We start from the raw sequence: 142,518 nt of genomic DNA on the forward strand, positions 1-142,518 counted from the left end.
CTGGGCCCCATGTACTCTGAGACTGATAAGAAGAGAAATAAAGCTCCAACGAGGAATGCGGGATTTTATTATTCCTTGGTTTCCTTTGTTTTGTGTGGCTTCCTATTTCCTTTAGGCTTGTATTTGGCTAAGTATCTAAGTATTCATGGCAGTGAGCTTCTTTTCTAACATTCATGTTATAGGAGTTGTCTTTCTGTGCATCCGGCCTAGTCAATCTCAACAGACTGAGTTTTTCTTTAACATAGGTAAATTTTGTCAGTTTGTTAATTAAGTTCCTTAAATACAAATAGGTTTTGTCATAATGATAGCTTGTTCCCTTTACTAAATATTAAGTATAGTAACCACACATCATCGGGAAATGAGGTGTTCTAGATAAGAGTATATTTTTAATGGTGACATGTTTTAAAACTTTATGATGTAACCTCCCTGCCTTTAGATAGAATACCGACAATATTTTTGCCTTTATTTAATTAGTATGAAAGTAAAATATTGGGACTGGGAATAGAGCTTAGCATGCCTGAGGCCCCTGAATTCAATTTCTAGCACACACACACACAAAAAAAAAAAAGTCCAAATTTGTAATGTGCAGAGCAACTCCCTTCAAATATAAACACATGTAATATTTAGGTTGCTTTTCCACCAAATGTAGAATGTTGTGCTATGCTGTGTCCCTTGAACTGCCTGCCTGTGGCTCTTCACTGTTACTTTTCATCAGTGACAGAAGCCTGCCTATGTAGTCTGTTGGCCTCTATCTTTTCATTGTAGCCGAGGTCATAAAAAAGGATAATTTAACTAAATACTCCATTTCTAAGAAAATGTACTTTGTATAAGAAAAAAGTGCCAAATGTAGTGAACATTAGACACTTTAAATCTAGTCTGAGTTCCTTTTATAGCTAGATTATGTTAAAATTTTAACTTCCTTAGCTTCATTTTAGAGTTTATAAATTACATTAGGATGGAGTTCAGGAAGGAATGTATATTTAAGAAGTGACATTCCAATGTAGGTAGCATTTCTGAAATAATTAATACTTGCTTTCTTCTCTTAAATCATGTCTCCTGTCTCCACTGGAACATGAAATTCATGAACAGTGACATGATAGTTACACACAGTAAACAGTTTTCTTTTCCCCATGCCTAAACACCACCAATAAACTTGTTTTCTAAGACCCTGAACTAATACTTAAGTGGCATATATCCTATGCCAGTCTACAGTTTCAAATAAGTGAACTATAAAAGAATAGTGAACTACATGTGTAATATGAGTGTGAAGATCACATACTTGGTCTAATGTTCATGCCTTTTAGAGATCTTTATTTTATTTATTGTCTTACATTCTACAGAGTAGGATTTTCATTCTTTTTAAACTGTGTACCTAATATGTATATAATAAAAGTATCTGTATAATAAAAAAAAAGAAAAGAAAAAATAAAATCAGCTGTGCACTATTTGTAAAATATATGCCCCAAACATCAGGTTACAGAACCATTAAAACTAAAAATATGAAGATAAAAATAGAGAAACAAGTACTTATCAAATTTAAGCTGGGGTAGTTTTCTAATATTTTTTTAAAATAGGAATTTAGGACAAAAAAGACCAAACTAACTTTAGAATAAAGAGAGATCAAATATATTATAAAAAGTACAATTCACCAGGAAGATATAATAAATTAAAGCTTGTGAACAAAAAGAAGAAAGAAGAAAAGAACACACACACATCCTTTTGTAACTGCTAGAGTTGGCTATAACTCCAAGTTCTTACTCTCAAGTGGCATTTAAAAAGAAAATAGAAAATGAACAGTCTTCTACTTTGCCATAAGATCGACTTCCAAGTAACAAGATGGATCCAGGTGGAAAGGTAAGCTCTTATTTTCTAAGAAGTATAGCTAGTCCATAAAAATGAGAGATAGAAAGCCAATCTTTTCATCTTCTAATGAAATCACTGATTCAGGCAAGAATCATCAATGGATGCTAAAATCATTTTGTGGAAGGTCAGTGTGTCTGATCCTTGGTTGAAGTCCTATCCCAGAAGGTGGGGTGTTCAGAGGTGGGTCTGGGGAGGGTGAGTGGCAGGCGGGCTCCACACTCGTGAATGGGTCTGTTTGCCCTTCTACATGTGAGGACTCAGCAAAAGGCTGATAACAATGAATTTTTCACTTCATTGAGTGTGACAATGGTATTATAGTTAAGTAATAAAAAACGTCCTTAATTTTAAAAGATAGACACAGAAGTAACGGTAAAAAAGACATGAAGTTGTGATTTACTTCAAAATGCACCCAAAAAAATAGTTAAAGGAAATACAGGAAAATGCCAACAAATGCCAAAGCATTAGATATTTATTATTTTATTACTTATTATTCTATTCTATTTTTCTGTATTTGACATTTTTCTCAGCAAATAATTTTGGGTTTTTTTTGTTCTGTTTTGTTCAGGGGCACGCAACCACTGAGCCACATCCCCAGTCCTATTTTGTATTTTATTTAGAGACAGAGTCTCCCTGAGTTGCTTAGCACCTCGCTCTTTGCTAAGGCTGGCTTTGAACTCAAGATCCTCCTGCCTCCACCTCCTGAGCCGCTGGGATCACAGGCCTGTGCCACCACGCCCAGTCTTGCTGTGGTTTTGTTGCTGGGTTTTGTTGTTGTTGTTGTTGTTGTTGTTGCAGCACTGGGGACTGAACCAGGGGCGCTGTACCACTGAGCTGCGTTCCCAGCCATTTTTCTTTTTTATTTTGAGACAGAGTCTCTCTAAGCTCCCAGGCTGGCCTGGAACTTGTGATCCTCCTTCCCAAGTCACTGGGATGTTAGGTGTACACTGGGACATCTGGTGCAAATAGATTTTTTTTTTTTAATTTATGCAAACACAACATAAAATGCCTCAAAAACGTAAAGAACTACAAAGAGAAGTTGATGATCCTTTCTGTGGTCTGGATCTGGTTTGTTGTGCGGGGTGCCTGGTCCCCAGTGTGGCAGTGCTGGAAACTTAGGAGGTAGGCCTAGTAGAAAGGGGTCAGGTCCCAGTGGCACCCTTGGGAGGGATCGATGTGGTCTTGAGGGGCCATCCTTAGTTCCTGCAAGAGGGAGTTTTTATGAAAAGAACAAGTCTGGCTCCTGAACTTCCCTGGCTCGCTACCGCCCTGTGATCACTCCCTGCTACACACCGCCATTTTCCTTTCTGTTTCTCCACCCTGTTGCTACACAGCCAACCAGTGCGCCCTGGCCAGGACACCAGCAGTGTCATGTTGTGAGGGCCCTCCAGCCACCAGAATCATGAGTTAACAAACCTCTTTGGGAGGATGGGCTTGGGCAGTACAGAAAATCTAACCCAGGGCCTTGTGTACACTAGGCAAGCTCTCTGCCACTGAGCTATACCCTCCTCCAGACCTTTTTATTTTGAGATAGGGTCTAAGTTGCCCAGTCATTCCTTGAACTTGAGATCCTCCAGCCTCCCAGGTAGCTGTAATTACAGATATACTCCATCACTCCCAGTTTTAAATAAACCCATTTACGTTATAAAATTCTCAGCCTCAGGCATTTTATTATAGTAACACAAAACAGACTAAGATATCTCCCAACACAGTGGAAGATTTCTGCACACTTCTCTTGAGTATCGACAGGACAAACAAGTCAAATATTAGTATAGAAGATCAAACAATGCTATTAACACACCTGATTAATAAGCCTATGAAGAACCATGACTCAATACTTTGCAAATAGACATTCTTAAATACGTTCATACTAGTTCATGAAGGAACTTAACAAATGTCAGAAGTAGTATGGGCACCAGACCTGGTTCTGTCTTCTCATCAGTTTCCATGCAGCTTTGCCTTCATCTTCCATCCTCCCACCCCTGTGTTTTAGTCACACAGCTCTGGCCCTTCCTATCTCCACAATTCTAAAGCCCTGGTTGTTGTCATCACCTCCTCTCCTAACACCACCACAGTCTCAACCACTCTGGTAGACAGGACAAGGCTTTGGTTTGGTGGCCTTTATCACATACATCATGGTGAACCACAGCCACTCTGCACCCAGAACCAGCTGACCATACCCAGAGAGCTCTAGCTTCCTCGGGGCTTCCTGGAAAGACTGAGTAATAAAACATGTCTATGTAGTAAATGTTGACTAATAGGAGACGGGAAGGAGCCAAAAAATAAATTACTCATCCTTCTTCCCCAGGATGAAACTATTCAGAGAAACTGCAGGTCTTCCAGGTGCAGTGGTGCACACCTGTAATCCCAGCAACTCAGGAGGCTAAGGCAGGAGGATTTAGCAATAAGCAATTTAGCAAGACCCTGTCTCTAAATAAAACATAAAAAGGGTCAGGGATGTGACTCAGTGGTTAAGCACCCCTGAGTTCAATTCCTGGTACCAAAAACAAATAAATAAAATGAGAGAAAAAGAGAGAGAGGAAAAGAGACAGAGAGAGAGGAAGAGAGACAGAGAGGAAGAGAGAGACAGAGGGAGAGAGAAAAAAAAGCTTACAGGTCCCCAGGGACAGTCCTTATGATCCAGCAACCAGGTGTGTGGTGATGGAGCTGAGTTCAGATCAGTAACACATCACCTTGTGCTTGTTTTCTCTCTTGTCTTCCTGCCTCAAGTCTTTTCTCCCTTGCTTCCCTGAGATTGAATCTTCCTCCAATAAAGTGTGAAGATACAAATTTAACTTGGAAAACTTCCATGGGGTTTACATCCTAGTTAGAGAAATATTCAATATACAATAAACAAGTAAAAAAAATACATGTCTGGTGGAGATAAGTGCTTTAAAAAAATAAAGATGAGAAAGTGAGTGAGCAGGCTCAATGGTATTATTACAGACAGGTGGCTCTGTGGATCAGATTTCCATCACTGTAACAAAACACCTGAAATAATTAACTCATAAATAGAGAAGGTTTATTTTGCCTCACGGTTTTGGAAGTTTCAGTTCATGAGCTATTGGTCTGTGATGACGCAGAACACATGGTAAACACAACTGCTCCCTTCACCACCAGGAAGCAAGAGAGTGAGGAGGGGACAGGGGCCCCACAGTCCCTTTCAAGGACATGTCCCCAATGACCTAAGGACCTTGCAGTAAGCCCCATCTCTTAAAATCCCACCACTTTCCAGAAGTACCACCCTGGGACCATGCCTTTAACACATGGGTCATACTATAGCAGTGACCAAAGGAATCTTCTCTAAGGACATGGCCTTTGAGCAGGGACCTGATTGAAATAGGACAGTGAATCCTGTGGTTATATGAGGGAAGGGCATTCTAGTGGAACAACAGCAGGTACAAAGGCCCTGAGACAGGAGGAGGCTGATATTTGGAGGAACAATGAGGCTGAGATGGAATGAGTCCACAGAACAGTGTCAGAAAGAGAAGCCATCAAGGAGGTGTCGGGCCAGGGCAGTAGTACCTTGTGGGCCCCTGTGAGCACATTAACCTGGAAGGTTCTGAGCAAAGGAGTGACATCATCGGATTGTAATTATCCTAAGTGTGACTTACATGCCATGACATCCTCCCTTTTCAGTGTAGAATTCTGCCAGTTCTTTTTTTTCTGCAAATTTTTTTTTTTAAAGAGAGAGTGATAGAGACAGAGAGAGAGAGAATTTTTTAATATTTATTTTTCAGTTTTCGGCGGACACAACATCTTTGTTGGTATGTGGTGCTGAGGATCGAACCCGGGCCGCACGCATGCCAGGCGAGCGCGCTACCGCTTGAGCCACATCCCCAGCCCCGAATTCTGCCAGTTCTGACCCATGAACACGAGTGAGCAGCCACCCGAGGGTCCATCGGCCCCCAGTCTCCCTTGCCCTTTGTTGCCAACCCTTCTCCCAACGACATCCCCTGGCAGCCACTGTTCTGCCCTCTGTCCCCGTGGTTGCTTTTCCCAGAATGTTATATAAATGGAGCCATAGGGTAGATAGCTTTTTTTAAAACTCTATTTTTAGAGCAGTTTTGGGTCTAGAGCAAAATGGAACAGAAGGCACAGTGAGTCCCCAAACCCCCTGCACACAGGCCTAGCCCCCCCCATCAGCACCTCCACAGTGGCGTCCTGGTCACAGCTGGTGACGAGGCACCTTTTAGAGTCTGAATCCTTTCCCCGAGCATCATGCACCTGGGGTTAGTCCATGTGGGACATGGAACTTTTTGTCACTGAGGAGCACTCCATCGGGTGGATGTACGACAGTGTGTTTATCTACTGCTCTGGCTCACGTGCTGCAAAATTAGTCCCCAGTGTGGCAGTGTGGGGATGTATGGGACCTTTAAGATGCTGGGCCGAGGGGGAGGCAATTAGACCAGGAGGGCACCATCCTCATGAACGAACGGGTAATGCCATCTCAAGGGAGGTCCTGATTAGTACCTTGAGAGTCAGTTGCTATAAGCAAGGCTGACACCTCCCCTGGGCCTCTCTTGCATACAGGCTGCTTCTCTCTTCTGCACACACTCTGGCCACTATGATGCCATCCAACAAAAAGCCTTTATCAGCAGATGCCAATGCCAAGCTCTTGGACCTCCAGAACTGTGAGCTAAATAAACCTTTTTTTCTGCAAAAAAAAAAAAAAAAAAAAAAATACTTAGCCTCAGATATTTTGTTGCAGCAACACAAAATAGTCTAATATATCCGCTTACCAGTCAAAGAACATTCAGATTGTGTCTTGGTTTTGACAAAATAAAACCTCTGTAAACATCTCTGTACAGGTTTTTGCAAAACCTAAATTTTCATGAATTTTTTTTCTGACAAGGATGGAATAAGAGAAAATGGATTTACTTTTCCCATCTAAAACACTGCAGAAAAACATGAAATGGTTTTCAGACATAGAACCTAAGGCAGCACAGGCCAATGATCCTTGAAAGAGGAGAAGAAAATAAAGGAAGCTCTACAATCACTACAGTGAAGGGAGGGGATTCCAGGGTGCTGGGGGCAGCCCCTCAACTTCTCTGAAACAAAGAGAGGGAGTGAGGAGACCAGGAAGCCTAAGTGGAGAGAGATCCCCCAGCAAAGCACTAAAGAAGAGAGAGCTTCACCCAGAGAGAGCTCCCACGGGCCACAAGGGTCCCCTTAAGACTTTGGCTACTGGCTGAGACGAGTGTGAGGCTGAGGAAGGAACCACAGGAGAGGATCAGAAGGAGCAGCACCTGGACCAAGTTCATTCATGTCGCCAACAACAAAAATAGCAAGACTTCATACTCCACAGGAGTTAAGGAAGGATATTCAAAGGATATTGCCTCAAACATGGAGGAAGTTCAGCCCCCCATAAAGGCCGTCCTGTGTGAGCTCCAGCGATTGTTGTCTTGAATCCTTTCTGGGGTCCTTTCCTCACACCTCTGCGCTTCAGGGCTCAGCTGAAGGCCTGATAGTGACCCTCTGCAGATCTCTGCCGTCATCTCCCCCAGGTTCTCAGCACCTCTGGCAATTCAGAGAGAACACTCAGCTTATCCTGGATCCCCCACCCCCCAGGAGCCATAGTAAGGCTAACTTCATCTGCTCTCCTCTCAGGAATCATGGTTCTCTCCTTTGTCCTAAAATATCATATCTTTTTCCCAATTTTTTAGTTGTTTAAGGTGCCAAGGTACACAGTCCCCTATGACTCTATTTTGGCCAGAAGCAGAGATGACATCCTCTCATTCTGTTTCAAAATGACCCCTCTGGAAACTAGACTAAGGATAGCCAAGGCCAAAGGCAGGAAGACCAGTGGGAACTACTGCGGTGGCCCAGATGAGAGCCAAGGGTTCCCTGGCCCAGGACTGCAGGCTGGTGAAGGAGAGGATAGTTGAGTTCTTAATATTTTGAACACAGAGCTGATGAAATTTGCTCATGAAAAGGTGTGAAAGAAAATAGGAGTCATGGTAAACGCTAAAGTTGGGGCCTGAATGGCTAGATGAATGGGGAATACTGGAAAGGAGCAGATTTGGGCTCAGAATGAGGTGAGCTCATGAGTTTAGTTTCAGTTGACAAAATCATGTCTGCCAAGACATCACAAAGCACTCCCCTCCCAGATCTGCCCCACTCAGCCGACAGCCCCTCCCTACCAGAAACTAGAGGGTATCAGCTCTGGGTGCCCCATCTGGGCCGGCTTCTCCTCCCCTTGGCTTGCCTTCAGCGGATACTTTCCAAGAGCTTGTGGAACTGTCACCTGGCTCAGACACTCCTTATAAAGATGCCCAGGACCGCCACAATCTGCACAGCCATTAATTCAGAAACTGGCAAGGGGCGATGGGGGATAAGAAAAGACAAACAGACACACATAGAGAGAAAGCTGAGACCAGGTGGGATATTACACCAGATAGCAATGCAATGACCCCCAGAGGCAACTCGGCACATTTATTATATAGGTTTTATCATCAAAAGGTTGTTTGTGGGGCTGGGGTTGTAGCTCAGTGGTAGAGCGCTTGCTTGGCACATGTGAGGCCCTGGGTTCACTTCTCAGAACCACATAAAAATAAATATAGGTATTTTATCTATCTACAATTTTAAAATCTTAGGGGGAAAAAAGAGTTATTTATGGGAAAGTTTCTGCAAAGCAGGCCAGCTTGAAGATCACAGGCCTGCAAGATGTTATGGTTATCTTGCTATTCTCAGAATCCTTTATCCCTAGGATCCAGTGTCTGAGTTTCAAGGTTAAAACTGATAACTCTGAGCTTTTGCACAGAGTGACCATGGGCTGGTGTTGCCATAGCAACTGGGCAATGTTAACTTGTACTTTTGCACAGGGAGATCCCAGGGCAAGCACACCACCACCACGAGGCAATCAGACACCTGGATCCATATCACCGTTTCCCACACAGGACTATATACTTTTCAAAGTATTTCACACCTGTTACTTCACTTGACCCCAAGAGCACCATGCAGTAGATGTAACTGTCCCCCCTTTTACAAGTTAGGGAACTGAAGCTCAGAGAGGTGAGCTGGTTTTCTCAAGGACATTTCACTGGTAAATGAACCCAGAGTCCTGGGAGTCTAAGTTCAAGATTTCTCTTTTCCATATCTGCTTTCAGGCAGGGCAAGAGGCCCCACATCTCACCTGCTAGCCCTCTCCATGCCTTTGTCTCCATGCCCTTGCTAAGCAATGAGCTGTGAGAGAGCATCCTGCTGCTGCCACCTGTGCTTTAGTGTCACGGTGAGTGTAGGCACCGATGGAAAGCCAGAGAAGGGGCTGCCCGTGCCCCTGGGGAGGTGGGAGCATCCTGTCCTGAATCAGAAGGGTCTTCAGTTTCTCTGGCTTCAACCTTAAGTCTACCCAACAAATGACCTGATAATGTAGCCAGAGACTAACACACAGGACTCTCAATCTCTTGGCCTCCCCCTCTTCAAAGTTACCTGCATTCCTTTCCCCCTGGACCTCCTTTCCTCCATCTCCATAGCAGAGGTGCGACCTCACCTGTCTGTCTAAGGCCAGACACTCCACCTGACTTCTGGACTCCGCCTCCTGGGGTCCACCCAGTGACTCTTCCCTCCCTCTCAGCTACCCCAGCTTTCCCTCCCCCTGTCTCTTCACGATTTATATTTAAATTCTTCTTCTTTAAAGCAATACCATCCACCCTACTTCCTACCTGGACCAAAGCCCTTCACAGCCCAGACACCTGAAGTTGCCACCTTCTCACTGGTGCCATTTCCCCTCCCCCACCAACTCCCAGCACTGGAATCAAGCTTCTGCCACCTTCCTGACCTGGCCATCCTATGCCACTTTGCTGGCTTGCTGGGGTCACCATTGACCATAGTCATGTCTGATCTGATTCTTAACCATGTTCTTAATGCCCCTGGATACCTTGGTCTCAAAACATCACTCTGTCTTGGGCTTGGGCTCTTCCTCAGCAGCCCGTTTCTGGCCTCCTCTTCCTCCAACACGAGGAATGGCAGAGCCCAGGATTCTCCCCACCCACAATCAGATGAGCAGATCATTCCTCCTAACACCCAGACTTCTTACTGGCAGCTGCCACCGTTTGGGAGCAGACACGGTGTGACGGTGTGACGTTGCCTATTTTTTTTGTTGTTGTTTTTGTTTTGTTTGTTTTGTTGTTGTTGTTGTTGTTTGTTTGTTTGTTGTTTGGTACCCACATTTGTACAGATGCCCCAGCCACTGGAAAGCTAAAAGTGGGGAGTTAACTTGACCCAGTTGCACTCCCTGGGGGTCAATTTGGCCCAGTCTGGGGTTACTGAATGCAAGAAATTGGCCAAAGACAGGAATGGGAGGGAAAACTGGGCCCAAAGGTCTTTCAAAGAAACCCTTTTGATCCCTTAGAAGCAAAGGTTCAGGCTCCTGGAGGTTAGCAAAGCCCACATCTCGCTCATGCAGCATCAGAGGGAGGAGAGCAGGCCTGGAGGAGAGGTGGCGAGGAGGCTACCAGTGCAGTAGGTTGGGATAGTTTCCAGCTTTTCCACAAAGGCCCCTCCTGAAAGGTCCCCTAATCACTTAGGTAAATTTCCACCTTTACATCCATCTGATCTGGGTGCTCGCTACCAGCTCAAACCAAAAACATTGAAGTTATATATACTTTTTAAAATTTTTTTTATGTTTTATTTTTTAGTTGTAGTTGGACACAATACCTTTATTCATTCATTCATTTATTCATGCATTCATTCATTTATTTTTAGTTGTACTCTCTGCCTTTGCTTTTATTTATTTATTTTTGTCTTTATACATGTATTTCATGGGTTTTTTTTTTGCATTGCAATTCTTATTACACATATATACCACAATTTTTCATCCCTCTGTTTGTACATAAAGTATGTTGACACCAATTCGTATCTTCATAATGTACTTTGAATAATGATGTCCATCACATTCCACCATCCTTGCTAATCCCCTGCCCCCTCCCTTGCCCTCCCACCCCTCTGCCCTATCTAGAGTTCTTCTATTCCTCCCATGCTCCCCCTCCCTACCCCACTATGAGTCAGCCTCCTTATATCAGAGAAAACATTCGGCATTTCTTTTTTGGCTATTGGCTGACTTCACTTAGCATTATCTTCTCCAACACCATCAATTTACCTGCAAATGCCAGGATTTTATTCTCTTTTATTGCTGAGTAATATTCCATTGTGTATATATGCCACATTTTTTTTATCCATTCATCCACTGAAGGGCATCTAGGTTGCCTCCACAGTTTAGCTATTGTGAATTGTGCTGCTATAAACATGATGTGGCTGTGTCCCAGGGCCTACAATGTGCTAGACGAACATTCTACCACTGAGCCACAACCCAGCGCCCCTTTATTTTTATATAGTGCTGAGAATTGAACCCAGGGCTTTGCAATGTGCTAGGCGAGCACTCTACCCCTGAGCCACAGCCCCAGCCCTGAAGTTACATGTGCTTTAATCCGGGTTGAGTCTACATGGAGCTGGCAAAAGGATTAATAAACAGGGTGACCCCATGTCCAGGTTTGCTCAGGCCATTCCCAGTTTCTAATTTGGTTCTGAGACATTGGGTCACCTGTCTGCTGTGACTACTGGATATGGAAAGGAGGTAGGGATGACACAGTGGTAATAGGGGTGTGACCAGACCCTGGGACTGATCCTGCACAGCATCACAAGAGTGTTGTGAACTCAGGCTCAGCCCAGGAACCTCAATATTCAACAGGTATATTGCTGATAAGGAGGTGATAGGAGGTCCCAGGCAACAAGGATCTCCTGCAGACAGGTGAGTGGAAGCACAGGAAATCCTGGTGATAAGCCCATGTGGGGGGTAGGGTGGGGCTCAGAGCACCCATTACTCCAGCTGAGAGCTGGAGAAGGCAGCATTGTCAATGACAGTGGCTGAAATCAAGGACCTCAGCACCTTCTGCTTTCCTAGGTTCCTTGAGTCTTTTAATGAGAACTTTTGAGAATATAGCATATGGAAAACCCTTTGAAATGCAGTGTGAGGTGAATTCATTGAAAAGAGGGCTCAGGTATAGTGAGAAGAATGTAAACAACACCCACAGTTTCATTGGCCATGATTTCAGTTACCCAATGTCAACTGCAGTCTGAAAATACTAATATCTGGGCCAAACACAATGGTGCATGCTTGTGATTGCAGTAACTCTGGAGGCTGAGACAGGAGGATTGCAAGCTCAAAGCCAGCCTCAGCAATTTAGAGAGACCCTATCTCAAAGTTCAAAAAAAGTAAAAAGCACTGGGAATGCAGCTCAGTTTTCAAGACTTCAGAGTTCAATCTACAGTGCCAAAACAAAACAAAACTAATATTTGTCTTGGTTCTTTCAAGAGAACCACATTTATATAACATTTATTACAGTATCATTATAATTGTTCATTTATTATTGTGTTTGTTAATCTCTTATTGGTACACTAGACTTTACCATAGGTGTATATGTGTGTATAGCAAAAAATGCAGCTATATAAGATTCTGTACTACCCGCAATTCCAGGAATCCACTGGGGGTCTTGGAACACAACCACTGCATATAAGGGAGCTTACTGCACCCCCAGCTCCTTCCCAGTCTGGACTTACGCCCAGCAGCTAGAAATTCCTTTCTGAAGGCAGGTGTTCATTTGCAGCAGATTCTACCTGGAGACAAATGCTAAACTTGATGAGGGAGCCTGGGAAAGGGGATGTTGTGGTATTTGGTGGTAGTAGAGGCATCAGCACACAGGGAGGGCCCTGGCATCAAGTTCAATATGAGAAGGACAACTTTCCAGCTTCTGCAGAGAAAGTACCAGAACTAAAACAACCTGAATGTCTGTGAATACACCAGAAACCTCTAGGCCTTTTACATGTGTTATCTCCCTAGACAGGTAATGTTTTAGACATAAGCAGACTGAGGCTCAGAGAAGGTGATTTTCCTAATCACCACTGGCAAGAATTAAAACAGGCCAGGTGTGGTGGCACACCCCTGTAATCCCAGTGGCTCTAGAGGCTGAGGCAGGAGGATCATGAGTTCAAAGCCAGCCTCAGCAACTAAGCAAGGCTCTAAGCAACTCAGAGAAAGCCTGTCTCTAAATAAAATATTTTTAAAAGGGCTGGGGATGTGGCTCAGTAGTTAAGAGCCCCTAGGTTGAATCCCCAGTACAGAAAGAAAGAAAGAAAGAAAGAAAGAAAGAAAGAAAGAAAGAAAGAAAGAAAGAAAGAAAGAAAATAGGAACCTAGTTCTTAATTAGTCAAAAATGGAAACTCCAAGCCCCAAGTATTAAATATAATTTTTATTTCATCCAAGGCAAAGCTAAATACAATTCTATAATGCAAAACATGTTGTAGAGGCAAGACAGTCTGATCACGTCCATTCTGTGCTTGAACACGAGTCAGTGCAGGGTGTGTGCACATCTGTGCCTCCCAGAGGCACCCTTGGACCCTGGGGCTCCTAAGGCCCGCCACTGCATTGTTTGATCTATAAAGTTATATAGGAAATTTACTATGGGTATTGTCATCCAAGCCAGAGGAATAAACCATGCATAAGATAGTCGAAAGCACTGCATATCAGGTGAGAGGTGGGAGGGTAGGGACTCCAACCTGGGACAAAGTAAAGTGCAGCAAGCCATAGGATTTTCCCCAGAAGTCCCCACTCTTGGCACTCCCTCCCCCCAGCCCTCGGATGGCAGCTGTAACAGAGATGGAGTCACAGAGAGATGAGATCCAGGAGCATGGCTGGCCTTTCCCTCCATGTCTTATTCTTTCTCAACCTCCAGCTCTGGCCAGGAAAATGGCTCCTGAAATCTTCAGTGTCTCCCCCATCACGCACCACCCCTTTCATGCATAGCTGCCCCCTTTAAAAGTCCCACTTTCACACCTGCATTGCCTGCACAGGCAGGTTTGCATGAGTGTGCATCACTACACACGAGTACCCCCACACCCCGCACCGTCTCAGGAGCACACCCTCAAAGCCTGGGCTCCATAAGAGCTGGCCAGCCAGACGTGTGCAAAGCTGAACCTCATCAGCCCCTCTCCCAGGCGTCTCTAGCATCACAAGTTCATTCTGACTGCCTTCTGTTTAATCCTAACATGTGGGAAACCCAAGGCATCCACTGCACACATCCTAATCTGAGGTCAAGGATGAGGAGTTCTGAACTTTGTCTTTGGTCTCACGGACATCACTGGCAGTGCCCAGGGTCCTCAAGAGCAACTTTGCAAACGGATCTCTCAAGCCCACAAGCCCTGGGAACACCCTCACCAGCCCTGACCCACCATTGGAGACCTGCATGTACCTAGGATCCACTTGTGCCCATAGGCACCCTATTGCAAATCCATTCAGATGCTTCTCGAGGGGCATAATGCTGTGATTGAAACAGGACATTCTTTGTTGTGGAGACTAAATTAAACACTCTTAGACCCCACTCACTAAAACCAGTAGTGACCCAGGCACTGGGATAGCGAGAAATATGCCCCTTACAGTCCCAATCATCTCTATTGGAAACCACCAAACAAGAGCCATGGACAAGAAGCTTCAGGCCTCAGTCAGAGTCAAGGTTTCTAACATTACAAAGACTAAAGAATTCCCAAGGGGAGGGGTGGAAAGAGTGTGTGTGTGTGTGTTGTAGGGATGGGACACAGAGATGAGGACATGACAGACTTGGAACAATCCCTCCAATTATAAAACTGCTTCCCAAATCCCTTTCCAAGCTAAAAAGATTTTTAAAACAAAACTTGCCAAGTCCCACGACAGTCCTGTGAGGTAGGTAAGTAGTATTACACCCACTGGATAGATGGAAAAGCTGAGCCCAGAGAAGCTGCGAGGCCTGCCTGTAAGTCGCAGAAGACCCAGAAGAGGGGAGAGGAGGTTGCCCTAACTCTTCCACTGCCCTCTGCCTGGGGTTCCTCTCAAGAAAGCAAGAGGCACCCCAGGCACTCTCTTCAAATGTTGACACTGGGAAGGGAGAAGAAAGCAGTGGTTTTTGCATGAAGGCAGCTGGAAGAAATTTTCTAAGTGTCTGGGGGCTCTGATCTGTCTATTCCCAAAGCCAAGAAATCTGACCCCTGGTCCTTGAAGAAGGAAAGGAGGGGAGGGGGCAGTTCAGAGTAGGGATCTGCAAACCCATCAGGTTGGGCAAGGGACACTAGCCCCAGCCATGGGCATCCTGCAGGTACTGCTGCTCCTCAAATTCCTCCCAAGTTCCACCCTCAGGGACGCTGGTGATTGCCTCTGGGCAGGAGAGTCCTGAGGCCACCCCCATGTCCTCTGGAAACGAGATCTACTTCTCCCCACCCCTCCTATGGGCCCAGAAGACAGAGTGTCAGCCCAAAAGGGAGAGAGGGGCTGGGACCCCACACAATTATGAGGCCCCATCATGACATCTTGCCATCAGGGTCCTGGATGGGAGCATCTGGCAGGTGTCTCCAAGACTCAGTCACTGATGTCAATGACACAACTCCAGCTTCATGGCCTCCTCATTGATACTGGGAAGGAGAGGATGGGGACCACACCAGAATGCGCAGTTCAGGGGAGGGCATAGGAGCCCCGACTCCAGGAGCTAAGGCACAGTCTAGCCCACCCTCAAGGGGTATGCAAACCAGTTCTACCAAAAGCAGAGGAAAAGTGTGGGCACCCTCTCCCTGCTCCTCCCCAGCCCCAGGATGGGACTGGGGTGGCCCAGCTGAGCAAAAAGCACCTGGAAAACTCCAGGGCTCTCTCACCCAAAGAAGAGAATCCCTGAGGCAAGGCAAACCAAAGGCTGGGGATGAGCAACCCTGGGGGGCGGGGGGGACAAAGGTGTGATGGAGGGGGCCCAGGAAGAGCAAGCCAATGAGATGGAGGTTCAAGGGGACAACTCCCTCAAGCAAGATGACATCACCTGCTGTTTCAAGGGAAGGGTTGGAGCAGCGGGGAGCTGGGGTCAGGCGTGCTCAGGGTGGCCATGGTCCTGCCATGCCAAGGACAAGGGCTGCCAGCAATGTGGGGCTGGAGTGGGCGTGGCAATGGCCGAGAGGCCTAGGACATTGGCTTGCCCACCTCTGCAGCCCGATTCCCCCAGGGAAATGCTAGAAAAAATGTAGGTTAGCACTCTAGTGCTCCAGAAAGGCTGGAGGGGCCTCTCCATGACCACACAGAGAGCAAAGGGACAGGCTAGGTGGGCTGGGACCCCTCAAGACCAAGATGGCCAACTCTCACTCAGAGCACTTAGAAACTCGGAGCTAGGGACAGGACAGGGAGCAGGACAAGGCAGACAGGCACTCCACGGTGGGGGGAAGGGGAGCTCCCAATTTCAGGGTCTGTGAGAGACCAGTTATCCCACCAATCAAGTTGGCCTCACATTGTGGCCCCACCTCCAGTAGCACCCCCACCCCAAGGCCTTCTCCAGAGTCCTTTAGCCCCCTCCCACCCAAAAGGGTTTGTTCCCCACACAAGGCTCCAAGGTCCAGCTTTTGGGGCAGGCTCACTGATCCCCCAAGTCCCTCTTGAGGAGAAATCAGAAGGAAAATCAAGGCCCTGCTCACTCAGTGTGGGGAGCCAGAAAGAGCCCCCGTCTTCCCAGGTGTTGGGGGACCAGCCCCGCCTTTCCCTTTCCTGAACTTTCCACAGGCCCCCTTCCCTGGCCAGTCCTTGTCCCTGGGAAGCCCTGGCTGGGGAGGGTGTGAGGCAGGCTGGGCAGGACACTGGTTTCTCCCTGCCCCGGAGGACTACAGTTTGAGCCAAGCAGCAGATGTCTCAGGCACGTGGGTTCTACGGACGGACGGACGGACGGACGGGCTCAAGCATCAGTGTCAGGATCAGAAAGCCAGGCCCCCTGCAGCTGCTTGGCCTGAAGCAGGGCCTCAGACTTTTGTGGGTGGTTTCTCTTCTGCCTTGGAGCCAGGCAACCCGTTCTCCGTGTTGTCATTCCCAGAGGAACTCACAAGACACTCCTTCCTGGGGAGGGAGAGAGAGGGGCACCAGTGAGCAGAACAGGGGATGAACTGCGGGGGAGCCACGGTCCCTGACCTTCTAAGAGCTAAGGTAACCAGAGGCCAAGTCACCTGCCTCTCACGCCTGGGTTTCCTCGTCTATAAACTAGATGGAACCCTGACACCCTCTTCATGGGATGCTGTGAGGAGTGAGCATATCTAAAAGGGGAAACGGACTCAGCAAGGCCTCGCCACCCCCTCCCTGTCTCAACATGGCCACAGGGTCACCAGGGTCAGATTCAGGCTGTTCCACCCCAGGGGGAGGGTCCAGGCCAGCAAAGAATATCCTGAGGACGGAGAGCCCTTTCCCTCAGTCCCACCAGGCCCTTCTCCCTGAGCTCTGTCAACAAAGGCAGGGGCACAGCAGCCGTGGGTGTGGCCTCAAGGATGGCAGGTGGGGCAGAGGGTGGTGGAGCAGGGCAGAAGGCAGAGAAAGGAGATGTGGTCAACTAGGAAGACACCTCGAGGGCGGGACCCTCACCCCTGGCCGCCCTAAGCTGGATGGGTTCTGATATCAGTTTACCCCTTGTCCACGGCAGAGTCCTGGAGGATGGAAAGAGTTCATGCAAAGTTTCTCCTGGACTTTTACTGTAATGTCCCTTTCCTTGCCTATTCTCAGGGCCCCAGCCTCTCCCCACTCAGTCCCTCTGTCCCATGGCCAGACCCTTTGATCTTGAGGAGTGGGCCTTGGGGGCCTGCAAGCCCTCACCAGTTCTCCAGTGGCAGTCAGAGGGAAGCCACTTGCAGCCAGGCTCCCAGGCCCCCAAGATCTGACTTCAAGCCCTTCACAGACTCTTCTCCTTTCTTTTCCTCAAAACCTCACTATGACAGAAAAGGCCTTGCTCCCCAGACACGTGCCCACTGCCAGGCTCTGCCTTTGCTCTCAATGCTTCCTCCACCTGGGCCACCTTCCCCTCACTGTCCCAGGGTTGAAATTATACCACCAACAACACCCAAATATCACGCCTCTTCCAAACTCTGCAACAACACCTTATCACACCTGTTTTTGCTGGGATCCATCCCCTCTGTGCCTGGTATTACATTTACTTATGCATGCATCTTGTCTCTTTCACCAAAGGACAGGATCGTTCCTTCCAGAATGTCTTACAGCACCTGGCACAGTGCCTTGCACACGGTACCTCAAAAATAGCCACCAAGTGAAAGAATGAATGAATCAACTCTGGAGATACTCAATGAGCAAGAAGGACATGGTGGCAACAATTTTAGGGTTGAGGCCAAATGCGTCAGAGTTCAAATCTCTTTCACTTACTAGCTGTGTGGCCTTAGTCATGTCACTTAACTATTCTGAACCTCACTTTGTTCTACTATAAAACAAAAGTGATGGGTACTCTATAAAATGCCTGGTGGAGCACTTAAAGTGTGGTAGACATTTGATGAATGATAGAATGAATTATAATCTGTAGCAATCTCCTGGTGCACCAGTGTCCTAGCAAGAAAACACTTAGCATGTATTTATGTACATAACGATCCAGTGTGTTCCATTAATACAGACTGGGAGGATGGGGAAGAGGCCCCGAGAGGGGGATGAGAGTTGCAGGGACAGCAAAGATGGTGGTGGGACTCAGAAGGGAGGGTGGAATGAAGAGACGGAGGGAAGGCTGCAGCTGCCAGGGGCAGATGAAGGCAGAATCAAAGGAGCAGGAGATGGGGGACGGGGTGGAGTCGGGGGCCCAGAGCCTGCCAGGGAGGTCAACTCACTTTTTCTCCCGGGTCTTCTTGAGGACAAAAGTGATGAACTTCTTTAGCAGCAAGATGAAGATGAGGAGTCCAATGACTCCACCCACCACGGCCAAGATGATGAGCGTCACTGTGTTGTCCACTTCTTCCACTGTGTGGCCAGAGCAGAAAGGGGAGGACGGGGAGGGGGAGGAGGAGTCACCTGGAGCCAGCACCATGGAGGGCCAGGGCCAGCACCACCCACCACAGGCCACTGACCCTCTCCAGGCCTACTGCAGGACAGAGAGAAGCTGGAACATCCATCCGACTAAGGAACAATAGGACCCTGTCCCCTCACCCTCCTCATGCACACCCTCCCCAAAACTCACACACACACACACACACACACACACACACACACACGTTTGGGATGAATCAGAATTTGAGGTGTGAGCCACAACTTGACCCCCAAATTGTCATGTGAGGATTTTCTTGCCTCCTTCAGACTTTGGCCAGCGAGGCCTTCCTCGGCCACCCTGCAAACCCCCCACCCGCCCTGCTGCTTTATCTTTCTCTGCAGCACCAACACCAGGGATCTCTCTTTTTAAGTCACTCCTCCGCTGGCAGGAGGGGAAGGGAATTTCCCAAGGAGCAGGAACGTGCCCATCTTCTCCCGCTGGGCCCTGAGCATCTAGAACATCATCTGCCACATGGGGGGTGCTCAGTACACACCTGTGAATGGATGAATGACTCAAAAGGGAGACCTTAAGGGACTTTGTGAGGAGCAAAGAAGAGAAGGTAAGTGAGAGCTCTTCACTCAATGCCTGGCACCCAGAAAGCCCCCATAAATGTTGGTCCCCTTCTCCTCTCCTCTCTCCAAAAAGGCTGAGCACAAAGCAGAGTGACAGAAACCCAGACAGAGATGAAGAGGTGACACTATACCAGACCTCACTCAGATGACTCCAGGCTCCGAAAAGGCTCCCCAGATCGCCTCTGGCTGTGCCCTTGGTACTGCCAATATTGAACCCATGGTGTCCCCCTCTCCAGGCACTCCATGTCCTCCAGGAGAGCAGGGGACCCCCAGGGACACACAAAAGGTAGTAGAATTGGAGCCCTGGAGTAGCTGCCCTTCCCCTGTGCTCAGCTCCTGGGGCTCCCTAGTTTTGGGGCTCCTCCACAGGGTGAGGCCCAGCCTCACTTCTCCTCTGCTGTTTATCACTCCCTGTTTCTCTAAACACCTCCAGCCTTAGGGACCTGTGACCACCTGGCTCCTTATCACATCCATCCTTACTGTCTAATTGGTCCACCCACCATCAGACTGCAATTCCCTGCTAGGAGCTAAGCTCCCAGAGGGCAGGGACCATGTCTTCCATCTCCATTATAGGTGCTGCCACGGATGTATATACGTCATCTGCCACATTCCAGTCCTCTGACATACCCTGAACTGTACATGCCTCAAGAATACTGTGTATCATCCGTTACGTTTTAATACAATACCTGACATTCAACCAATATTTGCTAACAGAATACACAATAGTAACAGTCATCAGCATTTACACAGAGAGCTTAACTAGCCATTCCTAGATAGTTCCTCCAGCCATCACAACAACCCTAGCAGAATGCAGCCATACTCCCATTTTACAGACCAGAAAAACAAGGTTCAAAGAGGCTAAGTGATTTCACAAGCCACTCAGTAGCAGAAGTGTTTACACTCCCGGATGTAACTCGAATACAATTCCAGTAACTTTTTTTTTTCCCCTGTACTGGGCATTGAATCCAGGGTCACTTTACCACTTAGCTACATCCCCAGTTTTTTCTATTTTTTATTTGAGACAGGGTCTCATTGGGTTTCTGAGGGTCTTAATAAGCTAGTGAAACTGACCTACAACTTCCAATGCTCTTGCCTCAGCCCCCCAAGTCCCTGTGCACCACCACACCAGGCGGCTCCAGTAACTCTTGAAAGTGTAAGGTCAGGTCACAGAAAGCACCAGTGCAGGCCACCATGCCATTTCACTGTACCACTGAGACACCCCCAGCCCTTCCCACTCCACTGCCCTCATCCCAACCCCACTGCATACATTTATCAACAACTTGGAGGAAGATGGTGGCATGGTGCTGCAGGTCATTCTCCTTGGGGTTTTTCACATGACAGGTATATTTGCCCGTGTCGCTGAACTCCAAGTTGCTCAGCAGAATGGAAATGTTGTTCATCTTCTCCTTAGTGGAGCCCTCCAGAGTGATGCGGTCATCACCTTTCAACTTCACCCTAGGGTCGGACTTCTCATTCTTCACAGTTCCATCTATGAGCTGGGTCACAAAAAAATCAGAGTGATCAAGGGTCATGACATCACTCCAGCCCCATCCTTGGGGGCCTTCCCTGTCCAGGTCCAGAAAGAGCCTCCCATGAGAGGTGTTTCACCTTCCCAATTTCCTCTGCCAGAGTCAACAGCTCTGCCTGTCAAACCTGAATTCTGCCTGTTTCAGGCCAAACCCAGTTCCTTTTATTAAGGTCTCCTTGGAATGCAGCATGTTCTTACTGCTCTCCTCATAAAAGCTTTTACATAATGACTCTGCAGATACCGCATGCATTTCCCTCTGCACTTCCCACCCTGTCTCTCTGACACTGAGTCCCTTGCTTCACTTAATTCTGCTCCTCCATCAAGACCCAGGTCAAGGCCACAGCTCTGTTCTTCAGCACCCTCTAAGGTCAGTGTTTAGTTCCATCCAGAGGAAGACGTGTCACTTCCCTGGGTCAGCCTGAGGCCAGGTCCCCTGCCAGGCTGCACAGAACTCAGCCGGCTGATTCACCCCTCACCCCACGCCATTACTGTTCCTCCAGAGCCCCTGCTCCACCCCAGTTTCCTCGCTCCTTCCCTTCCAAATCCAGCCACCCCTTCCTCGTTCGTTCTCTTCTCATTCCCTCTCTCCAAGGCTTCCAATGGTCTTTCGGTCTCCAGTTGTTTAAATTAAATTATCAATTTTTACACAAGCAATTCATGTTATGGATATTTCATAAAACCAGACGGACAACTCTAGCCAAGAATTCTAACAGACCCCAAATTTTGGTCCCACCATCTAAACATCCCTCCCACCCAGAGTCTGTCTGGAAGAAATCTGGGAAAAGGGGTAACAAAAGTTGGGCTCTGGGGACCATCATAGTGGGGCTCAGCCCAGAACGGACCACAGTCTGGGATGGGAAATGAGCGATAGAGAAGGGAAGGAGAAAATGGACTGTCAAGACTGTCCCTACACCACTTACAAGCTTGAATATATCAGTGCTATTGTAGGTCCACCAGAAGCGGAGGTTCTCGAAGCCAAAGCAGCTGGAGAAGGTGCAGGGCAGCAGGATCTCCGTGCCATTGACAGCATAGATGGTAGTGGCCTTTCCCACAGACACCTCCAGCGACAGGGACATGGGGAGCAGGAGGAGACCTGTGTAAGGAGTACACTCTGCATTGGAAGCGGATCCTCAGGCTGGGCAGAGTGGCTTGGCCAGGAAGGGAGGCCCCTGTCACCCTCAGTGTCAGCTTCTACTAGAATGATTCTTTTTACTCCAATTGAAATGGCTCACGTAGATGGGACTGAATTCTGGGCCCTTAGTACCTCTTGTGACACTCTAATTGACCACCAGGGGTCACCCCAACCCAAGAAAAGGAGGGTCGGCCGTTTTGCCGGTGAATCCTCGCCCCCGCCCCGCCCCCTCACTTAGAGACGCCGTCCCCGAAAGTGCCCAGGGAGCGCGGGCGGTGCGCCCTACAGCAAGCCTGGGAATTGCACTAGGACGGTGCACCTCGTTGTGTTTGCGGAATCTGGGGGTGGGGGAGAGCGGGATAGGATAACGAGAAGAAGGAAAAAGCAGTCGCCGTTGTCCCCGCAACTGTCCTGCAGCCTCTCATCACTCAGCCCTGGAGACTCCTATTGGGCCCCGAGGATCTAAGAGAGACACCTTTGGGCCGGACCTTGCTTGATCATCTGAGGCCAGGGCTTTCTGTCCATCGAACGAGATCCTAACAGAAGGATGATGGACCGAGCGGGACGGCAGGGCGCGCACATCTTGGAAATGGGCAGCAGCGAGGGCGGAGCGAGTAGAGCAAAGATGGAGAGAAAAGTAAGAGGGCAGAGACGCTGTGGAGGCAGATTCCCGAGGCACTGAAATGCACGCCTGCAAGCGGGGTAGCCTCGGGGGACCTGCTGTTCCCTCCCCCTCCCGAGAAGCGGGGCCTCCCCGCCACATCCCGCAGCCACGCTCCACCCCTCATCCCGGAACAGCCGCGATGACCCCAAAGTTCTGCACAATCCCTCCGCAGTCGCAGTGCGTCCAACCCCCCCCCCCAGAGGCGACTCCACTAACGGCCGGGATCCCTCCTCCTGAATCCTTGTAAGGGCACCTGGCCCCCCTCCCGCCCTGCACATTTCTCTAGGAAACCCCGCTCTCAAGGTCGTTGGGGGAAAGGGGATCAGCAGCTGGACGCACAACTCTTCCTGCCCCTAGGGCGGAACGAGTGTTTTCTCCCACCCTAACTCTCAGGAGGCCTTTAGGAATTAGACAACTCCTGCCGCATCATACTTAAGTTTCCTCTTGTTTTTGCCCACAGGAGAGTATGATGTTCTTGGTATTTTTGAACAATGCTTTCTAAATGACGGCGAAGGAGCTCCAAGGAGAGCTGGCAGCCCTGCTCCTGATCTCAAAGGTCCACTCATTTTCGTGTCCCTTTTGCTTCTGGCAACACAGTGGAGTCCCTGTACCCCACCAGTTCAGAACACCCATGGCCCAGTAACCCAATCACGACCCCTGCCACTGTCAATAATAGCAGTAATAGCTGATATTTATTGAGCATTTATTATGCGCCTGGCACTTTCCACCCTCACTCCTCTCCTTTGAATGGTATACACTATTATAGATCCATATTCAAAATGAAACAATTGAGACTCCAAAAGTTGGGTAACTTATCTAAGGTCAAGGAGAGAGACACTGCCACCATCCCATAGTTCCAAAGCAGGAAAATTCCTCCTTGCATCCTAAAATAGCCAGGTTTGCCCACCAGGACTCCAATTAGTGCTGGGATGTTATTTCAATTAACTGTCATTTTTTTTTTTTTTTTTTTTTTGGTCAGCTCCTGTGTGCCAGGAATTGTTTCAGAACAGTAGTTTGCAAATTGAAAGGAAACAGAATCACCTGGAGAGCAGAAAGTCAGCAGGGCCCTGGAGCTACTGATTCTGTAGGTCTTCTGTGGTGCCAGACAGTTGGCATCTCTTCAGAGCACCCCAGCTAATGCCATGGGTGTGGACCACACTTTGAGAAGCACTGTGCTAGAGGACTTATACTGTATTAACCACAACTTTTATTAGGATGTCAAAACGTAGGTATAATTTGTTTTCTCATTTTACAGATAATTAAAATTGAGGCTCAGAGAGTAGTGACTTGCCCAGGGGCCACATGGTAAGTGGCCAACTGGAACTGAACACTTACTGTACTACAGGATAGGTGTTTTTTATATAGTGTTCCATTTAATCCTTTAATAATCCTATAAGGTATTCATGGGTTGGAGATATAATTCAATTGATAAGAGTGCTTGCCTCACATGCACAAGGCCCTGGGTTCAAATCCCCAGCACCAGGGGGAAAAAAAAGATAATACTATAAGGTAGTCATTATTTTTATTCCTAATAAACAAATGAAGAATGGGTTCAAAAAGATTAACTTGCGAAAACCACACACCCAGGAAGTAGACAAACAACTTTCAGAAATATGTCTGCTTTTCGCATCTCAAAAACAGCAGTTATCAGGGCTTAGAGTTCCTTGGAGCTCCTGGGTTTCCCTCCCTTTTACCCTCCCCTATTCCCACTCCCCCAACCCCCAGAGGTGGGGGGGGGGCAGGAACCAGACACAAGATTCCACCCTCTTGTCTGGGGCCAACACCAGAGGATGGCTTTCTAGCAGAACACACACACACACACACACACACACACACACCTTTGCTCCTCACCCCTCCAACAGCCTCAGAAAGGCTCAGGAGAAAAACAGCTAGATCCCTGCTAGCTACAGGGTTTGGGGGGCTCCAAGGGGGCTGCAGGTCCCACTCCAATGTTCATTGGCACTCAGGCCCGAGAACCTGGGTAATGGAAAGGATGTGAGAACTCAAACCCCTCCCCAGTCCTGGCCAGGTATTCAAGAGCACAAAAGATGCACATCAAAAGGGAAATGCTTTGGGCTGCTCTAAATAGAAGCAAAATGGAGCAAAAGAAAGGTTCAGAATAGAAGACACTATTTCTTTAAGGTCTGGCTCACAACACAGTGTGCATTTCTGCCTGATATGGATGACTTAAGTCTAACACACTCAGAACTCTAGGAGGAAAACACTGCCATTTCCTCCTTAGTCTGGGGGTGGGGGTGAGGGAAAGAAGCAGAGATGGCTTCCACTGAGTCCAGGGCCCCACTCAGGTTAAGGCATCTTAGCTTGACTTCTCCACCATCCAGCTCTCCCAGCAGGGTGTCACCTGTGAGGCTGTGCTGCAGGGATAAGAGAGAAGAAGGGTGCATGATTCCCCCGAGGCCTCTCAGAGGGCTGCTTCAGCAGATTGACCAGGCCAGGGGAGGACTGGTCAGCAGACACCACGCAGGCCCACTCTCCCTCTTGACCTTGAGAAAATCAGAAGTACCACATCCAGCATGCCCATCCCTAAACTCCACCGCAAAGAATGCCTATAAACTTTCCTACCTCCTGAACTTGGTGTGAAGCCAAAACAGAGATTTTAAAACACAAGAAGGGTTTGAGTGAGTAGGCACCCCACAGAGAGAAGAGAACGGTGTTTGAATGTGGAGAGGGGGCAGGGTTGTCCCCATCTTAGACTTGGGTGTAACCAGGGCACTCCTAGCTTCCCTTAATGACCAGTGTCAGCCAAGAATGTCTCCAGGCTACTCACACATTGATCTACACCTTCACCACGTACCACAGCTTGGATTATTTCCATGCGGCTGTTTCCCTGAAGTAAAGGACTTTCTTTGCTTCATCCTAAATGTGATACTTTAGAATGTCAAGGTGCACATGTGTGTCTGGGAGTGGGAGCCTCTCTCTGATCCTGAGCTGCTTTGTCTGGATTTTCAAGTTTTATTAAAGTAAAAAAGTAGTCAGCATACTAAATATTCACACCAGCGGGACTCTCATGGCAACAACCTTACAGACCAAGGCAAATGCCAGGCAGGAAATATTCTGCCCCCTTTCCCCACATCCAGGGATCAGTAACACCCCCCTTCTCGGGTCAGGGGGAAGAAAGAGGACAACATGGTGCCCACTCTAAGTTTAGCTCTGAGGCTTAGCTGGCATGGCGGGCGGAAATTCAGCTGAGACACTCTAAACCTAGGGGAGTCAGAGAGGCTCAGAGAGAGAGCTGGGAGGCAGAAAGTGGGCCGAGGACAGCAGGACAAGACCCCTCCTGGGGGGGAGGCCCTGGGGGTGTGGAGGCAAGGCTGGGCCAGGCAAAGCCCTTGGGCCCAGAGACATAGGAAAGATTACAGCTCCCTTGCCCTAGGCAACCTGCCTGCTTCCTGCCCACCCCCAAGAGCTTTGCCAGGATAGAAGCATGCCCCTGAGACGACAGTGGATGCTCTGCGGAAACCAGCTTTGCAAACAAGTCCAGACAGTGTGCCTGTCCCACCTCTTACAGACCAGTGTGTTGGCCCAGACCATCCATGGCTTATGCAGATATCTCCTACCTCCCCTCAATGACCAGCCACAGAGCAAGGTGGTTCTCTGAGCCCAGAATCTACCCAGATGCTGATCCCACCAGGCAGTGGCCAATCAGAAAGGCTTCTCTCGTCCCCACAGGTCTGTGCCTCCAGAAGATTTAGAAAGAGAATCAACCATCCTTTCCAGATCCAAACCCATCTTCTCCCTCCACTGCTCCCCTTGCCTCTCCACTTCTCCAGGAACCCTGGCTTCCCATTGCCATTTTCTTCCTCTGAGTGGGAATGAACACCCTCTTCTTAATTGTGTTCTCATTAAACAAGCCCTTAATAAATACATACCAAGGGAAAGAGGGTTGTGCAACACAGCACCCTCACAAGTGATAATTAAACACAGATCACAGCAATTAAGCAAATCAGGGAACAAGGAAGGGGTGGGCAGGACAGATATATTACCAGTTACATGCTTAGGAAATGTCTGGAACCCACGTAAACCTCAACCACAATGATATGGCCTTGGAAACTGCTTCTACTTTAACAAAGGGCATCTTGCTGGGTTGTCCAAACTCACTGTAGTCTCAGCCTATGGCACTGAGTTTGGTATGGGGAGAGGGGAAGAGGACTCCCAGGAATTGACCGCTCTGGACCCAATCTCCCCTGCTGTGAAAACAGCAGCTCTAGGTCCCCCAAACCTTCATCCTTCTATGCCATGCTCCAGAGCCTCGCTTTTCCTCAACCCAAAGCCCAATGCCTACTGACCTTCCCCCTCACCATAATTCTGATAAAGGGAGGCAGCTTGGTGTGCCAAAGCCCAAGAGGCTGGATTCTGTCCCATTGGACCATTGACTGGTCATGCAGCCTTGAGCAAATCACCAACCCTTTCTGAACCACGGCTTCCTCATCCCCAGGAGAGTTCCATGCTATGGTTTCCAAAGGTCCTGCCTGCTCTGATGCACCCAGGCTATTGCTACAGCTCGGCTATCCGGTCCTCTCAGCATCTCCCCCACAGGACCCACAGCATGGATGTCCACAATCTCAAGCTCAGAGCAATGTTTCTGTGAGGGTTCAATCAGTAACTGCTTGGGAAAGCCCAAAGGGAGACCCTGTTTGAAGTCCCTCTGCAAAGCAGAGAGGCAGGGGGCACAGTTGGTGGGGCCTGCTGGCCTCTACAGTCCTTGGAGGAAGTGGGGCTTCCACCTGGAGAAGTATACAAGATTCTACCTCATTTCCCCCATTCCCAGCCACGCACGCGCACGAGCACGCATGTGTGTGTGTGTGTGTGTGCACACACACAGTTCCCAGGTCTCCTGATTGTCCACAGAAGCCTAGTTTTATGAACATTCTAATAGTCCTGGGCCTGGCATCCCACCACCAACCAAGCACAGGAGGCACAGAAGCTCACAACATAATGTGGGGGTAATTTGGCCACTGGAAGAGTTCCAATGTCTCAGTGACCAATGTCTCATTCCCCCTGCCATAGCCACAGTGAGAACCTGGGCTGATCTGAGAGGGGATGAGGAGGAATTTGTGTGAAGTGGCACTCTGCCCATCCCATGAAGAGAAGCCTCAGGTGCCAGAAGCTCACTTCGTTAGGGTCCCTCTGAAACCCACATGACATCTGTACCAATGGTCTTCTGTCCAACTGCAGGGATGTAAATAAGCCATAAGTGGCTTCCATCCAGCTTCAGGGATGTCAATTATCCAGTGGCTCCTGAGTAAAGATATCCTCTGGCTCCCTCCACCTCAAGGTACTGACATAACAGCTGGACGCACAGTTTACAGATGCAGAAACAGTAGCAGCTTCCCTTGGAGGTTTCTGTCCCCAGTTTTCAGCACAAATACCTCTATCATGTGCCTGACCCAATGGGGAGGGGAGAGCTGCCCAAAGCCAAATCTGAGAAATATAAACAGGAAGGGGTACAGGTGCCAGAGATGGAGTCAGCTTACATTGAAGTCCAACTATGATTTATGAGGAGATTACACTCTAGGCTAATAAATATCATCCCCCAATCTCTTGGAGTTTGACCCTCAAAACTATCATGTGCATATTAATAGTTATTTATAATACTCCATTCCCTCTGTGTCCTCTGGCATGTCCCCTTAATCTTCATAGTCACCCAAAAATGAAGATCCAGGAGCAGGATAAACAGGTCCTCGCTACAGAATCTCTTAATAGGAAAAGAGACAAGGCCCTCCCTAAAAGGTGGCTTTTGAATGGTCCTCCAAACCCTTCCAAGCTCTTCCAGCACCTGGTGTGTGGAGCTGTGGGGAAAGCAGTAGCTCAGGAACAGGGCGGGGGAGTCTGAGAGGGGGAAAAAAAAGGCCTGGGGGGAAGGAGATCCCCCTGGCCCCCGTAGCATGCCTGATGCCTGGGAAACACGCAAACCGCTCTGAGCAGGAGTGGAAAGCACCATCCCAACAATCACACCCACAACCCACCTGGCATCCCCTACACCCAAGGCACAGACCCCCTCCCGTAGCATGCCTGAGCCTCTGAACTCCGGAGAGCCCCGCTGCAGTCTCAATACTCAGCTCCAAAAGCCTGGAGCTGAAAGCGCCAGAGACAGGGAAGGAAAAAAAAAAAAAACTCATCGCGAGGCTGACGGGCTGATGGGCTATTGCGGGGGGGGGGGGGGAGACAGGGACGTACGGTCCCCAGAGAGCACAGCCTCAAATCCAGGCGACCGGCGGGAAAAGGGTGGCCACCGTGCTCATTCTGTGCAACGCTCCAACACCCACCCTATCCGAGGCACCCCTCTTCTCCAGTGTCCCCTCCTCTGGGTGGGGTGGGGGAAGGAAGAAATGAGAGAAGAGACCAAGCTGGGGCTGCCTTACCCAAAAGCCCAGTGCCCAGCCATCTCGCCAGGGCTTTGCCTCGGTCTCCAGCCCGGGACATGGTCCTGTTCTCTTCGGAGCGCGCCGAGGGCGCAGGAATGGGATACTGGGCACCACTGCGCTCTCTGCCCGAGGTCGGCAGTCGGCCCCGCAGCTGCCTGGGAGCTCTGCGCCGCGGGTCGGGGCTCGGGAAAAGTTAGCTGGCAGAGAGCGGAGGAGGGGGAAGGAAAAGAAGGGGGAGGCGCGCTCGCCCGCCTCCTGGAGCCGGCTGCGGGAGCCCGGGCTGAAGCGAAGGAGGAGGAGGAGCCGGAGCTGGAGGGGGAGGACGACTGAGCGAGAGCCGCGGCGAGGGAGGCTGCGCCTCTGCTCTGGAAGCGCTCCAGCCGCAGGAGGGGCGGTGGCCGCGGCGGAGCCCAGGGCACCCCTGCCTGCCGCGTACCCTGCCCCGCGCTCCCCGTTTCGTGGTCCTGGAGCCCCAGGACCAGGCTGAGCACCCAGTTTCCTCTCCAGTCGGGCTAGGCTGTGCAGCTTGGCACTGCAGTGCCGGTCCGCAGCCTCCCGCATCATCCCATGAGTCGATCTGCCAATTAGGAGCATAGTTTAGGGGGAGTAGTGGTGGAGCTTTTCGTTTGTTGGAAGGCTGTTTTGTTCTGCTTGGGGAGTCCAGGTACGGTAGAGATTCTCTCTCCCGGGACTGCCGAGGGACCACTAGATTGTCCGCAGCGGGCGCTGCCGCAGCCGGTGGGCGTGTGCGGGCTTGCCCACTGGCGCCGCGTCTCCGTGGCTGCTGGGCGGACACCGCGTGCGTGCAACCCTAGGACCCGCGCCCGCTGTCTTCAACCACGCTGCTCATCCGCTCCGCGAGTTGCTTTGGACCGCCAAAAATCCATTTCTTCCCATGGAAAAGGGCCCCTGCCCACTGCCCACCAACCTCCCTCATTTCTTCATAGACTTCTTGGAAATCACCGTGGTCCTGGTGAGAGAGGTGGCCAAAAGCTTCCTAGTTTCCTTCTGAACCCAACCCACAGAGAGTCCCTTTTGCCTTCTTCTTGAGGTGGGAGTGGACGACCCCAGGGTCACTACTAGGTCAGAGAGCTAAGGTAACACTTAGAACCAGCGGGGATTCCACCCCCCTGCCGCCCCCCTACAGTTCTGAGTTAAAATTAAGCAGTGCTCTCTGTGGTGGGTGTCTTCCTCAGCACCCCTGCCCAACCATCCAGACCTCCAGTATGTATCCTCTTTGCTATCTGGAGACAGGTGCAGACTTAAAAACCTGGAGCCTCCACACCTTTCAGGTTCTGGCCCTTGCTGCAAGCACACCACAGCATCCTCAACCGACCACCCACCTTTTCAACCTGGGGGGTCCTTGGTAATTTTCAGAGACATCAAGAACCCATGGGTTGTATGCAAAATGATAAATATCTATGTGAATTTTGCGGTTTTGCTTCCTTCTTCAACATCACTGTTGCGGTAGTATGGTGGTACAGTGACTCCAACAGCCTCACAGTTACGAAGTACACTTACCCAATCTTCTGGAGAAGACTTTGCTCCACACCTGCAAGGTGGTGAACACAAGATACTTATCTGGTAGGATTGTCAAGAGAAATCTGACCCTCAGCCCTGGACTCCAGATTTTGGAGGACCTCAAGCTGACTCTCCTCTGGCTATGCCCCTCCTCATTGAACAATAAATCCTTGAGAACACAGGGTGGTGGACATGTAGCTCCTCCCCTTCTAGATTGTTTCAAGGATCCAGGACTCTGGAATTTGCTCTTTAAATACCCTGAGCAGATCTCTTTCCCAGGTCCATCTGTCCTCTGAAAGCTGACTCTACCAGGCATACATGCACCCAAACACCCAGGAAGTGGTCAAGGGGCAACTGTTTGCAAATCATGGGGAATGGAAGGACTCTGGCTTACAAGTGGAGCCTTCCCAAGCATGCACAACATCCTGTTGTTTCAGGACCTGGGGAAGAGGGGTGTGTGGAATAGGAAACCAAACAATGGGCAAGGGAGCTCCAACCCTGGATTTACTAGGTAAATTTACTAGGAACTTTCTGGGTAACCTTGGGCCACATCTCTGGGCGCCATCTCTTCATCTGTGAGGTTTGAGGGTTTCCTAAGGACTCTTCCAGCCCTAAGAACGAGTGAGCAAAATTGTCTGAAAATCTCATTTTAGTACTGATCTTCCAGGCTATCATGAACGAAAAGACAGAGAAGAAAAGATAAATTTTAACACTTTATTATCCTAATTTACGTTTCCATTGGCAACTCTTGCCCCAAGCCTCCAAAACCTCAGAAATGGACCTGGCTGTGAAGACTTAATGTGATGTCACTGCTCAAGAAGAGCTTAGCAGAACCTTAGGCACAGTGTGAACCCACAGCACGTTTGAACTCAAAGAGGTCTGTGGCCCCAAAAGGGGAAGCCATGTCCAGGTCAGCAGGCCTGCCCTTTGCTTCCCCCGGAGGTCCCCACACTACGTTAACCGGCATCCACGCTGCTGGCTTTATTTTTACAACAGCGTCGTGTTTCTCAGAGCAGTAGGCTGAGGTAAGAGAAGAGGTGAGCCAAGGGGAAGGAAAGTGACCCTGCCCGGAGAAGGGGGGTAGAGAAACAGAGCTCCAGAGATATCTTTAGATCCTGGTGGCTGAAAACAGTTGCCAGTTTCCTGCAGTGCCCTCTTCCCCACCTTCCCTCCTGTCTCCCTTCTCTGGTTCTTAGGGCTGGAAGAGGACTTAGGAAACCCCCAAACCTCACAGATGAAGAGATGGGCCCAGAGAGGTGGAATATGTGGCCTAAGGGCACCTAGGAAATTCCTGGTAAACCCAGGATTGGCGCCTCCACCATTATCCATTCGGTTTCCCCACTCCACACCCCCAACTTTCTTCTAAAGAACAGGAGAAAAGCTCTGCAGCTGGGCAAAGAAAAGTGATTGGGAGATGCATTAGCGGCTAGAGGATTCTTAATTTATAGAGCACTTTCCTCAAAAATTCTCAGAAACCTAGTCCATTAGCCAGGCACGGTGGCACATGCCTATAATCCCAACGGGTCAGGAGGCTGAGGTAGGAGGATTGTGAGTTCAAAGACAGCTCAGCAATTTAGCGATTCCCTAAGCAACTTAGTGAGCCGCTGTCTCAAATAAATAAACAAATAAATAAATAAGGGCTGGGATGTGGCTCCGTGGCTAAGCTCCCCTAGATTCAATCCCCAGTACCAAAAAAGCAGAAATCTAGTTTGTTCGTTTGTTCTAGCTAAGAGGCTACTCCTAAGGATGCCAAGGGAGAAGGTGACAAAGGTCAGAAGTCCCTCTTTCCTCCTTTGGAAAACCCTTGATGAGTACTCCTGAATTGAGCCTCTCTTCACCCAGCTCAAGAGCCCCTAGTCATTGGATAGGGCAGAGGGTGAAGCACCTTGGCTCCTGCTGAAAAGTCTTCGAGACTTTGCAGGAGTGATGTGTGGGGACAGGTCCTGTGGCTGTAGCCCCTATTCCTGGGGCCTGACTCCTGGGGGTGGGGTAATGCACTCAAGTCTGGGTGGCCTGGCTCAGAAATACCTTAAAGAGCAAGTTTTCAGGGATGCAGAGGTGGATTGGGCTCTTGCCAACAATCTGCCAGAGAACTGTCTCAGGCTGTGGAGACAGAGCCTAGATTTAAGAGGGAGGAGGTGGTTTCCTTGGGGATTCAGATAGGGCACAGTTAGCACAACAGTCTTCTCTGAGACCAGGCAACAGAAGCAGCTGGTTGCTTCCTCCCCTGTCCTCTTGGGGGCTAGATGAGGGCAGGGCTGAGGGAGGGAGGGGAAGGAGATGGCATTGCTGTTTTCCAGGTGGGAGACAGCTTAGAGGGGAGTCAGTGTAGGGTCAGAGGTCGGGTGGGTTTTCATGGGGGCAGAGCTCTAGCTGCCAGCCTCAGAGTTGCTGTTACACCAGAAGGCACTCACTCAGGAAGCAGGATCACCTTCTACAGGTGACCAGGGCAGGAAGATGGAAGGCCCCTTCCCCTGTCAGCTCTCAGCAAGCCACCAAGACCCCATGCAGGGGGGAAGGGAAGCAGAGAGCTGGATGAGGTCTCCAGAGCTATTTTGAGAGGAGTTCCTCCTAAGTAGCAGGAACCTGGCAGGGAACCTCCTCCCCCTCTGACTCCCCCCTTGCCCTTGCCTGCTGCCTCCCTCTCCCGCCTCCTCCCCCAGAAACCCTCGCGCTCCTGTCGGGGCATTGCAGGTAACCAGGCAGCTGGGTGGTGCTGACTAGGCTCCTGGAGCCAGAAGAAATGGCTCTGCAGAGTACTCTTCCACACCCCCACCTCCGATCTTCAGCCTCCCATCAACACCAAGAGTCGCCCCTGCACCTCACCTACCCTCCTCTTGTAAACAGAGCCCCAGTCTCAGAACAGTGAAACCGCAGGCTCCAGATTCTGTGCATTGAATTAACTGCCTGCAAATCCTCTGCTACTCAGGTCGGGGTTGGACGGACACTACCTGGACCAATGTTGGGGATCCTCCTTCTAGCACACCTAGGTCTGTTCTCTGTCCCTCTCTACTCATCATCCCCTGCTCCAGCTCAGAGTGCCCACTGACCCCCAGCCACAGTCTCCGTTTTAGTGAAGTTGGGCAGGTGCTGAGGGGGTTAACAGGACAGCTTGCACCAAACCAAGCGGCAGGCACGTGGCTTAGCAGTCTAGTAAGGAACACTGCATGGCCACTTCAGCCTCGCCCTGGCTCCCCAGAGCCCCCCTGGCATCGGGAAGTTGGTGTAAACATAGACTGTTTCTGAACCCTCCTCCCAGGGAGGCTCCTTCCTTTCCTCTCACTTAGATTAACTTTCTAGGGGCTCTGGGCACAGACAGGTAGGCAGCCACCTCCTCCATTCTCCCTTCCTCTTCTGTTTTCTGCCAGGTTCTGTCCAAACATCCTTTCAAAGGGGGATGGGGAGCCCCAGACAGATGAGCTCATTGGAAGGAAGAGAGCAGAGGGAGGAGGGAGCTGAAATATCCCAACCACAGAGATGCTCACCGGACAGTCCCAAGCTGGAGAGGGGTGTGTGCCCACTTCCAGGAGCAGGCATCTGCTTCCCTGGCTGCAGCTCAGACATAGGGTGAGTCCTGGGCATCTCTTTATTCTGGGCCACATTGGGGTGGGGTATGAAGCCCCTGGTACACAGTCTTGGTCACTCTACCCAGCAGCCTAGAGCTGTGTTTACCTCTGCTGTGTGGGTCACTATGTCCCCCTGCCCTGTCAATGGAGGAGGGGGTTCAGGGGGGTTGGAGGATGAAAGCATTGGAAATGTTTGTCATTCATTGCAGCCTGCTGCCCATGGAACTGCCATGTCAGCTGAATAGCCAGGTGTCCTCCTAGAACCCTAGACCTGGTCCTGCCCCTGAAATGGGCACCTGAGACAGAAGCACAAAATGGTGTGGAGTACGAGGCAGGACTGCCTGGTCCATTTGTCCCTTGTGAACATTTTAGTGTGGGAGCAGGGGGGTCTTACAAAGTGTGTGGGGGGGTCTTCGAGAGGTGGAGGGAGAGAATAGGGAGAGAGGAGAACCTGAGAAGGAGGGAGAGGGAATGTAAAAGCAGTGGGGAGTCTTCCTGGGGTAAAAGGCAACTTCAGGAAGTTGGAGTGTGACTCAGGCTGAGGAGGAGGGGTGGGGACAGGGAAAGAAGTGGCCAGAGGTGGAGAAGAGGATTCACAGGCTTTTAGTAAGAAGGGAGAGGAGTCAGAAGCCATGAGAAGAGAAGGTGACCAGCAGAGGCCACTGCTGCTTGCACAGAGCCACGGGGTCGAGGGGCCAGGCTGCGTGGGGGTGAGCTATCCGAGGCCCACTGGGAAAGCTTGGCTTCTGCTCCCAGACTCTCTTACCCTTTTGTCGCAGTCCTTGGTCATTTTGAGGTTGGTTCAATCACCCCCCACACCCACCCCCAAGTCTCTGGAAGGACAGGAAGCCAGGCCACTGACCTTTCTCATGGTGTGATGTGAGGCTTTGGCCTCACATGGCCCTGTGTTTGACTCCTGCTGTTCAGTTGCCTAGCCATGTCACTTTGGTTATACTTATGCTCAATCCAGAAGAACAGAACTTCAGATTCCTCAACTGCAAAACTGAGAAAGGAATGTGTGTTTGGGAGGTTTCCCCGAGGATTCCGTAAGCTAACAGACATACAACACCCAGTTCTGTGCTGGCCGGGGTACCAGCTCTCTGGCTCTTCCAAAAGAGTCAGTTCCAGGGGCACACATGCTACTGTGAGCATGCTGTGGGGGGCAGTGGCAGACTGGCACAGCTGAGAGGGTTCAGGGAGGAAGTGGCAGAAAGGACTTTTATCTTTTGTATCCAGTCTTGCCTGGAAAGACAAGGGGAATCTTTTCTATGACTTTTGGCCAAGGAAGGCAGATAAACTGGGCCTGATCTTTACAAAGAGGCTCCCCAAGGGCACTGGCTTCAAATTTCCTACCCTCTCCCAGTCCATTTCTTACTATATATAAGGGTTTGCCAACACGTCCCACCCCCACCATTGATAGATTGGGTAAAGAAGAATTAGGTAAAGGAGTCCAAGGATACTGAGGTAAGCCCGGGGGAGACTAGGACTGAGTAAGATGGTAAAGGGACAGGCATGAAGCATATTTGTCTTCAGGCAAGCAAGAGTTAATCTTGCTTCTATCATTTGTGTCCTAAAATAAGGGCTGCTGAGGGCCATTGTCAGTAATTTTGAAGGCCATCTAAAAGTATGTTCTGATATATGAATCTTCTCAATGACACCCCCGAGTTATGTTTAAATTTCTTCCGGGATGGGGATCTCATTACCTTGGACAGTCAACACTCAGCACAGCTCCGACTTACATTCGATCAATACCTGCCTCTGCAGCCAGTCCTAGTGTTTTGCCCTGGGGCAGAATGGGACAAGTCTAATCCCCTAGTGTGGCCACAGTCAGGCCACTGCACTGGCAGCTCTGTCTGCTACACCCTCCCCTCCTGGCCAACACCACCTCCCCCTTCCGCCCGCTTCCCCACAGGAAGGGCTCTCAGTCTGTTGTGGCAAACATTCCTCATCCCTTCGCCACCTGTTAATGGGGAATTTGTCCCAGTGGAGAAGCAGAGGCAGCTGTGGTTGGAGTAAAGGTGACTTTGCCGGAACTCTGAGGGAAAGCCCCTCCCATGGAATCCCAAGTAGCCAGGCTAAGTGTCCAGTGTCCACTTGCTCCCCTTTGCCAGCACCTCTTGGACTTTCAAGGTCATTACTACCAGAGAAAGGGAAAAGCTGGCCAGGCATGGTAATCCCAGCAGCTCCGGAGGCTGAGACAAGAGGATCATGAGTTCAAAGCCAGCCTCAGCAAATTAGCAAGGCCCTGTATCTAAATAAAATTTTTAAAAGGACTGGGGATGTGGCTCAGTGGTAAAGCACCCCTGGACTCAACCTCTGGTACCAAAAAGAAAGAAAGAAAAGGAAAAGCTGCATCCTCAGGCAGCCTACCCTCTCACCTCCAATTCGTTTATCCTCCCACTCCCTATTCATCTCCACCACCTCCATCCGGACAGTTCCCCCCCTTTTCTAACCAGAGGTCCCCTCAGTCCTGCAGGAGATTGGAGTCCTAAGCCAGACCCCATTGACCTCCCCACCAGATCTATGGACCATGTTAGGATACCAGGATATGGGTCTCAGCTGGGAGTCCTTACCCCCCCCCACCTTCCACTAGGTAGCCAGAGCCTCTCCTGAGAGGTAATTGGCACTCTACACATCAGCAGGGCTTCAGGGAGAGAGCCTATAGGAAGGGTGGAGGACAAGCCACCTGGTGTCTCTGAGAAGCATGAGTGAGCGCATCTTCTAGATCAGGCCAGCAGGGGAGGGGCTGGGCAGGACCCTGGACTTCATGTGGCTGTGTTGTGCCAAGTGCTAGGCTCAGCCCTAAGTGTAGGCTGTGGAAGAACAGCAGTTTGCGAGCCTGCTGCAAGATCACAATTTTGTGCTGAATGCAGCATGTGGCCTTAAACAAATATGGCTCTCAGTTTTCCCTTCAGGATTGCAAGGGGTGCCTGGGGTATTTCCTGGGGTCCTCTCATCTCTGATGTTGTAAATATCTATTTTCTTTCTCCATTCTTTTCCTTCCAGATTCCTATCCCACTCTGGCTATCCATTGGGATGATGAAGGAGTGGGGATTAGACCTCCTTCTTAAGTCAGGGACACAGGAAGCAGGTGACCAACTCTGAGCACCTGGGTGGGAGCTAGTCCTTCCCCAACAAGGCAGCTCACACTGCAATGAAAACTATGTAGTTATCCCAGTGGCTCAGGAAGCTGAGGCAGGAGGATCACAAGTTCAAAGCCAGCCTCAGAACTAAGTGAGGCCCTACGCAACTTCATAAGACCCTGATTCAAAAAATAAAAAATAACCATTGAGCTGGGAATGTGCTCAATGGTTAAATGGTTCAGTCCCTGGTATCAAAAAGAAAAGAAAAATAAGGAAAACTATGGAGCTCAGTGGTGGAGCACGTATCTAGCATTCATGAGTCCCTAGGTTTGAACCCTAGCACTGCACAAAAACAAAATCCAAAACAAAACCACCTCACCCAGCCCCAAACAGGCCAAAGAACATCATTTTAGGAGAGGTGTCTGAGCCAAATCCAACTCACAGAAGCCAGGCTCAGCCCAGGTTCTCCAAATGTTCTTGGAGAAAAGCCCAATGAGTAAATTGCTGTTGGCCTGGCTGAATATTGGGGACCTGTGTCTACCCAAGAAGGAACCAGAGACTCCCTCCCTGGCACCTCCTCTGCTATGTTTATGTCTCTTGATTCCATTTCCCTACCTGTTAGGTAGAGAAGCACCCTCCCTGACCTCCCACCCTTGGAAGGACTTGAGGTTCTAGAGAACAGAATCCTCCCACAGCCTGGTGCTTGGGTTCTGTTGTGCACCAGCCACTTCTGTTTGATGCTGCCACCTCCTTTCTGTCATCTTGCTGAGGGAGCAGCTGTAGTGATTTCAGGTGTTACAGCTACCAGTGCTGAGAGCCTACTGGAGTATTCCTCACCACTAACCACTGGGTTAGCATGGTCTCTGGGTCACCAGGGAGCAGACAGAAATGGAAGACAAGAGAAAAGTAGGTATTTCCTTGCTGTTTAGTAAGTTGAAGCTTTTCTTATCTATCAAGGGGTGTGTGTGTGTGTGTGTGTGTGTGTGTGTGTGTGTGTGTAAAGGAGAGAGAAAGGTCTTGAACTTCTTAAGGCTGACTCAGCACTATGTAAATAGGGCAGAGCTGTGCATATGGAGATGGAACAGGAGCAACCTGACTCTTCCCATCAGCCACCCTCCTGGTGAAGTTGCATGAGGGCACACTCTGACCAGCTGTCATCTATTTTTCCAGAATCCAGAGCAGGCACAAGAGCTGTCTGCCTGGTCAGACACTGTTGAGAAAGAGGGAGCAGAAAGGATGGCCCATCTGTCCATGGAAAGAACAGGCAACATCCATGGAACAGTTAGCCTTGTGCGTTTAAGGATTGACTCAGAAATAATCAAGAGCCCTCCCAGAAGTAGCAGCTCAGCCACCCTATCCCAGGGTAGTTCCCAGGGTGGGCAGAGTCCTCCAGGATTCTGGAAAGTCAAAGGGCTGAAACATCTGTAGACAACTGGGGAGTAGATGGACATCCTTGTGAGGCAAAAGCTTTGAGTTCCGCAGATGCAGATCTGGCAGCATCAATGAGATGACCAGGGAAAGTACACCCGGCTCCCCATCAGGTTCCCCGCCAGGCGCCTGGCAAGGGCTCAACCCACCCCACTCTGCACCCCTGAAAAAAAGCTATACTCAAGAGATGTTCAGGGGAGACAGTGTGTTTATTGTAGCCAACAGATCCAAGCAATCAGTCAAACTGCCAAAGAAACTCAGTCTGCTCCCAGAAGCAGAAACATCCCTGCAGTCGGGTCCCAGAGGACCATTTAGACTTCTCTCCCCTCTCAACCACCACGCAGCAAGCAGTACGTAAACCCTAGAGGTGCATAAGTACTACTTATGCAGCCAGGTTTCCCCCTCCAAGTGCACAAAAAGCAATAAGAACATTCCATAATTTGCCTTTGGTGAATCAACTCAAAACATTGAGAAGTGAATACACCCTCTCCCCGCAATGTAAGTTTGGGGGTGGGTGTCGTGAGATGTTTTATATTAGTATATATAATATATCTATACCTATACAGAGAGGCTATGTACAAATGCATCAGCAAGCTTCAGTAAAGGAAGACATCAGCAAGAGGCACAACAAGGGACACAGGCTGTCTTTCCTTAAGACACAAGTAGGAAGGAAGATTTCTTGATTCAATCACCCATTCCAATTTCCTATGACCTGGGACTACCTTTTTGGACCTGACCAGTATTTCCAATTATGAATCTGCTTAACCTAACCTTGTCAATATTTACCAGCCCAACTCCTCCAAGGAGACTCACAGAGAGAAATGTGGATCAAATCAACTTCTCCTTCTTGTCAATTGGGAATAACTGTGATGAGTCCATAGCTAGAGGGGCAGATAGCTATTTCCAAAGCCAGTTCCAAGGCACCTCAAGGCATTTCAGTCCTGAAAAATTGTGCTTTGTTCTTACAAGCTAAATCCCATGAGTTAGCCAGCCCAGTCTCTTTGCAGTGGCCCTTAATTAGGAGGGAGAGACAGAGGGGGGGAGGTGTGAGAGAGCAGAAGAGGCAGGGGAGGCTGAGAAGCCAGCAGACTGAAACCAGCAGAGTGCAGTGGTGGGAACATGCAGCCAGAAGTGGAGCTAGTGTACTGCAGGGAGAGGACCAGCTCGCTGGCCTAACCTAGGAAGCAGGGCAGAGTTTCAGCTGCTGTGGAAACATCTCACCGGTTCCCCACCTCGACTCACAGAAGCCCCAGTTTGCTCCCAACCTCACTGCCTGGGGGAGGCAGTTCAGAGACCCCCCGGAGGAAAGTCTAAGAGCATATGAGGGCCAGCTCCTAGGACAGAGCTGGCTCCTGACCCAGCCCCACCTGCTTGGGCCCCTGGGCCCACGGACAGGCATTGCTTTCCCTGGGTCCCACACTGTCAGGAAAAAGAAGGAAAAGATCCTGGGAGTCTTGGGCTTTTTAAAGGAGAGTTAGGACTTTTTTAATGAACCTAAGGAATCTTGCAAACAATCTGCCTAAATGTTATGAGTCCTGGAAAAAGAAAAGTTCCCAGCATTGGAGCAGATCCTCATATCCTGGGACAAGGGGACATGTACTAGACGACCCAAAGATTATATCTGCAAGCTGCAGAAGTATATCCCACCACCCTTGGTCTCAGTTGGCTGAGGTGCCCACCACCCTTTCCATTCCCAGCTGGGTGGCTTGAAGGATGGGCGGCATCACCTGCTCCAGGCATCCTGGTGGTGTGGCTCCCCGCCCCCATTGGCAGTGTGTTGATTGGCAGTTAGGTACTGAGCTAATGAATTGAGAATTTCCAGAAGGGCTGGACTCACCCAGGAGTTCTCTGGCTATTTACCTGTCCCTCGTCCTGTGCCCACTCTCCCTGGCCTCTGTACTCTTGTCTCAGCTCTACCTTCCCTCTTCCCTTCCCAAGGCCCAGATTCTCAAATCCCTTCCTTCTCCCCTAACTCTAGTTCTAGAAGAAGTGGCTACAGAGGTGGAAGTAGATGCACCAAAAAATTAATGTTGGTCCTACAATGCTGACCTGGCAGTCCCCAACTCTGTTATGGCTTTGTGTGTGCCCCTGGCACCCCACATGGTGCCTGGCACAGAGCAGATGCTTAATAAATGGTTGTTGAAGTGAATTAAGCTGAATCTCCCATATGCTATTTCCCTCTCCCCAAATGGACCATCTCATGGGCAGAGGCAGGGATTGATCCCTGAGACTGTCATGATGCCATCTCCACCCCCTTTCCCCAGACTCATTCCCTGCCCTGGACACCTAACTCCCTGAGCAGGACGGGCTGAGCTTCTGGGAAAGGAGAAGGATGAATGTCCCCACCCCCTACCAGGCCCCAGAAGCTCCACCTCCAGGAAAACTATGGCTCTGTGGACTCAAACTGGAAACCAAGGGGCCAGAGAAGGGGGCAGGACCCTCAGTTTCTGTCACCTGAAACCTCAGTTTCCCCATTCGAGGGATTTAGTTAGTTGACCTCTGAGAGTCTTTCAAAGTCATATTCTCTGAGTCAGCAGTTTTTGTCCCTGGCTTACTCCCTCTCTGCAGGCCCAAACCATTCCACTGTAAGGTGAGTAAATGGCAGTGAAAGTTGGCTTCCCACTAATGCTACTTTCTTTCCCACAAAAGGAGCTGCTGGGGCTGCAGGAACAAGGCTCCAGATGGACCAGGCAGGCCACAGGGCTCTATGGCTCCATGGCCTCCTCTCACACGTCCCTCCAGCCTTCCCTTCCTTCCTCTTGCCAAAAGCTAGATGGAAACCCTATTGGGGACAACCCTAAAGCAAGCTGCCCTCCTACACGTACCTTCTCCTTGTATCTGAGCCTCTGCTACTCCTGGCTCAGGAGAGGACAGTGGCCCTGTTGGAGCAGGCACTCTGCTGCCAACCTCATTCACAATGGAACCCCACCTCTCAGTCCCTCAGCCAACGATGGTGGTCCCTAGGGTGGTGCACAGCCCTTCCTGGAGCTGCTTTTCCGGTACTGTCCTCACCCACATCCCCAAGGGATCAGTAGCCAACCACACACCCGGTGCCTCCTAGGGGAGCAGCTAGTGATGGAAACCAGGGCCAGCACCAGCTCCCTGGGCCAAGGCTGAGTCCAGGTTTGTCCAGCCCTGCTTTCCTTCAGAAATGCACAATCATCCCTGTCACATGATCCCTCACACAACGACAGGACTCCATCCTCACCCCCAGCCTGACGGGTTGCTCTGGGCTTGAGCAGCCGGAGGCCACAGCCCAAGCCTTCTCAAGAAGGCTGCTCAACACAGGAGAGCCCGCCCTCCCCTCAGTCCCTCTCTGAAGCCATTGCCAGACCAGGCCCCGGCTGTACCACCACTGCCCACCTCCCCCATCCTCGGTGGGACCTCACAGGCCTCCTGCCTCCTCGCAGAGACTGGCAGGTTGGAGCCCCTTCTGTCCTCTCCCCCGGGCCCACACATCCCAGACGCCACGGCAGGTTCTCAGATGGAAGAGAGGTGGGTCACCCCTGGTGCAGGGTGGTGGGGTAGGAAGTGAGGGGTTCAGGAGGCCCCAGGTCAACCCTGGGGTCCTGCTCAAGAAAAGCACACCAAGAGGGCAGGCAGGGTCACGCTGTACAGGGCAGAGGTGGGAGGAGACAGGACGCGGGGAGGGGCTGCAGGGCGGCTGCCCGTTACTTGGCGCCGTCATCAGCGTTGCCCTCGCCATCCGTCTTGCCGTCCTCCTCGGTCTTCAGGTCATCGGTGCTGAGTTTCTGCTCCTTTTTCCTCCTCACGCACTTGACCACCATCAGCACTAAGATGACCACAGCCAGGAACCCCCCTACGGAGGCCCCCACGATCACCGCGACCGTGGAGTCCCGCTCCGGAGGCTCTGGGGGGGGAGGAAACAGTTTGACTCAGCTGGGGCTGGAAAGGGGGCCCCTGGCCAGCCCAGGTCTCCTCGCTTGTGTGTGCTGTGGGGGGTCTCGACTTGACTCAGGAATTGAGTCCAAGCCAAAAATCAATCGGGGCCACTGACCTCCAAGAACCACACCAAATCCCAGCTCACCAAAAAGCCCCCTGAGGAGGCAGCTCTTATCTACCAGTGAGGACTTTGAGATCAGACTGACCCCAAATTGAGTCCTAAATATATGCCTTATGAGCTGTATGACCTTAGGTTAACTTACCCTTTCTCACCCTGGTGTCCTCATCTGTAAAATGGGGGTGATAATAGTCCCTCCCCCAGGAGGTTTTCAGGAAGATCAATGAGATAAAGCATAAATCAAAGTGTGTTCAGCCCGGTGGCTGGAATACATTTGGTGCTCAATAACCCAAAAATGTCAGGATCATTAAGGTGGTCATCACAGTCCACACCATTCTAGGGACTGTCTTGACATCCGTTCCCTGGGGAACCAGAAGAAGAAAACAGATGGCCCATCCCCTGCAAGGCCTCCCCATGGTACCCTGAGCTACTACTACAGAGAAAGGTCAGGGACCCCCCACAGCAGCCTGGCTCCCCTCTCACCTTCCAAGAGGACCTGCAGCTGGATCCTGCCGTGGCCGCGGTGGCGGTCAGGTGGGTTCGTGATGTAACAGTTGTAGAAGCCCTCGTCCTCAAGTTGCACATTTTTCAGCGTCACTGACACATCGTACTTGCTGGGGTTCCCCGAGAACTCCACACGGTCTCGGAACCTCTCTAGCTTCAGGTTAATGATCTTCATGCGGAACTGGAGGAACTGGGAAGTGGGACAGGGGACAGGATGGGTGGCTGCACAAGCAAGGAACTACGAGGACAGTGAGAAGTGCCCTCCACCCATGCACCCTTTCACAGAGATGGAGAGACAGTTACCCCCAGAAAGGCCACCCAGGTGTGGCGACATGCCTCCCATCAAAGCCCTGAGCAGCAGACAGCCCACCCAGGTCCTCTGGGTCCAGTGCACCTGCAAGGGCAGGTGGTAGGAAAGGCAGGCTTCATGCCGGAAGGCTCCTGCTTCCCCCACCCCTGCCCACCCCAGGAACTCACCATCTCCTCCGAGCAGTTGTTACACTCCTGGTAGGTCCAGTTCAGGGAGAACTGTTTGTGGTTCACGGTGTAGCAGGAGTTGAAGGTGCAGGACAGGCGGGCATCAGATCCATTGAGAATATTCAGGACGGTAGGGACTGTGACTTCCATGCTCTGCCCTGGTGGCACTGAAGAAAAAGCCACAGGCTGATGAGGATTCTGGCTGAGAGGGCCACGGGGGATGTGGAAGAGGTAAGGTAACCCTGCTGTCTGCCCCAGTCTGTTTGGTGCCATTTGTCAGCTGAACAAGGGACTTCACTGTGCTTGCCTCAGCTTCCCCCTTCTTCTTTACCCCTTTAACCATCTTTGTGGGCCAAAACCCTTTCAGCCAAGGCTGCAGTGACCCTATGGGCCAGGAGGATGCATGGAGATTCAGAAGGCACTGCTTGCTGTCCTTGCCCAGGACAGGGTGACGCAGCGTCCCAGCCCAGCCCGGCCACCTCATCTTCCCTAGGTCGACAGGCAGACAAGACAGCAGATGAGCAGTGGGAAGGGAGGGTGCCCCAGAAGAAGAGGCACCATTCCAAGGACCTGCTGATGGTATGGGGATGAAACCAGGCCTGGCCACATCACAGTGAAGAGCTGTGAGAGGCTGACAGGTGGCAGGGTGAGAACCACAGGTTCCGCGCGGTCCTATAAGAGGCACCAGGCTTGGGCCAGGAGACTGGGAGTTGGGGTGTCACAGCTGAGAAAAGTCCTTCCCACACAAGCATTCTAAGCATGGCAGTCTAGGGGAGGCAAGTGAGGAGCATAGGACGTGACAGTTAAGGAGACTCCTGCTTTCAGGGTCACAGAAATACTCCAATAAAAGTTGTGCCCCAGACATGATGCCTCCCCTGAGTCCTGGCCTTAACTGCCAATACTGCCAAAACCTCATCCCAAATGAGTAAACAAATATTAACAGGGCTGGAGATGTAGCTCAGTGGCAGAGTGCTTGCCTAGTGAGGCCCTGGGTTTCGATCCCAACATCGCCAAAAAGAATAATAACAGTAATGTGAAGCATCAGCCATTCACTCATTTATCAGATATTTTTAATTTTTTAAATTTTTTTTTTACTCATTCATTTTTGGTACTGGGGATTGAACCTAGGGGTGCTTAATCACTGAGCCACATCCCAGCCCTTTTTTGTATTTTATTTAGAGACAGGGTCTCACTGAGTTGCTTAGGGCCTTGCTAAGTTGCTGAGGCTGGTTTGGAACTTGCGATCCTCCTGCCTCAGCCTCCTGAGCCACAGGGATTACAGGTGGGCACCACCATGTCCATCTTATTAGATATTTATAAATCATTTGCTATGTGCCAGGCACTTAGTCTAGGCCCTGGGGATTGCCGTGGGACAGAGTCATTGCATCGTGGAGCTTGTATTCTGGTGAGGGGGACAGTCAGTCACAAGGAAAAGAATCTGGATGAGACTGTCTGGAGTGCTCCTTGGCCGGAGCCTTAAGGAGTAAACTGATGGGCCAGGAGCTGTTTCATTCAGAGGGTTCCCTATGCTGTGACCTGAGAAGCAGCCCTCCAGGCAGGGCCTAACTCAAGTGAGGAAGTGAACCTCTTGATGTCTTGAGGGAATGGAGTTCTGAGGCACAGGGAATGTCAAGGGCAAAGTCTCTGTGGCTGGAATGATCTTCACACATCTGAGGCAGACCAAGCAGAGTGACCAAGGGAGTGAATGGCAAGACCTGAGGCCAGGGAGTGAGGTAGGGACCAGGCCACAAAGAGCCAGAGCACAGAGTTGGGCATCTTCTAAAAGTAATAGGAAGACATTAAAGAGCTTGAGGGGGAGAAGGAGAGAGCTGAGGGCCTATAAGAATTATAGAAGTAATTTGGTGATGGACAAGGGGACCCGATTAAACTTGGTCTGCTCCCAGTTCAGACCTCCATCAGCTGCAGAACGCAGGAAGCCCCTCACCTCTCTCACCTTCCTCTTCCTCCTCAGTTATGATAATTAAAATAAGCCCCAAGTATTCAGCTAATAGTGGCTTTTATTATCCTAGATTTTCCTGAGTTCTGTGGCAGGAATAGCAAGGGCTTCAGAGATGGAGCAGCAGGGAGCCTGGAGGCCTGAGAGTACATTGGAGACTGACCCCTCAAGCCAGTCCCTTCGAATTCCCCCAGATCTGGCAAAAGACTCAGACTGCAAAGCTTCCGGTTTTCAGGTTTGTTGTACAAAGCTACTGAGCCCCACCCTGGAGGCAGCAGCCCCTATCAGAGCTCAGCCGCCATCCTTCCGCTCAACCCATCCGCATGGGTGAGGGACAAGGGCAAGCCACAGGACTTCAGGATAGGAAAGGCCCTGAACTGCCGGTCATGGGGGTCTCCACCAAGCCCTCTCAAACCTCACCTGAAGGGCCAAGGACTCCAGATGTGCATTTAAGTGCTCATGAGGGGAGTACCAACTAGAGGGGCTAAACAGGCCCCAATCAGGAGGAGAAAAGCCCAGTTCCCAACTCCTTCACTTTCATAGCCATTTTGAATGGATGTGCCAGGCAAGTGTGCGGGAGATATCAACACCACCCCCACTCTGCAGAGCCTGAGAAATCTGAGGGAAGGAGCCCATGGCAGCTTGTCCTGACCTGAGTTCACTTTCTGTCCCAGGAATGCCCTGTTTCTCTAGCCCCTTCCCTTGGAAGGGCTGCCACTTCCCAGGGTCCACACCAAAAAAAGAAAATGCTTTGTGAAGCCTGACTGGCCCTGTGGGTCCCACCCTCCTTGTTCCTCTGCCTCACCCCAGCAGCCCCAGGCAACATGCCAACTTGAACCCCACTGGACAGCTCCCCACTCCCGAGGGAGCCTGCACTCTGCTGCGGGAGAGGGCAGAGCTGTCGGGAGAGACGCCTTTCCTGGCTAACAGCAGGGGACAGAGAGAGGTGCATTGCGGGCTCCCTGCTCCACCCTCCCTGCGCCAGGAGGAAACAGGCAAGGCGCAGTGCCCTCTAGCGGTCATAGGGGTCAAACATCAAGTCCCATCTACAGAGAGAGAGAAGGTGGGTGGGAGTCACCAAATCAAAGGAATCCAGAGCTGGGGGAATCTCTCGGGGCTTGGAGACCTAACACCATGGTTTTACCTGTGATTTAAAAAAAAAAAAAGGATCACAAAAGAGACACAGAGAACAGGGACAATGGAGGCCAGAATCACAGTTCCTGAATGCTCCTCCAAGATGCTGCCTGAGGCCTCACCAGAACCATACCAGGCTCTGAAGTTTTGGGGGCTGGGCCTCCCCCTACCATCTAAGACCTATTATAGATCGGGAAACTATTGCTGGAGATCTGGGCTGTGAGCAAAATCCGGGTCTCAGGATTAATTCTGCTGCTTTAGGGAAGTAACTCATCTAGACCCACAGAGAGGCTTTTATAATAAACACGGACACCAAAAAAGTGCCTCGGTACTCAGTGATGGTTTAGCACTGTGTGAATGTCACCTGTCATCACCCCACTTTCCAGATGAGGAAAAGGAGCACAAAGAAGTTCAGTGAATAGTCCAAGTTCACAGCTATAAATGACTAAGTTAAAATTTCAGGTTTTACGGCCTGGCTCCAGTGCTGAGGGTCCAAGCAGAAGGGGATGTGATTGTCATTCCAGGTTGTCTGATGGCTACTTGGTAGGTCCAGCCCCAGCTCCAGGCAGCTTCACCAGAAGGGTGTTTAAAGCAACCTCCCTGCAAGAGGAGCTCACAGTCTTCCTATGGTCCCCCTTGGGGACAGGTCTGAGGCCTGGGTCTCCTGATCTCCAAACCACATAAAGGAAATTCTGATCAGCAGGATACAGTAAGGATGTGGCTTTTGCTCTTAGCTCCAAAACATCCCAGTGATGGGCACACCCTTTCCAAAGTATGTCTGACCCCCACAGGCCACTTATCATCCACTATTCTAACTGGCCTATCTTGCTGACACTCTGAAAAATTTGTCATCTGCCAAACACTATTGCAGAGACTAAAAGTGAATTTTCTTCACTCCTCTTTCCCATCCTGTAACAACCTAAGATGTAGGTTTATTTTAGTCTCAGGTTTCCAAAAAAAAAAAAAAAACCAGAGTAAGCAAGAAATTTCCTCCTGGGCAGCCCCTGCCTCCCGGGTGGGTGTGATGTCCAGCCCCACCTCCTCACCATTCAGACCCTCCAACCCAGCTCTCCCCTCCCAGCCCTGTCCATTTCCCCACAGCCAGGATCAACCTGTCCTCATCCTCCCTCACTTCCAAACCTCCCATGGCTCCCTGCTGCTTTCAGGGACTGAGTCCAGGCTCCTGTGCTCGTAGTTTCCAAGCCCTTTGCCATCTGGGACCAACCTACATCCCAACCTCTTCTGCCAGCCTCCGTCCTTGCATTCATCTTTGACTACAGTGACCCTGGAGTTCTGACTTTTCCTGAGACTACCACCTGATTTTCCTCCTCCAGGCCCTAGCTCATGTTCTTGCTTCAGGTTGGGAAGCTCTTTCACCCTCTCTCTGGGGCTCGCCTACGCATCCCTCAGATGCCAACTCAGAAGGCATAGCCGGAGTGACAGCTTCCCCAGTGTTCTTGTCCTCCCCCCGTCAGGCCTGTTCCTATCTCTTCCCCACAACTGGGAGGCAGAATGGCACAGTGGCCAAGACTAGGGCTCCAGTGCTCCTGTCTGATCTTAGGCAACATGGTTAACCTTCCAGGGCCTGTTTCCTCATCAGTGATATAGGGGACCATCTATACAATAGGGCCTGCCTCCTGGGACCATTTTGAGGATTAAGTGACCTCCCCCTTGAATAAAGCTCAGTACAGGGCCTGGCTCACAGCCCTTGATGAAAGGTAGCTGCTTTATTACCATTATTGCTGATATTATAGCACATACAATTTTGCATGGCTGTTATTTGTTTATGTGCCTATGACCCTTAAGAAGCTCTGGGGAACTGATTCTTGTTCACCTTAGTATCCTGGACACCCAGAACAGCAGGCACTCAATAAAACTCTGTTGATAAAAAAAAAGAGGACTTTTTCTCCTCCATATCTGGGTCCCAGATGCCAGTAGCAGATACATGCAGTAAGCTTGAGTGAAGACCAGGTTCTACTTTATGAGCCTCCCCTAACACAGCCCAGACGTCAGAAATCAGGCCAGTGACTGCAGACTCAAGGATCTTGAGAAGAACTCTAAGGAAGAATGTTTTGAGCTAAAAGATCCACCCTCCTGTGCTTCTGTGTGGGTACCAGTTGCCCAGTCTGCCCTCCTCTTCACCAGCTCTACAGCCATCCCTCCAAGCCCCACCCTGATACAGTCCCCTCATCAACATTCGTGGCATCCCTCCATCCTGCTGATCCATGCTACTACAACCACCAGTTCTGTTGTTCCCAGAGCCCTCAGCCTTGGAGGTCGGGGGCATGCCTCATCGAAGGTCCAGCCAAGTTCAAGTTCAAAGTCTTTATTCCTATTCACTCAGGACTGTTGAAGCTTTAGCTTCCTCGTGACCCTTCACAACTTCCTCCCCATCTCTTCATCCCAGAGTCCACCTTCCCCTAAGCCAGGGTTCCTTGTCCTGATCACTGAACACTTACTTTCTTCGCTGAGGTATAGTTCTACATTGGTTGCCTTTCCCTGAAAGGAAGCTCCCCCTAACTCCTGAGAAAAGGTGCCTCTCCTCCAGCTCTGGCTCTTCAAATGCAGGTTATTTCCCCCAATTCCCCCTTTAGTCTGCACTTGAGATTCTGCCATCACAGTTTGTACTGCAGTACCATTTCTTGGACATTGGGGGCAGTCGAGCCCAACGTTTAAGATGATGTACTGAAGTCAGACTACAGGAGAGTTCAAATCTCAGCTCCCCTTTGGGGGCCAGTTACTTCACTTCTCTGTGCCCATTTCCTCCCTTGTAGCATGAGTATAATAATCATATCTACCTCATACAACTGCTGTGAGAATTAAATAAGATACACTGTGTCTGGGCTCATAAAAAGGGCTTAAAAGGTTAGCCATTATTGAGGCCCTGCTATGTGCCAGATCCTTAAATCAGCAGAGGGACCCTCCAGTTAACCCACGAGAAAACTGCAACTCAAAGGGATTGAGTAACTTGTCCATGTCATTAAATAAACAATTACGTTGGCTTCAAACCTGGGTCCAATTCTAAGCTTATTAACAACGTAACTGTACTGTTGTTCATGTGCCAAATAATTCAACAAAGCTAATAGGCCTTATATACAGTCCTACCAGGGGCACTGACTGTCTCTGCTTAGCATTCCTGCCCAATATCATGGTACAAAGAGAGAGAGGGAGAGAGGGAGAGAGGGAGAGAGAAACTTGGTGATGAGGAACATTCCTACCGACAATTCTTGAACTTGACTCTGTCGCTGCACCAGCAATGAGTAAGTTTAGGAGCAAGAATGAAACTATCCACAAGGCAGGTTGACAGCTAACTTTCTAGCCCACCTGCTCACCAGGAAGTCTATGAGTGGTTCAAAATGAAATCGACATTCGGGACCAATTTGACAGGGCAGTCCATGAGACTGCTGGACAGTTCCAAGCCTGGTTTCAAAGGGCCACACCCTTGCTTAGCTCATGGGTTCCATTTATCTCTCTTTCTCTTTTTCTGAATCTCTTCACCTGACCCCTCCTCATTCCATCTGGCCAAAACCAAAGGTGCCTTCTCCATCATCCCCCAGTGCCTGCTTGAGCGGTTCTCCCAATCCAGAGATCATTCCTCAAGCCTGCTTCCCACCTACTCCCACACACATTCCAACGAATCAGTGGGGCAGATTTTCCAGGGAACCAGACCCAGACTCAACTTTCCACTCCTCACTCTCCCTCACAGTCTGTCCTATACCCTAAGTCCACCAGATTTCAAAAATCAAGGTTCACGAAAGAAATCTTAAAAGAAGCCATAAGTGCCAGGACCCCATATTTCCAGCAGCTTTAAAAAGATAAAAATTTACACAACAACAACAACAAAAAATCTTCCAAGAGACTCTGCAGATCAGCCTACCGGCTGCCCCACCCCCACATCGGTCCACTTCGGGGAAATTAAAAAAAAAAAAAAAATCACCTCCCTTGATCATTTTCATCCCTGAGCAACACTCAGATACCCTGACCCAACATTTCTGTGACCAAGTTGTCCCAGCATTGTGCAGTCCCAGCAACGTCCCCCCAAGTCCCCAGCACCTCCTTTCCCAAGGACACGGAGGGAAGCGCTAACAATGTCTGCCTTCCTGCCCCCGCCCCCTCCTCCTCCAGCTGCAGCTGCACTTCTGAACCCTCGGGAGCATGCAGATGTGGGTCTAACTTACCCAAAGTGAAAAAGAGACTGAGCCCCGTGAGACTGAAGGCAGGGCGAGGTAGCCAGGCATCCCTGTGCATTTTCAGAGACTGAGATGTCAGGCGGGTGGGCTATGGGAGAGGGTGATTTGAGGGACCAAGGACTACAGGGGAGGAATGGTTAGATGCTAAAAAAGAAAATGCACGGATGTACTTCAAAGACATATACAACATTAAGGAAGCTTTATTTCCATCTCTCTAATATGGCCGACTTGTATGTTGCTGCTAAAAAGAGAGAGAGGGGGAGTGTGTAAGGGAGAGAGAGAAAAAGGGGGATGGAGTAAATATTGTGGTTGGTGGATTTCAAAGAGCAGGTGGGAGGGCATAAAAAAGTCTTTCTGGAAAGAACAAAGTTCCCAGAAAGTTTTACCTTTCAAACAAGAACTAAAGCAAATCCTGCCTTTCTGCTTCTCTTGGAGTGCTTTTTAAATTTGAAAACTGTTAGAGGAATACATTTATTTCAAAGCTGCTGTAAGGAGGGAGCTCTTTTCATCATTTAATCCCTCCCCCCCCCCAAAAAAAAAGACCAAAAAAGGAAATGCTTATTTCTATGTTGTTTGGGAAGGGTTCAGGGAAGTGAGCTGAAGAGACTTTTCAGGAAGTAATGACTTCCCCGTTGTTCTGGCATTTCCACAGAAAACAGAACATGCAAAAGGAGGCTGGTGCAAAAATACCTAAGAGACCCTATAGTCAGAAGGAGCCCGAATGCTTGGGGACCCTGAGGCAAACAAATCAACAGGAAAAAGACATTTTTGAGACAATTTTAAAAATGAAAATATGGACTGAGTACTAGATACCCAAAATGAATAATTCTTTATTTTGGGAGATGGGACAAAAAGTACTGTGGTTACGTTCTTTAGTATCTTGGTTAAAGATACACATTGGAGTGCTGATAGGAGAAATGATATGACTAGAATTTGTTTTAAAATATTCCAGGGGTTAAAAAAAAAGGGTGGAAGGAGTAGGGAGTCAACAGAGTAGACAAGGCTGATGATGGTCCAGACAGACTGGAGACCGGTGTGAGGTGTTCATTAAACAGTTCTCTCTTCTGTTATGGAGGTTTGAAACTTTTTTCTTTTAAAGAAGGAGAAAAAAATAGGCTAAGGACACAAGTAGGTGAACTTAGAGGCAAAGTAGCAAGGTATCCCTAGGGAACATGGTCAAGTAGAATACAGAGCCTCATAGGCAATCCCAAGCATTTGTAAAGGGCCAATTATGTGCCAAAGAGGATCGAGGAATATGAATTTCTAAAAGGATATGAACTCTGTGCCAAGTACGTGATATGTGATAGCTCAACTTGATCTTTACTCTAGGAGAGGTGTTTTCTTTCTTTCTTTTTTAAATTGCAAATCAGGAAACAGAGGCTGCTGTGGCTTAACCTACCCCAGTTTACACATGATAGTTAAGGGCCAGGATTCAAACTCAGATCTTTGGGAAGCACTGAGCCCTCCCATGTCTAGATTGCTTATCACCCAAGGAGGGAGATGGGCCCACATTGAGGTTATTTTAAGAGACATGGGAAAGGGCTGGGGATGTAATCCAGTGGTAGAGCACTTGCTTAGGACGTGAGGCACTGGGTTTGATCCTCAGCACCACATAAAAAAAAAAAATAAAAATAAAGGTAATGTGGCCATCTACAATTAAAAATATTTTAAAAGAGAGAGACAGGGAAAAGACTAGGTGGGGGGCGGGGAACAGATGAAGCAATCAGCCTCTGCAGATTTATGTAAACAGAGGTGCTAAGGGGCAGAAAGTGGAGGCGGATGTGGGAGTCCTGCACAGTGCCTGGCAGATAGTAGACAATCAATAAACAGGGGTGACTGACTACACAGGGCACACCTGAAAGAATGAATGAATTTGGAGACTGAATAGGAGAAAATAGACATCATGGAGAAAGTGAAATCTAGCCAGACCCCTGAAGCTGTTCTAGGCAGGGAAGGAGCAAAGGAGGGCACGGCTTGGAGGGAGAGCTGCCAGGAAGCAGAGAGGTGGAAGATCTAGGCGCTCTCTGTGCTTGGCCAAGCCTGGACCATGCACAGACCATCCCCAGATGCCTGTCTCTTCAGTAGGGTCTGACTCTGGAGGGCTCGCCCCGAGTGCACAGCCCAGGGGAGGAATTGTAGGGGAAGAGAGGAGAACTCAGCCCAGGGAGAAAAGTCTCTTCCAGTGGCGTTGCAGCCCTGGCCCCACTGCCCCTCAAGGCCCGAGGTCTCCTCCACTGTCAGCAGCTCATAGGTGTGCCCAGAGGGTCCACTGGCACATGCAGCGCCCCAGCTCCTGCTCAGGCCAGTCCCGCCAAGTCCCAGTCTGCAGCACCGCCATCCACGCTGCCGCAGACACTTTTCAGCCTAGCCCTGTTGCCAGAGATTTTTGGTTTGACGTAGCCGGCTTCCTCCTTTTTTTTTACAGCAGCCAAGGGTGCCGGTGAGGCCCATCTGCTTCCCTGTCTCAATTTGAAATCACACTTAGGTCCAGAAGTTTCTGTCTTGGAGGCAACTGAGGCAAGAAATGGATCCAGAAGTTTTTAGACTTCTATTCAGAATTTGGCTAAAAGAAACTAAGTATCCGGAATTCAAATAATCTTTATCCAACTTAGCCCTCCAGGACCCCAAGGGTCAGTAGAAATCAGATCAGAGGTGATGGCCCTGGCAGGGTAAGTCTAGGGGAGATTGGAGAGAGCTGTCTCAGCACCTCCATAGCCCACTTGGGCCTCCAGATTCCCATTTGCTCCAAAAAAGTAAGCCTTCCCTGGAAGCCAACAAAAGCTGAGGAAGCAGAAATTTCACAGAGGTGTTTTGCAGAATGAAGACACCAATATCAAAGATTGGGGGGGGGGGAATAGTGAAGTTCTGTGGTTTTGGCATTTCTTTTTTTATTGTTGGTTGTTCAAAACATTACATAGTTCTTGATATATCATATTTCACACTTTGATTCAAGTGGGTTTTGGCATTTCTGCCTGGTGCCGTTTATCACTGAAGCTTTTATTGGACAACAATCAATTACCTACCCTGCTGAGAAAAGCAGTGTTACAAATAATCCAAAGGAGGGCCCTTTCCTTTTGTCTTTGGAATGTCTAGTCAAGGCTCCAGAGAGCCTCCCAATTTACTTTCGCCTTAGAGTCTAACTTCTCAAAGTATATTCCTAGCCAGCATCATCAGCATCACCTGGGAACTTGTTAAAAATACAGAGGCACAGGCCTAAGGAATAGAATCTGCACCTTTTAGCAAAATCTCCAGGTGATTTTTTTTTTTTTTTTTTTTTTTTGGTGGTCCCGGTGATTGCAGCCAGGGCCTGCCTCATCCCCAGCCCCTCCAGGCTCTAGGGGATTCTTTTTTTTTTTTGCTATTGATATTATTTATTTTATTTTATTTTTTTATTGGTTGTTCAAAACATTACAAAGCTCTTGACATATCATTTTTCATACATTTGATTCAAGTGGGTTATGAACTCCCATTTTTACCCCGTATACAGATTGCAGAATCACATCGGTTACACATCCACGTTTTTACATATTGCCATACTAGTGACTGTTGTATTCTGCTACCTTTCCTATCCCCTACTATCCCCCCTCCCTTCCCCTCCCATCTTCTCTCTCTACCCCATCTACTATAATTCATTTCTCTCCCTTGATTTTTTTTCCCTTTCCCCTCACATCCTCTTATATGTAATTTTGTATAACCATGAGGGTCTCCTTCCTTTACCATGCAATTTCCCTTCTCTCTTCCTTTCCCTCCCACCTCTCGTCCCTGTTTAATGTTAATCTTTTTCTCATGCTCTTCCTCCCTGCTCTGTTTTTAGTTGCTCTCCTTATACTTGGCATTTGTTTTTTAGGGATTGGCTAGCTTCACTTAGAATAATCTGCTCTAATGCCATCCATTTCCCTGCAAATTCCATGATTTTGTCATTTTTTAGTGCTGCGTAATATCCCATGGTGTATAAATGCCACATTTTTTTTATCCATTCATCTATTGAAGGGCATCTAAGTTGGTTCCACAGTCTAGCTATTGTGAATTGTGCTGCTATGAACATCGATGTAGCAGTATCCCTATAGTACGCTCTTTTAAGGACTTCAGGGAATAGTCCGAAAAGGGCAATAGCTGGGTCAAATGGTGGTTCCATTCCCAGCTTTCCCAGGAATCTCCATACTGCTTTCCAAATTGGCCACGCCAATTTGCAGTCCCACCAGCAATGTACAAGTGTACCCTTTTCCCCACATCCTCGCCAGCACTTGTTGTTGTTTGACTTCATAATGGCTGCCAATCTTACTGGAGTGAGATGGTATCTTAGGGTGGTTTTGATTTGCATTTCTCTGACTGCTAGAGATGGTGAGCATTTTTTCATGTACTTGTTGATTGATTGTATATCCTCCTCTGAGAAGTGTCTGTTCAGATCCTTGGCCCATTTGTTGATTGGGTTATTTGTTTTCTTATTGCTTAATTTTTTGAGTTCTTTGTATACTCTGGATATTAGGGCTCTATCTGAAGTGTGAGGAGTAAAGATTTGTTCCTAGGATGTAGGCTCCCTATTTACCTCTCTTATTGTTTCTCTTGCTGAGAAAAAACTTTTTAGTTTGAGTAAGGCCCATTTGTTGATCTAGGTGATTCTTAAGCATGTTAAATTTTGAGAAGCACTACTTTCAACCAGTATTAAATAGCTCAATGTGAAACTCGGTTTGGGGGCTTGGGAAAAGGAGAACAGTACACAGGAACAGGCCTGGGATTAAATGCCAACATCCTTGATCTACAGAGCACACAGCAGTCTGCTCATGGGTTCAAGGTAGGGATTCATTTCACTCGCCTCTCTTTGCCACCCCTGGTGCATCTCAGGCCTTTCTATACACAGCATACACAGCACCTAGCATCTTGTCTTTGCCTTTGCACTTTCCTTGTCTAGGAATGCCCTTCCTCTCTTGCCTGCTCAGAAGGCTCATGGTCTGTCTTCAAACACCTGTTCCAGCAGGGCATGGCGATACACAGCCGTAATCCCAGTGACTCAGGAGCCTGAGCAGGAAGATCACAAACTTGAGGCCAGCCACAACAGCTTAGCAAGACCCTCTCTCAGAATTAAAATAAAATAAAAAGGACTAGAGATATAGCTGAGTGGTAGAGTGCCCCTGGGTTCAATCCCTGGTGCTGAAAAAAAAAAAAAAAATCTGCTTCAAGTTCACCTATTCCTGATCTTCACATTACTTCTTTCTTCTGTGCACCTGTGTGTAGCGCTGGGTACATTTACTCATTTATAAATCAAGTCACTCATTCAGCAAGTTCAAATATTGTAGTCTCACATTATCTGTGGAAGATGCGTCCTAAGACCCTTGCTGATGCCTGAAACCACGAATAACACCAAACCCTATGTACAATCACTGTGAATTCCATGGCAGTGGATCTGCTACCCAAGAAAACTACTAATTAACTGATGGACAGGTCACATACACATCATGGATTTGATAGACAGGGAATCACATGTATGCTTCCTAGGAAGAAACAGGAAAGTAAAAAATTTCATCACACTACTCAATTTAAAACTTATGAATTGTTTATTCTGGAATTTTCCATTTCATATTTTCAGACCACAGTTAACTGTGGCTAATTGAAACTGCAGAAAGCAAAACCAGGGATAAAAGGGATTACTATGCCTATTTAATGGCCCGAAGTACTTAATACTGGGCTAGAAAATGTTAACCTGGAAATGACTGAGAAACAGCTTCCCATGAGTGCTCACTTTCTAGACAAGGAAATAAGTGTACAAATTCAGGCACAGTACATCATGATGAGTGCAATCCTGTCTGCAGGGAGAGAACTAAGTTCTCCTGGTGTCGTAGGAGCTGCCATGCTAACAGGATCAAAGAGTATTGTCACTATTTATTTCCCAACTCACTTTCCAACTTCATTCTGAGTATGGGCTGGGCCTCTGAGGGTCCCTGAGCAGAAAGAGAATGAGCAATGACTATGTCATGACCCGGGAAAGGGCAGAAATTCCATCAGCCTGACCCTACCCAGCCAGGGTGTGGGGGAACTGGTCCAGAGACTTCCTTTGCAGGCTGCTCCACTCCACTCCCTAGGACTTCCATTCAAGAAGGATTGTACCTTGTAGAGGCGGAGGCTGCAAGAGTCACAGAAAACACCTAAAGCAGGGTTTCTAAGCGCTTAAGGTCTCAAGAGAAGATAAAGTGCCACATCTATGAAACAATTAGAGGGCAACAGAAGATAAAAATCTGATCAAGTGTAGAAATATCAAGGGAGGTGCAAAAAACTCAAGGGATCACCCAGGCAGGACTTGAACGGAGACTTGGGCAGGCAAGAAGGGAAAGGGCAGCTCAGGCAAGAATGCACCAAGAGCAAAGGCTTAAATGCAGGATAGACAAGATATATAAAGCAGAAGATTTTATTTAAAAAAATAAATAAAAGTGGGAGGATATATGGATGGGTAGACAAGAGAGCACCCAAACCCAGAAGGCCAGAAACATAGTTCCAGCACAGGAAAATTACCAGTGCTGACAAAACGGAAGAAAGGTCTTAGCTTTGGGAGAAACTCTGAGTTCCTTTAATTTTTGATTAAAAAAACAAAAAAAGATGTTTTGAGAGTCTGGTTTTACAGAAGTGGTCATGAATTGCCTGACCTCCCTTAAAGAAGCCTAGACCACATCTGCAAACCAGCTGGTCAGAAGGTCAGTGGTCCTGAGAAACTTTCTTTCAACTTAGGAAGAGGCTTACTGGTCTGTGTTGGAATGCAACTTACAGCCCAGGGCTCCTCAGCTCTCAGAAACCACTAATTCCGTGTCAGCATGGGCCCCTCTAACCACACACACACACAGAGCTGGTATTTCACAAAAGGAAATTTCCAATGTAGAAAATGTGAGCACACTGCGGAGCCAAAATGGGAAAAGGAGTGGAGTTACAAAGAACAGGGAGAGACAAAGGGTTGGCAGGGTCCTAAGGAAGGACCATCTAGGGGCTGGGGTTGTGGCTCAGTGGTAGATTGCTCGCCTAGCGAGCACCACATAAATGTAAAATAAAGATATTGTGTTCACCTAAAACTTAAGAATAAGTGTTTAAAAAAAAAAAGAAGAAGAAGAAGGACAGTCTATCTGCTAGTCCAGTGGACAGGCTGGCTATTTCCAATTCCAGTAGCAACATTCTGTTTGTTTGAGGGCTTTTGTTTTGTTGCTCATTTTTTTGGTGTTGTTTTTGTTTTTGTTTTTTAAGGGGGCAGGGTCTCACTCTGTTTCCTCTCTGGCCTAGAACTCACTGGATCTGCCTGCCTCAGGCTCCCAAGTAGCTGGGATCACAGGCTTGCACCGCCAGCCTTCACAACAGCCAAATTCTGGAGCTGCTAGATCCTGCATTATTCATGGGCGGCCCACCCCCTCCGGGCTTTCTCTTGGCAAGGACCTGTGTGCTTCTGGAAACCTTCAAATTTGGGAGCATCTGGTGTTCTAGGGACCTAACATACTGCAAATTCAAGTAATAAAAGCGCTTGCTGAAGGATCTCCTACACCAGGGGACCCAGCTTGATCCCTTTCCAGCAGTTTTCCTGCCTTTCAGAATGTCACCCCTTGAACCCTTTGCCTAAGCTCAGCTTCGTAACTCTCTCTCTGAGTTAGAGGGACTTGGGTGTCTGAGTTTGTTTCCTGCCCATAGAAATAAAAATCAACAGGAGAGGGGCACTGAGTCACCAGAAGATATTGACATCCATTCTGCTCAATTTTGTTATTAATGGCACAGACTGGCTAGCATGGCATTAAAAAAGAAAGAACCTGTTTCTGAATAGCAAGAGCTGGAAAAGATAAATCCAACTGAGGGCTCAGACCAGCATTGTTGTCTAAGCTATCTCATTTAGTAATTGCAAAAGAGAGAAAAAAATCCTACAGTCCCAAATATACATGTACAGTCCCCAATTTACAATAGTTCAGTTTATGATTTTCAGCTTTTCAATGGTGCAAAAGCAATATGCATTCGGTAGAAACCATACTCTGAGTTTTGAATTGCAATCTGTTCTCAGGCTAGCGATCTGTGGTAAGATCCTCTCTCTCAGTGCTGAGCAATGGCAGCAAGCTGCAGCTTCTAGTCAGCCACATGATCCCAAAGGGGAACAACTCATCTTCCAGTGTTGCTACGTTATGATATTCTGTGGGTTATGCATATTGAATGCATTTTCAACTGATGATAATTTCAATTTATAATGGATGTAACCACATCTCAGACAAGAAGCATCTGCATAGGGAAAACAGCCTCAGAGAATCTAAGAAAACTTTGCAGTATTGACGAGTAAGAGCCAGAACGTAGATTTGAACCAAACCATTTGACTTTGAAGCCTACTCCCTACACCGTCCACCTTTATGTTCCTGGATTTAATAGACAGTCCCTTGTAAGAAAATGACATAAGAGAACAAGTAAATCTTTTCCATGGTCTCCTACGGGAATGTTTTAGTTTTCAGCAAAGTTGGTATTTGACAACCATGGATTCCACCCTCAGCAGCAAATTCATGCCTAGGTATGAGAAGAAGGTTTGTGAGAGACAGGTAGGTTTCCTCTTCCTCCTCCCCAGATTAAACTGCTGAACCCAGAATGGAATCAAATTCAAATTTGGGTGTGTTCACACTTCCACAATCAAAGTACCCTGAGAGGATGCCGTGGATAAGCTGTCCAGCCCACCTTCCAGCTCTTATTCCAGTGATTTTGTATCTTGAAGGCTACTGTCCAATGCATACATTTAGGGAAGTAGAAAAGGGCCCCTTAATGGCTCAGGAGGCTGAGGCAGGAAAATCACGAGTTCAAAGCCAGCCTCAGCAAAAAGCAAAGCACTAAGCAACTCAGTGAGACCCTGTCTCTAGATAAGATACCAAAAAAGGACTGCAGATGTGGTTCAGTGGTCAAGTTCAATCCCCAGTTACTGCCCCCCCCCATAAAAGGGGCTCCTTAACCCAAAGAAAAAAATGTGGAGGGTGGCCAGAAATGAAACCACTTCTTCCCCATAAACACTCTGGTTATGAAGAGTCCTTCCAGAGTCAAATTATGGTGCCAATATGTGTCCCTGGTATGTCTTGGACAGGATAGCACCTTCTATACGCATGTTGACATACTCCTTATTTAGAGCAAACAGAGCTCTGTCGCTAAACAAGAACAAAAAGAAAACTCTCAATGACTCTTCTTCATGGTTAAACAAGAAAAACTGGTATAAAAGAAAGAGCTCATAATGCCATGAGAGGGCCCCAATACTTGGAGGGCTTGAGGAATCATTCAAAATTGTAGCCCTGCTTGAGACTGGATCAGAAATCAGACATGCGGAAAAGATCTCTTCTTTATTTGGGCCCTGAATGGCTCAATGTGGGGAAAAGGGGGTGCAGAGAATGAGGAAAGTCCTGTGGTAGCTGAGGAAAGGAGACAGGGGCTGAGTCCAGGCTGATCCCTAGAGACCAGAAGTCAGAGGTCAGAACCAAATGATTTTTAAGACCAACTTATCGAATCTTACAATAGTAACCAAAAAGTGTTCAAACCTCACAGTTCAGACCAAGAATTAAATCAGGGGTTGTCCATTTTGGCATTACCGTAGCATCACCTTCGAAAAAGACACACAAGCTGAGCGCAGTGGTGCATGCCTGCAATCCCAGTGGCTCAGGAGGCTGAGGCAGGAGGATCACGAGTTCAAAGGCAGCCTCAGAAACTTAGTGAGGCCCTAAGCAACTCAGTGAGACCCTGTCTCTAAATAAAATACAAAAAAAGGGCTGAGGGGCTGAGGGGCTGAGGTTGTAGTTCAGTGGTAGAGTGGTTGCCTAGCACATGTGAGGCATTGGGTTCAATCCTCAGCACCACATAAAAATAAATAAATAAATGTATAAAAAGGGGAGTGGCTGGGGATGTAGCTCAGTGATTGAACACCCCTGGGTTCACTCCCCTGTACCAAAAAAAAAAAAAAAAAAAAAAAGACACTCCATGAGGGCCTATGGTGAGGCCCTGCAAGGACCAATGCTAATACCCAGGTGGAAGGAAGAACCACTGGTTCAAATCCCTGATCTGTGCTCAGACCTCACTTCCAACCTGTTCCTGCTGTATGTTCCCAGGACCAACACCTGTCCAGCACGCAGAGTCACCATGAGGCTTCCCTCCAGGTGCTACAGTTGTTCCAGGAGTTCCAAACTACGGATTCCTTACCCAAACTCCACTTACCCCTCAGGCAGGGCATAAGAATGAATGATTTTCACAAACCATGTTTATTTAGGCATCATTTATTGATGGAATTATTTGCATTGGTTTTTATCATTGTGATTCTTCTCAGTAGCTCAATCACAAAGCACATTGTCCATATGAAGGGTCTGATCCGATGGAGTGCTTGAGGCCACCACAGTGCCTCAGCCAACTTCCTCTGGGCCCTTCTAGCCAGCCAAGTTCATTCTCTCCCTCCCCTCAGCAGAGCCTGCCTCTCCAGAGCTGTTCAGTCCTTCTGCCAGGCTCCAAACCCTCCATCTTCAGCCCTTTGATGAAAGCCAAGGATACCTGGAGGGCAGGGGTCTGAAACAACTGGTACAGTATCTCAGCAACACAGAGGGAGGACAGAGTCCCTGCCACTGCTAAATTGAAGGAAACTCTCCTTTCTTCTCAAAAAGCATGCTCTGGTTTTGGAATTCCCCCAGCTGGAACTGACCTCAGAGAGGGCCAAACTGGGTGCTGTGGGGGAAGAAAAAAGCAAAGCATTGTAAGTAGTTCAGGGCTAGAAAAACAGCTCAGTGATAGTGTTAGAGCACTTGTCTAGTATGTGTGAGACCCTGGGTTCAGTCCCCAGGACAGGGGGGAAAAAAGGAAGGAAGGAAGGAAGGAAGGAAGGAAGGAAGGAAGGAAGGAAGGAAGGAAGGAAGGAAGGAAGGAAGGAAGGAAGGAAGGAAGAAAAGCTGTTTTCATGTGCCTGGCCCTGTACTGAATTTCACATGCATTGTCCTATTTGGTCCTCACCCCTGGAAAGGTAGGAATTATTATTTCCATTTTAAGGATAAGGAAATTGAGGTTCAGAGAGGCTAAATGACCTGCCTCTAAGTTAACATCTTGCTGCTAAGAGTCAGGAGCTGGAGCCAGGTGTGCCCAGCTCCAAAGCTTGTGATCTGAACCAGTGTGTGTCCTGTTTTAGAAAGAGAGATCAGCATGGTGCTGGGAATCTATGGGAGATCTGTTCCAAGAATCCACAGATACCAAAATCCAGGGACACTCAACTCCCTCATATAAAAGGAGTTGTAGTATTTACATATAACCTACATCCATCCTCCTGTTCACTTCAAATCATCTCCAGATTACTTATAATACTTAATGTAATGGAAATACTATGTAAATTAGTGTTATGCTGTATTGTCTAGGGAATTGTGACAAGAAAAACCGTTGGCAACTTTTCCCCAAATACTTTCAGTCCATTGTTGGTTGAATCCATGGATGAAGAAAACACAGATACAGAGAAATAACTATACATTTAAGTAAATTTAATTGAAGCCAACAACAACAAAAATCAAAAGTTCTTAGTCATACATAATTGTGCATGTCAGTAATCTCAAAAACTCAGGAAACTGAGGCAGGAGGAAGCACATTCAAGGCCAGGCTCAGTAACTTATGGAGACCCTAGCTCAAAATTTAAAAAATAAATAAATAAATAAGGGCTGGGGATTTAGCTCAGTGGTAGAGCGCCCCCTGGGTTCAATCCCTGGTAGAAAAAAAAATCCGAGTTTCTGTACTCTTGCTCTCTATAGAGAACACCTCTGCACTTGAAGTCTCATCCAAGTGTCCTGCAATCCAGAATTCATCCACAGGCTTATTTAGTTTGGCATAGAATGTTCTCAATTAACTTGAAGGCCTCTGAGTTTGTGGCCCTGGCCTCTCCTCACCCACCCTCTATTAGATGTGTTTCAAGGAGACGTGCTGTCCCCACAGCAGTTGTGATACATGGGGAAGGCAGCCATGAGAGCATTGTCACACTTACATCATCTCCACCTTAAGACCTTCTGCAAACACCCTAGTGGGTGACACACCCAGCCATAGCCACATCAGCAGGTCTGTGAAGGCCAGGGAGGCCCGACCAGTTACTGGAGCATCACATGGCAATAACGGGGGAAGGAGATAGGAAAAAAAATGAGTCTATTCAACAGCAACTTCAGAGCAGGACTCATGTTTCACTTGGTGGAACCAGGCCAGGTCCCTGACCTCACACTCCCCTGATCTCACATTTTCTCTGCTGCAGTCAGCTGGGAGTCATGTGTCCTCTGGACGGAATGACAAGAACAAACACAACCCGTCATTCCATAGCACAGGAAGCCAGCCTTTCTGACCCCAGCAGAACACTGCTCCTTCTTGGGCCAGGTGCCTATAATTAGTCTACAAATAGCATCAAGTTATTGCCAGCTGACTCCTTTTGTCCCTACCCCTATTCACTGCAGAGCCACAGAAGTCTGAGCCAAGAAAAAGTAGGAATCAGACTCTATGCTATTCTCTGAAATTCAGCATGCAGACTGCATGCCAGCGGAATAGGCAAAAGCATTAAGAAGGGACAGAATTGAAAACTACAAGGGTCAAAGGACTCTACTTTGGCCTTTTGATAGAAAAAAATAATCCCTTTTAGTGTAATACTTGTCCAAGGATCCTAACACACTCTCTTTAGTAGGTCTTGTTTAATCAGGGCTGTGCTAATGAGGCGAAGACCTCTCCCTGCTCCCAGTGAAGTCACTTGTCACCTCTAGTGATGACTTTAATCCTCAAAATTGGGTTCGAAGACAAGTTTGACAAGTCACTTTTATCCAGCAGAGTTTATTTTCTCTGACTTCCTACTACTTAGAAAAATCTCTGACCTCAGCAAACAGCCTCCCTGGGTGATCTAGTCACACATCTGCCACCCACGGTTGCCGTACCCTTCCCAGCCCCTTCTGTGGCCCAGAACCATCCTCACCATGATCATGTAGGTGGCCTCTGATTTCCCACTTGGTTCTTCTTCCTCCCTCACTTCCTGTGTAGTTATAGAGGAGTAAACATGTTTCTAGAGGGAGAAAAAAGTGTAAAAAAATTCCTAAAAATCAAGCAAATCTCATATCCAGGAATAAGTCCACCCACTCCCATTCACAGGGCATCAGCCATCCAAATGCGTAAGTTCAGAGGGTTACTGAGAGCCAGAGAATGATTGTCAAGAACCATAATTCAGCCTTCAGGCTTGAAAGCACTCAGCAGCAAAGGGTTGAGATTCTTAGCTTCACTGGGCATGGAGTTAGCAGCAAGGACCCCTTATCTTGCTAAATTACTTGTATTCTGTGGACATTTCTTTCTAATTAGAGTCATAGCAGGATGGCATTGATTAGCAGCTAATCGTCATCATCTTGGAGGGTTTATATGTCAGGAACAGCCCTCACTGAATCTCACATCTGTGAGGCGGTGGCACTTAGTGATTCACAGTCCTGTCACTGTTTGGAAAAACAATATCATCCAATGACAAATTCTGGGCTTCTAGAGGCTGCTGCACCATGTTGGGAAAAAGTCCTCTTGGGACAAAACTAGCACAAAAGACAGAAAGGTAACTATTCAAAGAGTTTCTAAAAGTTAGAGAAAAGGAAAGGAGAGAGGGAGGGAGGAGGAGAAAAAAGAAGAGAGAATAGAAATTCAGAGCTATCAATCCATTTCTCAGTCACTCATTTTTGTTTTGTTTGTTTTGGTTCCAGGGATTGAACTCAGAGGCACTCGAACACTGAACCACATCCCCAGCCCTATTTTGTATTTTATTTAGAGACAGGGTCTCCCTGAGTTGCTTAGCGCCTTGGCATTGCTAAGGCTGGCTTTGAACTTGTGATTCTCCTGCCATAGCCTCCCAAGCCACTGCCACTGAGATTACAGGCTTGCACCACTGCACCTGGCTCTCAGTCCCTGTTTATAACTCTGTTACAGACCAGTATGGAGGGGGACGTTCTTGTTGGTCCTCTTTTTCTAAAGGTTCCTGAATACTTCATCTTAACCATTAACTCCTCAACTACTAAATGTTTCATAATTACCCCTCATATTTACTTAATGCTTCATGTATTATGAAGCACTTTTTTTTTGGTATTAGGGATTGAACTGAGGGGCTCTTTACCACTGAATTATACCCCCCCCAGCCCGTTTTATTAATTGATTGATTGAGGCAGAGTCTCAGTAAATTGCTGAGGCTGGGCTCAAACTCACTATCCTCCTGCCTCAGCCTCCCGAGTCACTGGGATTACAGACATGCACCACCAGGTTCAGCTGCCTATCATTTTATTTGAGCCTTACAACGACACGGAGGAGGAGGCAGGGCAGATTATCTTCATCCTCATCCTCAACTTGCTGAGGTGGTTCTGGGAGGTGGTGCTGGTTTTTGAGTCCAAGTCCAATGCCCCTTCCTCAGCCTGCTACCAGCACCTGCCATCCAGGACTGGTCTGGCCCAGCCTGCCCAGTCCCATCACTCTTCAACCACCCCTTTTGCAGTGATAGGGCCTTCCTGAGTTGCTGCTGTGTGCAAGCACTGGCCTGTGAGCTGAGATACACAAAGGATAATACATGGTTCCCAGGGGAATGACAATGATAAGGACACCCTGTATCAACCCCAGTATTTCATGCTGGACACACATGCACCCAAGTCCCTTTCAGAGAACAAAAGGCAGAATTCTCTTACCTCTGGATTGGCCTTCTCCATGTTCTCCAGGCTTTTAACAAAGGCTGTAGAATTTAGTGAACTGCAAGGCATGTGAAAAGCACATGGAATTAACCAGTGAACACCATTAATTCATGCATGCCTACATGAGAGCCCACCCCCCAATCCCACCCCACACTGCCTTGTGAGGAAAGAGACTCTGACAGAAGAACCATTCTCTCCAGACTCCTATACTCAGGGCATCTCTTACTGGAGAGCAAGAAACTGTTCTGGGGTCTGGGGTTGTGGCTCAGTGGAAGAGTGCTTGCCTAGCACATGTGAAGCACTGGGTTCCATCCTCAATACCACATAAAAATAAATAAAATAAAGGCATTGTGTCCATCTACAACTGAAATTATTTTTTAAAAAGAAAAAGAAATCATTCTGGAGATGGTTTGGGTTGAAAATCAGCTTCACCTTCTCTATTATCACTCCAACTACTTTCTGTCCCTAATGGGAGATGCAATTTTGAGTAAATGAATAGAGAAGGAACCATTCAACTTTATCTGCTTGACTTTAATCATCCTTTGGGCATTTCTTAGGACCAGGAAAATGTATCTGAACCAGCAGGGGGCAGCACACGCTAGGCAAGATCCCAGTTCCAAAGATTTCTAGCCTCTCCCTGAGGGCACTTCACCCTGGCTGTGAGCCTGGTCACTCATCTCAGATCTCTTGACCATTTGCCTTCTGCAACTGCCACTAAATGTACTTCTTTTATTGTTTTGGCCTGAGGGCAGAGATTTTAAAAGAAAAGAAAAATCAGGTATAAGCTAGAAAATAAACTATATATATATATATATATATATATATATATATATATATATATATATATATATCTGTTTCAAAGTGGAAATTTTTCAATCACATTTTCTGATTGTAAAGTTTGTAAAATGAATCAAATAATGCATAAATATAGACAGTTGGAAATGTCTGTATTTATGCATTTCCTTTATCTTAAAGACCCTACCACTGTTACCATTCACTGAATCTTTGCCTTGCCTTTCTGATAGACAGTAATGATGATCCCAACTTTTCATTTATAAACAATGTTGCAGTGCTTTTTGGGGGGGGGTGCATTTAACCACTGAGCCACATTCCCAGCCCTTTTTGAAATTTCTGGATTGTTAAAAGAAATAATATCGGGGCTGGGGATGTGGCTCAAGTGGTAGCGCGCTCGCCTGGCATGCGTGCGGCCCGGGTTCGATCCTCAGTACCACATACCAACAAAGATGTTGTGTCCGCCGAAAACTAAAAAATAAATATTAAAAATTCTCTCTCTCTCTCTCTCTCTCTCTCTCTCTCTCTCTCTCTCTCTCTCTCTCTCTTTAAAAAAAAAAAACAAATAAAAAAAAGAAATAATATCTGCAGTCCAGACAATGAAAACTAAAAATGTCAGTCTATAAATATTTGTCTTGTGCCTAAACTCTTAGATGTTTTCTGTCCTTTAAACAGATGCCACTATAGCCTAAGTTTGGAAAAACACTGGTTAACTAGACAATTTTTTTTTCTGGTACTGGGGATTAAATCCAGGGGTGCTTAACCTCTGAGGCACATCCCCAGCCTTTTTCTTTTTCATTTTTTATTTTGAGACAGAGTCTATGTTGCTTAGGGCCTCGATAATTTGCTGAGGCACCTTGAACTTGTGGTCCTCCTACCTCAGCCTCCAGAGCCACTGGAATTACACATATGTGCTACTGCACCCAGCTGTAGCACTCATATTTATGCACAAATCTCAGCAGATCAGTTTTAATATTTCATTAAAATAAACTACTAGACAGAGAAATACTGCCCTTCATCTTGAGGGAAACTGATGAGGGTGAATTAAGCTGATAGTGAAACCCACATGTAGCTCTTGGTTCTATGTTCCCAGCTACCCAGAGGAAAGAGAGGTCAACCAAGTTCCAAGCCAAACCAGAGAGACCTGGGGATTGCAAACTTAGCAGGCACATGTAATTTCTGTAGAATCCAAATTCTACTGGGAAAGGTCACTCAAAAGTCAGCATTATGGGTCTGGTGGTAGCACACTTGCCTAGCATGTGCCAGGTTCTTGGTTTGATTCCAGTATTAAACTTTTTTTAAAAAGTCAGCATTACTTGGTCTTTGCAGGGCCCTTTCTCACTGATATGATTTCAACAAGAGAATAAACTTGTCCTACCAACATATTCCAGTTGGGTAAACTGGGGGACACAAACCTGCCTACAGTCAATGAAACTCTAGCATCCACAGTAGAGCATGTGGGTATTTCTGATAAAAATTCAGGCCTTTAAAAACACATTTGACAATAATTTATTTAGAATCTAGGGTCATCCATTCAAAAACAACCTCTCAGAATTAGAATATAGTTCTTTAAATAATACCATTGGCAACGCTCAAGATCTAAACTTCAATATGAAGTGTATAGTGGGGATAATATAAGAATCCTTCTTCTCAAATAGTGAATGATACAGTTCTTGCACAGATTTATATGCATTTTTTTTCTTTGTAGTGCTAAGGATGGAATCCGGCATGGTAGGCAAGTGCTCTACCACTGAGCCATAACCCCAGCCAAGATTTATGTTCGAAATTATGCTCCACTTAGACCTCCATTTGTAAGGGAGTTTGTAACCTCTGTATAACACCAGTGAGGATGATGTAGATGTCCAAATCTTTTCAGGTGAGCAAAGGAATAGAGCCATCTATGATGAAATCTAATGTAACAATCATTTGATTCTATGAAAATACCTACTCCTTTGAGAATGGCACAGGTTGGGTCCTATCACTTCATTTCCATATTGAGTTAGAGGCAGTCCTGCATCCCCAGCCTCCCAACCCAAGAGGAAAAGCCCTGTACCTCTTATTCCAGTGGGTCCTCTTCACAATCAATATCAAAACAGGGAACAGCAGGAGAGTGGCACAGACAATCCCCACAATGATCACCAGCTGATTCCCGCCCAGGAGCTCAGGTCTAGGGATTTCTGGAATCAAGGCTTGGGAAAGGGGAAAAGCAATAAGAGGTCTCAGTACTCCAGAAAAGAGCTGGGAACCCCTTCAGTTCTGTGCCAAGTAGCAGCAGCTAGGTCAGGAAGCAGAGGGAGAAGGCCAGACTCCACCTCACATCAGGACACAGGGACACTGTCCCCATTAGATTGAGAAGTAAAGTCCTACCCACTTGTTTGCCCCTTGATATGCAGATTAAGGTGGGTGGGAGAAGAGGCTTATACTTCACTACTTTCAATTTCCTTTTCACATCAACAGTTCTATTTTAAATTTTGGGTTACAAAATGACCTAGAAATAAGAAGCTTTAGAGGCTCCTGTCTTTTCTATGAGCAAGTGATTATTTTTTTAAAAAAATGCTAGAACATTCAGCTATATAATCATAATGCCAAATAGGGCCTCCAGAGGCACTTCTGCCTGTATGATACCATTCACTCATCTCTATCCACTCTAAATACATACTTCACACACTTTCTTGGTGCCAGACATCACTAGGTACAAAAGATGCCTACAAAGACAAATGAGAAATGGTTCCTGCCTCCAAGAAGCCAGACCATCATGGAAAAAGAAAACCATAGACTGCTACAAGTACTAAGACAGATATCTGTATAGGGTTCAGAGGGGCACAGAGAAAAGAGTGCCCAACTCTATGCAGGGCAGAAGGTGAGAATTTGCCAGCACTGTTTAAAAGTTTCATCTGAGTCTTAAAGGAAAGGAAACATCTACCAGCTGGTTGGGAAGACACTATAGGGAATGGCAGAGGGGATGCTGTGCACAAGGTCTGGGGGCATTTAGGAACTGGGAAATGCTCAGCAGGTGTAGTACATAGACTGGATTTGAGGGGTGTGGGAGCATGGGGCTGGAGGGTAAACAGGGTCCAGGTCAGGAAAGACTCAATCAGCTCAAATAAGAGTTTGCCGTCTTCCTCCTCCTCCTCCTCCTCCTCCTCCTCCTCCTCCTTTCCTCTTCCTCCTCCTCCTCCTCCTCCTCCTTTCCTCCTCCTCCTCCTCCTCCTCCTCCTCCTCCTTCTTCTTTTTTCTGTAATCAACGGAGGAACTACTGCAAGATTATAAGCCATAGAACAGAATTTCTGATTTGTGACTTAAAAAGATGGCAGTGGCAATGGAGTTTTATTCAGTCATAATAAAGAATGAAATTATGCTATTTTCAGAAATGGATGAAACTTGAGAGCATTATGTAAGGCAAAATAAGCCAAACTCAGAAGGGTCATATGTTTACACAAATGTGTAGATAATGATGAAATTAACAGGTTGGGGAGATGGGCTTTGAAGAGGTACACAAGGGTAGGTGTGGACATGTAGTATTTGAAGGATCTGTGAAAATTTTTGGTGGAGTTGAAATACACACACAAACACACACACACACACACACACACACACACACACACACACCAACCCTCTATACCCCTGGGGTCCTCCCCAATGGATTCAATCAACTGTACATGACTGGGGGGAAAACTGCATGTGTACTGACATGTACAGACTTTTTTAGTCATTGTTCCCTAAGTAATACAATATAACAACTATTTACATAGAATTAGGTGTCATAAGTAAGCTGAAGATGAATTGAAGTACACAGGAGTAGGTACATAGGTTGTATGCAAATACTACAATATTTTATAAAAGGAACTGGGCATCCACAGATTTTGGTTATCTGTGGGGAGTCCTGGAACCAACTTCCCGCAACACCAAGGGACATATATATAAGTGGATTAATTACATCCAACATAGAATGTATACATAATAGAGCATCCAACACTATGTAGGAAAGAAGGCTGAGGAAGGCTAGAGTAAAGATAGCTGAAGCCAGAATGTGGTGCAGTGAGGAGTTAATGGGAGATGAGCCAGGAAGATGCCCAGTGCAGCCCCTTATAAGCTAGTTGGCTATGTTAAGAAAGAACTGTCATTGATTATTGTGATGGTTGCACAAATCAGAATGTATTAGAAACCACTGAGTTTTATACTTTGGGTGAATTGTACAGTATATGAAATATATATCAATAAAGCTGCTTTAAGAAAAACAAAGATTCAGGATGAGAGCTAGAATAGGTAAGGGCTCAGGTAAGAGGAAGAATTAAGCATATTTAACTGTTGAAACCAACAGACAGCAAGAGCCCAAAGATCCCTGGTGTGAGGTCCCTGGGAGGGAGAGGATAACAGAAGGACTGAACAGGATAAGCCCAGGGCAGAAGGGAGCTTCTTCTGCCTCAGGACAGTGGGTAGAGATAAGATCAGGAACAGATACTCATGTGCAGAAAGGCTTGGAAGTGAATGAGCCCCCACCATGGCTTGATTTTCTCTGTGAGAAGGTGGTAAGAATTCTGAGAGTGAAGCACATATAGAGATGGTAATTCTTTAAGAGATGCATCTGTCTTACTTCCCTCTCCAGCTGGGACCTTTGCTATTAATAAGAATCCACAGACTTAAGCCCCCAGCCTGAGGTTCTGGTATGTACCATCCTACCCCCACCTCTCCACCCCCAGTCAACCGCAGTCAGCTCCTGAAGGCCCCAGCAAAGTCCACAGGCCACATCCTGACTGCTAAACGAGTTATGGTTTAACATTAACTCCTCACTATCAACCTCTCTCAGTCAACACAATTGACTCTTTCTTTTCCTACACACCCCTGACCTGGATGCACATTGTATGCCAGAAAAACCCTCCATTTTGGGCTTGGTACCTTCCTGTTTTCTCTTTGATCCTTGCTATCTCTCACCAGCTCAGGATCATTTTCCCTACCATAACAGAGCACGCAGTGATTCCCTTTAAGCCAAATAAAAATGGGTTTGGACCTCAATTCCAAGCTGTCTGAGCTCTTGAATCTTTGCAGTAGTAGTATACACTGGCATAGGGTTGGTGGTCTATACATTAGCTCCCTTTTCCTCAGCCCCGCAGCAGTGCCAAAACCAGGGCAAGGGAAGCCAGGCCCTTAAGGAGTCATGGTGAAGGAGGCAGCACTCTCAGGGCAGGGCTGACTCACAATGAGTACCTAGGGGCAAGCCCCTTCCCTTTTTCAGCCTAGGAACCTTTCTACTCACTCTAGTCCTGGCCCTGCTACCAGCTAAGGTCCCTCAGCCCTCTCCAATCAAATGTTAGATACTTTGAGACTTTTCCGTGGTCACATGCAGCACAAGAGTTTTCCTGAACAGCAGGTTCCCCAGGTGGATACTGCAGTTGTAGATTCCTCCATCAGACTCTTTCACTCTTTGGAGCATGATGGAACCATCATTGTGGGAAATGTCTCCCACCAGGTTTACACGGTTCTGGTAGCGACCCTGATAAGGGAAGTATCTCTCAGGAAAGTGGAATTTGAGGTCATAGTGTAAGACGATTTCCTGGAAGGGAAAGGCAAAAGCATGAGCTTTGGAGGACTGGCAGCAAGGGGATGTGGGGAAGCAGGGAGGGAGGACCATCTCAGGCCTCAGAAAGTGTTAGGTAACTCAAGGGTGGGCACGTACAGGTGCATGTTAGTGTTATGCAACAAAGCTGTGTGCACACATGTGTGTATATGTGCTAGATAACAGCAATTCAAGTGCACACACGTATCTATGTGCTTATGAAGAGCATCATGAAATCATGCATGCTGTTTCCTCAGAAGAGAAGGATTTTTTTTTTTAAAGTGGGAATAAAGGGCTTTTGTTTTGCACTTCTCTAGTTTAAAAAAAAAAAAAAGTAAGAGCACATGTTCCTTTTTTTTTTTTTTCCTTAGTACCGGGGATTAAATCCAGGGGAACTTAATCCCTGAGCCACATCCCCAGGCCATTTTATATTTCATTTTGAGACAGGGTCTTGCTAAGTTGCTTAGAGTCTTGCTAAGTTGCTGAGGCTGGCTTTGAACTTGAAATCCTGTTGCCTCAGCCTCCTGAACCCTGCTGGGATCACAGGCCTGCACCAACACGCCCAGTTTCATGTTCACTTTTTTGGCATTTCCAGTTGGATTTCCAATAGGTACCTGAAACACATTTAAAACTGAACTCCTAATTGTTCCCCTAAGCCAGTTCCTTCAGTCCATCACACTGGTAAACAGCCATGGCCATGGCTTTTTCCAGAGGCTCAGGCTAAAAATTAAGGTCATCCATAATTTCTTCTCTTTCTTGGAGAATTTGCATCTAACTTCTCAGCAACTCTGATCACCTCTACCTTCAGGATACATTCTGACCCCAGCCACTTTTCACCTCCTGCTGTCCAAGCCTCCTTCGCATCTCTTACACAGGTTCCCACAGGACTTTCTTACTGGCCTCTCTGCGTATTCTTCACTACGATCTATTCTCAGCAGATGAGCCTTTAAAAACCTAAGTTACATCTTTCACTTCTCTGCTCAAAACCTTCCCACGGCCCTTCATTTCTACTTAAAGTAAAAGGCCCTTCAAAAACTGACAGTCCCATTTTCCTCTTGGGTTTCATCTTCTACTTTCTCTTCCTCCATCAGCTCCTTGCTGCTCCTTGAGTCCTGGTCTTAGAGCCTTTCACTGCCACTCCCTATGACTGAGACGCTTCCTCCAGACATACTCGTGGTTCACCCACCCCCACTGCCTTCAGACTACTGCTCAAGTGTCATCCACATAAAATAACCACAAAACTCGGCTTAATGGTTCTCTACAGCACTAACTATTACTCAATGTATTATATATTTATTCTTTGCCATTTTATTATCTCCCCATTATCTTGATTGCAAGTCCTGCATCAGGACAGGGGCTTTGAGTGTTTATCACACAGTAAATGCTTAAAAAATATTTAAGTGAAGGAGTGTTAGAATTTTTTTTTATAAAGGTATGTAAATTTCTTTAAGCTTTTAAGAAAAGGTGTTGGGCATACAGACACAAACACATATGGAGAGATCTGGCCCTTAAACCTCCCATCTCCTTCTGCGGTGAATCATTTGATGGACAACATTTAAATGCATAATAAAGTCAGCCCAGTGCAATGACACACACTTATAATCCCCGCAGCTCAGGAGGCAGAGAAAGAAAGGATCTCAAGTTCAAAGCCAGGCTTAGCAACTCAGCAAGAGGCCCTATCTTTAAATAAAATATTAAAAAGGGCTAGGGATGTGGCTCAGTGGTTAAACACCCCTAGGGGTTCAATCCCTGGTACAAAAAAAGAAAAAAATGCATGACATGTAATTCCCCCTACTCCATAATGCCATCCTTTCTGACCCACTCAATCAGCATATAGGAATCAAGGGAGTGCAAATTATCTTGCTAGAGGGATGACTACCATATGTTTTAATTTATAAAAGTAAAAGCCTTTATAAACCTTGTACCTTAACTTTTATTAATAATAAGTTACCCAGAATGCCCCTCACACACAGCGTCATCCATAAATACATCACCACATATATGGTGAAGATCTACTAGTCTAGTGAACTAACTTGCTGTTTATGGCTTTACAGAGTTCCCATGAAATGACCCTCACCCAGCCCCCAGGATCCACCAATCCTAACACTTGAAAAAAAAAAAAAAAGGAAAATTCCCTCTGTCACATAAAGGGAACAATGGAGCACAAACCAAAACTCACAAAACAATCCCAATAAGAATAAGAAAGTAATCAAATTCTTATATTTATTCCATAGCTTTCCTGGCTAGGCAAGAGAAATCATCCCTTTCATTCTCCCATGAACTCTACAAAGAGAAGAAGGAAACCAAGATGCCTTGGCTAAGTCATGTGCAGAATGCTTTACATCTATGTACTCACGCCAGTGTCTTAACAACCTTAAAAGTTAAACATCATCCTCATTATCTTCTTATCCATTAGTGTCACATTTCCCACTAGGAAGCCAAAGCTGCCCAGCCAAGCAGCTGAATTAGGAGTCCATGTTCAACAAGCTCTAAAGCCCAAGCTCTTGTAATGTCACCCACCTCATGCATCTGATAACTGACTGTCCCTCTCCCAGCTCTGTCCTGCCACCAGCCACAGGCTTCTACTACATGGTGATGCTTCCTCCTCCTACCTTGGTATGCTCTCCTGAAGAAAACATCCAGTCTACCTGGGTCAGGCGTTTCTTTTCTGTGCTGTGGAAAATACATCTCATCAGAGCTGAATCACCCACATGGACCGTGACCTCTGGGGATAAAACAGTAAATCAAGTTAGGTTCAAAATATAATCTGTAGAAGTAAAAGAATTTCTAGAGAATGTTAGCCAAAGACCCTCAACAGCAAAAATCACTGTCACCGCCAAACACTGTACATATTCCCTCCATAGATAATCCAGATGATTCCATGTGGTCAAAGTAACAGAGGCCCTTCACTCAAACCAACATGGCATCCCCAAGAGTAAGAAATACCCTCTAACTGCCTATAAATGGCAGGTCGGAGGTTTCTGCTGTCTTCATACCGCAATAAATTCTTTCTGGTGCCCTTTAATTCCTTTCTCTTTCCTTCTTTTCAGAATTCCTCCCATGAATTCTAACTTCACATCAAGTCTGTACTAAAGGATGTACGGAAAATCTTGAAGTCCCACTTTCTGTTCATCAACTTAAGATACCTACATCTCCTTAGCATAAACAGGAAGTGGAAAGTTATAAAACCTTCATTCTTATATTTAACCCACTGGTTCTCCGAGCTTAAAAAAATGAATCAAGGGTAACTTTATTCAAATTCTTTTATTCTTTTACAAATTGTCTTAGGATTTGCTTAGGACCTAGTTCTGGTTTCAGTATAGGTCACCAAACTTTTGCAAAGTAGGACAAGACAGTAGACAGTTTTCCCCTAGACTCTTCATTCTATTCCAACCCTGCCCTCCCCTACCCCTACCTTCTCCACTTGACCCCTCTCTACTGCTTCTCACTTTCCTACTCCTGGGCTCTTTCTGCTGCCTATTTTTATGAGCAGCTGACCCCACCATATGTTCATTGTGAGTCATTTCAAGAGGTCCCTGAAAAGAAAACAAATAGACACATGTTTCTGATTTTTCCAAATGCCCTATACAAATCAATCACAAAGTTGATTATGAATTGATTAAGGATGATTGGATAAAGAAAATGTGGTATATATACTCAATGGAATATTACTCAGATTTAAAGAAGAGAGAAATTTATGGCATTTGTCAGTAAATGGATGGAATTGGAGAATACCATACTAAGTTAAATAAGCCAATCCTCCAAAACTAAAGGCTCAATGTTTTCTCTAATATGTGGATGGTAATTCACAATAAGGTGGGGGTCACTAGAGAAAATTAGCATTACTATAGGTAGAGGAAAGAGAAGAGAGGGGAGGGGAGGGGATCTGGGGATAGAAAAGATAGACAATGAAACACATTATTACTTTAAGTATATATGTGATTTCATGACCAATATAATTTTACAACATGTACACTCAGAAAAATGAGAAATTATATCCCATCTATGTATGATATATCAAAGTGCATAAATGCATTCTACTGTCATGAATAACTAATTAAAACAAATTAAATTTTTTTTAAAAAAAGAATTTATTAAGGGCATATAGGGAGACACAGCTTAGGTCTTATCTAGAGAGAGTTCCTTCAAAGGACCATTGAGAAAAGCCCATGAGTGCATAGCCCACTTTTCATCTAAACCCTTTCCTTGGGAGAACATGAACATCCTGCCCAGCAGGAGATGTGCACAATGGGAGGAAAGCAAAAGAAAATATTATGAATTCTAAATTCAATAGAGGGAATTATTTTGAAAGCAATCAAAATTGATTCCCAAAAATACCAGTAGGGAAGGTGCCTCCCTCTGAATTTATCAGCACATTAAGAGCTGAACTATCTTTTTAAATAATAGTAACTGAACATTCTAAGACTTTTTAATGCACCAAACACATGCTAGACACTTTATACCTAGTCTATCAGTTAGTCATACAGTATTTGAGACGTCTATATCACTTCCCATTTTGCAGAAGAGCAAAGTGAAAGAGCCCAAAGCCACACGGCCAGTAAAGGATAGAACCAGCACTCAAATCCAGGCCCAATAAGTAAAAACAAACTCTTTGTTCTTTCACTCACAGACTGTACCATCTCACACAAGTAGAAGGGTGGCTGATTCTAGAAAATTACAGGAAGTTAATATTATTAATTTTTTATTACTTTTAACCTATCAGTATTTAAAATAACTGAAAAAGTAATAGAATCATTAATAAAAATTATAAACTGAAGGATTACTTTTGCAGAGAAAATTATAGATGACTGTAAAAAGGAGTTTCCACATGGAAAAAGACAACCTCCATAAAGCAAGTTCTTACTGGGACACAGGGAAAAATTGTGAGGGGTTGTATATGGTCCCATTCTAATTGGAAGGGAAAGATAAATTCAAGCTGCTTTACCAACTACTGGGGAAATATCTGACTAATGTGGTTCTAGCATGTTTTCAGGGCTTCTTCAACTCTTGAGATTGGCTCCTTTTTAAGCTCCCACTGTATCTCTAAGCGGGAAGAGGCACCCATTTTGAAGGCTATGCTTGTCTAGACAAGTGTTTAGGCATTAAATAATAGCACTAAAGAAGACAGAAAAAGGAAGCATAAAGGTATCCTTGGGGCCTGGTAGGGTAGCACATGCATGTAATCCCAGAGACTTAGAGTCTGAGTCAGGAGGATTATGAGTTTGCGATCAGCCTGGGAAACTTAGTGAGACCCTGTCTCAAATTTTAAAAAGTGGGGCTGAGGTTGTAGCTCAGTGGTGAGTTTGCCTCTCACCTGTGAGGCCCTGAGTTCAATCCTCAGCATCACATAAAAATAAATAAATAAAAATAAAAATATTGTGTTCATCTACAACTAAAAAATTTTTTTTTTAATTTTAAAAATGCTGGGGATGAGGTTCAGTGGTAGAGCACTTGCCTAGCAAGGGCAAGGCTCTGGTTTCAATCACCAGTACCACAAAAAAAAAAAAAAAAAAAAAAAAATTTAAAGAGAAATACCTTGAGAAATACTAGCATTTGACCTTCCTCTTTTTCTTGAAGAACCATAGCTTTGGAATTAAGAGAAAAATTTCAATGAGAAAAAGTAGGAAACATGAGGGGAGGTGCCAGAGACTACCTTCTATAACTCTTTTTAGAAATCAGGCTCAGAGAGATGTTTAAAGGATTTCATCTTTACACAGATGTTTATTGATTGCTTTCTCTGTACCAGGTGCTATGCCCAGAGCTGGTCACAGATGAATAGAAACAGAGAAGCAGGGAAGATACAAATGAACAGGTGTGGTGGGTGTTCTGAAAGAGGAAGGAAGGCAAGGTGTTCCAGAGGAGCTCATTGGTGGAGCTGAGTAGCTACGGACCTAAGCCAGCAGCAGAGGGAGACCCAGATCTCCCTCCTTACCTAGATAGCAAGCTTCCCCGAGGCCACAGACTATTCCTTCTACACCACACTTGGTAATGAATGCATCTTGTCCTATGACTTTCAAACACTTTTAATTTACATATTTTTGTTTGGAGATCAATACAATAAATTTTAGAGACATTGACTCTTATTAGTTTGGATATCATTAGTTCATTATAAAAGAGTAAAAATTATTTACATGATGAAAGATTTCAGAATGTTAGTGGAATGGGTAACCATGCATGATGCTGTTCAGTAGTGCTGTATTCTAGTCTACCTATTTTCCAAGAATGTTGCTCTCGCTAAATAAGAAGGAATCCTTGTTATTTACCACTACTTTGGTGCCTTCATGCTCTTCTGGAGAAGAACTGAAGCTTCAGCTTCCACCCTACTGGTTGACCCTCTCTACCTCTGCTTTAGAGACCAATCCAGCAGCTACTGCTGCTGCTTAAAATACTTGTTCTTGAGACTGTTCTGGAAGCATAATGCCTTCTTTGATTGCAGTCTCAACTGCATTCCTTCCAGCTAATACCTAGTCAGAGAGGAGAAGGAACTTTCTGAATGCCTGTCTTTCCATGACTTGGGTCACCACAGATCACAATCTTACTTTAAAGATACAGAATTCTTTCTTCAAACAAAATCTGACCTGGCAGCTCAATAAACAAAACAGGAAAAGGAAAAGGACTTTGGTTGCAATGGAGGTGGAAGCTGGGGTCCTACCTGAGTAGGTTTTCTACCAACCCATGCCCCTCAGATAGCACCCTCTGTGCTATCAGTTCCTTGGAGCTTAAGGCATCTACAAAGAAACAGTTTAAAAAAAAAAAAAAAACACTGATCTACTGAAGCCACTTCCTCCATTTATGAGTGGGAAAATGAGATGTTAAAAATTTAGAGAAATCTATTCACTTATTTTATAACCTACAGGACACCTAACATAGGTAGCTATAAAATATGGATTGGCATCGAAGTGGCTAACTGATAGATAGGAAATATCAAGGAAAAGTGAAAGGAACATGGACTTTGTTGTCAGAGGCACCAGGGCTTAAGTACAGCTTCTATCATTTAATAAATGTGTCCTTAGGCAAGTCACTTAACTTCTCTAAGCCTCAGTTACCACATGTAAAATGGAAAAAATAATAAACATTTCACGGGACTTTTGTGAGGAAGAATATGTTTAAAGTATAATTATCATGATTTTTATTTAATAAAATAATTATCATTTATTCAAGACTCACTTGGTGGTAACTACTTAGCCAAAGGCTGGCATTTGCTCCATGAAATCAGTACCCTTGCCCCTTGTCCTCAGCCCCATCTAAGCATCCCCATACCTTTGGGCTCCTCTGGTAGCACATGCAGCACCACTTTGCTTTTTAACACCTTGCTCTCGCTTTCAAGGCGGATTTCACAGGTGTAGGTTCCCTGGTCAGCCTCGTGCACATCTTGGAGCAGCAGAGAACCATCTTTTTGTAGGAGGTTTCCTGCCAAAAACACACGGTTCCGGAAGCGACCCACTGGCACACTGAGGTTGCCATAATAGTATAGCACATATTCATCCTGGAGGGCAACACAGACAGTGTTAGAGAAAATCCAAAGAGGAACTAGACCTAGGAGTCTGTAGTCAAAAGACCCCGCTATGTGGAGGTGGCATGGTTATCATCATCATACATGAATAAAGTGTTCTTTGTAGCCAATCAATGGTAATAATATGCCAGGCAACATCCTAGCTTACACAAACTCTGTGGCTCATTTTCCACAAAGACAAAGGGAAATACAGTGCACACATTTTTATTTCTTACAGCTAAAGGAATCAATGCTACAAAGACTCTGAAGATCACTCTGGAGATTCAAACTCACAACTCTTTTTGGCAGTGAAGGGGGCTATCAGGGATTAAACTCAGAGGCACTCAACCACTGAGCCACATCCCCAGCCCTATTTTGAATTCCATTTGTATTCTATCTAGAGACAAGGTCTCACTGAGTTGCTTAGGGCTTTACTGTTGCTGAGACTGGCTTTGAACTCGCAAAGTTCTTGTGCCTCAGTGTCCCAAGCTGCTCAAATTCACAACTTTTGAAAAACACTTCTCATTTCACCCTGTTTTCTGAAGGCCCCCAGATTTCATAGCATTTAACTGCATGATGTAATCCCTCTGGTGTTGTGGGCTGGGGTTCCCAAAATGCTGGCTGCCTTTCCTCCCACAAAAGGAGGAGTTATGAGTAGGAAATGGTTACAAGCTAAGAGGGGGAACCCTGGAAGATCCTTTTTATATTTACACCATAGCTATAGCCCTCTCATGATAATAAATAGTAATAAAAATTTGAGTGAGAGTAGCATTGCAGGGATAACAAAGAATGTGCTCTGAGTTACAAAAACTATTTTATTTGAAAACATTGGGACTTTGTTACTAATAGCAAACTACCTGGGATGTATTTCACAAATGATCCTTACATCCAAGTAGCTCCACAGAATCTCTGATGAAGCTTAATACTGTTTCCTAATCCAAAGAGCTCCATGAGAGACCCTCACCCAGCCAGGTGCAGTTGCTAATCCTAGTACTTGAAGCAGCAGTAGAATGCTGAAAGAGTCTGCCCCCACCCCCACCCACACACATACCCAAAGATAAATGTGACAACATCCTCATGCCTAGCTCAGAGGTCTTTTGTCTAAACCACAGGAATTATCCATGTCACCCACCTTTACGGCTCTACAAAGGCACAGAAGAAGGAAACTAAAAGAACTTCACATGCATGTCTCCAATTAGCCCCTCAACTACGTGTAAGTTAAGCATTGCCATTATCATAACTACCTTCCTCAACACAGATCAGGAAATTGAAGCTTAGCAGGGCTGGGTAATCTGCCTCACTGATTGCACAGCCAAGTGGCCAAGCTAGGAGGAATCCCAGTTAGGATACCTCCAAAGCCCAAGCTCTTGCAACAACACCATCTCATGGTACTTGATGAGTGATTCTCTCTCCCTCCTGCAGTACCATCCTGACAACCACAAATGTGGGGCTTCTAGGATATAGTGAGGTGCGCTCTTCATTACCTCAGCATGCTTTCCAGGTGACAACATCCAGTCTACTTTGGTCACGTGTTTCCCTTCTAGGTTCTGGAAAACACATCCCATCAGAGCTGAATCACCCACATGGACTGTGAGTTCAGGGGGGGAAGCACTAAAGTCATTCAGGCCCAAGGAACAAGCTATAGAATCAAAGGCAAGAGGATGAATCATTTAGACAAATACCTTTAGTAACAAAAATCAGCATCAGTCACCAAGTACTATCCACCTCCCTTCCCTCGATGACTCAACAGGGACCAAGTGCTCAGAGGCCTCTCACTTGAACCAGCATGGAATCTCTAAAGGTAATTGAGGTATCCTCTAGTTATCTGCATGGCTTAAGTCAGAAGGGTTCCACAAACTTTGTACTACAATAAATGCTATCTGGCTCCTTTCCCCTAACTAGGCTCTTGCCCTTTTCTAGAATTCTATCTCCCAACTTTTTTAAAGAAACAAAGGAAACCCTAAAGTCCATCCTTTTGAATCACTAGTCACCCAATTCACTTACCATAAACAGGAAATGGATATTTCTTGTTCTTAAATTTCCTACTAGTTCCCTATCTGAATGGCCAACTTACAGTATTTTGTTTGTTTTCTTCCTCTTTTCCCTTTCTTTAGCTCCTTCACAAAAGTTTACCTCTGCATTTGTCGGCAAATTCTGACTGAGCAGGCCTTTGTAAGTAGGCCAATGTGGAGCACAGCTTTCCCCTTGAATTCCTTTGTGTTTGCCTTTTCCCCACCTCACCCCCTTCAGCTTTGCCATCATCCCTAGCTTTTCCTCTTTGAGGCATTTGCACACGTGGGCTTACACCCACCCACCCACACATATAATCATCTGATGTTACTCAAGGAATTCCAAGAGGTCACTAAAAGAGAATACCATTTTATGGATATTTCTGTTTTCATAGGACATGCTCCATGCATAGAGACAACAAAATCAAGAGAGACAAATTTAGATGCTGCCCAGTTTATATCAAAGAAGAGCCAAGAGAACGCATATGGAAATGAACAGAAAATGTGCCAGTCTTTTCATCCAAGCTGTTTCCCTGAGAGAAGACAGCTAACTTCCTGCCCAACAGCAGGCTCACACAGTAGGGAGGACAGAAAAGAAAACATGAACTCTAAACCCTTTGGAAAGAGTTATTTTGAAAGAAATCAAAATTAGCTCCAATAACCATTTGGAATTTTCCTGTGAGGAACAGTTGAGCGATTGTACTTGTGGTTAAAGGTACAAGAAGTGAATTTAGTTTAATTCAATATTATGTAGAATTAAGTGAAGGACTACTAGAAAGCAACTGCAGCAACCAAAGCAAAGGGAAACTACTGCCTGGAGATCTGAGAGGTGATCTTAGTAGAGGAGTAGCTGAAGAGAAGGAAATATTCTTAGGGAGGGAAATCTCTCCACACAAAAGTACAAACCCCATGATGCCTTCAAACCACTACATGCAGGGGTTGGCTTGGAAATTTACTGGAAAGAAGAGCAAAAGTCTGCAGGTTGCTTCACACATCTCTGTGGAAATATCTAAGAATGCTCTGAGATACTTATAACACTGTTTCTGTGAAAAAAAAAATTATCTAACACATACCATTTGTGTGTGGGGGTGTATGTGTACACATGGGCACATACCTATTTGTGCACACTCTGTGTTGCCTAGAACTGGAGCAAAGGCAACCTATTTGTGTTCTTTGCTAAGTCAGTGTTTAGTTCACTGTCCACAATTCAAAAAGTAATAATAGAAAAACAAAAAAGCAATGAGAGCAAAGCACCTAATTCATGTATTTCTTCCTATAGAGTTATAGCCATGGAATAAGAAGAAAGGCAGGGGGTAAAAGGGAATTTTAAAAATTAGCAGTGGAGATGAACAACAGGAAGCAGCCCTGAGCACCTGCCTAAGGTATAGACATGGCCTGAGTTCATTAGCAGGCTTCACAGAAGAAAATGGATCTTAATGGGAAAGGAAGCAGGCTCACTAGTGTGAGGTGCCAAAGAGAGGAACAAGCTTCCAGGCAAAGGAAACCACCATATTGGGAAAAAGCTCAGGCATTTGAGGAACTGTAAGAAGGCTGGCGCTGGCATGGCTACGAGTGAAAACAATGAAAGGGATTCTGGCGTCTCTGGTCATTTCAATTCTGGATCTGAGACTAGCTGTGGTTTTGAAGACAATTTAAAGTGCAGGAAGGCCATAGAGAAACTTTTTTTTTTTTTTTTACACACAAGAAGGTCCTAGAACATCCAGGATAAACCAAAGACATTCTGTGACTAATAGAAACAAGAAGTTTCAGTTTCCCAAGAAAGAGCCCACTACCTGCTTCTAAAAGAGCTGTTTCAGTAAAACCATGAAGTTTCAGGCTAGGGTTTTCATTTTCCAAAAATCAAAGGGAATTAAAAACTACCAAAAACAAAACAAAAAGCCTTTTAAAAATGCACAAGAGTTATGAGAAATCAAATACCTCCCATGGTTCCTTGGCTTCTACTTACCCAGTAACATTGGGATCAGGACCAGCTGCAGTGGGCAAAACATGCTGCTCTTGACTTTTCAATCTAAAGATAAAAATCAGAAAATTATGTCCAGAGAAGTTTATTAATTTAACAAACAGTGAGTACCTGTGTGGGCAAGTCTCTGAGGCACTGGGGCGCAGCATTGCTCAAGAAAGACATGGTCCCAGCTCATGCAGTTTACATGTGGGGCAGGATGGGCAAAAAAGAAGCAGATGAATGTGCAAATGAGAAACATCAGCTGTTGATAAGGGCTGCGATGAAGCAAAACAGGGTGATGTTTGGAAAGCCACTTGGGGGCTGCTTTAGATTGGCTATAATGAAAGATTAGATAAAAGTTGATGTTCTGGAAAAAAAAATAAAAAGCAAATGATTGCAGGATTGCCCTGGAGATGACAACCCCAAACGTAACACAACTGGCACATTTAACACAAACAAAAAATTACAAGATATACAGCCTGAAATTTTCACCCTCCTTCCAACTAAATCAGAACTACTACTTTGAAACATAGGAAGAATATTCAGTGCATGTGGGAGAGGAGATACATAAATATGGGGAAAGTTTAAACTCACTTAAGGAATTAACCAAATTTAGGACATGAAGCTACATGAAAGGTCCATGGTGAGGTTTTTTGTTGTTATTTTAAAAGCAGAGCAGTGTGAGTAGAATAAGAACTGGACCACACTGGGCAAAAGTTATTTCTCTGTTTATATTATCTCTGTGGTATTGATTTCACTGCACTCACCAGTTCCTACAAAAGGACTCACTGTTCTCTACATAATGCCCCCACATTTTCTCAGCTTTACACAAGAACCCTAATGCCAACAAGTTACAATTCATCCAGTTTGGGGTTCCTATCTACCACTGTGCCTAGTCTCAGCCATAATCCCTGCACACCTAGCCACCTGGCACTGTAGAAATTCCACCTCCAAATCTGTAAAGGGGAGAGGTCTGTTTGTTGCACTAACAACAAGATAGGCCATCTGGCACATAATGGTGGCCATTTTAACTTGTAAAAACCAATTGAAGAGATAGATTCCTTACCTGTATTCTAATCAACAAAATCCTCCACCTGGAGAATCTAGATCCAATTGCTCAAGGAGGTTCCTGCCTTAGGTCCCACTTGATCTTACTGAGCCTTGGCTTCCTCGTCTATAACACAAGGACCAAATATGACAATGTAGATAACAGTGCTTTGAAAAATAGGAAGCATTACCATAGAAGATCCTATTTTTTATAACTCAAGAGTCAGATGGAAAATGATTTGTAGCTTCAGGGAAGATTTGGGTTCTGAACTTCCACCTTTATAAGAATGGCAAATGATGAATCAGAATGAACTGGAAACTTTTCAGTTTGCATCTTGAACCCTCTATAACAATGTTGATAATAATTACTGAGTCAGATATAAAGGAAGTCACACTGAGTTCCCCTAAATAGAAGTACCTCTCATGAAAACACAGTCTCTCTATAGCCACAGCCCTATTCCTGCTCCACACCACCCACCTCATCTCACACCTACATGGATGAGGGTCATAAAAAGAACAAGTTTTAACTTCAGTTCATCCTAATGGGACATGAAATCTTTGTCACCCTCTGAATGTATCCTTTTCCAAAAAATCGGTTGTGCTCCCTCCTCTGCCCAGCAAATAGCACTCAGCACTAGAACGCCCCCCAACCCGCCCAACAGTGCACCACTTATATGAAAGAGAAATGGTTGATTTCCATGTCTGTCATCAGGTCTATGTATTCTCAAAGACAAGATCATCCATGTCTTGCTTATATTTGGGCCCCATTCCTGAGCTACTACAGCCGTAAAGTGTCTGGCACATAATAGAAGGATGTCTTCACTGCCAATGTGACCATTACATGGAAATCAACTGCAAGGCATCCTACAACCTCATTAGCAACTCTCGGAACCACACCAAACCACTTTCAAATAAATTATTTAAAAGGTGCAAACAATCTGATAAATAGAATATACCGATTTTCAGCCCCCAAATACTCAAATACATCATTAGTGTTCTGAGTGAATAAAGAGAAAAGCAAAGATCTTACTAGAAGAGCACTAAATTAGAGTTTAAAAAGATTTTCTTCTAGGCTCAGACCTTCCATTGACTAACTCTTTGATCTTCGGGAAAATCACTCAACTTCCTGAGCAAAATCTTTAACATTAAAGAATCATACTTTTATTTTCCCAGTTAATGAGTGCCACAATGGAAATCAGGAGTTGATATGCAATAAATCAGACAAGGCTATATATCAGGTACTATCTGAGCAACAAACATGTTCACCCACTTAATCCTCACAATCTGAGAGATCTAAGAGATAAGAAAACTGAGGCACAGATTGGTGAGGTCACCTACATAAGAACACACAGCAGGTGGCAGAGCCAGGATCCAAACCCAGGCACTCTGGACCTGAGCCTGTACCCTTGTCACACTATACTGCTTTTCCATGTTGGTGAAAGTAATCAGTATGTTAGAGGGAAGCGTCCCTGAACTTAATATGTCAAAACCATACTCCAGATGGTGTGATGGTACACACCTGTAATCCCAGCAACTCAGAGGACTGAGGCAGGAGGATCATATGTTCAAGGCTAGCCTCAGCAACTTAGCAAGACCTTGTCTCCAAGCGAAAAATAAAAAGGACTGGGGATGTAGCTCAGGGGTAGAGCACCCCTGGGTTCAATCCCTAGTACCGAGAAGTGGGGGGACAGTATTTGTCTGCTCCTCCTGAATAAATCGCTACTGCTCATACCTTCATCCCACTAACTCTTTTAATCTTTCTAATGTCAAGTGAAATGTCATTTTCTCAGTGAAATATCTCCTCAATCGTCCATCCTACGTCAGATCCCCAGCCACATGTCTTAATAGTACAATGTGTTTTTTTCAGGGCACATGTCACAACTTCTAATTATTTATTAGCGTGCTTATGTGGTTAAAGTCTTGCTCTCCACAACATTCACCAAGACTACAAGCCCCATGAGGCCAAGAGCTGTGCCTGTGTGCCACTAAACCTCCAGCAGTAGCATGGTGCAAGGTGCAGAGAAGCACTCAGTAACTACTCATCGTACGGGTTCAAGACACCTTGAACAGTAACCAAGAACTCTCGAGTCAAGTTCAATTTCCTAGCTAGAAAATGTCCAGACATTCTTTCATATACATTTATTCATTTATATACACACGCACATATATACACACACATAGACACATGTATCACTTCACAATGGAGATGTGTTCTGAGAAATGTGTCACTAGGTGATTTATTTCACCATTGTGAGGAGAATCATAGAATGTACTTATACAAATTGAAATTGCTACAATGCAACTAGGCAGTTTAACCTTATGGGACCACTGTTGTGCATTGTCATTGACTGAAATGTTACTTGACACATGAATATATATCACATACACACATGCACATATATATACCCATACAAATGTATTCTGAATACATATATACCTGAACACCAACATTCTGAAATAAATATACATAATACATATATTTTTTAAATGATTATCTACTCGTAAATCTGTTTTTAAAACTCCAACAAAAGCATTCAGAAACAGCTTGATAATAGATACCATTAAAGTCTTACCTCTACCCTACTTCCTTCTCTTTCCAGATACTGATTTATCTTCTGCAGTATAATTCTTGAGATAATTCTGCATAGGAAATTCATATGTTGACCAAAAATTTGGACCTGAACTCATGACTTTTTCACAATGTAACTCCTAAATAACACCTCCTATCACTCCTTGGGCGGGGAGTGTGTGTGTGTGTAAAAATATCAGGATCCTTTTCCTATTTCCTAGTGTAGGAAATCATATATTAAATACATGACCAATGTAATTCCACATCATGTACAACCAGAAGAATGGAAGTTGGATTCCATGTATGCCTATCTAAATACATTCTACTGTCATGTATATTAAAAAAAGAACAAATTTAAAATTGACTTAAAGAAAGAGAAAATATAGTGTAGGGAAATTGTTATCTGTGGCATAATTATGACAGAAAAAAAAAACTTTGGAAAAGAGACTTATGACAATGAGATTACCATACAAGATGTGAAAATGACCCCCAAATATTGCAATATTGTTTGACCTAAGTGGGCAACCCACCACTGATCAAGCGACAACTGTACATTCTCCCCTTGCTCACAGCCCACTCTGCCGTGATGCTAAGACCCCTCAACTTCCCTGTATGCTCCTGTGTACCTCAACAGGCCTCTTGAGTATTTGTAGGTATACAAGTCCACATAACCACTCTGAGACATGAATCTCTTAAAATATGCCCTTGTTTTCCCCTCTGAGACCACATAACACAGTCTAGGCTACATTAGCCAGCCTTGTCCTCGAATGGGACCTTGGAAGTCATTATGTACTCCTGCTCCCCCCTTCAGACCACATTATACCTCAACCAGCCTGCATCAATCTTTTCCAAGGTCAGGGCCATGCCAAGTTGTGACAAGTCAGGACAACAGCCTAGCCCTCTTGGGAGGTATGAATTCCTGCCTTTGAAAGGTTAAGTATTGGCTTGTCTAGAATGGGGAGAAAAAAACAAAATAGCAAGGAAAGAGTCCTGCCAAAAGCTCAAGGACAGCCACTCACAGCCCTGCTCTAAAGCAATTTAACAGTGGAAGCCTTGTCATTTCCCTCCTTGCTCTTATTACCCACAAACTCTACCCTTCTTCTCTCTGAGGATCTTAACATAAATTACAGAAACTAAAACTGCACTCAATGGACTACCTTATGGCAGTCCCCCTGCTAAGAACAAGAGTTCTGCAATTGGCTCCACAATGATCCTGAGGTCGCCAATTAAACTAGCTTTCCTCTGAGTGAGAACAAGCCTTCTGAGAAAAGTTCCAATAACAGCTCACAAAATACAAAGCAGTATCTTACCCAAGATGAAGATACTCAGGACAAGCAATGCACTTAAATCCTCCACTGCTGCAGGTCCCACACCAGACTGAAGAGACTTCTGCCAACACACTACGTCAAGCTCTAAGCACATCACAGCAAATGTGCATGCATGCATACATGTCCCGGGGTGGCTGCAGAGACAAACAGGAACCTCCAAATCAAGGTTCTTGTTTCAGTCATCTGGCCCATTATCCACTTTTAATTTGTATTTTCATTCTAAAAAACATTCTTAATTCAACTTACTGAGGTGGGCCTCACATCCCAGATCTCTGCAGGTGTCATCTCCCCTTCCACATTACAAACTTTCTGAGGGTAGGATCTTGAGTGGCATCAGGTAAACTTGCTGAGAAAGAAATCAGTTTCATGAAAACAAAATACAATAAAGATTGACACAAAACATCTGACATTACAGTAGCCAGGGAGGCTGAGGCAGGAGGATCATGAGTTCAAAGCTAGCCTCAGCAACTTACCGAGTTCCTAAGCAAGTTAGACCCTGTCTCAAAATAAAATATAAAAAGGGCCAGGGATGTGGCTAGTTAAGCACTCCTGGGTTCAGTTCCTGGTACAAAAAAAAATCTGTTTTAAGATATAGCAACCTCTCATTTTTTCTCTCAATACAGAGGTGCCACATAGCCAGTCAATTATCCCATCCTGCTCAGTCCTCCAACTCACCATCTAGCCATGTAGATTTCCTGTGACGGTGAGTTATCAGCATTTCCAGCATACAGACAGTCAGTTATTCTTCCAGAGAACCACTTGGGTGACTTGGACATCCCAGATAAGAAGTCAAGTTTTCTTCAGTGTGAGGGCTCTCTCAGTCTAACTCACTACTTTAAAATAAGCATTCTCAATGTAGCCTTCAACCTGAACTCAATTGACTTGACCAATTGGCCTGAGTATACTTGCCTTATGGAACTTGTCCATATCACATGAAAGGTTTATGAATGTTTGCTTTCCTCAAGGACCATGCTGCATGGTCCTTTAAAAGTGATATGCTGGTAAGGCATCTCTGTAGTATGAATATTTCCACCATAAGGCAATTTCAAATCACCATCAGCGTAGCAACCAGCTCACAGATTTTCAGAAAATTTATTATCAGCCCTGCTATGTGAGCTGTAGGTTCTTGCTGGGTTTCAGCTCAGACAAATCTTTTACTCAATGCTGAAAACCACAAAACCCCCCTTTTCCTCACATAACAACTCTCGTAAGTAAGACATACACCAAGAGGTAGCCAGAAGGTACAAAGAACTTTATTAAGTGTGATGGAATAAAGATACCAAGAGTTACAATCCTGTGCACATGGCCTAACAGTGCATGCCCTCCTACAAAACAAATGAACAAAAAAGGCAACGAGGTATAGCAGTTAACAGTCCAACACTGCAAACAAAGGAATGCAGCTGCCTCTTCTAAAAGTTTTGAGTTGTGTAATTAAGTAATAGTCTTGCTCCATTCCAATGGATATTCTTACAGTTCTCCTTTATGACTACAGCTGAGTAGTTCATTATGCAACATTCAAGTTCAGGATGTGGTCCCCAGAATTTTGTTGTTGTTGTTGTAGTTGTTTTAAAAACAAGCACGTGCAAGCTTCTCTCTTGAAGCAATAGCACCCAATTCAAGAGAATTAAGATGTTTCCCAAGTGACCTGCAGTAACAGCTAACAGGGGAAACAGAAAGCACTTTATAAATTTACATTGTGTAACAGAATTAAGAAACCTAATGCATAAAATTGGTAAGATAACGTAACCACAAGAAAGCTTGAGAAAGCAAAGAAAAAATCTGAAGGTTTTTAATGCCTTTTTAATGAAATTCCCTCTCTAGATAAGGCTAGTCACCACATGGTGTGACAAGTGCCCACAGAGCAGCAAAAGGAAATAAATAGACTAAGACCTTAGAAGTTACTAAAACAGTACATTAAACAAACAAAAAGAAAACACTTTATCTTTCTTCCATCCTCTAAGAAGGCACGAGTCTATACACTTTTCTGCTCCTTTGGAGGTAAAAAGCAGCAACTCAAGTGTCAAAACACAGGAAGGAAACAGGGCAGCCTGGACTGGGATGTGACCACAAACCCATGAAGCAGAATAAATTACCAACTTATTCCCTTACCATGAAGGATTCTATTGTTCTGTCATTTAAAATAGAGGGACTGGGTCAAATCATGATAAAGGCTACAAAATAACATGTCTGAGTATTCACAGAGCACCATTTACCTAAAGCAGCAAACATCCAAGACAGACTAATCTTTGCAAGAAAACCTAACCCAAACTCTGGTTCCTCCTTCAATGGGATGTGGCTTCAAATGGGTTCCTGTAACGTGATCTCTTCTCTCTCTCTCTCAGAGAAATGAGACCCACAAAAAGTCCCCCTCAGTATTTCATCTCTATTTTTAAATCTTCAAGATCAGCTGCTCAAATTTTCCTCTCTTCTGAGGCACCAGAATGGTCTTGTTAAGTTGACCACAGAGAATTACATAATTAACAAATGGTGAAAAAAAAAAGTATAAAATTTAATCACTGGAAATGTAAACATCAGTCCTGTCTTGGCCTCTGCAACAGACTGATGTGACCAGAAACAATTCAAAAATATCTATCAAATAACCAGATTTTCTAATCTGTTCACTAAATTAACAAAAGAGGCCAGGCCAAATCATTGGGACGGAATTAATGGCACAAATTTTAGAAATTAGATCTTGGCAGAAAATGTAGAACTGATTTTTAAAAAACATATATAGTATACAATGCTACCATAGAAAAGCCTCCTGAGCCACCTAGGGAAGAACCATGGAAAGGGACCATTCTCTGCTGAAACAACAAAGATGGGAAAAGGGATAATCAAAAAGTGAAGTAGGTTGCTGTAGAATGGAGGAATGTGTTTTGAGGTATAGAGAGAAGAGAAAGAAGACATAGATGTTGTGCATAACCTTACTTCCTCCTCTCCAAAATTATGCAAAATAGCTTGCAAATACCATAGTTCACTCATAATTGGTGTATTTTAGACCAAAAAAGTCTTGAAGAACAATACAAGTGAAAAGATTTAATTTCAACTAACTGTTCAATATATTCTATAAGTCCACACTTAAAACCTTTTGAGGAGTTTTTCTTGCCTCTGACCTGAAAAGTTAAGAAGGAAACCACAAATTAGTCAACTATAGGAAAGTAGAATGACAAAGCTCCTTGGCCCAAATTGCACCTAGCAAGACAAACAAAAATAATTCCTCTACCTCACTAGTGCTTTCCTTAAGTGTAAATTATAATACTTTAATAGTTTAAAAACCCAGTCAAAGCAAACCAATGACTCCTGATCCTATCAACTCTAAAGAAATTAGAGGCACATTACAAATCACCCAGATACAACCAATGATTATATCATTGAACCAAGTAGTGTATGTTGTAGACTCACAGCTGGAAAAGTTCATGGCTAAAAAAAAAACAGACATTTATCCCAAACAAGCCTTTTGTCTGGTAGCCCATCATCAGGAGCTGCAAACTTTGCTTCAGTAAAAAATGGCACTTTGGCATCAGCAGTGTGGCACACATTTAGGATTCTCCTTCAAACAATTGGAAGAAAACATAATACATTCAAGAGCAAAGGTAAACCAAAAAGTTATCTTTCTCTTCAAGGAAAGAATTTCTTCATTCAATTAGAGTGTAACTTTTTAAAAGGAGAAGTCATGAGTCTCTTCTGAAAGTTCTGAACAGTTTATAAATACAAAAAGAAGATTTCTTCAATAAATAAATGGTTCATAGTCTTTACTGAAGACCTCCAGAATCCTCCGTCACTGCTGTCCTGGCCAGCTCCCCTCCTCTGGAAAGGCTACAGCTGCAGCGGAATGGGTGTTTTCTGTTGTTAGGTGACTCTTCTTACATTCTGCCAACTTTCATCAGTATGTCTCTTCATAGTCTGAATCCTACAGAGGAAAGAGCAGCATGGGAGGGTGTACACATGAAGTGCAACGCCACAGTTAGAATCTAGATCACACCTTTGGATCCTCCAGTGAAAGCTGACTTAGGACAATAAGATTGAAATGCCACTGACTCGACCCACCTAAATTCCCATGAAACTTCACAAGACCTCAATGAAATGTGTCCACTGGGATATTTTCTGCCTCAAAGCCCTAATGGCTCCCTTTTCCTTGGTGAATATTTTTTGAAAACCATAACACACAAGAAAAGGTGACTGCCTTCAGCAGAATGCACAAGACCAGGGTTAGGAGTTTAGAGTAGGAGTCGCTCTGAGTTCCATACTTTGCTATCTGTGTGACTTTGGATAAAGTTCTTTGTGGTTTGTTGTTGTTGAGGATTTTTGTTTTGTTTTGTTTTTTGGTACCAGAAATTGAACTCAGAGTCACTTAACCACTGAGCCACATCCCTAGCCCCTTTTTTATATTTTATTTAGAGTCAGGATCTTTCTGAGTTGCTTAGGGCCTCGCTAAGTTGCTGAGGCTGCTTTGAACTTGCAATCCTCCTGCCTCAGCTTCCTGAGCTGCTGGGACTACAGGTGTGTCTACTGCATCTGGCTAGACAGAGTTCCTCAACTTCTCTAAGACTCAGTTTCCTCATCTATGAAATGGGGATAATAAAAATACACCTCACAGTACCATTATGAGAGGTGAATGTGACAATAGATGTAAATTACTTAGCTGTGCCTGCCACCTTTAACACTCATTCAAGCTTAGCTCCTATTACCATGATTCTTATTCTTATTACAGAAACTCACATACATTACTTCTAACTTAAGTTGGGCCATGAGCATTGCCTGGCATTTCACAGGTCATTAATTCTCCTATTCTCTCAAATGACTATTTCATAACTTAACCTCTTTCCCTTATCTTCTAACACCTCCTCCCATCATTCTCAGCTGATAGTACTGCTTTCTCCTATCACTGGGAACAGAGAAGCAGTCTCCCATATCGTATTTACCACTGACAAGCATATGGCCCCATCTTTTTGGCCTTTCCTACTCTTCTTTCACACTCCTACTGCCTTTGCCTCAAGCCAACATCTCCACATGTGCACTAAATCCTGGCATCACCCCCAACAACCCTCCTTCTCTCTTCTGCAGCATCAATTTTTCCTTCTTGATTGGATCATTCCCATCAGCTGATAAATTTGCTCAATTTTTCCCATAATAAAAAAAAAGTAATTCTTGACACATTCCTCCTTCCACGTATTGTCTATTTCTCTGAATCGGTCCACAGCAAGGCAAGCTGTACACACCCATATTCTCCAGTGTCTCTTTGGAATCTTTCTTGACCTCCCCCAGTCAGGCTTCAACTCCACCGTTCCACTGGAGCCACTTTTACAAAGGTCACCAGTGGCCTGCACGTTATCAACCATCAACAGTCACTTCTCAGTTCTCATTTTATTTGCCCTCCTTGAAACACTTTCTTCCTTATCTCCCAGGATACCAAACTCACCCAGTTTTCCTTCAACCTTATTGATTATGACTTCTCAGCCTCCTTGGCTAATTTTTCTTCATCTCCCCAATCTAGAAATGCTCCTCCACAGTGGCCATATGGCTTGCTATCTACTTCTTTTAGGAGTTTGCATAAATATCATCTTACTGAGGGTGTCCCCAACCATCCTCATACACCCCTATCCAGCCGTCCCATCTCCCTTTCCTGTTCTATTTTTCTTCATAGCATTAAAACTACCTGGTATAGTATATATTTTACTTATTTTTAAGATTAAGTCAGTGTTTGTGCCCCAGTTTAAGCAAAGGTGACATTTCAACTGGATCTTGGAGGATGAGAAAGTTTATCAGGAAAAGAATGTTAAGTTCTTTCTTTGAGGGCAGAAGTTTTTGTCAGTTTTTCTTCACTGCTGCTTCCTAACTACCATTCTACTGTTTCATAGCCACCTAGAATGGTGGTTAGGAAGTGACATGTCCTTCCCTACAAAAAGGCATGTGACAAGTGTCAGACGCTCAACAAATAATAACCATAAGAACACTAACTTATTTTGTGTTATAAAAATATTCAAAGCCTGAAGAGTTGGCATCAGGTACTCCCTCTTCCCTAGCACTAATAATCTTTCTCTCATCTTAATATGTTACTCAAGGGCTGGAGAGAAGCAGAAACTAAGATTACTGCAACAAATAATTGGGCTACACTCATGTGACCAAGTGCCGAGCTTGGCAGTAAGTACAAAGAGAGCTCAAGCTTGGACCTTGAAATGACAGGTGTGTTTCACACTAGATCACAAGTTGCTTTTGACCTATTTCCAACTGTACCACATCAGAGAGCCTTCCCTCCTCCTTCGATCCTAGGATAGCTACACAAGCCTATTAGTCACAGCAATTGCCCAAAGGAGGAAGGATGATAGTTTTTTGAAATTTAAATGAAAAATTGGGCCTTCCAAAATAGTGTTTCTTATTGATAAAAGACATTAAGTTACCTAAAACTCTAACTCCCTGGAAAATACCAAAGCTCAGCCTAAAAGTTAAATTCAAGGTTCTGGATCCAGTGAGTTGAAGTGTCTTAGTATGAATTCAATGGCATGAGACATTCTTCTTCTAGCGCCATTCCTGACCTAAGAATACCACTCTATGCCCATGAGGCAGGAAAAAAAAAACATTCTTAGAATTGGTAGAGATCCCCAGAGGCCAAAATGCTTTGGGGAAATACTGGTTCATACCTTCTTTGGACCTACCTGTATATTCTCTGCTGCCTTTGAGGACAAAGAGTTCCCTTAAGCAGGGAGGAAAGTGAGACACCACAGTCAACAGAAGAAATGGCAAGGACTTACCAGACACTCGGCACAACGGACACAAAGCCTTGCCATGCACTCGTCTTTCTCCTCCTGGTCAGTGCTGTGGAAAGGGTACAAACCAAATCCCTATTGTCACTATCCAGTATAGTGGGCCAGTTAAAAGCTCAGGTCTTAAAGTCAGACATGTCTGGGTTTAGACCCCAGCTCTTCCACTTACTAGCAGGATAACTGGACAAATCACTTCAACTCCAGGAGCTTCTTTCCTCATCTATGAAATGTAGATATTACCACTACATGCCCAGCACATAGTAAGTGCTCAATAAATAGTAGCTAGTCATAACCATTCATTCATTCAAAAAAGTACTAAGCACCAACAATGTCTGTTTTTATCCCCTAGGGATAAAAAGATAAATAAAACCTGGTCCCTCGGAGAGCCGGGATAAAAAGATAAATAAAACCTGGTCCCTCGGAGAGCCAATGATCTCATGGCAGGGGTGAGGGGTCTTCTATAGCTTAACAAGTATTATATCATACAATGTGATAAATGTCTTAATAGAATTAAGGTGAAACTGCTGTGGCAGCAAAGGGCAGAGAGTGACTGATCCACCCTTCAGAACTCAGGAATCCTGAATCAAGAGAAGGGGATATTTCAGCTGGTCTTAGAAGATAAGAAAGAGTTTCCTAGCAAAGAAGAGAAGGAAAGGGCTGTGGGGACATATCTCACTTGGTAGAATGCTTGCCTTGCATGCACAAGCCCCTGGGTTCAATCCCCAGCACCATTAAAAAAAAAAAAAAGCAGGAAGGAGGCGAGGAAAAATAAAAACAATATGTCTCTACCTAAATGTAGTATGTCTAGTGGGAAAAATAAGCTCACTATAGTTGAGGTGGGGTGAATGAGAAGAAATTATAGAAAGCAGTGTGTAACTTAGGATCAGTTGATGAAAGGTTTTGTATACCATATTTTGAAATAGACATTGGGATTTTGGTCAATAGTTCTTTATTTTGGGGGAACCACAGATTACTTACTAAGGGCATTCTCTCTCCACACACACAGAGAGAATAAAAATTTTGGACCCTTTAAGGGTCAGACTTTCCTCCCCATGTTAAAGACTCCTAATACAGATAATAAAGAACTCACAGGGTTTTTATGTTAATTTTTATTACTTTTTTTAGGAGACATCTTTTGAGGGAAAATACTGGATCATGGCTGCTCACTGGCAGAATGATGTTTAATAAATGCTTTTGATAACCACAATCCAAGTAGCCCTTTGGAGCATCTGCTGACCAAGAATAGATCTTGCTTATTTAAATTGTCCTTACCCTCCATGGCTATTCTTAAAGCCTCCCTCATTGCACATGTATTTTCTTTCTGTCAGGAGAAATCAGCTTAGTGCCAAAAAGAGAAACAGAGAGAGAAGAGGAAAAAACTGACTTGGAGTTTCCCCTAAACTTTGAAAAAAATGAGATACCTACTTTTAAAAAATGTCAGTGCTGGGCATGGTGGTATACACCTATGATCCCCGTAGCTCAAGAGGATGAGACAGGAGAATCATGAGTTCAGAGCCAGCCTCAGCAAAAGCAAAATGCTAAACAACTCAGTGAGACCTTGTCTCTAAATAAAATACAAAATAGGCTGGGGGTGTGGCTCAGTATCGTTGAGGGCCCCTGAGCTCAATCCCCAGTACCCAACGGGGAAAAAATGTTTAGAACCACAGTATTGCACAATCTGATTTCCAAAGGAGAAGGTGAGGAGAATACTATCAGTCCCTCCAACTCCCTCCAAATCAATATCCACAAGTGTCACTTTCAACCAGAACCATCCTGTCCAAAAGGAAACTCCACAGGCAGAACTAAACTCAACATGATAAAATTCTGGATACAGGGGTGCAGGGCCCTGAAGAGAAATAGGTTTACTAGGGCTGCAGCTGGACTTACTCATCTGAAACTTCAATAGATGATTTCTTATAGCCAGACTTGCTCCTCTTCTTCAGCCCCGCAGCCTTCCTCCCCATTCTCAGCAGCAGCAGAACCACCACCACTACTGAGGGAATGAAGACGAGAATGGAAAGAAGGGCTACAGAGGATAGCATGGTGCCAAAACCTAGAGGGAAAAAAGAAAAGGTGTAAAAGTGCTTCCTCTGACATGAGAGAATTTCTGCTTTTGCACTTGTACTTTTTCTGATTACAAAGGAAATGAATTCATTGTGGAAAATGTAGGAAATGCACAAAAATGCAATGAAGAATAAAAATTCTCCCATAATTCCACTACCTAGGAATAACACATTGGTATTTACCGATTCAATCTTCTTTCAAGGGGTATTGTTTATGGGGGTGCATTTGAAGGTAAGGTACATATTCCTACATCTAGAAATCATGCTACATATTATCTTAACATTTTTTTCTAAATATAATAAACATGTTTTCGTGTCATTAAAAATCCCTTCTAGATGTGATGTTTAATGGCTGCATAGTATCCTGCCACATTGAAAAAAATTATTAAATCAATCCTCTAATGCTAGGCATTCAAGTTTATTTCAAACTCTTTTGAGTTCGAAAGTCACATTAGGATGAACATCCTTGTACATAAATCCTCATGTTTACCTCTATTTCCTTAAAATTAAATTTTGAAATGAAATTACAGGATTAAAGGACATATACTTCTAAGAATCTAATTCCTATTCTCAAAATGCTTTCCAGAAAAACTTAATCAGTTTCTAATCATTCCAGCATTATGAATGTGCTCATGTCTTTGAAACCTGTCAGTTATTGTTGAAGAAGATAAAGACAAAAGACAATAAAGAGGAAGAAGGAATTTGAGGAAGAAGAGAAAGGAAAGAAGGGACAGAGGGAAGAAGGAAGGCAGGGGAGGGAAGACCCAAGAATGATAAGGTAACTATGATGAATCATAATGTATCTCTAAATCTTTGGTTTAAATTCAATTAAGAACTAGAATAACCACTTAATAGTCACCAAGGAAAAATGTAGAAAAAAAAGGTCAGTCCTCAACTTCCTCTCAACCTGTTTTACACTAAAAGGAAACTGCTGCCCTTAGTAACATAAAAGAAATATACCACATCCATCAACAGAGGAAATACCCTTTCAAGACATAGGCAAGAACACTGTCTCATAGCTGGGAATGTGAACGTATTAGGAAAACCCGAGTGACTTCTGTTTCACAGAGATGCTAACCTTCCATTTACGAAAGGGTTTGTCATCTATTCCACAAGACCTTTGGTTACCTGAGGCTAAAATGAAAAGGGGATAATGGAGAAACTATGACAAAATTTGAAGAGAAAATTCAGTTTTCAGAATAAAGATGAAAATTCATCTTAACAGGACAACAAGATAAATCACTTTGTCACAATGATCCAATGACTCAACTGGATCCAATGACCCAACTCATTGCTTTTCAATGAGCACTCCAGAACAATCCCAAAAGCACTGCAGAAGGCTGATGGCAATAAGCTTACCCCTTTCTGTGACCGTTAGCTCTGTCAGGGGGATATTATGGTGCACGTCTGGGGGATTCTTCACAGCACAGCTGAATGTCCCATTGTCCTTAAGGGTAGGATTGCTTATGCTTATAGATGCATCCCCTTTGTACACATTTCCAACCCAGGAAATCCGATCCCGAAATGTGCCTGCTGTGGTTGGGTACTGGAAAGACTGATAATGAAAAATCTAAGAAAGCAACACCATGAGAGAAAAATGTTAATTTGGAAAATGTTAAGCTAAGTAGTTCCAAAGTAAAATACAACTATATAAATGGGTTCTTGTAGTTGGGAAAATTTTTAAATGCTTTTTTTTTCACCTTCATCCTCTAGTTCATCCTATCATCCTAAAGGCCAATTCAAAAAAAGAATAATGAAAGAATCCTGGGATCCTAACTCTTGAATCTCTTCTAAATTCTTAACATCCTAAAGTAATAGCTTTAAACCAGGGCAACTCTGCTCTTCATAAAACATTTGGCAACAGTTGGAGACTTTTTCCATATTCAAAACTTATTTATTTATATTTAATTGACAAATAATAATTATTATATTCATGGGATACAATGTGATTTTTTTTCTGGCAGTGCTCTACCACTGAGCTATACACCCAGCTATTTTTAGTTTGTTTGTTTAGTTTTTTTTTAGATGGATAGAATACCTTTATTTTATTTACTTATTTTTATGTGGTGCTGAGGCTCAAACCCAGTGCCTCACACATGCAAGGCAGGCCCTCTACCACTGAGCCACAACCTCAGCCCCTATTTTTAGTTTTTTAAGAACCTACATATTATTTTCCAAAATGGCTATACTAATTTACATTCCCACCAACAGTATACAGGGTTCCCTGTTCTCTAATCCTTCCTACACTTTTTATAACTTGTCTTTCTTATAACAATCATTTTAACAGATGTGAGGTGATATCTCATTGTGGTTTTAATTTGAATCTCCATAATAATTGAGATATGGAACATTTTTCATCTGATAACCATTGATAGCTCTTCTTTTGAGAAATATCTATTCAGATCCTTTACTCATTTTTTAATTAGGTTCTTTGTTTTCTCGATGTTGAGTTGGAGACATTTTTGTTGTCACAGTGGGGAGATGAGTCTACTGGCATCTAATGAATATAAGCCAGAATTACTGTTAAACTTCCCACAATGTATGGGATGATGGCCCCCACAACAAAGAATCATCTGGCTCAAAATGTCAACAATGCCAAAGTTGAGAAATCTTGCTCTAAAGTAATGTCTCATATTGGTATAGCACTTTATAGTTTACAAATGACTTCCACATATTTGTTCACTTTAGCCTTACAATAACATTAAATGGTATGTGTTATAACTAACACATAACTAACTATTCCAAATTGATGGAAAGGGGAACAAGACCAAAAACAAACAAACAAACAAAAAACTGACTTATTCAATGGTACCAATTAGTAAGTAACAAAAGGAAGATTTTTGTTTATTCTCAAAATCACTGGCATAGTGTAATATAATCCAGTCTCTCTCACATTATCTACCCTGGAAGTTAATATAAATCCAAGTCAAATGCATAAAAAGGACTCAATAAATGTATATTGAATTAAAACAGTGCTGGACTGGACTTGGTGATCAGACACTTCATCACCAAAAGCCCCTGATTATACCTGGAGGTGGGTCAGCCAGGTACTACAAAACAATGTAAGTTTTCTCTCTTATGCAAGATTCAAGATACAAACAATTTCTTTGTTTTCTTGGTACCTTCCCACTTAAGCAACTAGGCATCTATAACCACTGAATTTCCCAACTGAACAGCAATTTCCCAGAGAAGATGCTGAATCACTTGTTGGTTCATTTTTTCAACAAATACTACATGCAGAGTGCATTCTAGGCAGTATGTTAAGAAAAACAGTACACTGGGAGCCACACAGGCACAGTTCCTACCCTCATGGAACTTACATTCTAGTGGTAAATACAGTTATCAAGAAATAATATGTGAGATGAGTGTTCCAAAGGGAGATAAACAGAGCCTACCACTGATTACCAGCATCAGGATAAAAGGGTTTGAAAGTCCTGATTGACAAAACAAGGCTGCTATGTATCTTCAAGGTTAATCTAACCAATAAGTTCCATACTAAATTGGTGATACTCAAATCCTTACTAATTGATCAATGCACTTACACTAACTGTGTAACTGCAACATTACATTATGTGACTTTAAAGGTCTACTGAGTCCAACTTGGGTGGGTTTGCTGGTTTTCTACCAGTCTCACAGAGATCTACTGTTTGCCTATAAGGTTTCTGACCCAAGAAGCTCATTGCTTGCACTGTCCTACCTTTGGCCAAGGAGGTTGAGCCAAACAAGGGCAGCCATGGTTTCCTGAATACACAGAATAAAGCAAACTGTTTTAAAGCAAAAGGAACCACGAATTCAGTCTAGCTTCCTTCACTAGAATTAACTGCCTAGCTCCAAGCTATGTGGCATTGAAAAATGACTCCAAAACAGAATTCAAAGCTTACACATTAAAATGAATGGGAAAGTTTTCCCAACAAAGGAAAACAGCATAAATAAGTTAAGAATACTTTAAAAAATCTAATCTTACATATATGGTTGTGAGATTCACATTGTTGAATCGCACTTATACTGAGCTAAGGATACTGGTGGAATCATAAAGAGAAAGGGTGTCTTATCTTCAATTAGATACCCGCAATGGGATTTGAACCATAAATGGTTTCTATATGTGTGACTAAAGTATATTGCTTCTAATATAGAAGACCATCTGTCACCAACAACATCTATCACCAACACAAGGTGCCACCACTTCCTTCAAAGGCAGCTATATAAATCACTGCAGATGTTTACCTGCTGGGAGAAGAAGCCAAGATAAATCTACAAAGTACAACCATACAAACAGATACACCCACTGAGATAATTTTATTTAACAGGAAATGAGCAGCTAGTTTTAAGAGAAAGGATGTCTGTGACTGGGACCCATAGAACTGTTCTAGTCAACGGTCCTGGAGATACACTTCTTAGTAGATCAAATGTGAAAATGAAGCTATAAAAAAATTAAACCATATTTCCTCCAGTTTTTTGGCCATTTTATTCCTGCAAATTAAATTATATGCAAGATATTCATTCTCTCTCTCTCTCTCTCTCTCTCTCTCTCTCTCTCTCTCTCTCTCTCTCTCTCGATATTGGGGATTGAACCCTAGGGCACTTAATTACTGGGCACATCCCCAGCCCTTTTTAATTTTTAATTTTGAGACAGGGTCTTACTAAGCTGCTTAGGGTCTCACTAAATTGTGAGGCTGGCTTTGAACTTGCAGTCCTCTTGCCTCAGCTTCCTAAACCCTGTTCGGATTACAGGCATGTGCCACCACACCCAACTAATATGCAAGATTCTTAAGTGGAAGAACAAAATGACCTCTGTGATCAAATAAATGTCACACAGGGCAGAAGCTCATCTCCTTCCCTTTACATAGAAGTTCATCTTCTATTCTAAGAGGAGAAGGCTTCATGAATGCCTGTTATTTGCAATAAAAAGATTTCAAAACTGTTGACCCAGAAGACTCAAGGCAGCTTTCTGAAAAGTACACACTTACAGACTCTGTTCGACTGCTGCTGGGAGGGCGGTATGTCCAATCTATGGTCAGTTTGTCAGTGACTTCCGAAGTTGACTTGAAGGTACATTTCAACTTGATCTTTTCTCCAACATAACCTCGAACATGAGCATCTGCATTAATCTCCAAGGAAAGGACGATATGAACACCTAATCAAAGCAAGCCCAAACATGTAAAGTGTATTAATTTTGGTGGAATGTACAGATGTCAATGAACAACATAGGCATGCTATTTATCATTTTCATGGCTCTCATCAAAAAGTCAGGGCAACCAATGTCTTCTCAGGCAATCCCACAAGGGATAAGGACCTGATATCCCCATTAATCTAGGGTAGCATTTTTATCATTCTGTAATCTTAAATCATAGATTGAATACTTGGGTAAAATTTAAAACCTGGTCACACAAGCATTTTTTCCAAAATGCAAGTTTATGGTAAAATTAAGCACAAGTGAGCAGGGCTGTCCACAGTAGGCAAAAAGGCAACACCATTCACCCTTTTCCATTTCCCAAACCCCAGAGCACACACATGCTCTGGGAATATGACAGTTTTCGTGGGGTCTAAGGACTAACTCCCAAGTACAGCATGAATGTAGCAAGAAGCTGTCACTGTCTCAATCACCAATAAAATGAGAATAGGAAATAAGAATAGGAAAATTTTCAAAGAATTTTTAAAAACTATTCTGTGACCTATCTGGTTTTCCCCTCTTTATTAAAGCTGGTTAATGAATCACCCATTTGTTCAAATTAATTATGGGGAGGAAAACAGAAAAACTGGATGCATTCTACAATGCAAAAATAAGAGAGCATTTTTAAACCCTGCAGAGTCCTACTCATATTCGCTCATATTCAACTTTGACACGACATCTCCCCCAAAAGAGCTGGCATTTTTTTCTTATTAATTTCTGCTTTCAGAAAATAGTAAGTTGAAACTTATTTTCCACTAAAGAGTCATATTTTAGAAAATTAAGTCTCTAGCACTTTGTTTTTCCTGCTTCTTTATCCACCTCAATAAGCCATGATTCTTCTATTAGCCAAACACAAACAGAATGAAGAGGGTTCAAGTCCCAGTCCAAATCCCAATTCAAATCCCAGTGATACTGCTTGGCTCTGCAGCCTCAGCAAGCTACTGTATGTCCCCCATCTCCTCATTATTACAAGGACCTTATGGGAAGGTCACTATGAGGATTAAATGAGTTAAAACATGTACAACACTAGAAGCCTACTAAGAGCTACTGAGTTATCGTCCAATTCATCTTAGTACCATCAGTATCAGCATTCACCTCTTCAGTTCTCCTACACTGTCTCGACCTTTACTACCACAGACAGCTCTGAGTCATCAGTTCCCCTGCTTCTACCTCTGCCTGCTTTGAATCATTTTTGTCACTCCTCTCTAGACAATCTAGTTTGGTCACATTCCTCTTAAAAGGAGGAGACCAGATTGAGCTCACTAATAACAACTTCAACGACACATTAATGTGGAAAAATCCTTACCTAAGTCTAAAAACTGGAAGGTGGAAACAAATGGATAATCTGTATTGTCCCCTCATCCCACTCTTTTATTCTAAAGCACAAGTATTACAGGTATAGTACAGAATTTAAAGCATGGATTAGAATTAGCCAGACCTGAACTTAAGTTCTATCTCAGCAACTTTCTGTCTGTGAGACCATGATCAGTTACCCAACCTGTTCAAACTTTAATTTTCTCACTTGGTACATAGGAATAATAACCAAACCCGCTTCATTGGATTATTGTGAAGTTTCAATACAATTAAAATGATAACACCTAAAATGCTTAATAATAAAATACTTCAATAAATATTATTATTAAAATCATTATATACATTAAAAAGCCTTCAGTAATTCCCTGTTGCATCATGGAATAAAACCTAAACAACAATTTGGCCCCAAACTTCTGCCACTCTGCCACCTACCCATCCCATCCCCTTTACCATGCCTAAAATGTCCTTCCATTTCCCAAAGGCACTGTGTCCTTTCATGACCTGTGTCTTTCTTTGAATATGTCTCTGTCTGGAAGGTTGTCCCCATCTCTACCAATCCTGCCTGAGTTTTTCTCCATCACACCATTCCCTCAACAATCACACATCTTAAAACCCCAGCTCAAATATTAGCCCCTTTGTGATGCTTTCCTAAGTTTTCTGATAAAGTTCATCACTATTTCTTCAACATTCTCATAATACTTTTACACAGTGCTACTCAGCTACATATGCCATTGATTGCAAGTAACTTTTAAATGCTATTTATTTCCTCCATTAAATCCAAGCACCTCTGGGGCAAAAATTCAGAGAGAGGGGGGTCAGAAAAAGAGAGACTGAGAGAAAGAGATGAATGACTCCTAGAAGCCACTGAATTGTACATTTTAAATGGATAAATTGCATAGAATGTGACCATATCTCACCATAAATTCTAGTACAAGAACAAAATATACTCATTAATAACCCACCTACCCCCTATCACCTTCTTTACAGTATTTTCAACACTCTTAACTACCCTATTCTTCTTTCTATTGCGCCCATTCAGGAAAAGCCTAGCTCTTGATGACCACTTCTAGACTGGGCTGGTATAACATGAAGGAGAAAAATCACACAATTGCAACATAAAAAATTAATGTAGAGAAAGGGTGGTGTCAAGAATGACACCACCTGACTTGGTGATGCCATTCACTAGAGAGGGAAGACTAGAGATGTACCAGACTTGGAAGGGGAACATGAATTTGATTCTGGATGAATTTGGGTGTATGTGAGATACCCAAGGGATACTATCAAAGGAGCAGTTGGTTTAGGTTAAAGGTCAGCAAACTATGGCCCATGGGCCACATGCAAACAAATGGATCTCATGAGAGGAGCAAACTAAGAAAAACTAGCAACTGATCTTACCCTTTGCTCTGTGGGTGACCCAGATGGAGGCAAACCAATTATAATCTCTAGAATTATCCTGATAAACAGATAAAGAGAGGAGCAAACTAAGAAAAACTAGCAACTGATCTTACCCTTTGCTCTGTGGGTGACCCAGATGGAGGCAAACCAATTATAATCTCTAGAATTATCCTGATAAACAGATAAAAAATTCAACATATTTATGTAAACAAGGTTTTATTAAAAAACAGCCATATTGGACTGGGGATGTGGCTCAAGTGATAGCATGCTCACCTGGCATGAGTGAGGCACTGGGTTCAAACCTCAGCACCACATAAAAATAAAATAAAGATATTGTGTCCACCTAAAACTAAAAAATAAATATATTTTTTAAAATAGCCATATTCATTTGCTTACGTATATTGCCTATCATGGTGTTTTGCACTTTTTGCAGAAAAAAGTAGTTACAACAGAGACTATGTGCCTGAAAAGCCCAAAATATTTATTCTCTATTCCTTTATGGAAAGTTTTCCAAAGAGCAAAGAAGAGATCTGGATTAGAGTTATAAATCAGAATTCCTTTATTCTCTCCCCAACCAACACCCCACACTGATTGTGCTGCATGGGTGTGTATACACATACATCACACACAAACATGCAAATTTCACATCTCTGTGACAGTCCCTACCAAATCCCCTTCTAAGTCTCTTCCCTTCTAATCCAATATTACATTCATTCAGAAATTTCTATCTTAGACTAATGTCTTTACAGATATTTATTTTTCTTTTTTTTTTAAAGAGAGAGTGAGAGAGGAGAGAGAGAGAGAGAGAATTTTTAATATTTATTTTTTAGTTCTCGGCGGATACAACATCTCAACATCTTTGTTGGTATGTGGTGCTGAGGATCGAACCCGGGCCGCACGCATGCCAGGCGAGCGCGCTACCGCTGAGCCACATCTCCAGCCCAGATATTTATTTTTCTACCTGAGTCAAAGAGCATTCTGAACAGGTAAGACAGTAAACTAAAGAAATATCCACAAAAAAATTTAATTGGGGAAGAAAACAGGAAAATCATATTTAACATAAATAATTTTATAAATGGAAGAAATTAGAGAAATATGACAGAATAAAGTTCCTAATTTTATAAACGTGATTTTCCAAAATATGCATCTGCCAATCTTTCGTTCATATAATGGCACATTTACATGGAAAAGAGAAGACTATATTACCTACTCAATTATTTCTATACACTTCAACAACTGCTACAATAGGATTAGACTTATAACTTAAGGAGAATTTGAACAAACTAATAATTAAATGTGTCCTAACTGTGAAGAGGAAAGGCAAATAAATATTAGTATGAAAACAAAGTCTATCACCTAACAGATTCAAAAGTCAGACCAAAAAAGAAAGACAAAAGATGAAACATCAAAAACACACTAAGTGAAAGAATCCAGTCACAAAAGAAAATACATTGTATGATCCCATTTATATAAAATACCCAGATCAGGCAAATCCACAAAGTTAGAAAGTGGACTGGTGGTTATCAGGGGTTGGGGGAAGTTGGGAATGGGAGTAGGATTTCTCTTTGGGGTGACAAAAATATTCTAAAATTGGTTGGGGTGATGATTATACAACTGTATGACTCCTAGAAGCCACTGAATTGTACATTTTAAATGGATAAATTGCATAGAATGTGATCATATCTCAATACACCTGTTATTTAAAAAGATATAAATCTCCTAAACAAGTACAAAAGATGATAAAAATCAACTTTACTGTTTGAATTATTAGGTCCACTGAATTTGAAGCAACTCTTCAATGTGAAATGGCATTAAATTCAAGAAAACACCTATTATTTCTAGAAATTTTTTTTCCTTGATAGAATATTTGACATGCCCTGTGTGTGTGTGTGTGTGTGTGTGTGTGTGTGTGTGTGTAAGAGAAAGAGAGAAAGAGATCTGGGTATATTTGAAGTGACAGGTCAAACTAAATATTGTATTGCAAAAGGAATTTAGATGAAAAACTGGACACTTATGATGACACAGGCAGCTGGGAGGAATCCGGGAGTGTGCTGGCAGCAAGAATGTTAGTCACCAGATAAATAAAAACTTCCCAGTCTTACCTGCTGAGAATTAGGGCACCTGATTTATATTTATATAATATTAAAGGTTCATTTCAGAAATCTCCATTACTTACAGGGAAGTTTTATGAAGTCAAAAATTCTCTCTAATGCTGCTGTAATTATATTTGATTTCCCCAAAAGACGCACACACACACAAAAAAAAAAAAAAAATCAGGAAATAATTACACCCTAAAATGAAATTATTTAGGTTGAACCGAAATATACGCAATTTGAAAATTACATGAAATCAAAACATACTCAATTTTTACAAGTGTTATTGTGTTCGTATGTATTTCTGATATCACTCAGCCGATTAAGAACCGACATACCCTTATATTTTTAAAAATGTTTTTTTTTTTAATGCTAAGGCAGTTGCTGCTTCTTCAACAATATACTTCTGTATAAAAACACACATCACGACCTGTGACAAACGTTTTATTTCATAGCCCAAGATATTCATTTACAAAAAATAAAATTAACAAGTAACGATTTTGTTTCCCAAAATTAAAGGGACCCACTACTGGCCACTAGAAATTCCTTTCTGTCATCAGGGTAACAGCAGACTACCACAGATTATCTCATATAAGATAACCACGCGTTGCCCCCAAAGCCTGAACTTTGTGGTTCCACCTAGTCATGTCATCACCAAAATACAGCGCCAAGGTGGTCGAGCTCAGGAAAGGACTGACAAGATAGCAACTCTTCTCTGTGGGTGGCGTGAACATCCTCCGCGGCACCCCACCTTCCTTCCTTCCCAGAAACCGAGCGGGGGCTTTGACGAGACCCCCCCACACCCGGAACCGGAAAAGCGACCATCTTTTCTAACCCCCCCAGCCGGAAGTGGGACACAGCCAGCCGGCGAACTCACCCTGGAAAAATAGGATGCCCAGCACTGAAAAGAGCGCGCAGCCACGGCCTCCAGCCGCTCCGCTCTGCTGCATCCCGACAGCTCTTCAGATACTTGTACACCTTGTTTGTGGCTCCCGGTAACGACTCAGGTAACCCCGGAAGTGACGTCAGCGAGAAAACTTAAAATGGCCATCGGGAGATGCCATAGGCTGTGGCTACCTTCCAGAATCGCACCTGGTTTCACTGACCAGTGATTCTTTGAGAGTTCGTTGCTCTTTTGCTTGAAAATGAAATCGGTTACAGACTTAGGAAAATTTTCGGTTTTATTTTTATAGAATTCTGCAGGACTAAATAATCTTGAGCATCTGTGTTCCAGATGTTGTCTATACGTCTAGAGATTTTAGTGGAACTCTCTCGGAATAGATTCTCATAAATTTAGAGTACAAAGAGACCTGGGAGTATATGCAGGGTCAGTCAGTAGATAAATATGTATTAGGCCCTTGTGGCCAATACTTGCCATAGTCTCTGATTTTTGACTTTTTCAGTGTAGCTATTATAGCATCCAGAATTGGATGTTTATTAAATTACTATTTACAGTCTTAATGATGGTCACATAATCACATCATATATTAGGGGTGAAGAGGAACTAGGATTTTGTATCTTTTATTTGTTAAAGAAAGCTTTGCTATCAAAGTACTTGAAATGAGATGGCATCACATCCTTCTGAAAAAGATGGTACAGAACCTTGCTTTAATCATGCTATCCTAGTCTGGAATTGCACATGATTAATGAAAGCAGGAGAGAGCCAAAAATATGCTTCACCTTTTGGAAAGATTTAATAACTTGCCAATTTTCAACTACTATCTCTTTACTAGACCTGAAAGCTAGTAGTTTTCTCTATTGGCGAGTATTGCAGGAGTACCAAATAGAATAGTTGATACCTTTCCTTCAGGAGTCCCCAAACTAAGTAGTGTTGTTATGCCCAATTCCCAGTTATCCAAAGCAGTGTAACAATTCTATGGAAATCCATATACTTTTACTTACCCAGTAGAAACTAATTCTATCCATTATTGACTCCCAGGTTGTCTGTACTAAGAAAACTTTTCAGTGAAGATAAAATATATACCTCTGTTTTGTTATCTGCTATGTAAAATTTCAAATTTGGAATGTAAGCAAATCATTTCATTTATAATTCTTTATTACTAAAGGTTTATTTACATGGTATTTAAGACATAATAAAAAATAAATTACAATACAAAAGTTCTCTTTAGGAAGGAGACACTAAACAACATGCTATATTACTCCTTGAGTATTTAGCCGAGACACAAGCTACAAGTTTGCTGGAAAAACTCTCCATGAGTTTTTAACTACTTTTTCATTATAACTATAGAACATGCAGTCTGTCTGTTTAAAGAAATATCCAGTTGTAATATTTTCAAAGTTTAATTATGAAGAAAAATATAAAATGTGGATTAAAGGTAATATAGACTTCAGATCTAACTTTTAGTTTCAAAATTGACACTGACTGTCTAGACACTTTTTAAGAGACCTCTATTTCCATGGCCCACTTACAAAGTTTGCTTTACCTACCAAAATAAGGGAAAATAATAAAGTTTGTGTCATTCAGTTAAACTAGTTTTGATATTTCTTTGTTATGTACCCAGTTCTCTCTTCCTTAAAATAAGCAAGTGACTTACAACTAAAAAGAATAAAAAGAAAAATTTAAATAATCTCTTGCAGTTCTCAGAACTTTGCACAATACTGTACAGTATTATCATCATTTAGTGTTGACCTTTCTTCACCAACTTTAAATTTTAAGAATTATAATAGACTATTTCAAAATACTTCTATTAAACTGCTTAATGATTTCAGTCTGCAAATGAACTTAGCTTTTCTATTTTAATATTTTAACTGGGGGTAAAAAACATAGTAAGCAAAACAGTCATTGCTCATGAAAGACCTAGACTGTTGAAAAAAATTGACAAGTGATTCATCCTGAGGTGGCATTTGCCAATGTATTAGCATTTATGTAACTTTTGTAGTCACTGTGATTTAGACTTATACTATTGTAAACCTTGGATTAATTGCAAAAACAAAAATACCCCATCACCTGGAATAATGAAAGAAGTTCAACAAAAGCAAGATGTGTCTCATACTTAAGGGGAGCCATTAAAAACAAATCAAACTTAACAGTTTGAATTTGGGATTTAATGTTAATCAAATATAGCTGGGAGACCTTTTAATTAAAAATGTGAGAAGGAAAGAGAATAAACATTAACTTTAGTAGCAAGATTACCGGTCTAAAAAACAAGTGCTTGAAAGGAAATGTCATGACAGGCAGATTGGCTTCAATATATGTGGATATAAGTCATACTCAGATAAGGGGTGGTTAAGGGCAAAAATATAGCTTCTTAGTTTATAAAAGCTAATGCTCATCTGAAAAATATTTGCACTCTGAAATTAAATAAAACCTTAATAATAAGACTGTATGTGAGTCTGATGGTATCTGCTCAAGAGGAGTCCTGTGTTGCCTGCAGAAGATGTTGGATGGGTATGTGCTACATAATTGGTGGAAAACAGGTCACAACTGGAAAAGCCAAAGAAAGGTTTCCATTAACTTCCATTAACTTCATGTATCCAGGGTTCTTGTTCTTGAAAATCTTGTTTCCTATAATAGAAAACAAAAGTTTAAAAGGATAATGTATTTTGGAAGAATGCAATAGGAATACCTAGCCTTGTGAATTATATACATATTATTAAATGAATTCTCCCCCCTTTTTTTTGGTATTGGTTATTTAACCCAGGGGTGCTTAATAACCGAGGCCCATTCCCAGCCCTATTATTTTTTATTTTGAGACAGGGTCCCACTAAGTTGCTTAAGGCCTCAAACAAAGTTGCTGAAACTGATATCAAACTTGCAATCCTTCTGTCTCAGCATCCTGAGTTGCTAGGATAACAGGCATGTGCCACCATTCCGGGCTATTCTCCATTTCTTAAGGGAAATATTCTTAAATTTAATACAAGAAGTTTCCTGATTCTTAATACATTGTTCTCAAAGTCAGTATCCTTTATTCCTAGCATCCTAGCGCTTTAGCATGGACACTTGGAGGATCCACAGCTCGCTCACATACATACGTTTTCTACCCACCCTCTTTATAAACAAAATCAAACATATAGAAAGGTAAAGAAGATGGTGTATGGAATTCATCCACCATCTAATTTTAAAGTATTCTTTTTTTATTTACTTTTTTTTTGGCTGAAGTTTTTAAAGGAATTTACTGGCATTACCCCTGTTTACTCCTATATGCATCTTTTTAAATGGGGACATTTTCCTATGTAACTACAATATCATTATTGTACTTTATAAAATCCAACAATTTCCTGATATTATCCATATGCAACATTTTCATATTCAAGACTTTCCCAATTGCTCCCACCAAACTGTTTTACATCTAGTTTGTTCAATTTGTATCCATCCAGTCAGGGATTACACATTGTGTTTGATTGTGTTAGCCTCTTAAGTCTCTTAAATTTCTTTTAATCTAAATCAGCCCCCATCTTTATTTTCCATTACCCTGACTTGTTAAGAACCTGCTTGATTTTAAAAAGAGAAATAGCCTTTGGGAGGAACTCCCTGATACCAAATTTGGATTTTTGCAGGTTGTTTGGTTTTGTTTTGGTTTTGCAGCACTTTGCCATTGAGCTACCTCCCCTTGCAGTCCTTCACCTCAGCCTCCCAAATAGCTGAAATTACCGACATGCACCAACCATCTGGCCAGTTTTGTTTTTACAATCCAATCACATTTATTCATATTCTATTTTATAAATCCATGAGGTTTTTCACTGGAGCTATAGCATATAAAATGTGACTCTCTTTACAACTAATAACAGTCTATAAAAAGTTCCTGCCATGTAGGTGACCTGAACTGAGTTTCACAGATTAAAGTAATTAATGTCGAAAATATTCTGATAGTATAAAATTCAGTTTACATGTCTTGATTTACAATAACTAGAAATTAAACATGTAGTCCTACTTCAGAGAATGGGAGAAATTCTGAGCATAGGAAAAATAAATCATCCTACCTTTTAAGCCTGATAAACCTGAAAGTTGGAAAAACAAAGTTATTCACTAAACTAGATTTATAGAGCAATAACTAATTTAGAGGAGTGAAACCAGTTACAAATAATACAAAATTTCTCCAGTCAAAATACCAGGCAGATCTTTTAAGTCACTCTCTTAATGCCATACTGGTTTACAATAAAAGAAAAAGAAGAAGAAAAATCTAGGGCTGGGGTGGTAGAGTGCCCACCTCACACATGTGAGGCACTGGGTTTGATCCTCAGCACCACATAAAAATAAATAAAGATATTGTACCCAACTGCAACTAAAAAAATAAAAAATAAAGACTAGGGCTGGGGATATAGCTCAATTGGTAGAGTGCTTGCCTCTCATGCACAAGGCCCTGGGTTCAATCCCCAACACCACATACACACACACACAAAAAAAAAAAAAAAAAAAAAAAAGATTTATTTACATGTTGATAGTTTATTCTTAGTAGTGATAAATATAACCCCAAAGCTTAAAAAAAAAAAAAAGAATTCTTTTAGCTTTAATGGCAATGGAGTCTAGCTTCTTAATCCTTTGTACAAAATTCATAGCCATTCATGAGACTGGAACCCTGACTGGGAACCTCTAATTTCATATAGGAAATACCTAATGACCATATAAAGTAATCTGGGCAATCCATGTTATAGGTGGACCCGACAGGTCAGAAAACTGAGAAAAGAGAGAACCCATTTTGAGCCTCACCATCTAGGAAAGTTAGTCTGTGTCTTCTAAATAAACAGAGACCTTTTCTTGGTTGAGCCTTTCCTCTTCTTTTCTGTAACAAAAAAGCAGAAAAAAAAAATGTCAGGTAAACAAAATTGGGAGGGAGGCAAATATTTTTCAGGTAATGTATTTTCTCCCCCATTTTTTTGAGAATTACACTCAACTGGAAGTAGATTAGTTTAGCATTAAACAGCTACTGCCATCTGACTAGAAATACTTATGTCTCCATCTGACCCTGGGTAAACGAACCAAGACTCTTCAGAATATGAGGGAATACAATTTGGGACCTGATTTGGGAACTCCAGAAGCTTAAAGCAAACACTTTACTTTACCATTAGAATGCTAACTCTTATTTCTACTCCTGTTCATAAAAGAAAAAGTTTTATGTTGACCTAAAAGTTATCTTTATTAATTATGTTCTATTCAAACCAGAACCTCAGAGGTGGGTTTCCTTAGACTCCTTAAAATCAATTATATTTGTTTTAGCAAATATTTACTGAGGAGAAGAACCAAATGATTCTGGGACAACTATATGTCCACATCCAAAAAATGAATTGGGACTCCTACCTCAACAATATTCAAAAATTAGCTCAAAATGGATCAAAAACCTAAATGTAAGAACTAAAATGATAAAACTCTTAGAAGAAAATGTAGGTGTAAATCTTCATGATGTTGTTAAATCTTCATGATGATGATTTCTTAAATGTGACACAAAAACCCTAGCAACAAAAGAAGAAACAGGCAAGTTGGACTTCATCAAAATTTAAAAACTTTTATACCTTAGGACCAAATGGTTCAACACAGACTGAGTGAGATATTATGGATATCTCCACATACACCTCCATATATTTTCAAATTCCACATGGTAACCTGTACTGATTCCTAGGAACAGGTACCAATCTATAATGTTAAAAAATGTTCCTTGCATAACTATTACCTGTCAGACAGGCACTTCCTGTTGTCCATAACTTCTCAGCTGTGTTCATTCAATCTTTTGTCTGACCAGAGGGGGCTTTTTCAGACCCATAGAACTGTGGAACATTTCTACTCTGAGCAGAAAGTGCTCAAGAAAGTTAAAAAAGGGGCTGGGGATGTGGCTCAAGCGGCAGCGCGCTCGCTGGGCCCGGGTTCAATCCTCAGCACCACATACAAACAAAGATGTTTTGTCTGCTGAAAACTAAAAAATTTTTTTAAAAAAGAAAGTTAAAAAAAAAAAACACATGGGAGAAAATAACTGCAAGTCATGTATCCAATAAGGGATTAGTTTCCAAAATTCATAAAGAACTCTTACAATTCAACAATGAAAAGTAATCAGCTGGGCACAGGGGCACATGCCTGTAATCCCAGCAACTGAGGAAGCTGAGGTAAAGACAATAGCAAGTTCTAGGTCAGTCTCAGCAACTTAGTGAGAATTTGTCTCAATAAATAAAAAATAAGAAAGGGATGGAGATGCAACTCAATGGTAAAGTGCCCATGTGTTCAATCCCCAGTACCAAAAAAAAAAAAAAAAAAAAGGTAGCCAATCCAATTTTAAGGAGGAGAGACTATCTGAAGAAATATCTCCAAATTAAATATGCAAATGACCACTAAACACAGAAAAAAAATTAACATCATTAGTCATTAGGAAAGTTCAAATCAAAATCTTGTGAGATACCACTTCATGTCCACTAGATGGCTATCATTAAAAAGACAATAACCCATGTTGGTAAAGGACATGGAGAAATTAGAATCCTCATGTATTGCTGATAGGAATGTAATATGCTGCTGTTTTGAAAACAGTCTGGCAAGTCCTCCTAAAATTAAACAGAGTTCCCATATGACCCAGCAATTCTACTCACTCCTAGGAGAATTAAATATATATATATATATATATATATATATATATATATGAAAAAAACTTATAGATGAATGTTCATAGCAACATTTATTATAACAGCCAAAAAGAAGGAAAAAAACTAAATGCCCATCAGTTGATGAATGAATAAACAATATGTGATATACCTATTTCAATGAAAAATCACGCAGCCATTGAAAGGATTGAAGTACTGAGCTGGGGTGTGACTCAGTGGTAAAGTGCTTGCCTAGCATATGCAAGACCCTAGGTTCAATCCCTAGCACCAAAAAAAAAAAAAAAAAAAAAAAAAAGAAAGAAAGAAAAAGGAATGAAGTACCAATATGTGCTATAACACAATATGGATGTACTTTGAAAATATACTAAGTGAAATAAGCTGGATGTAAAGGCCACATACTTTATGATTCCTTTTATAGGAAATGTCCTGGATAAGCAAATCCCCCATAGACAGATAATAGATGTCAGGGGTTGGTGGGAGGGGAAACTAGGAAGTGATGGCTTAAGGATATGGGATTTCTTTGGAGGGATGTTTAAAAGGTTCTGGAATTGGCAGTGATTGTTGAGCAACTTTGTGAATATTAAAAGGGTGAATTTTATGTCAATTTTAAAACAGGTCTATTGAGCACCTACTATCAGCACAGCACCCTTTCTAATGCACTGATTCATAGTGACCCTTTGTTCTTAAGCATTAATGCTTCACTTTAAAAATAAAGGATATTTTAGGAGTTGGAAATGTAGCTCAGTGGTAGAGCATGTGCCGAGAATGCTCAAGGTCTTGGGCTTAATCCCTAGTAATGCTAAATTAAATGAGTAGGGGATATTTTAGAAAAGCTTTACATAAGCAGATTTTTATGACGTGAAATTCCACATAGTAAAGAAATCCTATGATGAAATCTTTTTGTAAAGATCAAGAAAGCTTTTGTCAAGTTAATATTCACAACCTAATTTATCTGTCCTGTGACTTAGAAGTCTTTTACGTAGGATTTATTCAACAGCAAGAACGTGTGTTCAACAATTATTTAGCCCCATTTTGAAATACCAGGAGTCACCATAAGAAGGTGTTAGAAGGAGACTTTCCCCTAACTTCCCAGTCTTACGATTTTATCTCCACCACTTTGTGAGCTCTTTCAGCCCATCGCTTTTTCCGGAAATGCTGGAAAAGGACCACCACGATTACTATTATCACCATCAGTGCACAGGCAGAGCCAATAGCCAGAGCCAGGAAGTAGATCTCCGAGAACTGTACTATGAGGAGAAAAAGATCAAGTGATCAACTGGGGATTCTAAGAATAGAACTGTGAAGAAATCTAAAGACATAAATCTAAAGACATAAAGGGATGCATTTCATCATTAAATGGAATCTTCCTTTCTCCCACCTTTATGTAAAAAATACCCTATGACCTTGTAAATTCTAGCAGCAGTGGGAAAGTCACATAGTCTACTTTAGTGCTTCTCAAAATGTGATCCTAGGAATAGCAGCAACAGTATCACTTGAGAACTTTGAAATGAAAATTCTCAGGCCCCACCCCAGGCCTATTGAGCTAGAAACAATAGGGGTGGGGCCCAATAGTCTGCTTTTTAAGTTGTCCCCAGGTGATTATGATACATACTATAGTTTTGAGAATCACTAAGTCAGCTAACTGCCTAATGGGGTAGGATTATTGCTAACCTAACCAAATCTAGGGCCCAACCCATTTCTCCCCACCCCATTTCACCTCTGCCCTTCAGTCAGTCATTTATTCAGATTTATTAAGGTCCTACTGTACTCCAGGTACTGTGATACAAATGAAAAGCCAAAAAGGACATTACTGTCAAGGAGCTCTTGCCACCCCCTCAGAAGTCAGGCAAGTAGATCAGTAACTAGTGGATAAATGGTGAAAGAAGGAGCCCAGGGGAAGGAGCCCCTAAAGATCATAGTCTTTGAAACCTGGTTCTCCTGTTCCTTAATTTGATTTCTAATTGAAACTTCAATAAACCATTAGATCCAGAAAGGACATTAGAGAATGTGTAGCTCAGGAGTTCCAGCCTGGAGCCCATCAAGAAGGATGGAGAATGGAGAGATGATCCACAGTACCAAAAACGTGTGTTTTTCCCACTTTTTGTGGGAAACAGGGCCATGACTTTCATTAGAATCTCAAGAGTAGTGATTCTGATAAGTTTAAGAACAAATGATTTCTTGTCTAATCTGAGAAGAAACTGAGGTCCAGAGACATTATATTTCTTCTTTCAATATTCAAATGACTTCTCTGGGTTACACAGCTCTTTCTTGTGTGATTTGGGGTAATTAACTCTCTTTAGCCTCAGTTTCCTCCTGTATAAAATAGAGGTAACAATATCCATTTCTTGAATTCTTATAAAAAATAAAAACAATACATGTAAATCATTTCATGCTGTGCCTGCCCATAATAAGCACTCAATATGTGGTAGCTATTGTAATTTTTCAGTACAGGTCAGCATTTAGGAGATTTTCACATTTATTATCTCAATTTGTCCTCACCATAATCATCATATTATTACCTCCAATTTGTAGGTGAGGAAAATAAGATCCATGTACAGTTGCAGTTGGTAGCCATGACTCACACATAGTTCTACAGCGGTTCAAAACTGTTGTGATTTTTGTTCTTTGTGACCTGTCACCATTTTCCAGGTTGTTCTTCACAGGGGTGCAGGCAATACAATGCACTAGTTTACAGTACAATTTTAGAGTCAAAGATGGTTGGGTTTGAGTCCAGAATTACTCCAGTTTCCAACCACATGACTTTGGGCAAGTGACAACCTCTATGAGCTTCAATTTCCTTTGTTGGTAAAATGAGAGACATTAAGTGCAAAATAAACTGATGAGAAATGTAAAGCACAAATAGAATGTGTCATGTAAGGACAGGTGGAAAGTACTCAATAAACGTTAGCTGCCATTATTGATATCTGTCTCTGAGGATGGCGTGAGGACGAAGTGAGATAGGACATGTTGAGCACTTTGGACAGTGTCTGGTACACAGCAGGAACTCAATAAGTATCTTGAATAAATGAAAGAATGAACAGACCTATTGTTGGCCTTTTATCAGAGAGTCGCTTCCTCTCCCTTTTACCATCTCAATGCCATTTTGTTACACATTCCCTGGATCCTTTTGCTATACTCTCTGTTTCTTTCCACAACCAAACAAAGCCTTTCTCTTTTTACCCTAGGACTCCTAGTTTCCCTCTGCAGTTCCCAGCACTAGGCCCCCTCTCTACCCTTTCAACCATAACAAGAGATTGCCTCTCTTTCCTACCAGCTCTCACTCCCAAAACCCCATCCCCCCTCCCCCCCACATAACCTACCAGTGTGCACAACGCTGAGCCGGACTGTCCCTACCAGCCCATCAACATCAGGTGGGTTCTTCACCTGACAAGTGTATGTCCCATTGTCATCAAACTGCAGTTTCCAGAGAAGAATGGAGACATCGTACCGCTCAGGGTTCCCATCCCAGACCACCCGGTCCTTGAACCGCCCACTCATGGGTGGGAAGGGATCCACATGGTAGTAGAATACCTGGAGAGGGGAAAAGCAAATGTCGCTTATTCAATACCCAGGCAAGGAGGCTGCGATGATGGGGGCAGAAGAGAAACAACAGCAAGCCCAGCTGTCCCATCCACAGCTCTCTCATAGGAATCTTTCTTCCCCCTCCACTGGCCTCTGTCCAGTTCTGTCAGTCTCTGTCCCAAGATTTGTTTCCCGTCTTACCCCTGTGCCTATTGCTAAGAAAAATACAGGAAGGGTGAGAAGAAATTCACTGGTTTAATGCCTGACCAAGGGTCCCCTAGAAATTAATGATTTACTTACAAACTGTTCAGGCCCCCCATCTCGAGGACGGAAATTCCAAGTCACTGTTAGTGCATCACCCACAGGAGCAAAGCTGGAAAAAGTGCATTTTAACCGAGTATCTGTCCCGTTCATAGCCTCCACTGCCCCAGAGGTGTAAATTTCCACAGCTGCTGTAGGCCAAAGAGCTGCAGTAAAAGGAGTAAGAAGGGTTAACAGGGGATGTGGGCTTGAGAGGACTATGACACTTTCAAAATAAATGTCTGAGTAGGGAACAAGGCAGACCCATGATGCCCAGCTCTCAAGCTTACTCACCCACAGTCCCACCCACCTACAGGCAGCCCTGAGCTCCCATCCCCTCACAGCTCAAACACCACATGGGGAACCTTCCTAGTGCTTCCACAGCCTCAGGACACTGACCTCAGAAGTGCTATAACAAACTACAAATATTAAAGTCAGGAGCCCAGAATTAAACTTCCTAGCAGATAAGTTTTCCAGAGAGTTCTCATGATGTAGGTTTCCTACAGTTACTAGTCTTCTGCAGAGGTTGTCAGCTGCCGACAGCCTGTGTTTGCCTGCACCCTGGGACCTTTATACCACGTGGCATATTTTTACCATGATATTGACATTCAGAATGTGTGTGTTGGGGCAGTTTCAAAACCGCGGTGGGTCTCCTCTAACAGTCTTGGTTTTCCCGGTGCTGCGCAGAGTTCCACACAAGACCCACACACAGAAATCAAGGGCCAAGTCCTACCAGCAGCAGGAGGCTGAGAACAGCCACACAAACATGGTGTGTAACCTGAGATTAGAAAGCCCTCTCTGTACCTGGATCACTGGCAGCCAACACACCGAAACTTATTTGTCCAAAACAATTCCCCCCAAACAACTACAGCTTCAGTAAAGTCCAATCCAAAACCAACTGCAACTGTGTCTTGGGCTCCCACGCAGAACTCCGGCGATTTCTTCTACAATTAACTATCTCTGTTGTGTGGGCAATAAAGGAGGAAACGGGAGGAGCCGCCAGGTCTTACCTGTGAGCTGTAAGCCAAGGAGGAGAGGCACCAGGCGCGCAGGACTCTTGCCATACATGAGGGAAACCCAGCCCTGGTCCCAGAGACCAGACCGGGCAGACCCAGGGCTCTAGCACCTGCCAAGGATCAGTGCGGGAAAAGCGGGAGCCGCGTTTTCCCGAGAGGGGAGTCTGGGTCCCTCACCTACGGGAATCTGAGCTCCGGAGCAAGCCAGTCGTGACTCATCCCGCCCCGCCGGTGCACTGTGCTGGAATGAAAGGTGGGGCCTCCTCTCAACGCCCTCCTTCCCTTCCTCCGTCCCACCCTCCACGCTGGGAGCACGTCTGCACAAAGGTCCCAAACTCAGCAGTCCTCTCTTGACTTTTCAGTTCATCTGACCGGGCCCTGGCCTCTGGATGGCCTCAGAAACAGCCAGAGGAGGTGGTGCCAGTCTGCAGTGTCCCAGGCTGCTTTGGGCTTGGCCCACACACACCCTTTTAAAACAGGCTTGAGGCCGCCCTGGGAAGTGAACAGTGAAAACACCTTGCAGTGATTCCACGTCCCAGAGCACCGCCCCGGGGCCACCTTAGCCTAGAGCTGGAATCGCAGCAGCTCTTCAAAACAAGAGTCCGAATTCCTTAGGACCCTGAGTGGACACAGAGTCCTAACAGTAGTGACACCCTCAGTTTTAGCCAAATGTTACCACAAGGATTTCTGCACCTTTTTTTAGCTTGTAGTTTTCGTTGATACCCAGCAGAAGCAAATCTCAATATTTAATGTTTTTTTTTTTCCTTTTAACGATTTAAAGAAGAATGGGGACAACAGCCCTGCTCATTTACTCCACCGTCTCAGTACAGTTTGCAAAGTGTTTTCATGCTCAGCCTTTCATCTCCACAACTCCCCACAAAGTAGTCCCATTTTACCAAGGAGAACAAGAAAAGCCCAGGGAAGGTAAGTGATTTGCCTGACGTTGCACAACCAACCAAACTTTTCTAATTCTCAATTGTAGTGCTCTTGCCACAAAATTCCAGCTGATATGAATAATCAGAGATTCTCAAGGGAACATCTTATAATACCTTTTTGTGCTTCACATTTCATCTGCCATTTTTAGGGCAGCCATCTGTCTGAGAAGTCTAAAGAGATGAGGAATTAAAATGAGAAAAAAGGCCTCCTTGTCTGGCAGAGGCACAGATTAAAGAAGCAGTGCTGAACTGGGAGGATGAAGACTCACCTGCAGTGAGGAATTCTGCTAGATCAGGGGTGAAATCCTAGCAGAGTTGAGTTGCCCTTGCGCCCAGATTAGCAGTCTGGAAACCAGTGATTCATCAAGTCTCCTAGCTGAACCCGCGGAACAGAAAGGTTGCCAGGAGAGGGAGCAAGGAGCAGGATATGCAGAAAATAAAACTTGGGGCTGGGGGTGTGACTCAGTGCTAGAGCTCTTGCTTAGCATGCAGAGAGGACCTGGATTCAATCCCCAACACTGAAAGAAAAAGAAAAACAGTAAAACATCATAAAGAGAAGAGAAAATTTCACCAAAATAGGCAAATTATAGAAATTAAGGAAAAAAAGAGAATGGTGTCGGTATGGAGAAAAAAAAAAAAAAAAAAACAGGTGTCAGTGTGGAGAAAAACCAGGTAGACACCAACAAAAATCTATTCTGTTAGAACCAAGAAGCCCAGGGGCTGCCTCAGATGGAGACCAGTCATGTGCTAACATGAATGTGTTATTGTGATGTTTCTGATAAAAGAGTATCTGCCTTCTTTATCAGCTTCTAGGTCATTCGGAGCAACCTAAACTCAGAATGCTGGCATACTGGTGGACCTTTAAAAATGGTTCTAAGTAAAATACAGCCCTTTGGTATGTAGGTCAGAGAGGTCAGAGATGGAGACTAAATAAAAAAGAGATAAAAGAAACTTAATCTTCTTTGGTTGGCTTTTAACTCTACAGGAATATGCAGCCCTGGAGGAAGGAGAGGTAGAGGGATTTGAAATTGCAAAATTTGGTGAGAGGTAGAACTACCAAAGAGCTGAAGGACAGAGTGACACGCAGAGAAGAGTAACCAGGGCAGGAAGATCTGAACAAGCTGGCCCGTTGTAGAGCAGAAGAACCCCTCCCGCCGCCAGACACCCTGAGAGCTGGCTGCCAGCCCTGCTCTGAGGGCACAGCTGCCCAGATCCCATTCCTCGGCAGAGGTCAGTTTCCTGGCTTGGTGCTTGGCAACGCCCAATTCCTTCCAGTTAACAGGAGAGGATCCAAGATACCATCCCCTCTCTGAGTGAGGAAGGAGGCCAAAGGCTGAACTTGTCAACAGAAAATGCTACATAAAAAGGATGATCGGCCCTCAGAGTTTCCAAGATGCCAGTCAGCAAGGCTTTAATCAAAACTAGAGGCATCTACATACAGCTTAAGTAGTATTCGCATCTAGACAAATGAGAGAAAAGGAGAAGGGATTCTGGAGATTTAAAAGAAGAAAACTGAGGGGCTGGGGATGTAGCTCAGTGCGATAGTGCTTGTCTAGCCTGCATGAGGCCCTGGGTTCAATCCCACGCGCACACACACAGACACACACAAACACACACAAAGTTCAATTTTCAGAGACACCAGTTTTTTTTCCACACTTTACCAGAGAAAAATCATTATTGTCATTTAGATTTGTGACATACCCATAGCTTTGAAAGCATCTCATAAAGGATATTACAGAGGATACAGATGAGGAGATGTGTGTAGCAAGGCAAGGGGAAGGGGTGCAGAGCTTCAATGCCCTCTCTTGCTGTGACATATTAGCCAGCCTCAACTGGGATTAGTCAAGAACAAGTTCACACTCCTTAGATTACTAATAGGGGCCCTGCCCACATGGGCCCAATCACCCACTGGCCTGCTGCTCCTCCCAGTAGAGGAAAAAGTAGAGGGTTTTGAAGCCCACAGCAAATTGCAAAACTTGGTGAGAGGTAGAGTTACCCAAGAGCTGAGGGACACAGTGAAATGTAGCAGGACAGTAACCAGGGCAGGAAGATCTGAACAAATGCCTGTCTGGAGTAAATCCCCTCCCATCACCAGACCCCCTGAGAGCTGGCTGCATCTTCCACCCATGCTTTCAATTGAGGGTTGACGCTGGTCCCTGTGGATACTCATTTGCCTACATTTCCCAAAAATTTTTCTGATGGACGTTTAGACCTCAGACAGTGCTAAACTCACCAGGAGCTCAGCAGACATAAAGGACAGTTGACCCAAATCAGCATTTGTAAAAAATTGTCTTTTTCAACATCCTATGCAAAATGTTTTTTGTTTGTTTTTTTACAAGATGAAATCAGCACTCTGCAAAGCAAGGAAAACAAATAATTTACCTTTTAGTGTAGTTCAAATAAAGCACTTGTTTACTTAAAAGTTGCTGATCAAAGGTCCAGCATATTAGGAAAATTTTGGTTGAATGTCTGATATATGCTGATGAGACATACAAAGTAAAATAAGGCATTTCTGCTGAGGAGGAAATCAGAGTTTAAAAGAGGATGGAGAGAAGGAGTGTGTGTATAAACAACTAACTACCATATTTGTGACTCTTGAATTCAGTCCTACAAAGATAAATAAGAATCCTGGCAAGAGGAAGGAGAAACAAAGGCCTTCCTGTCAGGGCAGATGGGTGAGCAAATAGGTATTCACCAGGACCAGCAATGACTCTCAAAGCTAGAGCATGGAGAGAAGCAGCAGGCCAGTGGGTGGCCAGGCCCATGTGAGCAGGGTCCCCCATTGGTCACATAAGGAGTGTGGACTTGGTCTTGACTAAGCCTGGTTGAGAGTGGCTAATGTGTGACCTGATGATTCATTTAGCGCAAGGAAGCTCTGCACCCCCCCACACACTTGCCTTACCCCATCTCCTCCTCTGTATCCTCTGCAATATTATTTATCATAAACCAGTAAACTTGAATGTGTGCACCTTTACATGTGTGTGCACACATGTGTGAGTGTATATGTGATGTGTGTATGAACCAAGAAGAGTCTCCCTAGGAATTACTTTGGTATGTCCCAGAACCATTAAAAAGAAAAATGAAGAAGGGAAAGGAGGAGGAGAACTCGAGACTTCTACCATCACACACTCTCCTGGCTTTCCCATGGGCCTCTGGGCTAGGAGCCAGTCAAACTACAGACTTAATATCTGTTTCAAAAGATTCGGGAACTCCCAGCCTTCCCTCATCAACAGCTCCAATCTGCAGCATCATTTTTTGGTTTAGAAAGCTTGTTAAAGAGAGGAAGGTGAGGATGGCAGAGTTCCAGCTGAGAGGAAAGGTGTGTTTCCTGTGGTCCTCCGCCCTCGCCTCAAGTTTCCTAGACATACTGCAAATCAGATCTGGGTTCTATGAGTTTAGAGAAAAAACCCGTGGGAGGAAACACTCTCCTGCCTCCTTACCTCATGGCAGCTTACACCCACCTCTCCAGTAAACCCTAAGGCTCCTCTCCTAATTATAGAGGAGAGGTGGCAGCTCTCATTTAACAAACCCAGGGAAGAGACTCTGACGTTTAACACTTCACTTACTCTCAAGGGAAGTTAGATGGATTGCACAGGGCTGGAGATGAGTTATTTTTGAAGATAACTTTGAAGAATTTCTCAGAGGCTAAAGGTACTTTACAGATGCATTTGTCTCTCTTCCTGAGAACCATACATGCCACACCCCACGTGATAGAGCACAATTTACATTTATATTATTTATTGATGAGCATGGTATTTCCTGTTATTCTATCTTGTTAACTCTTGTTAAAATTTGTTACCATGACCAGTTTTCCTTCTTAAAAATTTATCTCCAAAGAATTAAAAAAATCTTATTATTTTTTCTTACTATATTCTAGGAGGCATGAGCCATAGAAGCAGGAATCTAACCTGCCAAGATCTAAATCCAAGCTCAGCCACTTACTAGCTGTGTGACTTTGGACAGTTATGTAATTCTCTATGCCTCAATTATCCTTTGTGCAAAATTAAATAATAGCATCTGCTGAATATGAGAATTAGGTGAAATACTGTATTTGAGTAAAGTTCTATGCACAGTGCTCACAGAAAATATTCAGTAAATTTTAGTTGTTTATGATTATACTTTGTTAAGACATTAAACTGTTCCCATGACCCTTTGGGGAAAGATCTGGCATTTTCTTATATAGCTAAATATACAACCTCCCTAGCAATTCCACTACAAGGGATCTATCCAAAAGAAATGAAATCGTATATCCACAAAGAGATTTGCAGGATAATATTCATAGAATCTTTGTTCATAATAGCCTAAGTCGGAAATAGCCCATCTGTCCATCAACAGAAGATTCATAAATACACAACAGAATATTCTCAGACTACTACTCAGCAATAAAAAAGAATAAACTGCTGATATGTACAGCCACATTGATGAACCTCAAAAATATGCTGAACAAAATTAGCTAGTCACAAAATAGGGCATACTCTTTGGTTCCATTTATATAAAAGTCTAGAACAGGCAAAACTACTCTTTGGTGGCAAAAAAAAAAATCATAAAAACAGTGTTCGCCCTTGGAGAATGGGGGCAGGGATTGACTGGAAGGGCCTAAGAGAAGATTCTCAATGATATGAATGTTCTGCATCTTGACAGAAGTTTGGGTTACACAGACTCAACACAATTGTCAAAACTCTTTGAATGGTATTCACTATAAAATTTTTGTACATTTCATGCACATTTGAAGTTTTCCATAATAAAATATTGGAGAGTAATCTTCTCTGCCATTCACAAAGTTTCTTTAGCTTTATGTAAATGATAATACCAAATTCAGTAATAGTGTTTGAGATTTATTATTTTACATCATTTTTATTAGAACACTGGTAATATTTATTTATTTAGGTACTGGGGATTGAACTCAGAGGTATACCAATAAAGTACATCCTCAGCCCTCCCCCTTTTTTTAAACCAAAAAGTAATGTGTAGTATGCAATGGTGCATGCCTGTAATCCCAGCTGCTTGGGAGGCTGAGCCAGAAGGATCACAAGTTCAAGACTAACCTCACTAACTTAGCTGGCTCAAAATAAAAATTTAAAAAGGCAGGAAATGTAGCTCAATGGTAAAGCACACTGGGTTTAATCCCTGTCCCTCCCAAGAATGAGTAATGTGTCTATTTCACTTTAAGTCTTGAAAATAGGGGCTGGGGATGTGGCTCAAGCGGTAGCGCGCTCGCCTGGCATGCGTGTGGCCCGGGTTCGATCCTCAGCACCACATACCAACAAAGATGTTGTGTCCGCTGAGAACTAAAAAATAAATATTAAAAATTCTCTCTCTCTCTCTCCTCTCTCACTCTCTCTTTAAAAAAAAAAAAAAAAGTCTTGAGAATAGGGGCTGGGGATATAGCTCAGTTGGTAGAGTGCTTGCCTCACATGCACAAGGCCATGGGTTTAATCCCCAGCACCACCCACACAAAAAAAAAAGTCTTAAAAATATTTTTTAATTTTTTTTTTTGGCAGTTGTCACACAAAATGTCCTAACAAGTTAAAAAAAAAAAAAAGAGCCTTTAAAAAGTAAACTATGACCGGATGTGGTGGCACACACCTGTAATCCTAACAGCGTGAGAGGCTAAAGCAGGAGGATCACAAGTTCAAAGCCAGCTCTCACCAGCTGCCAGCACTGCTGAGATGAGCTGGATTCAAATAGAGCTGGCTGCAACATTAAACTAAGAAAACAGCAAGAAATCAACCAACACACAGTCATGAGTTTCTCAGGTCGAGGGTAGGACTGCTCAGATGTGGAGGTGAATGGTGTGGCCAAAGAAGGGGAGAATGGAGTTTCTCAGGTCGAGGGTAGGTCCTCTTCCACTCTGGAAGGCAAGAGAGCAAGAGAGCCAGTGCACCTGGTACCCCTGTATTTATTAGGGAAAAGACATTAGATAGACTGTCCCACCCAAATAAGGCAGGGGATAATGTTTCCAAAGGCAGGTTGTCCAATTCCATCAGGAAACGCTCAAGCCCAGAGCTGAAGCATTTCCTTACAGAGCGAAGGTAAGGCCACTTGCTTTGCACAGCGTGTGGTGTGCAATGCCAGTCCAACACCCATTTTACTCAAGGCTGAGGGGGTTGCTTGGCTCGTGCTCAGAGTGGCCCCTCACAACCAGGCTCAGCAACTTAGTGAGGTCCGAACTTAGCAAGACTGTCTCAAAATAAAAAAATAAAAAGGCCTGGAGATGTGGCTCAGTAGCTGAGTGCCCTTGAGTTCAATCTCTGGTACCAAAAATAAAAGAGTATGAAAAAACACACCCAAAATGTTAAGATTTTATTTACATAGCTTTTTTGTTGCACAAAAAGTAAAAATGCTGTTACACCCTTGGTAACTGGTAGTCACAAAGGGTTGACTCACGAGTCACAGCTAGCCATGGTACAGCCAGAGTCTTCCATGAAAAACCTAACAATGTTTACAATCTTCTTGGGGCAAAGTCCCTAACCTTGGTGGTAGATTACCAAGAGGGACTCAAAGGAGGAAGGTAGAATGTCTGTCACAGGAACTATTCGTTGGCTCTTTGTGTGGGCAGGTGTCCTGGGGTTTGTATGACAGCTACCTTCTGTTGTTTTGTTTTTTGGGGTTTTTTTTTTCTATTTTTTTTAGTTGTAGATGGACACAATATTTTATTTATTTATTTTTATGTGGTGCTGAGGATTGAACCCAGTGCCTTGCAAGTGCTCAGCCCCGGCCCCGTTGTTTTGTTTTGTTTTGCTTTAACAGATATCAAATCCACAAGCAGTCCAACCAGTTACTGAACAGACCTGTTCTAGCAGTTTATTTGGTATCCTAATCATCTTCTCCTTCATCATCTGCTTCTCTTTTCCTCTTTTCCTCTTTTCACCTTTTCCACTTTCTTCTTCTTCTTCCTCTTCACCTTCTTCATCAACTTCTCCATCACATCCAAATTCTTCTTCCTCCCTGCTGACTTCATCTTCATCTTTTTTCCTTCTACATCTTCTTCATCTTCATCTTTATCAAAGTCTTCCTCCTCACCATTCTCATCCTGCTGGTCCTCATCTTCCTCCTCTGTCCTCCCCTTCTTCGGCCACACCATTCACCTCCACATCTGAGTCGGTGGCTTCCCCGACTTCTGGATCACAGGTGTCCAGGTAGGTCAGCGGGGCAGGAGTCTACTACTCTTGGTAGTCATTCAGGTTAGTGATCTCACAGTTGAATAGATCCAGGCTTTGCTGATGGTCCATCTTTTTCAAAGGTTCCAAGGTGCTGATGTCCTTCAGTTTATTTCCACTTAAATTTAGAGGTGTGAAATTCTTAAGTTTTTCTGCTAACATATCCAGAATTCCAATGATTCAGTGAGCTCAAGCTTTTTCAATTTAGGTAGCTTGGGAAGAGGTGAAACTGAAATCAAGTCTATACTTATTAAACCAAAGAATTCTAAGTTCACAAATTAAGCTGTCAATCCCTCATTTGATTTGCAATTGTCCTAGAAAAGTTCTTGAACAGCTTCTGGGGTCCTGTTCCTAAGCTCCAGCTGGATCCTCCTTTCCATGTCCAAGTTTCCCTCGTCCAGTTCTTCAAACTTTACTTTCAGTGGTAGAGTGGATCAAGGAGAAGCATCCTGTCCTGCGCAGTGAGGGCCATCAGAGGGTGGTTTCTACCAAGGGAGGTCCTGTGTGTCATCCAAGCAGACCACAGCTAGCCATGGTACAGCCAGAGTCTTACATTTTTATTTTTTATTTTGAGACAGGGTCTCATTAACTTGCTGAGGTTGACCTCAAACTTGCAATCCTTTTACTTTAGCCTCTCAAGTTGCTATGATTAGGGCTGGGGATATAGCTCAGTTGGTAGAGAAGGCCCTGGGTTCAATCCCTAGCACCACCAAAAAAAAAAAAAAAAAATTGCCGTGATTACAAGCACAGTGCATCCAGCCAGTATTTTACAAATAAAAATCGCCATTAATAAGTGAAAAATGCCATTTATCAAGTGTTTACTATGTGCCCAGCACACTGTAGGCATGTTACATGCATTGTTTCTGTAAGATACTCAGGTATCTCCATTTTATAGACAAGGAAATTAAAGTATCTTGGGGTAAGTATCTTGATTTCTAGAATTCAGTTTTGTTTGTTTGTTCATTCGAAGTACTGAAGATTTACTCATTCTAATACCCACTGAACCCTTTCAGGTGCTAGGTGCTAGAAAAGAAATTAGTTTTTGGCCTCAAGTTGCTGTCTGTTGGGAAACACAATCAAATAAATAGGTGATTATAATACAGTGTGACAAACAATTTATAATAAAAGAAGCACAGAAGAGGGACCCTCTGCCAGCTTCGGAGGTCCCTCTGCCAGCTTCGGAGGTCTAGGGAAGGCTTTCCAGGAGAGAAAACCTCCAAAGTAGTTGGTGGGAACCAAGGAGTCTGGGGTCAGATGAGCATGAGTGTGAGTCGCAGGTCTGCATCATTCATTCATTTTTCCAACAAGCATGCTTGGAGCACTATGACATGCCAGGCACTTCCTAGGCACAAGGAGTACAATAGTGAATGCAGGGGCATGGAGGGTCAGAGAAGGCCTCTCTGATAGGAGGATGCTTAAAAAGATCTGAATGAAGAGAAGAGGCAGAATTTTTCAAGCAGATGAAACAGAAAGTACAGAGGCCCTCCTGAGGTGGAAGCATGCTTGGAGTTTTTGAAGAAAAGCAAGAAGGTCACTTGTGCCTGGAACAGAGTGAAGGGGCAGTGGCTAGGTGTTGAGAACAGAAGGACCCAGGGAAGGCCATACCAAATGGGACCTGGTGGGCTCCAGAAAGGACTTTGCCTTTAGCCATGATCTTTTGATCATGAAAGGCAACCCACAGAGTGAAAAAAAAATATTTACAAATCTATTTCTGCTAAAGATTTATTGCCCAAATTATATAAAGAGCTCCTATAACTCAACAACAATAAAATATAAAGTGGTCAAAGGACTTGAATAAGCATTGCTCTAAAGAAAATATAAGCACAGGGCATGGCTGGGAAGGGATATAAAATTATTATATAATTTGGAAAACAGTTTTGGCAGTTCTTCAAAAATGAAACAGATTTACTATATGATCCAACAATTCTACTCCTGAATATATATGCATAAGAATTAAAAGAAAAAATTCAAAACAGATTTTCATACACTCATGTTCATGGTAACTTCGATCACAATAGCCAAAAGGTGAAAACAACTCAAATATCTACCAAAGTATGAATGGATAAACCAAATGTGTTATGTGCATACAATGTTCATCATTTGGAGATGAACGTACTATACACATAATATCAGTAGTACAGGGATGTGATCTAAGAGGGTCAGCCTTAGAAAAGGAATGAAGTTTGGACACAGGCTTTAACATGGATAAACCTGAAAACATTATGCCAAGTGAAATAAGCCAGTCACAAAAAGACAAACATTGTATTATGACTTTACATATGTGGGGGTACCAAAAGTGATCAAATTCATAGAGAAAGTGGAATGGGGTCAGGGAAGTAGATTGTTTAATGAGTGTAGAGTTTTAGTGTGCAAAGATGAGAAAGTTCTGGATATGCATTGTGGTGACATTTGCACAATATTGTGGATGTGCTACCACTGCTGAACTTAAGTACCAGACTGGATTTTTATTACAAGAAAAAAAAATGAGTTCTTAGAGAGTAAAGTCATCAAACACATGTATAAAATGATGGCTCTGACTACTATGTGGGTCTCTGGGTCTCTGTCTCGTCAACTCATCAGTAAGGATGACTCCATGGGGCGGTTATGGGATTGGAGAAGACAATTCCAATACATCACTTAATAGCCACATAACTTTTACCAATAGTTATGCCATGTTCTGAATGAGGTAGGTTAGAAGAGAGAGGGATAGGTAGGAAGGAAGCATACAGGACAAAACGAGTGTGGCCTTGACTTCAAGTCCACTTTCACATGGGAAAAAACATATGTAAAATCACTTTTACATATGTTGATCTCAAACAGCACTATTAAATCAATTACTAGACCTTGTCCATAGGTTCACCAATGTAGTACTGTGTTCACAAAGCAGAACGCATCAAAAACAAAGAAGAAAAGAACCTCTATCTTGATAACGACCAATGCATCAGCAAACGACCCCCACTCCCATCCTGGTAACTTGTGCAGTTACCAACACAAAGGAGAACTGAGCACCCTCTTAGATCACATCCCTGTACTATGATCTTATGTGTATAGTACGTTCATCTCCAAAGCCCGTACTCTGCCCTGTCTCTCCGAGGGTGTGCTTCTATTTTCTTTCTCTCAATAAATTCAATCTGTGCCTCACTTTGACTTATCCTTAAATTCCTTTATGCACTGAAGCTAAGGACCCTCATGGCCTGAATTAAGATCCACCTCCCTTCCCTGGGGATGTGAAGGTATCGAGGGAAGCAATGGTGAGGGGAGCATTTGAGAGGTAATGCCAGGTAAGGGACAGAGTAGGTGCAACACCCAGGAAAGAAGAGAAAGCAGGGCCTTTCTGACAGTTGAAAATGGAAGGAGAGAAAAGGGCACAAAGGAGAGTAAATGACCAGAGATGGAAGCTGGAAACCTCGTCAGAGATTAGACCCTGAAAGGCCCCTGATAAGGGTTAAGGAGTTTGCACTTTATCTTGGAGACACATGGAAAATGTTTAAGCAGAAAGTGACCTCATCAGATTTGTGCGTTGAAAAGATCACTCAACTGCGGTATGGAGAAGACAGGGAGAGGAACAAGGGAGTCAAGAGGTTACCTCTGGGAGCAGCAGCCAAGCAGGCTGGCACTGCCACCTCAACAAACGGAGAAGCTAAGGATTGCAAGATATCAGGAGGTGGAATGGGGAGGTGGAATGGAAGGGGACTGGCTCATGATTAGAACCGGAAGTGAGGGAGAGCAGGTGTAGGACACGGTTCTTCGGGTTCTAGCACAGGAAATTGAGTGGAAAGCAGCTGCCTTTCTCTGAAATAAAGAAGCCAAAGCAGAGTGGTTATATTTGATGCTCCTGTGGGCCAGCCAAGTAGAAGTATTCTAAGTTTATGAGAAGCCTATGTTTTGGACTGGCCTCCTGCACTACACCCCCCAGAGACCAGAACAAACCAGAATGGAGTTACTTCAGCAAGGTGCCATGTAATCAAACTGAACTCTGAAATGAACCTATTTTAAAAGACCAGTCCAGGCATGGGGGCTCATACCTGTAATCTCAGTGAATTGGAAGGCAGAGGAAGGAGGATCACAAGTTAAAGGCCTGCCTGGGCAATTTTGAGACCATGTCTTAAAATTTTTAAAAATACAAAGGGGTAGGGATTGGGGATGTGGCTCAGCAGGAGAGCATTTGCCTAGCATGTGTGAGGCCCTGTGTGAGGATGGCCTTAGGCCTGAGCCTAGCAACTCCATTTTAAAAACTCCAGTTAGAAACCTGCAGTCTCACCAGGCACACCCACAGAGCCCTCCGGGATGGCCTCAAACAAGTTACTTCCCCTCACCCTGATAAACAGAGTGAAGCCCCTGGCTGGCTGTCCTCATCTGATTAGAGGGAAAGGCAAGAAGATCAGGGTGGAGACCACCAGATCAGATGTTTCTGACCCCAGGGTAAATGATATCATGGAGAAATATGGTGAGAGCTGATAAGGATTGAAAGGGGGGTCAAAAACCCCAAAATTTAGTACAAATAATAGAGCTGATGAGCAGGGATTCAGCCAGCCAAAACAAGGATGCACTCGAGCTGGAGAGCCTGATGAGGACCTGACATCCCATCACTTGTCATTATTTCCTGAGCCTCTGTGTGATCCTCACCACTCTCAAACTCTATCGCCTCATTTGGACCTTGAGCCGCAACTTCTCCCTACGACCCTCTCCTCAACCGGTCGTCCACTCCGTGCCAGGAAAAGCCTGCCTTGGTTCCAGACCTGATCACCGTGGTCTGAGTGAGTGTGCATCTGCTGGACATAAAGCCTAAGGCTTAAGACTTCTGAACTTAGCATGCAGAGGGAATGTCTGTCATTAGCCTGTCATGATTAAGTGTGTTTTGCAGTGCTTAGAATTAATCTAGAATTGTTTGCTGTGAATTGATTATGTCTATTGCAGTGCCTAGCATTAAGGAGTGTCGTTTTCTTGATTAAGAACTTATAAAATGAAACTGTATTGAGTAATTTGAGTGAATAAAGCATTGAAAGGGGCAGAAGCACGTGGACATTCTTTATTTCTCCCCTCGACTGCATACTTCGAAATTTTGCCCCCTCACAATACTCTGGGTTCAATCCTCAGCACCACAAAAAAATAAATAAATAGAGTTGGGGCTGTGGCTCAGAGATAGAGTGCTTGCCTACCATGCATGAGGCACTGGGTTTGATTCCCAGCACCACATATAAAGAAAATAAAGATATTGTATCCACCTGTAACTAAAAAATAAATATTTAAAATAAATAAATAAATAAACAAACAAACAAAATAAAGGTATTGTGTCCAGCTTCCCTGGATTCCATCCCTAGGACTTAACAAACAGAAACCTAGCAAAAACCCAGGAGATTAGCAGCAACCAATCAGAAGGGATACAATTTACCTGAGTCAGCATAAGGAAGTTCCTGCCCAGACCAGGTTCTAACCCTATTAGGGAGCAACCTTCAAAATGACCAAACTGCTTTCTGTTTTTACTTTGTTCAGCCCTTTTCTGCCTGTAAAGCCAGCCTATCTTCCTCCTATGTGGAAGCAAAAAGTCAACTTGACTGTAGGCAAAATAGATTACTAGAGCTGGGTGCAGTGGCACACACCTGTAATGTCAGCAGCTCAGAGACTGTGACATTTCAAAGCCAGCCTCAGCAACTTAGTGAGAAACTAAGCAACTTAACAAGACTGTTTCAAAATAAAAAGGACTGAGGATGTGGCTCAGTTTTTAAGCACCCCTGGGTTCAATCCCTGGTACAAAAAAGAAAAAATACAAAGCAAACAAACCCCAAAAACCCACACAGTTATTACTAGAGTTTGCAAAAGGGTGATGAGAAAAAAAGGGTGCTGGATTTGATTAGTGCTTCCTGTATACATGTGTTGAAATATCACACTAAACTCCGTTAATATGTACGACTAACACATGTTAATAAAAAGTAAAGTTTAAAAAAAATAACTCCTAAGATGTTTTCCACTTCAAGAATCTCAAATAAAAACCAATTATAGGGCTGGGGTTATGGCTCAGTGGCAGAGCGTTCGCTCGCTTGGCATATGTGAGGCACTGTGTTTGATCCTCAGCACCATATAAAAACAAATAACTATAATAAAGGTATTGTGTCCATCTACAACTAAAAAATGAAAATTAAAAAGCCAATTAGAACTTCGTTGTAAAGTTATTTATCATCTTGTCTTTTTGACAGTATTCAATTGCACAAATGGATCTATTTTTTAAAGACATCTCTGGGCTGGAGATACGAGTCCAAGATCTTAAGTTCTTCTAGAAGATAATTGCAGGAATGAGAATAAATGAGTAGACTGGAAAAGGACAAGGTCCCAGGACAGAATCTAGAGATTGCACAATTTTTAAAAGAGGATAAAAAGAGAAGATGTCTCAAGAGACTGGCTAAGTATGTCCAGATGAATGGGAGGGAGAGAGGAAAATCAATTAATTACCAGGAGAAAGTGCTATCACAGAACCAAGGAAAGAGGAGTGTTTCAAAGACAAGCAAAATATACAAAATGTCAAATGCTGCTGAGAATCTATACAGCCACTGAAAGAACTCAATATTGGAGACCGGAGAAAGCAAGGTTCCAGAAGACTCATGAAGGCAAAGCCATCTCACAGGAGGTTTGGGGAACAAAAAGAGGTGCCAAGGAAATAGTTTTCTCTTTAAAGCATAGACCTTTTAAAGGGGAACAGAGAAGGTAGTAACCTGAAGGAGACATGGATAGGGAGAGATTTTCTTTAATTTTTGTTTCATTTTTGGTGTTGGGGTATACCCAGGGATTTGCTTATGTTTGGCAAGTGCTCTACTGCTGAGTTGCACCCCAGCCTTTATTTGTTGATTTTAAGACAGGAAAGAAGCATGCACAAAGCCCTGGGTTCAATTCCCAGCAATGTAAAAAAAAAAAAAAAATTGGTGGTGGGGGAAGGATAGGGAGAAAGAAAGGAAATGTTAAAATTCTCACAGATGGGGAATGAGATGGATCAGCTGATGTTACCTGCATGCACAAATATGGCATAATGAATCACACTGTTAATGGATAATTATAATGCACACTTTTTAAAAATGCTTACAAAGATGATCCAGTAGATGGGAGGTAAAGAGGTAAAGAAGGCTAGGATGGTCCTGACTTGTACCTCTATTATTCCATGGTCATTTTTAAAGTACCTCTTTCACAGTCCATCTGTGAGTCTGTCTGAGGTGTCACAGTTTGGAAGATAACTCATGTGGCCAATGTACATAAAAGGTATCTGAGGATGGGCACAAATATGCCTAACTTGGAAGGCAAAATTGTTGGGACAGAAAGTTGAACTCTGTGTGTGTTTGTGTGTTTATACTTTTCTTCCTCCTCCATGAGGGCATTCAGAGGTTTCTATTTTCCTAGTAGAAATCTAATAGGAAGAAAGTTCCAAGAATGAGGGAAGGAGATGGGGAGCAGAAGTCTTGAGGGAAGAGGAGGGCTGGTACAACTGCTGACAGGAAGGAGAGAGGAAACCGGCCCAAACCTAAGCCTTGTAGATCAAGTTACATCATCATGACTACATAGCTAGGGACACAGATTCCAAACCAGGCCTGCTGACTTGCAAGTCAACTCCAGGGCCAACTTTGCTCTTTCTCTGCCACCAATCTCTCTTCCCCAAGGGCCTCCACCAGTCAGGTGGCGCGTTGACCAGCAGCACCTCCCCTTCCTCCTCACCACTACCACCTCCACCATTTCTGAAGACATTTGAAGCAAAAGTAGATGAAATAAACATTAGGAGAAATTTTCTTCCCAGCATCTCTTCCAAAAGAAAAGGTTTGGTGGGAAAACACTTGGAAATTTTGTCTCAAAATTTAGATAAAATTAAATTCTGCCAACATATCATTTTGTTCCTTCCTCTTCCTAGTGTATTTTTTTGTTTAAATAGGTTTGAGCAACTACTGAATGTCAAGCGCTGTCTTCAGGAATTCAAGGGTGAAAAATAATAAGACCTTAATCTTCAAGGAGCTCTTACACTAACAAGAATGGTGATTAAAAAATTAGTCATATTTCCAGGTGATGTGCATAATGAAGTACATACCAGGAAGAAGTGACAGCACAAGAGGAAGGACAACTCTGTTTGAGAGCAGTGGAACACCTCCTCTGAGAAGGCTACATGCACATGCATCCTGAAAAATGAAGACTAGCTGTCAAAAGAGCAGGAACTGGGTCCAAGTTCCAGAATTAGGGGTGAGCTTGGAGGCCTGTGTAGGAACTTCAGGTGCTATGTTAGAGCATGGGAATAACATTCACTACCAGTTGGTTAAATAGATTCCTTTTAATATCTTTAAATCTCACAACAACTTTAGAAAGTATTTTATTAATCTTCCCATTTTACAAAGGAAGAAAATGAGATAAGGACATTCAAGAACTTGCCCCAGATGACATACCCAGGAAGTAGCATTTAACCCCTACAAAACAAGCTTAAGATGCAAGAGGCTGTGGGGTGTGATGGCACACACCTGTAATCCCACCAACTTAGGAGGCAGAGGAAGGAGCATCACAAGTTCAAGGCTAGCCTCAGTAACTTAGTGAGATCCTGTCTCAAAAAAAAGGGGTGGGGAGTCTGCGGTTGTTGTTCAGCGGTTAAGCACTCCTGAGTTCAATCTCTGGTATTTTGTCTCCATTGTGTTCAAGGTTTTTCATGAAATTCTAATAATTCCAAGGAAAATCTAATAAGTAATGTAAACTTTTAAAAAGAGTGAAACAGGAAGGCAATAGAAACTTGTCAGTACTTATTTTTTCTAAAGGTAATAGGGATTATTATAGGGTTTTCCATATAAGGATTTCAGCCTAGGTAAGCACAAGTGGTTGCATGAAGCAGTCACTGAATCAGATCAGTAAGAGGGGTGGAGGAAAATGTTGGTTAATTAAAAGATAGAATCTCCGCAAGGACCACACCGTGCCAGGCTGAGTGGGGAAAAAGTTTCATCTTTTCCAACACCATCAAACGCCTTGCTCTGTAAACACCACTATGACGGTGTACCTACCTCTGAAAACAATTAGACCACTTACAGACTTCCAGCAAGGGGAAGCATGCTGTTCCAGCAAGACCTGACTTGCATCTCACCAGCAATTCTGTTTTCTCTGGCTCCACCTCAGCAGCTCTGTATGCAGGGTCCTTGATTTACTGGAACTCCTCCTCCCGTTCTATATTTTCACAGCCATCAGGGAAGAAAAGGGTTCCAGACACACTGGTTTATGGTGTCATGGGCAGGTTGACATCATAGGTGGGAGAAGCGTGGAATATAACTGAAGCAATAGGAAGGGGAGGGCTGTTCCCAGGGGTAAAGGTGGGCAAGAAAAAGCACAGAATCAGGGGTCCAACTCTTAGAACTGCAGAAAACCTTGGGGACCTGTGACACTAATGTCCCCTAAGTTGGCACTGGGACAAATGCCACTCCTTGAATGGGAAAAACACAAAGATTCCAGACTCAAGAGGAAATGCTAGATTAAACAAAATGAAACAGAGCTTTGTTTTGTATTTAGCAACAGTACATCTCAGAGCCTTTGGTATGCTAACCTGGAACCAGTTTTTCTACACCTTCCTTATTAATGTTTTCAGAACTTTCTGTCCACTGAAAAATTTGGGACAATACATCTCCAAGTATTGTAGGCAGACTACCCAGGAAGTGTCTCTGGTCTTCAAGAGATAAATATAAAAGCTGAGAGTAAGCATTTAAAGGAGGCACATGGAATAAGTCTCACAGTCCTCATGCATCTTAGAACCACTTATCAGTCTACCAAGAGTGGAAACAAAATTAGTCCTACACCAGAATTTGCTGAGCACTGGTGGCCCCCACCTTTATTATGCACAGGGAATGATGCCACCCACAGAGAGAGTGACTTCAAAGTCAAGGTCACAAGCTTCAGTAGCAAAGGGCTGACCCTAAGGGTTGCCAACTGGTGGCAAGATGGAAGAATAGCCAGTTAAGGAATTAGAAAAATAAAAAACCAGGGTCTAATGCCACTGAAAATGATTTACTGATGGTGATTCTGATTTTAAATGGCATTCAGCTAGCAGAGCTCCATCCAGCCCAGCCCACATTCCCTACAGAGATATAAAATGAAAACCAGAGTCAAGTAGACAAAGCTAATGCCAAAATCCGGTGAAACACTCCATGCTGAAAAATAAAACCAGATTGAAGAAATCCAATCCTGAAATAACACATAGATGAAAAAAGTGGAGATACAGTTTGTAAAATGGGCGTGGTATTACAGGAAGCTAAAGTGGGAGGATTACAAATTTGAGACCTGTCTCAGCAACTTAGCATGGTACTGTCTCAAAAACAATTTTTTTTTTTTTAAAGAGCTGGGAATGTAGTGGTAGAGCACCCCTGGGTCCAATCCCTAGTACCGCAAAACAGAAAATAAAAAGAAATAGTTTGTAGCTCCCCACTCTATCTGGCATTGACTCAGACCTGAAAGTAGGCAGGTAACAAATGAGCAGTGCTTAGCCAAGTGTGTGACAATAAGTGAGTGGGGACTGTAACAAGTGAGAGAGCACATGTCACCATCCACAGACTGTCAGCTCCAACCAGCTGTTGCCATGAGAAAAGGCAAGCCTAGTATTTTTTTTCTTTCTTCCTTCCATTTTTGTTTTGCTCTTTAGTATGTTATTTTTTGTTTTAATTAAACTTTTGTTTAATTAAACTTGTATCTTTATATGCAGCTATTAGAAACAGGCTGGTTGTTATGGGGATTGTGAACTGAAATTGAATTCCAGGCATGTATGATTTTGTCACGATGAATCCAACTACTATGTACCAGTATAAAGCACTAATTTTTAAAACTAAGTAATAAATAAATAAAACAATAAAGGAAAAAAGAAATCAGCTAGGTGTGGTGGCACATGCCTGTAATCCCATCTACTTGGAAGGCTGAAGGAGAAGGATAGCAAGTTCCTAGCCAGCCTCCACAACTTGACAAGACCCTATCTCAAAATACAAACATTTTTTTTTATTTAATTTAAGAGTCAGAGTGTAGCTCAGTGTTGAGTACTTGCCTAGCATGCAGGAGGATGTAGGTTCAATCATCAGCACCTGGAAAAAAAAAAGAAGAAAAAGAAGAAGAACTAGAGAGAAAGGAAGAAATTAATTAATTCAGATATTCCCTGTGTCCTTTACCCATTTTCCCCCCAATGATAACATCTCATAAAACTCTAATGCAATATCAAACAAGGATGTTGACATTGATTTAGTCAAGATACAGAACATTTTCATCACCAGAAGGATCCTGTCACATCTTTTTAAAAAAGAGACAGAAAATCTGGATTTTTATGTGAGAAATCCCACTCTGTAAATACTGGCAATGAATTCACATGTTTCTAAAACCCTGTGAATATTCATTATGTGATGTCATTTATATTGACTTTAACATAAGCTAAACTAATTTCTAATCAAAAAAGGTAAGATAGTGGTCATCCTTGGTGTGAGCACAGTAACTGAAGGGGGCCACCTGGGTGCCTTCTGGGGTTCTGGACCTGCTATTTCTTTTATTTAATATATTTTATTTTATTTATCCTAATTAATTATATATGACAGCAGAATGCAATTCAATTCATATTACACAAATAGAGCACAAGTTTTCATGTCTCTGGTTGTATACAAAATAGAGTCACACCATTCATGTTTTCATACATGTACTTAGGGTAATGATGTCCATCTCATTCCACCATCTTTCCTACCCCCATGTCTCCTCCCTTCCCTTCTCTCCCCTTTGCCCTATCTAAATTTTGTCTATTCCTCCCATGCTCCCCCACCCATTCCCCATTATGAATCAGCATTTGGTTTTTTGGGATTGGCTTACTTAGCATTATATTCTCCAACTCCATCCATTTACCTGCAAATGCCATGATTTTATTCTCTTTTAATGCTGAATAATATTCCGTTGTGTATATGTACCACATTTTCTTTATCCATTCATCTACTGAAGGGTATCTAGGTCAGATCCACAATTTAGCTATTGTTAATTGTGCTGCTATAAATATTGATGTGGCTGTGTCCCTTCAGTATGCTGTTTTTAAGTCCTTTGGCTATCAATCGAGGAGTAGGATAACTGGGTCAAATGGTGGTTCCATTCCCATTTTTCAAGGAATCTTCATACTGCTTTCCAGATTGGTTGCACCAATTTGCAGTCCCACCATCAATGTAATGTCCCCACATCCTCACCAACACTTATTGTTGTTTATATTCTTGATAGCTGCCACTCTGGAGTGAGATGAAATCTTAGAGTAGTTTTGATTTGCATTTCTCTAATTGTTAAAGATGTTGAACGTTTTTTCATATATTTGTTGATTGGTTGTATATCATCTTCTGAGAAGTGTCTATTCCTTGGCCCATTTATTGATTGCATTATTTCTTTTTTTGGTGTTAAGATTTTTGAGTTCTTTATATATCCTAGAGATTAGTGCTCTATTTGATGTGTGTGTGGTAAAAATTTGCTCTCAAGATGTAGGCTTTCTATTCACCTCACTGATTGTTTCTTTTCCTGAAAAGAAGCTTTTGAGTTTGGATCCATCCCATTTATTAATTATTGGTTTTAATTCTTGCACTAAAAGGAGTCTTATTAAGGAAGTCAGGGCCTAATCTGACATGATGGAGATTTGGGGCTACTTTTTCAGGTGCAGGGTCTCTGGTTTAATTCCTATGGACCTGCTGTTTCTTGAAATCAGTTCACGTCACATGTGTGTGTTCACTTTGTGAAAGTGCATCAGGCTGAACACTTTTGATTTGTGTGCTTTTCTGAGGTATGCAAATAAAAACCTGACTAGAAAAAAAGAAAAGATGCCATCTCTACAGTCATAACTTTTTATTTTAATGAAAGTACACAGGAACAAAGAGAATTCCAAGCGATGAGACAGATGTGACATTCTTATAAAACATTTATAAGAGTTTGCAGAAACAGTTAGTCATTAGAAGTTCACTGGCTTCTTGAAAAGAGGCGTCCTTGTCTCCCTGGCTCCACACAATACTTGACACTCTGAAGGTATTCAGTGAACTTGTGTGAGGGAGGAAGCAGCTCAGCTCAGCAGAAGGGAGCAGTTTTAGGATAACAGTGGAAGTGGAAGTTTTGCCTAAAAATGCTTTCTTCTGGACAAAGTCAAACTCAGGTTGTTTCACCAAAAAGCCACTCCCATTTTGGTTTCCACCTCCTTTATTTCTTTAATGTTTTTACAAAAATAGTTTGTAGTGATTTGTTCATAGCAGCCAATGGAATTTAACCATAGTATTTGTAATAGGAAACCCCAAATTAACCAAGATTTTTTTTCTTTTTTTTTTTTCTTTTTTTTTCCAAGATTTTTAAATTTATGACTTTCCCTAGCATTAACCTATGAAAGACAATGAAATTTAGCAATAAAATCATTGGAAAAGTCTGATGTGCTAAATTCATTTCTCTATGTATTTTTTTCATGCTGTTTCCTTCCTCTAATATTTCTTTCTCATAGGTTTTTTTTGTTTGTTTGTAACAAGGGATTTAACCAGGGGTACTTTATCACTGAGTCACATCTGCAGCCCTTTTTATTTTGAGACAGAATCTCACTAAGTTGTTTAGGGCCTTGCTAACTTGCTGAAGCTGGCTTTAAATTTTTGATCTTCCTGTCTCATCCTCTCCAAATTGCTGGGATTGCAGGCATGGGGCCACCACACCCAGCCATACACTTTTTTTTTTTTTCTTATGGTAGGGTGTGTATGACCATATAATTTATTGTCCAAATGGGGACATTTTGAATATGAAAAATAGCATTATTTACTGTGGGAAAAAAAAGAAAAAGAAAAAAAGCATAAACCAGAACTGTCCCTGAACATCGGGATGCAATATCATCCTATTTTAAATATTTAGGTTCTCATTTCCATATTCATAGAATGATGGGATAGAACCTAGTGACTTCTAAGGACCCTGCCAGCCCTTTACATTTTTAAAAATCTATTGTTCTGATTTAAAAAGCTTCACAGTAGCAATTCGGGAGACTGAGCCAGGAAGATTCAAGTTGAAATTCAGCCACGGTAACTTAGCAAGACCTTGTCTTTAAAAAGGTGGTGGTGGTGGGGGGTGCTGGGGATGTAACTCTGTGTAGAGCGCCCCTAGGTTCAATCCCCAGAACTGGAGGAAAGGAAAAAACAAAACAAACCAAACCAACAAACAAAAACTGCTTAATAAACAAGAAACCCCTATCATCTTTGAAATCCAGCTACACTCAAATCCTCAGAGGGCACAGTGAGCACTGGGCTTCCTGGTGGATCTGTTGAATGCTGCAAAGCAGCCAGGTGTTGAGCCACAGCGTCCCAGCCTCGCTGCGCTCTCCACCTTTTCCCTCAGAGGCCCATGCCTTCGGGGCAACAAGCAGGTTGGACTCGTCGGCTCAGAAGTGCTGTGAGGTGGAAAGGGAGCCATCTGGCTGTCCCAGCGAAGGAGGTGTGAGTCCTCTCAGGTGAGTCAGTGTGAAAGAGGGAAAGCCCTCCGGCGGGCTCCGTGGGGGTCCAGCCCAGCTTCGGAAAGACAGAATCAGGAACCGTCTCAGCATCAGTGCCCAGATCTTCCACGTGTTCCAGGGGTACATGTCCTCTGAATGTCAGCATCTGCTGAACTACCCGTTACAGCACTAGCAAAAAGGAAAGAGGGAGCTAGGGTTGTGGCTCAGCAGTAGGGGGCTCACCTTGCACGTGCGAGACCCTGGGTTCCATCTTCAGCACCACGTAAAAATAAATACGTGAAATAAAGGTATTGTGTCCAAGTACAACTAAAAAAACTAAAAATAAAAACTTTAAAGAAAAGGAAAGGGGGAGTTTTAAAGTTAAGTGGGGGGGGTGGGGAAAGTTACTTTGTCACCTTAGGAACAAGCTTTTATTCTAATGATGCTGACATTGTTTCCAACATTGCTAGAATGACTCTTTTGAAAATGCCCTAGAAGCTTGATTTTTTTTTTTAATCCTTCATGATGGCAATTCTTCATGCTTTGA

The 142,518-nt window shown here is 44.0% G+C and overlaps 5 protein-coding genes, 1 long non-coding RNA gene and 2 pseudogenes across 10 annotated transcripts; 2 read left to right on the forward strand and 6 right to left on the reverse strand.

Annotated features, from left to right (window-relative positions):
- LOC113188153 (cytoskeleton-associated protein 2 pseudogene) overlaps positions 1 to 168 on the forward strand; it is a 1,944-nt pseudogene extending 1,776 nt beyond the window's left edge.
- Positions 169 to 13,091: 12,923 nt separating this feature from the next.
- Scn4b (sodium voltage-gated channel beta subunit 4) lies at positions 13,092 to 30,613 on the reverse strand. 3 transcript variants are annotated; one of them, XM_026396308.2, is made up of 5 exons: positions 30,499 to 30,613; positions 21,716 to 21,888; positions 20,535 to 20,763; positions 18,499 to 18,628; positions 13,092 to 16,744 (listed from the first exon to the last, which is right to left on the reverse strand). In XM_026396308.2, exons 2-5 carry the CDS (start codon positions 21,869 to 21,871, stop codon positions 16,651 to 16,653), a joined length of 609 nt encoding a protein of 202 aa, XP_026252093.1. In that variant the 5' UTR covers positions 21,872 to 21,888; positions 30,499 to 30,613; the 3' UTR covers positions 13,092 to 16,650. The 3 variants fall into 3 exon arrangements, with proteins under 3 accessions (XP_026252093.1, XP_026252092.1, XP_026252091.1); XM_026396307.2 differs by lacking the exon at positions 30,499 to 30,613 and adding an exon at positions 28,975 to 29,118; XM_026396306.2 differs by lacking the exons at positions 21,716 to 21,888; positions 30,499 to 30,613 and adding an exon at positions 28,975 to 29,300.
- Positions 30,614 to 33,853: 3,240 nt separating this feature from the next.
- Positions 33,854 to 58,682, forward strand: LOC144254147 (uncharacterized). Its single transcript, XR_013343428.1, has 3 exons — positions 33,854 to 34,065; positions 45,608 to 45,769; positions 58,116 to 58,682. It is a non-coding gene; the product is annotated as an uncharacterized LOC144254147 (long non-coding RNA).
- Scn2b (sodium voltage-gated channel beta subunit 2) lies at positions 38,777 to 51,093 on the reverse strand. Its single transcript, XM_026396350.2, has 4 exons — positions 50,847 to 51,093; positions 43,578 to 43,744; positions 43,080 to 43,290; positions 38,777 to 42,446 (listed from the first exon to the last, which is right to left on the reverse strand). The coding sequence occupies exons 1-4, from the start codon at positions 50,914 to 50,916 to the stop codon at positions 42,247 to 42,249; spliced, it is 648 nt and encodes a 215-aa protein (XP_026252135.1). The 5' UTR covers positions 50,917 to 51,093; the 3' UTR covers positions 38,777 to 42,246.
- Positions 58,683 to 60,884: 2,202 nt separating the features above from the next.
- On the reverse strand, positions 60,885 to 88,332 carry Jaml (junction adhesion molecule like). The gene is made up of 10 exons (XM_026396346.2): positions 88,255 to 88,332; positions 83,332 to 83,394; positions 80,841 to 80,995; positions 79,125 to 79,350; positions 74,477 to 74,589; positions 71,627 to 71,861; positions 68,364 to 68,499; positions 65,516 to 65,576; positions 63,790 to 63,876; positions 60,885 to 61,538 (listed from the first exon to the last, which is right to left on the reverse strand). The coding sequence occupies exons 2-10, from the start codon at positions 83,372 to 83,374 to the stop codon at positions 61,470 to 61,472; spliced, it is 1,125 nt and encodes a 374-aa protein (XP_026252131.2). The 5' UTR covers positions 83,375 to 83,394; positions 88,255 to 88,332; the 3' UTR covers positions 60,885 to 61,469.
- A 3,823-nt stretch (positions 88,333 to 92,155) lies between these two features.
- Mpzl3 (myelin protein zero like 3) lies at positions 92,156 to 108,018 on the reverse strand. 2 transcript variants are annotated; one of them, XM_026396375.2, is made up of 6 exons: positions 107,946 to 108,018; positions 102,064 to 102,194; positions 98,456 to 98,666; positions 96,921 to 97,086; positions 95,022 to 95,085; positions 92,156 to 92,182 (listed from the first exon to the last, which is right to left on the reverse strand). In XM_026396375.2, the coding sequence occupies exons 1-6, from the start codon at positions 108,016 to 108,018 to the stop codon at positions 92,156 to 92,158; spliced, it is 672 nt and encodes a 223-aa protein (XP_026252160.1). The 2 variants fall into 2 exon arrangements, with proteins under 2 accessions (XP_026252160.1, XP_026252159.1); XM_026396374.2 differs by having other exon boundaries at positions 102,064 to 102,230.
- A 1,137-nt stretch (positions 108,019 to 109,155) lies between these two features.
- Positions 109,156 to 119,916, reverse strand: Mpzl2 (myelin protein zero like 2). Of its 2 annotated transcripts, XM_077797736.1 has the most exons (7): positions 119,440 to 119,916; positions 118,430 to 118,596; positions 117,928 to 118,138; positions 115,707 to 115,854; positions 112,737 to 112,809; positions 112,010 to 112,027; positions 109,156 to 110,594 (listed from the first exon to the last, which is right to left on the reverse strand). In XM_077797736.1, the coding sequence occupies exons 1-5, from the start codon at positions 119,495 to 119,497 to the stop codon at positions 112,749 to 112,751; spliced, it is 645 nt and encodes a 214-aa protein (XP_077653862.1). In that variant the 5' UTR covers positions 119,498 to 119,916; the 3' UTR covers positions 109,156 to 110,594; positions 112,010 to 112,027; positions 112,737 to 112,748. The 2 variants fall into 2 exon arrangements, with proteins under 2 accessions (XP_077653862.1, XP_026252114.1); XM_026396329.2 differs by lacking the exon at positions 112,010 to 112,027.
- Positions 119,917 to 127,196: 7,280 nt separating this feature from the next.
- On the reverse strand, positions 127,197 to 129,191 carry LOC113188154 (acidic leucine-rich nuclear phosphoprotein 32 family member B pseudogene; annotated as a pseudogene).
- Positions 129,192 to 142,518: the final 13,327 nt, after the last annotated feature.

The sequence above is a fragment of the Urocitellus parryii genome, chromosome 4 (assembly GCF_045843805.1).
Source record: "Urocitellus parryii isolate mUroPar1 chromosome 4, mUroPar1.hap1, whole genome shotgun sequence".
NCBI classification, from domain to species: domain Eukaryota; kingdom Metazoa; phylum Chordata; class Mammalia; order Rodentia; family Sciuridae; genus Urocitellus; species Urocitellus parryii.

Bases quoted from the DNA above. Each gene is read 5' to 3' on its own strand.
- Scn2b (XM_026396350.2), bottom strand. From the start codon at position 50,916: ATGCACAGGGATGCCTGGCTACCTCGCCCTGCCTTCAGTCTCACGGGG. The intron at 43,291-43,577 runs GTGAGTTCCTGG...CCCACTTCCCAG, and splicing joins ACAACTGCTCGGAGGAGATG to TTCCTCCAGTTCCGCATGAA. The intron at 42,447-43,079 runs GTGAGAGGGGAG...CTCCCCCCCCAG, and splicing joins GCTGCAGGTCCTCTTGGAAG to AGCCTCCGGAGCGGGACTCC.
- Mpzl2 (XM_026396329.2), bottom strand. From the start codon at position 119,497: ATGTATGGCAAGAGTCCTGCGCGCCTGGTGCCTCTCCTCCTTGGCTTA. The intron at 115,855-117,927 runs GTAGGTTATGTG...TTCTCCTCATAG, and splicing joins GCTCAGCGTTGTGCACACTG to TACAGTTCTCGGAGATCTAC. The intron at 112,810-115,706 runs GTAAGACTGGGA...TTTTTGTTACAG, and splicing joins AAAGTGGTGGAGATAAAATC to AAAAGAAGAGGAAAGGCTCA.
- Mpzl3 (XM_026396374.2), bottom strand. From the start codon at position 108,018: ATGCAGCAGAGCGGAGCGGCTGGAGGCCGTGGCTGCGCGCTCTTTTCA. The intron at 95,086-96,920 runs GTAAGTCCAGCT...CCCTTTCCACAG, and splicing joins TCTATTGAAGTTTCAGATGA to CACTGACCAGGAGGAGAAAG. The intron at 92,183-95,021 runs GTAAGTCCTTGC...TTTCCTCTGTAG, and splicing joins TCCGTTGTGCCGAGTGTCTG to GATTCAGACTATGAAGAGAC.
- Scn4b (XM_026396307.2), bottom strand. From the start codon at position 29,035: ATGTCCCGGGCTGGAGACCGAGGCAAAGCCCTGGCGAGATGGCTGGGC. The intron at 18,629-20,534 runs GTATGCAGTGGG...CTGGCCACACAG, and splicing joins CCTCCAAGTTGTTGATAAAT to TGGAAGAAGTGGACAACACA. The intron at 16,745-18,498 runs GTGAGTTGACCT...CTCCCTCCCCAG, and splicing joins AAGAAGACCCGGGAGAAAAA to GAAGGAGTGTCTTGTGAGTT.
- Jaml (XM_026396346.2), bottom strand. From the start codon at position 83,374: ATGTTTTGCCCACTGCAGCTGGTCCTGATCCCAATGTTACTGG. The intron at 80,996-83,331 runs GTAAGTAGAAGC...TTGATTCTATAG, and splicing joins CCTGATCCCAATGTTACTGG to CTTGTTCCTTGGGCCTGAAT. The intron at 63,877-65,515 runs GTAAGAGAATTC...TTCTCCCTCTAG, and splicing joins TGGAGAAGGCCAATCCAGAG to AAACATGTTTACTCCTCTAT.